This window comes from Aphidius gifuensis, linkage group LG1 (assembly GCF_014905175.1).
Source record: "Aphidius gifuensis isolate YNYX2018 linkage group LG1, ASM1490517v1, whole genome shotgun sequence".
In the NCBI taxonomy this organism is placed as follows: Eukaryota; Metazoa; Arthropoda; class Insecta; order Hymenoptera; family Braconidae; genus Aphidius; species Aphidius gifuensis.
The window spans coordinates 22,450,576-22,562,887 of NC_057788.1; the positions used below are offsets into that span (position 1 = coordinate 22,450,576).

At 24.2% G+C, this 112,312-nt stretch overlaps 6 protein-coding genes and 3 long non-coding RNA genes across 18 annotated transcripts; 7 read left to right on the plus strand and 2 right to left on the minus strand.

Moving 5' to 3' along the window:
• Window positions 1–211: 211 nt before the first annotated feature.
• Window positions 212–78,198, plus strand: LOC122853075 (probable serine/threonine-protein kinase nek3). 2 transcript variants are annotated; one of them, XM_044153320.1, is made up of 9 exons: window positions 212–824; window positions 20,726–20,773; window positions 45,309–45,377; window positions 64,718–68,436; window positions 70,837–70,962; window positions 71,300–71,606; window positions 74,166–74,347; window positions 76,076–76,316; window positions 76,563–78,198. In XM_044153320.1, the coding sequence occupies exons 1-9, from the start codon at window positions 704–706 to the stop codon at window positions 76,808–76,810; spliced, it is 5,061 nt and encodes a 1,686-aa protein (XP_044009255.1). In that variant the 5' UTR covers window positions 212–703; the 3' UTR covers window positions 76,811–78,198. The 2 variants fall into 2 exon arrangements, with proteins under 2 accessions (XP_044009255.1, XP_044009264.1); XM_044153329.1 differs by lacking the exon at window positions 76,563–78,198 and having other exon boundaries at window positions 455–824; window positions 74,166–74,346; window positions 76,074–76,203.
• Window positions 59,938–60,282, plus strand: LOC122853102. Its single transcript, XR_006373888.1, has 2 exons — window positions 59,938–59,986; window positions 60,083–60,282. It is a non-coding gene; the product is annotated as an uncharacterized LOC122853102 (long non-coding RNA).
• A 4,249-nt stretch (window positions 78,199–82,447) lies between the features above and the next one.
• Window positions 82,448–84,144, minus strand: LOC122853160. The gene is made up of 3 exons (XR_006373895.1): window positions 84,029–84,144; window positions 83,783–83,958; window positions 82,448–82,555 (listed from the first exon to the last, which is right to left on the minus strand). It is a non-coding gene; the product is annotated as an uncharacterized LOC122853160 (long non-coding RNA).
• LOC122853109 (neurotrophin 1) lies at window positions 82,549–87,164 on the plus strand. 3 transcript variants are annotated; one of them, XM_044153374.1, is made up of 10 exons: window positions 82,549–82,958; window positions 83,826–83,972; window positions 84,038–84,325; window positions 84,696–84,795; window positions 84,950–85,076; window positions 85,170–85,337; window positions 85,728–85,892; window positions 86,051–86,373; window positions 86,465–86,735; window positions 86,826–87,164. In XM_044153374.1, the coding sequence occupies exons 1-10, from the start codon at window positions 82,920–82,922 to the stop codon at window positions 87,073–87,075; spliced, it is 1,878 nt and encodes a 625-aa protein (XP_044009309.1). In that variant the 5' UTR covers window positions 82,549–82,919; the 3' UTR covers window positions 87,076–87,164. The 3 variants fall into 3 exon arrangements, with proteins under 3 accessions (XP_044009309.1, XP_044009325.1, XP_044009316.1); XM_044153390.1 differs by having other exon boundaries at window positions 86,051–86,304; XM_044153381.1 differs by having other exon boundaries at window positions 85,731–85,892.
• Window positions 87,165–90,775: 3,611 nt separating this feature from the next.
• LOC122860794 (probable WRKY transcription factor protein 1) lies at window positions 90,776–93,965 on the plus strand. Its single transcript, XM_044164785.1, has 2 exons — window positions 90,776–93,693; window positions 93,771–93,965. Exons 1-2 carry the CDS (start codon window positions 90,886–90,888, stop codon window positions 93,963–93,965), a joined length of 3,003 nt encoding a protein of 1,000 aa, XP_044020720.1. The 5' UTR covers window positions 90,776–90,885.
• Window positions 93,966–94,764: 799 nt separating this feature from the next.
• On the plus strand, window positions 94,765–95,990 carry LOC122853136. 3 transcript variants are annotated; one of them, XM_044153432.1, is made up of 4 exons: window positions 94,765–94,836; window positions 95,062–95,161; window positions 95,461–95,646; window positions 95,710–95,975. In XM_044153432.1, exons 1-4 carry the CDS (start codon window positions 94,822–94,824, stop codon window positions 95,742–95,744), a joined length of 336 nt encoding a protein of 111 aa, XP_044009367.1. In that variant the 5' UTR covers window positions 94,765–94,821; the 3' UTR covers window positions 95,745–95,975. The 3 variants fall into 3 exon arrangements, with proteins under 3 accessions (XP_044009367.1, XP_044009359.1, XP_044009349.1); XM_044153424.1 differs by having other exon boundaries at window positions 95,461–95,633; window positions 95,710–95,820; XM_044153414.1 differs by having other exon boundaries at window positions 95,461–95,990.
• LOC122853151 lies at window positions 95,647–100,611 on the minus strand. Of its 2 annotated transcripts, XR_006373893.1 has the most exons (5): window positions 100,498–100,611; window positions 100,231–100,419; window positions 96,365–96,433; window positions 96,184–96,279; window positions 96,032–96,104 (listed from the first exon to the last, which is right to left on the minus strand). It is a non-coding gene; the product is annotated as an uncharacterized LOC122853151 (long non-coding RNA). The 2 variants fall into 2 exon arrangements; XR_006373894.1 differs by lacking the exons at window positions 96,032–96,104; window positions 96,184–96,279 and adding an exon at window positions 95,647–95,757.
• LOC122853128 (probable serine/threonine-protein kinase clkA) lies at window positions 98,808–100,650 on the plus strand. The gene is made up of 3 exons (XM_044153403.1): window positions 98,808–98,920; window positions 99,207–99,279; window positions 99,364–100,650. The coding sequence occupies exons 1-3, from the start codon at window positions 98,903–98,905 to the stop codon at window positions 100,644–100,646; spliced, it is 1,374 nt and encodes a 457-aa protein (XP_044009338.1). The 5' UTR covers window positions 98,808–98,902; the 3' UTR covers window positions 100,647–100,650.
• A 4,533-nt stretch (window positions 100,651–105,183) lies between these two features.
• On the plus strand, window positions 105,184–112,013 carry LOC122853191 (proline-rich extensin-like protein EPR1). Of its 4 annotated transcripts, XM_044153511.1 has the most exons (8): window positions 105,185–105,384; window positions 109,068–109,207; window positions 109,291–109,458; window positions 109,538–109,696; window positions 109,806–109,955; window positions 110,041–110,157; window positions 110,235–110,402; window positions 110,489–112,013. In XM_044153511.1, exons 1-8 carry the CDS (start codon window positions 105,382–105,384, stop codon window positions 111,942–111,944), a joined length of 2,361 nt encoding a protein of 786 aa, XP_044009446.1. In that variant the 5' UTR covers window positions 105,185–105,381; the 3' UTR covers window positions 111,945–112,013. The 4 variants fall into 4 exon arrangements, with proteins under 4 accessions (XP_044009454.1, XP_044009461.1, XP_044009468.1 ...); XM_044153519.1 differs by lacking the exon at window positions 109,806–109,955 and having other exon boundaries at window positions 105,184–105,384; XM_044153526.1 differs by lacking the exon at window positions 109,538–109,696 and having other exon boundaries at window positions 105,184–105,384.
• The last annotated feature ends 299 nt before the right edge of the window (window positions 112,014–112,312 follow it).

Sequence of the window (112,312 nt, forward strand, 5' to 3'; positions counted from 1 at the left end):
CCACTTGATTCTCATGAATGAATTTTCATTTTTCATATGTGTGTTGCATACTTGTGCAAAAATATATACATAAAATAAATAGTATAATATACTTATAAATTGAGAAATAATATGTACATAATATTTAATTTAAATGTTGGGTGATTGTAACGAAAGATGTCGCTTTTGTTGTTGATGGCGGGTTGGTTGAAAACACCTGACTTGTATCATACAGTGCGGCATGGACTTGTGTACAAGGCACTTCCTTAAAAATAAACGTGTTTAAATTATTCATAAATTTTTTTTAAATTTTATATTTATACACACTGACAGTTTTACAATTAATCCCTTTATCAATTAATCATGACGTGAAGTGAATTTGCTCATTATTAAATATCAATCGTAAAATAAAATTGACAAAATGATCAAGTGACTTTATATTTTTGGTATTTTCATCAAATAAAAATATACATTATCAACTCGTATTATTTTTATTAATTAGCAAATATATTTAGAGACAATTTATTGGTAATATTACAAACAAAAAAATTAAAAATAATTAAGAGAAAAAATGTAATCTTGAGGAGTGAGCTGCGTGAGCTCAAGTGTATTTTTTAAAAAAAGTTTTTTAATTATATCTTTATTTTCTCCTTCATCTTGTTCGGTGTAATTGTTTATTTATTTATTTATTTTTAATTCACTTGGAATTATCATCTTCATCAACATGCTACTTGTTCAACTGGTGCTTGTGATGGTACTTGTTATTGTGGTACTTGGTGATACGACTAAAACTAGTCAGGTGCACCAGGATAATGTAGCCAAAGATACAACATACAATGATAAAGGTATCAATAATAATTATATTTTAAAATACAAAACAATGTTCAATGAAAAAAAAAAAACAAATAATAGATATTTAACTTCAAAAGATTTCTATTTTTTAATTTATTATATCGTTATTTTTATTAATAATATTCTGGTAGTGTTATTTTATAAACTAATGTTAATAATCGTGTCTCAATGTTAAAGCTAGAAGAGAGTCTTAGAATAGAATAATATATATAAAAAAATATATAAACAGTGAACGTCTGAACTTTGTTGCTGCTAGCTCGAGTGCATATTGCATTTTAGCACGAGTGGAACACACCGGCCTTTGCTCTCAAATCGCGTGAAAGTACCATATACCCACTACCACCATGTCTAAGCATTTTATTCAATTTATTTTTTTCTTTTTTATATATAAAATTTTCATACACTAATAATAATAAAATGAAAAAAAAAATTATTTTTTCATCTATTTGTTGTTGTTGTTACTTTAATTGTAAAAACTTTGGAGGAAATTTTTTATTACTTTTTAAAATTGAAAGTGACAAGGCACATGTCACAAATGTCACTCGTATATTTTATAAAAATTTACTATATATATTAATATAGGTTTATAGGTAAATGTATGAAAAATAAAAATAATAATTTATTTTCATATGTGTGTCATGAATTTTTACATGTATTTGTTGATTACAGAGTTATTAAATTTCACCTCGAGGGGAAAATTTTTTTTTTAAAACATGATTGCAATAATGATGAATTAATTGACACAATGTGGGACCCACATGATCGTAGTAAAACGTTAAAATATAATTATATTAAATCAATTAATTATTTTATTATTTTATATATTAATTTACATTTTGGGTTAAATTAGAAAGACGGAAATTTATTTAACAATATATATCAATGACAATTATATTACAAATAATTTTCATCAATATTAATTTTTAAAATATAATATATTGTTGAAATATTATTGTGTATAAATATTGCAGGTTGATGAGCGTTCAGGTGGATGATTTTAACACAATATTTCAAAATACACGCAACTGTATAAAATTTAAAAAAATAAATATATAAATACGCAATTATTATTTTGAGTTAGTCATATTATTACTTGAAATTTATCAAATATTTTCCAGTTCAGCAAAAAGACTTGTTTAATAAATTAAAAAAAATCCATCTATATTTTTTGTCAATTTTTTTATTTACTATTTTGTTTTTTTTTTTTTTTAATTAAATGACGAATTTTTTATACAATTATTCATCCAACGTACAGCTGAAACACGGTTAAATTAAACAAACAGAATTTCAATTCATTTCCTATATACAACTTTGATTTAAATACTTTTTTCAATACTTATCCCTGTATTTTTTATATTTTTTTTTTTATCTTCATTTACTGTCACCTAGCCTGCAAGTCGTGTGTCGATTATGTCGGTACATCTATTTTGTATATACCTTGGGGGTTTACTAAATCGAAATTTATTCATGCCTCCTCTTATCCAAGCTGTAATATACGTTTTACAAATGCAAAATTACTTTCCATGCGTGTGAAAATTCGTGAGAAAATTTAGACATATGGAAAAATATAAAAAATAAATTTACTTGATAATATTATTATTATTATATAAATAATAAATAGAAAAAAAAAAAAAAAACCCACGAACTATATATTCACTTGCTCTAGATTTTAACAATTTTTTTTAATAACAAATAAATATTACAACAACGTACGTCTTTTGTTTATATATAAATTTTATTTATTTATTTTATTTTTATTGTTAATTTATTAGCTGTAATATTAATAATTATATAGTGCAAAGTTTAATCAGATTAATTGATAAAATAAGCAAATTGTTATTTCGTTTTTTTTTTTTATATTATCACTATAAAATTTTATAGTGTCAGCTGTTCTTCGCAATTATTTTATAGTTTATATTTTTTTTTTAAATAAGATTAATTAAAGTTTTTCAAGTACGGAAATACCAGTTAGTATATCATAATTTTTATCCATAAAATTTCATCTCTAATCAGCAAAAAAACTCGTATTTTATATTAATATTTTATTTTGTATTTTTTTTTATATAAAAATAAATTAAAAATCAAACAAGAGTTTTTATACCTGAGTAGAATTATTATGACGAAAATAATAATGATTACTATTATATACGTGAAATATAAAAAGAAAAAAATTATTTTGTTATGACTTTGAATTAAAAATTTATTCAAAGTGTGATTGAGTGAGGACAAAAAAAAAAAAAGATGATGACATACATCAGCAAACAGTTGACATGATAATAACAATATTGAATAAAAATAAAATTAGATGAATAAAATAATGATTGCAAAAAAAAGAGGTTCAACTGGTTTGACAATGTACCAGATGATAAATATATTCCATAGAATCATTGTTTTTTTCATGTTGTTCGTAGTTGTGCATTTACCATGATACTGAAGCAGCAACTATTTTTTTGCTCGCATTCCTTTGATGCACCACCCTGACCAAGACATTGGTGCATTTAAACTACGTCTCCAAGAGATTCTCAAGATATTATTTTTCTTATTTTTCAATACTATAGTGCACATGCGTGTTTATTTTTATTTTAAAATCAAACTCTTCTTCTTCTTCTTCTTCATACTTTCCAATAAAGTCACGGACTATGCATCTCAATATAAAACTATAAATTGTTTCAATTTTTCTCACGATCATCATTGATTTTTTTTTAAAAAAAACTAAAATACTTAACAAATAAATCTATAATTATTAAAAAAAACTTTCAAATTTATTATTTTAAAATAAAAATATTAAATTAAATACTAAAAAAAAAAGAAAATTCTCTTTGATGTTGTGCAAAAAGTTTTTGCTGTTGATGATAGTTATAATAATTTTAAAAAATAATAAAAAACCACATATTATTATTAACAACATAAATAAATAAATAACTGGTCATCAGTCCTGTTGTTTGAATTTACAATTTTTCATTTTATTAAATACCAACAAAGCGTAACGACCAACTCCGTAACGAGGATGCTCGCTAAATGACGTTTCCTCTGTGATTGGTGCTTGTTGTTGTATTATTATTATTTTTTAATTTTATATATAAATATAATATGGAGATAGGCGCGGTCAAATGCATATATATATATTTGTTTATGTGTATGAGCACGTATGTGGGTGTAAACAAGCGTACAACGAGCTCGCACCTAATTAGAAAGTTTCTCTTTCTTGGTCTTTGAGTTTAGATATATATAACATATATATGTGCGCTTCTTACTTCTTCAACTCAATTGTAGACAGCAAAATATCTAAAAAAAAAAAAATAAATAACTAGACACATACAGTAGAAACAAACTAGACATATGGCATTTGAAATTATAATAATATTAAATGACTATATACACATAAAAAAAAGCAAAAATAAAATATAAATAATAATGATACACGAGTAGGTGGATAATGAATAAAAAAAAAAATAATAATAATAAATAAGTTGGTCATTTAGACAGTGGCCAAGATGATATATCAAAAGAGTAGTTTTCATTTTGAAGCACAATAAAGAAAATTAGAGTTTGAAAAAAAAAAAAAACAATTTAAATGTTGAAATAGAAAGATGAAAGAGATGAGAATGAATAGGCAGGTATATATCAGTTATTTAAAACCACAATGATGCCCAGTTAGCTTCTGGCTACTATTCTTAAGATTGATAGTTTGCTTAACTTCTTGTAGCACCATTACTGTCTCAACAATACTTGGAAAATAATTTAAAATTAAAAAAAAAATATAAATAGTAAAAGAAAATATACACTGTCAAATTAATTAGATAATATTTTTTTTTTAATTTAAAAATTTATTATTTGTTGAGTAATTTATAAAAAAATAAATAATTATTATAAAAATAATGATTTATTTATTTAAAATTTAGTTGAATTTATGTGAATATAACATAATGGCTAATATGTATAGTGAAATAATGATGATAGGATCCAATTTACTGGACACAAAACATGACGATTACATCTTGCTCCAGTGATGGGGCTCATGCAACACTCAATAATCTTCAGTGTATACTGAGTTGAATCTCACGTGGTGAATCTCAACGTTGAGGTCATCGGGTTATGTATATCATCATATTCAGTATGATGTTGGATCAATTTATTTTATATACAAGTATACAAACACAATGTATATATTGATAGTAAAGCTGTGTTGTTTTAACAGACTCTAACAACATAAGATAAGAAATAACCAAATAGATGGGTGGAGACTATAGCCATATAAATATATAAACAATATTTTTTTTTATTGTTAAATTATATTTTAAATTAAACAAAAGAATTTGAAATAAATAAATAATCAAACAGTGGGAGGAGATTAAATGTGTGTATAGAAACAATATTAATGTATCTCTTTTTCTCTCTTGTTGTTTGTTAAAAATTATTTATTTTTATAATAAAAATATATTTTTTTTTCAATTATTTATATTCATTTAACACCTACTGGTGTATTTTCTTGTAAAAATAAAATTCCAGACATTATTTTTTTCTCATTAATGAGTAGATGATTTTGATTTTACAAGTTGAATGATGATAATGATGATGGTGATTATTAAATTTTCAAACTCAGTGCTTATGATGATGATGAAAAAAAAAATTAAAGACCAGCGGTGGGTCTTTTTTTTTTTTTCTCTGGTATATAATCAAGGTAAACAAAAGTCAACGATGAATCATAAGATGGTAGCTACATCTGATAAAGTGGCCCACTTGTGTATGACATAACAAAAAGAAAAAATATAAAGTTAGTGACTAATAGAGTTAAAAAAAAGAACAAACTTGTTGATATAATTAAATACAGAATGTTAATGAATAAATTCTTCAGCTAGTAATTTAATGTTACGAGATTCTAATCATTAATTATTTTCTATACCAATTTTATAATTTGATGTGTTGATTATTTGAGTTATGAAAATTTGAGAATGAGTTATGAAAAAATTACTATTTCATTTATAAAATAACTATTTTGAAAATTAAAATTTGATAAAAAGTGAAAGTCATTAACCTGGGTAATGGGAATCACTTGTGCATTAGGGTGAAAATTAAAATAAAAAAATTATTTAGATACACGAGTTGAAACTGATGGCAGGGTCATCTTGATCGTGAGAGATCCAACCAGTTGAGAAAGTCGTTGACCCAGATGATAATAAAAATAAAAGTATATTATTCAAGTGCAAAGAGAGGGTTGGTTAGCTACTTACAAAAGTGAAAGACAATTTTTTTTTTTTTTTTTTATATATATTATCCTTCTCAACAGTTTCGAATTTCTAAATCTGTCCTGGACATCAGAGACTCCACAAACAGCATCCTTGAAACTCCATGGGAATAAATATAATATATAAAATAGATATATATCCACAATGCCCATTCATAAAACACCAAGTCATGCCACGTAGATCGGCTTAAAAAATAAAATCACGACATTACTTTTCAATGCAAATATTTATTAAAATACATATAAACATTAGTTTTGGATTACTTAAAATCTAAATAAATAATTGAAAAAATAAAATTAACATTATATAAATTCAACAAAAATTTGTCAAACAAATTGAATAGAATATTATTTATTTGATTGTCATTGATGATAGCTTAAAATTAAATATAGATATCTTTGAATATTTAATTTACTCATGTTTGGATCTTGAAGATTTAAAATCACAAAAAAAAAAAAGTAAAATCAAGTCATCTTTCTTTGCTTAAAAATAATAAATATAATATGCAGTTATTATTCAAGATTATAGAGGATAAATGTATAGGCAAAACGAATCATGTGTATAAATGTGATGATGATGATGATCAGTGGGTCATAAACGCGTGTCCTAGCAATAAAATTTAAATTATCAAGCAATGTATTAAACATGTGAATACACGTAATATACGAGTTTGTGATACCACCTCAACCAAGCGCATATACAATGCTGAATTAACATGAAGAAAATTCATTTGAATATCTTGATGCTTCATTCAAAATGTATATAATTTAATTCATGAATAAATTTAATCGGATAATATTTGAAATTTTCTTGATGTCTCTATTCAGATACTATGCAACTTTCAATGAATTATCTCTAATTTTTTCTTAAATTATATTTTTAAAATCTAAAATATTTTACGTTACTCTTTTACCTTTTTTTTTTTTCATTTATAATTATTTTTTGTTTCTGTTTTATGAATTTTTTTAATTAAATTTTTTATTTGAAAGATTGCATGGTTCTTTTGTAATTAGGATTCTCCAGCTCGACTCACATTCTCACTATCCTTATTTTGAATCTACAACGTGTATATTCGAGTTTATTTTTCTGGAAAAAAAAAAAAAAGAAAATTAAAATATATATAGACACAAGTGGGAGTCACTCACATCGTTCAGGAATCTAGTTTTAATGAGTAAAATTTCATCCGAGGTGCTTCTTGATGAATTATAAATTTTCATCATCATCATCATCATCATCTTCATTGAAATGAATAATTATTTTTTAATAAAAAAATTACTATTAAGATGAAAATGAATTTTTTTTAAATACCTAATTAATAGATTTAAAATCAGAATTGCGTGTTGTAAAAGATGCAATTCATCTTTGTAACAAGAAACTGATGGTACTTGTGTTTCATTTAGTTGGATTGGTTGATAAGAAAAAAAATAAAATTATTCAAGACCAGTTTGTTGTGGCTTTTTTTTGAAAAACATTTACACCACGTACTAAATCAGGATATCACGAACAACTACTTTGTTAAGCTATTTTCTATTCTATTTTCATCCATCTAGTATTCACTATATATTTCCTCATTTAGCTTATAAATTCAAAGTATATAACAACATGTTTGGTAACTGAATTCTCTAAATTCTTGTCAATGTATAACGTTGTTTTAATAATTAATTATCAAGTGGTTATATATTAATTATAATCTTGTAAATATTATACTAAAAATTGACATTCAATAATTAAAAATGGTGATATAAATTCATGGCTATTAGTATTTTTTTCGTAAAAATCAGACGTTTTAAATTCTTCAAGTAGAGATGAATTAGTATTTATTTTTAAATAAATACCATTTGTACGTATTTTAGTTAATTCAACAGCTCTAACAAGACTTTTTGTTGTTACTTTTGTACCAAAAATATTTAAATTCTCAAGTTTATGACATTTTTTAATAACTTTAATGATACCAGTGTCAGTTATTTTAACACAATTAGCACAACTTAAAATTCTTAGGTCCAACATATTGGTAAATAAACAATCACGTGCATTAAACATTTTCATAATATGTAGCTCTTTTAAATTTACTAGTTGTTCAAGTTTTGTAAATGCACGTTGACTTATGTTCATGCATTTATTTGTTGATATAATACCAAGATATGTCAATTTATGACAATTGTTAGCAATACTTATTATTGGATACTCATCAATATTTCGATCGTTAACTGTTAAATTTAAATATTCAAGATTTTTCATTTTTCCAAGTTCCTCAAAATTGTATTTATCAATGTAAAAACAATTATATAAATTTAAATGCTTTAAATTTTTACAATTAATTGCAAGTTGAATCATAAATTCACCAGTTATTTTTTCTATACATGAAACATTTAGATATTCAAGGCATTTTAAATTTTTTAAATTTTTCAAAGATCTGTCAGTTATATCCTGACAAAATTCAATATTCAAGTTAATAATATTTTTGCAGCTTGTTAAAATATGCTGCATCAAGTCTTCTGTAATACCAGTTACATGTGATAAATTTAAATGCTTCAAGTTGACAAGATTTACAAGTGAATATCCATTTGTTATGGTAGAGTGTGATAAATCAAGATAAATTAGATTTTTTTTCAATGATATTTCTTTTACAACATTGTCAGTTAGTTGACAATTGTTTAGTGTAAGATGACTTATGGCATTGAATTTTTTAAATGTCTAAAAATACAAACAATCAATGTAAATAGCTGAATGTCAAAACTAAAATAACAAACTTACTGTTAGAAATTCAGATGACTCAAAACATGGATCATTTCTTGTTGAAATTTTCAATTTATCAATACCATCTGGTACAACTTTAAAAAATTGAATAATAAAATTTGAATTACTCGTTGAAAATTGATTTGAAATATATTTCAAATCTACAGATTTTAATTTTGATAGTGTTGATGTATCATTTTGAATATCACATTGATCAACATTCTCAAATTCCAAAACAATATCAACAAGTTTTTCACAATTTTCAACAATAATTGGTAGAATATTTGACTGACAAGTTTTAATAAGTTTTAAATGTGTCAATTGTGATCCCCAACGTGATAAAATTACTTCAATATTTTGTTGATTTAATAAATTTTCTTGATATGATAAATTTTCATCATAAATCGAAATAAATTGTTTTTTACTTTTCCATGTTAGTAAACTTGCATTCTCCCATTTTTCACAAACTGTAATAATTTAAAAATAATATTATTAATAACACACATGTATTATAATGTATTTAAATTAATTATTACCTTGTTCAGTTACAAGTAATTGAGTTGTTGGAATAAATGAAAATAATATTGATAAGCAATCCTCGTCAAGCTTATCAATCAAACATGTTGGTTGTTCAACATCTTTTATAATGTTATTTAATTTTTCTACACTCATTGTGCTTTATAAATAATATATATTTATTTATCTGAAACAATTAACAAATTTATTTTAATTAACTATGATTTATTTACATAACCTTTAAAAAATAAAACAAAAACAAATATAAATTACAAATAATACTTTTTTTAAACTCACATATTCATTAATAAATTTGATATTAAATAACTTTTTTTTAAATAATTTGTTATATTTAACAGTTATCAAGTCACTTTGAAAATTTATTATTCAATTTTAATGAAAAAAAACTGTCAACTTTTGTTAGCTTCGCCAGCTGGAGATAAAAAATAATCACAATACTCGGAACTGACACCAAAGACGTTTAATCTCTCTGTTTGTTTATTTTTTTTTTTTTAACCTAACACAGTCATCATTATTATTTTTTTTTATGCTGCCATTTGTTTTGAAAAAAAATTATCAAATACTCCCGCGCTTTTTTTTTATAGTTTCTTTTATCACCACGAGATCGCGTACTGCTTCACCGCCGCCATTTTGTACATAGCGATGACGCATTATTTTTTACACGGGAGAGACGTAGCGGGAGTTTTGTGTTTTTTCATTGATATTTTCAGATAGTTTAAAAGTTCCAATCAATTGTAAAAATATAATAATCCGATAGACGAAGTAATAAAGTATATATTTATACAAAAAAAGTGATAAATAAAGTAAATTAAATAGTTATTTTGGTGTATCGAAAAAAGGGCGCTCCGAAAAACCATCAATGGCTAACCTTGAATAACCCGTAGAAAAATGTTTTTTGTTTTTGCTTTTTGTCATGTAATGTACGTAATATCATTTATATATTTATCATAATCATAATCCTAATTTTTTGCATGCAATAATCATTCATTGTTTTGTTGATTAATTATTGTTTTATTTGATAATAATTATCCTGTTTTTTTTCTATATCCGTGTGATCCTCTATCCCTGTGTGTGTGTGTGTGTTTGTTTGTTTTTTTTTAGCTCAATTTTTTAAGAAAAAAAAACATCCTTATACTCCGATTTACAAAAAATTGATTGAATAATGTTCATTACCCTTACAATTATTTTTTTCAAGTGTTACATTTATTTTGTGGTTAGAAAAAAATAGCTAAATCTTGTTTATGTTGCACCCGAGTAACAAGAACTTGCGCTTGAACATTATTTAATTTAAGATAGTGTATATAAATAAAAAATAAAACAGCAAGTCCATATAAAACAAGAGTATAATAAACAATTATCTATTTTCATAACAAAAAAAAATTAAATCTATTAAAGTAACATCATTTTAAAATTTACAACTTGCATATTTAAAATTTATTTATATTTCTAAAATAACATAAAATAAAATACTAATGATTCATTTAATTTTTTTATTATAATTTACACTGACAATTTGACGTTTGTGTGCATCAATCTTGAGAAAGTTTCACACAACTTTCAAAAGATGCAAGATGGACACAAATCCACCCACTTGTTTATGTTAAAAAGATTCATTGAGATTAAAAAAAAAAAGATATTTATTTACCTAAAATAAATAAATATTTAATTGAATTTATTATAAATAAAAAATAAATTTTATTATCTGTTTATTTAACAGCATGAAATAGTGTAAATAGTTGAATAATATTCTTTCACTTTTTATTATTAAATAATAAAAATATATGTATTTGATTTAAATATTGATTGAATCAAATTCATCGTTCAGCCTTTTGACCCATTATGCACTTTCTCAGGTGAAATCAAATGCATATTTTGTATTCATTTTTAATAAGAATATATATATTTATTTATCAGCAATGTTGTTGCTGTTGTTGTTGTTAAGATAGGCGTATAAAAGGTCTATAAAATAATCTTCATTATATATATAATATGTGCATTGGATGATGGGGAAAGTGCATCGGTGCATCCACGACTCGGGCAATCACTTGCTCCTTGTAGATGCTATACAAGTACATACATTTTTTACATATATAACATTACTGTTTTGCTTCTCATCGCACTTTCATCGCGTCTGGTATGTTGCTGACCCGCAACTACAACAAATAATAATTATAATTTAAATTACTAAAATAAATATATATTATTTTCTTTTTTTTTTGATATTGATATAAAACAAGGAAGTTTGCATTGTTATAATTTTTTTAACACGCTTGTTAAACATTTAAAAACAGTAATTAAAATATGATAAATTAAATTTTATCTTTGATTATTATTTGGCTATATTGTTATTGAGAAAAATATTTTTACTAATTAATTAAATTATTACTCGCAAATCATACAAATGTGTAAATAATATATACCGGAAGAATATATTTTTTTGCGGATGTCGGGGAAAGTATTTTTCTCCTTTTTTTTTGATACTTTTTTTTTTTGTAATTAATTACTGTATTTATCATTCCCTAATTGCTGATTGTGACTTGAAAATTTCACTTATTTATTATTATTATTATTAATACTTTTTTTACATTGAAAGAAATTATTATTTTTTTTGGACTATTTTCAACGGTTCATAATTTATTTATTTTTTGATAATGATGCATTAAAATTTGTCTTGAAATAACATGATATTTTAATTTTTTTAAAATGTAAAAAAGAACCGTTTTATTTTGGTTATTTTTTTTTCATTCTGATGGACATTGTGTGGGGTACTTTGATGATGACAACGATGCATTTTTCTTATGTCATAGTGATCGTGTTTGAAACACTTTCGTTGTATCATTAATGCAGCACTCTGATCATTAATTTTTTTAAATAAAAGACAAGACGATGAATAATAAAATGAATGAAAGGAAAAAAATAAAAAAATGAATATATTTTAAAAAGAACAAGGGTATCTATGAAAGATACAATAATTTATACTCATATCACATATTAAAAAATGTCACCAGTTCCTGCCACGTGATTCAAACTGGTTTTTTTTATTTAAACTTTGTTAAAAATAATAAATATCAAATGGGCAACGATATCCATGACACTGACACACTTCAAGGTTTTCTCTTTTATATTCATTTTTTTTTTTTTTTTTTCATGATATTTAATTGACCCTGCTAACCAAAAAACCAGTCATTGACTTTTAATTTTTCATATCAGCATAAATATGATAATTTCATTTCCCTTTCAAAAATCCGAAAGTTGATATTAATTTTAATTTTTTTTTTGCGTGCTCCAGTTTCTACTTTTTTTTTAAATAAAAATAGTTATTATATTTGGTTTTTAAAAATACAATGCTAATATGTCACTTGTTAATTTGTGCCTTGAAGCATCACGTAGAAATATTTCGAAAAATATAAAAAAATATTTTTTTACACAAGAGAAATAATAAAAGAATCAAATGAACTTTGTTGATGTGTTACTACTTCAAGTGGTCAGTGACATCAAGACCGAGACCTCGTTTACATCACCTGTCATTTTTTGTCTTTTTTATATTTTTTATTGTTAAATTATTATGGTTATTGTTGAATAAAAAAATAAATATAATAGTGGTGGTGTAAAGAGCAAACTCTTGAAAATCCTTTTACTATATTTTCTCTCTTAACATTTACTCAGCTTCTGATTATTTCAATATTGTAATAGTTAAACTTTCTTCTTCTTCTCCTCAATATTTATTTCATTGTCTGAAATATTTCATTGTGTAAATTTATGTTTAAATATATTTTATTTCTCTGTTACTTTTCATACGACATACAAACCAAAATAACAACAAGCTACCTCATTACCTCTCTCACATGATATATTTATCATATTGAAAAAAATATATGTAAAATCACTTGGTACTAATGATTGCTCTCATTTCAAACTCGTTATAAATCATCATCTCTCTCTTGGTGGTTTTTTATTTATTTATTTTTATATATAAAGAATAAAAAAAAAAATTATTCATAAATTGTTATAAATTCTATGTACGTTCGTGAATATTTTTTTATTTTTTATTATCATTATATATATTTAAAATTTTTTTAGGTGGTAAATTGTTTATTCGTGAAGCATGAATATAAAATTCAGGTAAATTTTTCAATAACATGACGGTATAATTTTCGAATATTAAATATTTATATTTTTTTTTTTTTTTTATGATTATTTCCTTGTATTTGTGGCATTAATTATTTTGATAATATAAACCCTTTTTTTATGAGAAAAATTCTGAAGATGATGATGAATATTTATGTCAAATTTCAAGTAAATTGGCTGGGTAGTTTAGAAAATATAACGTTTATACGGAAACAGCCACTTTTTTATTTATTATATAGAATTATTATTTTATTTTTCAAATAAATAAAAAAAAATACTGAAAATTGTTGAGTATATTTTCTCTTTAAAATATATTTTTTTTATTATTTGCTTCTTGTTGTTTTGTGATCGTCGACCGGTCATTGGACCTTCTGGTTCCTTGTATTTGTTGCAAGTATATTTTTGCGTCATTTTCCACGGCATATTTACTTCAAGAGTGGCTGACTATTATATCCAGGTTGTTGTATATACATGGGTAAATTGTCTTGACCACTTTCAAGTGCAACAGATGCAACAAATAAAAAAAAAAAAAATAAAGACTTTTTTTTATTCTTCTTCACGTAATCTGTTGTCCACCCGCAGACACTTTGCAATCTGTCAAAATGTCGAGAGAAAAATAAATGAAAAAAAAAATGATAATAAAATTACTTTTTCAATTTACCAAGAGAGGATGAACATGAGATAAGAATGTCTACATATTATTTGCATTTAAAAAACAAAAATGATGTAACATGAAAAATGATGCGTGAATTTTTTGAATATTTAATTTTTTATTTTATTACTCGTCACTTTGATGATATGAAAATTTGCTTTATTCAAAGTTTACATTATCAGAAATTGACAATTGATAAGTTGATAAAAATTGACACTGAATAAAACATACTGACTATTTTTTTTTAAAATAAAAAACAATCTATTTTGCATACAAAATGACACGGAAGAGATAAAATCTATTCCTCCCCAGGATAAAATAATGTTAAATGTTATTTATATTTATTTTTGCTGCATCTCTCGGTTAAACATAATACCCATTCAAATTACAATGTAAAAAATAAATAATAAAGTCACTTGAAAGAACTCACCGCACCTTGCTGGGATGTTTAACAGGAAGTGGCTCCCATATCCGGTGTTTTATATATCAGTAAATAAAAAAATAAAAAAAATGCATGTATCAAAAAGAAAAAGGCAAAAAAAAATATATATTTATATTTCACAATATTTTAATAATAAAAAAAATAATTATTAGTTTTGAAAGAATATTAAAAATATATATATTATACAGACAATCGCATCAATTGATATTTCAAGGTAAATTTGCTAGGATGAAAAATCAATGTCCATACATAACTAGATGCATAAAACATCGTTAACTATTGCTTAAGACATTCTCACGATTCAATATAATTTATTACCTACTGGTTCATTGAAAGATCTCGTGCAATGATCAATAAAAAAATAATAAAAAAATATACATTGATAATTTTAAAATAAATAAATTTAAAGGAATTATATATTATTCTTACGTGAGACAATTAACGAAGAAGTACCTTGAATTCTTTTGCATGTGTAAACTGCACTATCGAGATCATAGATATATAATTTTTATTCTAATTTAATTCATTGAAATAATCCATATGATATAAATTTGAAAGAAAAAAAAAAAGCCAAATAATTCTCTTCTTTCTTTATAAAAAAAAATAAATATTTTAATTAAAAAAAAAATAGAAAAGTTTAAATGAAAATTACGATAAATAAAATTCTTGGAAAAATAAATATATAAATATAGTTTTAAAATGAAAAAAAAATTATATATATATATATATATTTTAACTTGGCAATGCGGAAGAGTTTCACTATGGTCAGAAGGAGGATGATACTTTGTTCTTTGATTTGTGGCCGACGATGCTGGATAAATCTCAACGCAAGCGGCTTGAGCCAAGAAAGTATAGGCAAGTTGTAGAGTGTACACCTAGAACATGTTTATTAGCGTTATTTACCGTCCAAGTATAGCCTCAGGCTTACCCCGTGCGATCGTTACCATCGATCCAACTTTATACACAAAAAAAAAAAAATAATATAAAATTCAAAATAACAACAAAAAACAATAAAGGATCTTGTACATAATGATAAAAACATAAAATAATAACGATATAGAAAAAAAAATTTATTATTATATAAATAAAAACAAAGATCGTTAATCATTTTGTGCATAAAAGTCCTTCAAAGTTTTCCGCAAACATCTCAACAAATTTTTTTTTCTCTCTCACGATTAATTTTTATATATTTTTTTTTATATTTGCAATTTAAATCAATGCGGATTATTGATTTATATATATATTTTAATATTATTTATCAAAATGTTAATCCCTTTCTAATTTTACAATTAAAAAAAAAAAACAACAATCTTTCATCAGTATTTTGTTGGAAAAAATTGTATTTTTTTTTTTGATTCAAATGAACTATTAAGTCACTGATGATGATGCCAGTTTGTCTGATGCTATATCATCATGATAAAAAAAATATTCAAATAATTTTATGTAATACCGATTGATTAATTTATCTGATGGAATTTCATCTTGACCCTGTGCCCAAGATATTTATAATTGCATATGCTTATTCATATTTTTCTCGATAAAAAAAAATAGTAATATACTCACGTGAGTAATACGTATGTGTTTAGATAAATTTATACATAAAAAAAAAGCAGATAGATAAATTATACACAAGTGTATATATATAAAAATAATAAATTTAAAAAAAAAAAAAATGTTTGCGTGTGTGGCGAGCGAGGCACCCTAGTGTCTGACTAATTGCAACTAAAGGTGATCTCATAGACTTCCTACAGGTTTATTATTATAAACTCAATACATTGTGCAAAAACGTCATCAATTTAATGACCTTCAAATTGTAATATGTAATTTTAATGACAAGCTCAGTGTTATTTAAAAATCAACTCACGAACAACACGCATTCTCTCATACACTCACAGATTTGCATTTGATATATAAATATATTTTTTTTTTAATTTTTCATCTGATGAATGTGTACTTGAACCTTTCATCAAAGTCAGTGAGTCAAGAACTCATATATTTTTATTTATAAATAATTATTATATAAAAATAAATAGATTTTTTTAAATATCTAAGAAAATTAGATAAAAAAAATTTCATTTTTTGTGTTACGTGGGTGTAAAATAATCATCGATAACAATGATGCCATTAACCCAGCCTCCAGGAAGAAGACCCACGCTTTGTAAATATATTTGCATCAAACAAGTAGACTCTTAGGTGCATATAAAATGCAATAAAAAATTGAAACAAATATAAAAGAAATGTATAATTTTCTTTTTTTTTAACTGCAGATGAGGCTGCACTTTTCCATTATTACAAATCAAATTGAAGATATAGACAATTTGTACATTATGTATGTTTTTTTTTTTTTTTGCAATTGTATTGTATATAACTTGGGAGGTTTTTTTTATTTGAAATTATTCAATTGATCTAATGATCGATCATCATGACTCGCCAATAGTGTTTTTTTTACTTCCATTTGCTTTTATATGCATCATAAAATTACGAATACACGAATACATATTTATCTCAACATTTTTAATAATTACATCTGTAAAATTTTCTTTATCCTGAAATCGCATGTTCACGCAATTATTTGAAAATTATATCGTAATTACATTTTTTTTTTTCACAAATTTTACGTATATTTTTCGAGATAAAAAATGAATTTTTATTATTATTATATCCATTTGTTATTTATAATATGGTTTTTTTTGTTATAATATTTGTCATTTTTTACCTTCAATGGACACGAATTGCACGAAGTGGAAAAGGACACGTGTTGGTGTGTCACGAACACGCGAGTTAACATGATCACGAACCAATGAGCTTTAAGTTAGATATGGATGCACATCTTTTGTATATATCCTCCCATATCCTCGAGCCCTCGAGCCATGTCCCAAGATGATCACGTTCTACATTACGAACTTAAATATATATATAATTTTTTTTTTTGTTTTACACTTTTATTTTCAATATATATTATTTTGTTTTTTTTTAATATTCTCTTGCCCTTAACCTCGTATCACTGCAATTTTCTATTATTATTATTATTATGATTGAATTTTTATCAATTAAAAAAATGGAAAAAACAAATTAAATTTTTCATTAAAAATACTATATACACCGGATAAATATAAATGAGTAAAAAAAAAAAAATTCTAAAGTGTTCTTGGATATATTTCATTGACCCCTCTTTTGCGTACTTCTACATTACAATGTCGTTATGCTCAACTGATTTTCTTGGCTTTACAAGTTTTGCATAAAAAAATTAAATATATATATATATAGTTGATAAAAAAAAAATAAATAAATATTGTATATTGAAGGTTGGACTTGATTATTTGACCTTCTCAAATATACACACTTCAGTGACTTTTAAATTTTAACAACGCATATTATTTTAAAAAATTTCCACACGAAATATTTAATTTTTTTTTTGATAAAAAATTTAGTTGTTATTGTTGTTTAAAAATTGATGACTTCAGATCAAATTTTAAATTCATTCAATTCTTTTTTTTAACTTGTTGTTTATGAGAAATCATTTTGATTAATTTTTTTAGTATTTGTGTTTGTAAAACTTTTTTTTTTCTTTGTTTTTTTGGTGTATTTAATTGTAAGGACTTGTTTAAATCGATGGATTCTTTCCGGATGCATGTCCTGAACAATTTTATGGCGGATACATAAAACATGAGTACCACCTACACTGTTGTACTTTTGTTATATTGAAACATTTTAAAATGATACGACGACAAGTAATGAGATCCTTTTGAATTAACCGGTTGTTAATTTCCCTTTATTATTTAAAATATGATTATGTTCTCTCACAAAAATTAAGAATATAAATTTTTAAAAACAGCACACTGTTATATAAATATATTTTTAATTGTTTTATTTATTTGTAATTAGCTAATGAATGCATAAAATAAATTACACGATTAATTTGACTCAAAAAATACATATATATTTAATTTAAAAAAAAGAAAAGGTTAAATTAAAATAAAAAAAAATAATACTTTCATTGTTTTCTTTAAATTCAAACACTTAAAGACGTATTATATATTTTAATAATAATAAATAAGGAAAAAAAACAATACAAAAATTTAACTATAAATATGAAAAGAAAAAAATTAATAATAGGTGGTGGTTGATAAACGTTTATTTAAAAATATAAAGAAAAGATCAAGTGAAAGGTTGAAAAATTAATAAAAAAAAATATAAAATGATTAAACTAGAGGACAAAATAGAAAATCCCTTTGAGATTATTATCTCACACATATAATGATTGTAATAAAATAGTAACATAGACATAGGGTGTAATAAAAGAGAAATTTCTTCATCATTATTAATCACGACAAAGTCATTGCACACTGTTGTTGTATCTTCACAAAAATCATTTTAAATAATAAGCATTAATAAATATATATATTTTTTTAATGCAAAAGTATTTACTCATTTTTTAATTTAATGTTACAGTGAGCAATCATCTTTCACTTTTCTCTCATACACACACTAAATAATCATGGAAAAAAAAATTAAATAAATATTTTTAAAAAATAGTAATGGCATAGAAAAATATTTCCCTTCACTATAATATTATTATTTTTATTTTTTTTTCATGTACCATCGCACTTGTTTTCCCGCGTAGATCAATGTAACCGCATGTCCACACAATATGTAACACAATCTATATCGCGGTTTTAGAAACATAAAAGCGCGTCTCTTTATTTTTATTTATTAACCTGACAACACAAGAAAATCTTGTTAGAGTACATTAAAATAAAAATAGTATATATATTATATGTTCATGAATATGCGGTTATTAAAAGCCATCTATTGCTCTAGATCTGTAATTTTTTTATTACTATTTTTATTATTTTTTAATATATTTTATGAACACACACTAGAGCGTGGGAAAAGTTTTTCTATATTTGCGTATTTAAATAGAGCCTTGTTGCATCAAGGTAGCAAGTTAATTATCTAATTGTTATATTATTCAATAGATTGTTGATGAAGGCATTAGAAAATAATTAAGCTTTAAAAAATAACAAGTAAATATAAATATTTAAATTAAATTGCCAAACAATAACAGATATTTTTTAAATTAAATTTATATATATTTTTTAGTAGCCTTTTCTTAACAAAAGTCGTGGTGACTGTTATGAGACTATTTAACAATAGTAAAAATTAAAATTAGATATATCTTTTTTCGAAAAAAAAATTTATTATATATGCATAACAAAAAATTAACTATAAATCAGACTAAAAAAAGCATTAGTATAGCTACGCATTGTTTGCAAAAGATAATCCATCAATTTTGTTTTCTTATTTATTTTTTTTTTCGAAACTAAAAGGAGAGGCTTCTTGACGAGTGTGTTACGGTTGAATAGGGATCTAAATTCAAGTCTGTAAATCACAACTTCAACGTCATTTCTTAAGCTTTTATATGAAAAAAAAAAATAAATAAAAAATAGAATAAATAAATAAATATTTATACAGAAGAATAAGACGATCGAATAATCAAATTGTGTCTCCAACTCTCCCCACACACATACACTCAGACACACCCCGTTAAAAAATTTACATTTAAAAATAAACGTAAATTTAAAACAACAAATGATATACCTTACTACCACCTACGAATATATTTTCTTTGTCTTTATATACACAACTCACATGATGTACCATTTGAAAAAAATAAAAAAAAAATTTTAAATTATCCATTTTATTTTTAGACATCTTTTAATTTATACTACATAAAAATATAATTAAAAAAGTAATCAAATAAATCTAAAAAACAATAATAATTAAATGATAAATAAAAAAAATTTATATATTTTTTCAAATTGCAATAAGTATAATTGTAAAATAAATATAATTCAGTAAATCTAATGACACAGATTGATCGTAAAGTAAAATAATAAATAACAAAATAAAATATAGAAAAATTGATTATTCAATTCAATTTCCTGGAGAATTACACAAAATAACTAAACACATTTTGACGTAATCATATCATTTCCATCAGGTTTTTATTTAATTTTTTTTCTAGGTAGTTTAAATGGCAAAATTAAAATGAACCTTTATTCTATAAATTGTCTGCACTATTTGTAATTTATAAAATTATTAATTTTATTTTTTAAAAAAATAACTAATAACTTTTTTTTTCTTTTCCAGATCTTTGGAAGCATTTGCTGAAAACACCTGAAATTGTTGCTGATTATGGTGAGTCTTTGAAACAATTTTAAATCAAAAATTATAATTCAATTTTTCAATTTTTTAAAGTTAAAATATTTAAATTACTAAATAAATAAATAAACAAGTAATTAATAATTTTTCTATGATCAATAAATCCCTTTGCATATAAATTTTCTACAAACGCCTCTTGGAAAATATTATTACTATTTTTTAACATCAATGCGTTGGCGAAATATCGAAAGAGAAAAAAAAGAGACAATATTTATTTTTTCAATTTATTAAACATTAATCTATTGACTATAAGAAGATATATAGATATGAAAAATAGAGAGAGGTATATAATATAAAAATAAGTAAAATTAAATTCACATATAGATATAGTAATATCCCATGGGCCATTATGAGTATAACTTCGTCATGATTCTACGCTTGATTGTGAAATAATTTACAGTGCACAACACTGCCTGTATATACTAAATAATTCTACATGCCAACAGTATACACTTGTGCACATGTTTGTATATTACATACATAGCCAATTTATAATTAATAAAAAAATATTAAAATAATAGAAAAATTGTTGATGCATATTTTAATAAATACTGTGCATCAAAATACTGATGATGTTGTCCCACTTGAGTCTTTACAATAATGATCATGATGATCATCATAATCATGACAAAAATACATATTAATTTTTTATCGTTATTTTTATGAATATGCATTTAAACATTATATACTGATGAAATATATACAAGTTGACTATTTTTTTCAATAATAAAACTGCAAATTATTTCAACACACAATTGCGTATAGATATATCATTGAAAATAAATCACGTAATCAATCAAATGAATAAATCAAAAATAATAAATAATATATTAATTCAAGTCCAAGATTATTAGTTAATTTTTTTTTTTTATTATATTAAGTAAAAAGTAAAAAATTTATTTATTAAAAATAGGAAGAGGAGGTTGTTGCTTTCATGGATGAATGTGGCACGAGGACATGCGTTATTACAGACTCTTTTGTCACCGATTTCACAGTGCAAAAGAGTCACTGTTAGTAGTTTTTTTTTAAAATAAAAAATAATAATGAATAATAATATATTTAAAAAAAAATAATAATGAGTATTTTTTTAAAAAGAAAATGCAAAATAAAATTGTGGTTTTTTCTTTTTTTTTTTTGTATATTTAATAAATTTACAATGAAAGACTAATTGATCGTGACTTGAAGAGAGACGACTTGGTGTGTGTTCATGATAATGAAGATGCACTCTTATATGAACTTAAACTCTTAAAATTCTTGGAACTTGATATATAAATTCCAGAGGGTGTGTGCAGCATGTCAGTTATTTTAGTTGTTGATATCGGTTAATATACACATTTTTTTTTGGAATAAATTCAACCGAATGAATTTAAATAAAAAAATAAAATTCATGAATTAAATTAAAAATAATAAAAGGGTAATAAAACAATCAAGATCTGATTGGTTTTTGATAAAGTATATTATATACCACTTGTTTCATGCATATTATCAATTTGTTAGAGGTACAATTTCAATCTTTTTGTATAACAACAACTCAATTTACTTTAATCACCTTTCAAGTGTTAAATAATTTAATGAGATATATATATTTTATTTTTTTTTTTTATTTCGGTATCGATTATGAGATGGTAAATATATATATTGAAAGACTCGTTAAAATTCCAAAGTTAATATTAAAAAAATACATCAATAGATAAATAAACCGGTAAACTAGGATAGAATTTAAAAATTATGCAATCAATATGTGTTAAGTATATTTCATTAAAACATTTACGAATTAACAAAACCTTCAGTTTATTTAACAACTTTTTAAAAGCATCATCATTCATATTGAAAATTTGTATTTGTTTAAAAGAATAAATAATGCTAGTGCATAATATCCGAGATAAAAATAAAATATACAGTTAAATGAATGATAATATTAAATTAAATAAAAGAATAAAATATAAATGAACAAGTTGCTAATTGTTGAACGACGTGTGCAATATTTAACAAGTAAATACAACTCACGTACGGCTTTCACTCTTAAAAAATCATAAAAAAAAAAAAATAGGAGGGTTTCCGTTTATAAGGTCAAAGAATTCATCATAATTCTTGGCATCTTCTTAAAAAAAAAAAAATAATATATATATTTAAATATTTAATATAAAATAGAGATAAAGACAAGTAATAATAATAATAAAAAAAAAATTATTTATTATTTTAGTTATGAGAAGAAGAATATGACAAGAATAAAATGTGTGTGTGTATTATATCGGTGAAATTCCAATGATCCGTTATGGTTTTGTCCACTTTCTACTTGCCACTAAAAAAAAAAATTCTCAAACTTGCAAATATATATATGGATAAAAATAAATACTTATGCTAATTGTGCATTATGTATAATAATATTTATTTATTTTCACTAGAAGAATATTTTTAAAAAACAAAACATAAGCAATAAATTTAAAAATATATATAAAATTATTTAACCAGGTCATTCTTGTTTGGTATCAATGCTCTTTTGTGCGACTTATAATATACAAGGACTTTTGTGGGTCACCAGCATAGCGGTACAATGAAAAAAAAAAAACAAAGTAAACTCTTGTTTTTTAAATATATATTTTTACATTTATTTTGAGCAAATAAAATATATTTTTATTATCCAGAAATTTGATAAGAATGAATTTGGTATTTTTTTTTTTTTTGAGAAAAAACAAAACCATCTTCAAGACCAGGTCACCCACTTATATATACTCCATTGCCAATATAAAAAAAAAATATACTTAACCAAGTTCATGACGTCAATTCAAGCGTTTAATTTAACCATAAAGACATTGTTGTTTTTTTTAAAAAACAAATGAACATAAAAATACCAAACAACAATTTTTAAATTATCTTAATGTCATACGACAGTATATTGGGGTGCAAAAAATAAAAATATCATTTTAAATGTCTGACCAATGTGATTTAGTAGGCAATCATTTTTTTGTATAGTGGTTTCTATTTAATGCGACCTTGAAAGGGTTTCATGCCGACAGACTGAATAGCATCGTAAAATTTGAATCACCAATTTTGGACCTTGAAATATTTTTGCCACAAAACTTCTCCTTCTCCTTCTACTATTATAAAAAAAAAATTAAAATAAATAACAAAATTAAATAACGCATAGACTGTTAAGATAAAATACTTCCTCGAAATTTTGAAAAATAAAAAACAATTGTTAAAAAAAAAAATAAGATAAATATTTAAAAAATTAGAATAAACTCATAAAAAACATTTTACATATAAAAAATGGAAAAAAAAAACAATGTCTGGGAATGGTCAAGGTCCAATACTTGTTTGTTATTGCATTATTGTTTAAATATAATTCTTCGAAGATCCAAAGAATCCTAGGCCAAGGGTCTTGCAGACTATTTAGTATATTTCCCCGCAACAAATCACAGCGTGCTTTGACACAAAATGCAGATAATGTCCTCTTGAGTAACCCTTCTTTTTATTTTTTTTATTTATTTATTTATTTATCTGCTATATGTTTAAATTTAAAATAAGAAAAAATAAAAAACTATCTATATAATATATTTTTATTAAATTAAAATAAAATTAAAAAATAATAAAATTTAAATAGAAATATATCCAACAATATTTTATCTTACCCAAGAACGATTTATGCACCTTATTTTTCGTGACTCCTGAGACCATGAACAGTTTGAAAAATCCAAGAATTTAAATTAACTCGAGTGCTGCTGGTGTTGTTTGTATATTGGTTATATATTCATAGTGATTCTCTTTATAGTTTTTAAAAAATTAAAAAAAAATAATCTTGAAGACTGGTTTATGATCTTTTAGTGTCATGTTCACGGGACCTCATGACCTCATGCTTTACTAATTATTTATCTAAATATATATTCAAAAGTTGTTCATGTTTTTTTTTTGATTCTTTTTATATTTTTTCTTGAAAATTCAGTTGGTTTTTTTTTGGATGCACTTAAAATAAGTTAATAATTATTATTGTAAATTTGTAAATTCCATGATGGAATTATTTTTAACTTGATTAATTAAATGTTTATCGAATTTTAAATATAATATTTATTTATTTTTATAATATATATGTGTGTAGATCGTGAGAAAGCTTTAACGATCGCACGATTAAACATGTAAATTTATGCAAAATCATATTGCGAACTTGATCCAATGCTAAACCGTACACATCAGCCTCGATATACATTTTTTTTTTTTTATAATTTAGATTATGTTTTTATTATCTTTTGACGTCACACAAAAAACACTGAGCCATATAAAAACAAGTGCATATATATACAATAAAAAATCATAAAAAGAAAGGGGCTCGTCACAAGTTTGACGTTATAAATTTAAATATAACCTCAGGCAAATTGAATTTAAATTATTATTATTTGAAATATAATAAATTGATATATATATTTCATTAGAAAACTAGATAATAAAATTTTAAATTATATTTAAATTGATATTTATTTTATTAGTCTAGATTAATTATATATGAATATGTTTTTTAAATAATTTTTTTTTATTTTGAATGGACATCATCAATCAGGTATTCTTTTTGCGCCATAATTAGATGACAGATTAGGAAAACAAGACTATATAGACCTCGACAATATTACCACACAGCCACGAACATTTTTTTTTTTTTTTTTTTCTATTTTTTTGCGAAGGTTTTCAACGCCTCACGAAGCGAGGTCGACCGCATTTGTGAGTGTCATCCAGCATACGACTATCCCATCCTTTGATCCCATCCATAATTTATTTCACAATCATTTGACAAATTCAAGCTAACTATTATCTAATTATTTACATTTTTATTTATCTACTTTTAATTCATGTCAAAAGCCCTTCAGACAAAAAAAATCTCTACAATTTCATTTGTTTGTCCCGAATTAAACAGAAAAGCACAGCGAATTTATTGTGAAATACATAAAAAAAAATTGAAAAAATTAAATTAAAGATTGATTCAAGTAGAATAGAAGTAGAATATTTAGTCAAAAAAGTAATTAATAAATTTTTATTTATCATGAAATTTTTGTTGGACAAAAAACAAGTTATTTAGTATTATTTTCAATTCACTAGAAAAAATTACTTTGCAAAACATACTTAGTTCATTTTGTCATCTACAAAATTTAATTTAAAATTAAATATTTATTAAAAGAAAAGAAGAAAAAATTGAAATAATTATCAAAATTTTTTTGTCATACAATCTGATATGTAATGTACATTTTGAATAACACAAAAAATTATTCGAAAAACATAGGTAACTCTTGATACTTGTTAAGTTAAATTTCAACTTTAAGTAAATATCTCTGAAAAACAAACAAGAAAATAAAAAATTAAATATTGATAATTTTTATTTAAAATAAGCCAAAAAATTAAAATATCGAAATTGATATTGGAATTAACCTAAGATTGATCAGACAAAAGTAGAATAAGTCAAAAAAATTTTTAACATAAAAAAAGTAAAGAAAATTAGATTAATTTAAGAGAAAAAACGTTGGACAAAAAAGACAAGTTATTTTTTTTTTTATCTACATTCCAATTCACTTTGAAAAATTAATCAGGACATTGTCACACATACTGCTTTTTTTTTTGTTGACAACAATTTAAATTGATATTGCCTATTTTTGTATATGATGACATTAAAAAATAAAATAAATATGTTCGACCTCAGTGGTCAGCTCTTGAACGTTAATATAATTAAACAAACCAAAGCTAGAGAAAAACAAATAAAATAAAAAATAAATTAGTTTGATAATTTATATTTTTTCAAGGTAAATTACAATTCGAACTGCATGGTCCTATCATTGTGAGCATTAGTGCCAAGGTATTAACCATTTTAAGCTGATTTTTATGACGTACATTGAAATAAATATAAACAAGTTGCCATCAAAAATAATAAATAAATATTATAGCACGTGTGTCATTTGATTAAAATTCAGGAATATAATGTTATTATTCAATTGCCTTTTTTGGTATATAATATAATTAAATTACGTAATTTATTTTTGATGTTACAAATTGTGAGAGGTTTAAATAAATATACTATAACAACTTTGTTCACGTTTGAATGACTGACCAGAAAATAGGTGTCACATCTAATTGTCTGATATTGTTCTCTGATAAAAACACTGATGACATAAAATTCCAAGAAGACTATCGGCTCGTAGCTGACACAAATCAATTATCTATGAATAAAAAAAAAAAATCCATCAATTTCCATAACCTATATTATTTAATTGTTTTTATAGAAAAAAATTTTTCCCATGATAACATCACAATACTCAGTAACAATTTAAATTGTTCTCAACAAAAAAAATTATGTATGACAATGTCCTAATTAATTTTTTATTCGTTTATTTTTTGCTTCAATTTTTTGCAATCACTTGTGTCTGACCACACGTGTCCTTTACTACTAGATAATTTTTCAAGCCACATTATTGTTTTTTTTTTTTTTTTCATTCACTATTTATACCAAAAGAAAATATTTCTTATGCAACAAAACATTAAGCACCTGTATGTTCACATACATCATCGTCAATTTTACTATCTCTATAATATTAATTTATATTATTTTTTAAATATATATATTTTTTTTTTTCTATCAATTAATTTTTATTTACGAGACTTTAGTTTAAGTATTTTCTTGCTGTAATTATTATCCAACATTTACTATCATCATAATCATCAAAATATTATTTTTTAAATATCTTTTGTTGTTATTTTATTTATTTATTTATTATTAATTTATTTTTTTCTAATCATTCAAACCACTTGAATAATAATTTATTTTTAAAATTTACTAGTATTTTATTTATTTATTTCTAAACTAATTAATTATATTGGGTATTAAATTGATAGATATTTAATGACTTTATTCGACCACATATATTATGAAATTAAATTTTTTTTCTTTGAATAAAATTAAAAATGAATAAATAAAAAAAAAATTAGTTCATATATATTTTATTTAAGGTGGGTTTATAAATAAATATTGAATCAACTAATATGTGGGGCAGTGAATAAAGATAATATCAAAATAAATTGCAGAGACCATGAACTTGTAAATTGTTATATAGAAGGGGTAAATAAAAAAGATAAATATACCGAGTATCAAGTTGGACACCACAGCGTGAAAGTTGCCCTGAAGCATTAAACGCTTGTCCAACGAGATTTTCAAACTTTTTAGCATGTACACATTTAAACCATTTACTGGTCTAACTGTCAAGTATAAATATTATATACTTGAATAATTAAAATACGCGAGAGAAAAGCAAAAAAAAAAAAATTATTATTTATCATCAGATTATGTCAAATTTTATATCATCAAACAGTAGACTTCTTTAAATTTATTTTCATTGAAATAACAGTTCTTATATAGTTGAATGACTTTAGTAAATTATTTTTTTGTATAAAAAATAAATCTTTAAGTTATAATTTTTGAATAATATCTTTTATTTTTTAAAGAGCAAGTTGCTCAACACTTGGATAATTATTTCATTTAAAAAAAAAAATATATATCATAATGATAATAAGGAAGAATAACTGGATTTAATTTTAACTAAAAAAAAAAAATTTCAAAGAATTTAAAAAAGAAAAAACTAATTATTCTTACTCACTGAAAATATGCCAGGTATACATAAAATTGTAAATTTATTTAAAATATATATATGAACTTTTTTTTTTTTTTATATTTAACATATTGTTCTTAAAATATTTCCAGTTTCTTTTTTAATTTTTTTTAAACTGGTATATATTCTTTGAGAAGTTAAAAAAATTAAAATAAAAATGATCGAGTTCCTGGGCTCTCTCCGATCATCAACCTGTCCTTGATCCTGTAGGTATACTTTAATGGCAAAATTGCGTTACTCATTACACGCGATCGTGGAGCATGCACATGAAAAGCCAAGAGTATAAAAAGAAAAATAGAAATAATAATAATAAAAATAATATGTACATACAAGAGAAAAAAATCGAAACAAATAAATAAAAATAAAAAATAAAAAGATGCAGTTACGATGGGATCAGTAATTTGTCGTTGTATAAAGTCGTGAGAGGTGAATGCATCTTGCACAGCATCAGAAAGAAAGTTTTACCTTGTTGTGTAAGATGCGTACCAATATATGGATTTATATGTACACAAGATGAAAAGAGAGAGTGCGAGAAAATAAAAAATAAAAAAAAATAAAATTATGGAGAAGCCTCAAAGATGCAATCGTTCAGAGCATTTACAATTTCACGCTCAAATCGATCATCATTTATCTGATTAAATATTATATTATTTATTATTTATTATTTTCGTATAATTTACAAAAAAAAAATAACATAAAAATCATGAATTAATTTGACATTACTTAACAATAGAAAATATATATAAATAATATTACAAAATTATTTAAATAATAATGAAATTTTAGTGTTGAAATATATCAAAAAAGATGATTAATAATGACCCTGATAATTATAAATAAATTAGTAAGTTAATTTGTAATATTAATTATAAAATTAAAAATATTGTGTGACAAAAATATTGCAAATCAGGGCTATGACCGTGGCGCGCCCACTCGGTGATTATTATTATGAAATATTCATAACTATCGATTGCAGGAATCGCTATTGATTTGGTCTCACGTTTATATGAATTGTATTATTGTGTAAAAATATATACATCGTCAGTATATATGACGAGATTTAAGAACAATTTTTTATATTTTTTTTTTGCATAAATCGTCACACCTTGTCCTTCCGTACAACAATATTTTCCCAAGAATTATTTGTGATTATTTAAATTGATTTAAAGAATTGCTGTTATTGAATTTTTTTTCTTTCTATTATAAAAACGACAACTGTCATCGGTCTTCTGGGCATTTGATTGGTTGTCATCTTTCCCACTCAATATGATTTATTATTATTATTTTTTCTATTGTTAATAAAATAAATAAATAATTTTAATTTTCAATTAAATTCTATTTTCTAGTTTTTATATTTTTTCAAATTTTTTTCTACGAAAACTTATGGGTAGATTTTTCTGAAATTTGTAGAGCTAATAGAGGCTTACTTCAAGTAGTCTCAAAAAAATTTCCATCACAGGGCAAGTATTATTTTTCGCGATATTCCATGAACCATATTTTCGAAATTTTATTTCTCTTCAATTTCTCCCAAGAAAATTTGTATAGTAAAACTGTCAGTCTTGTAATAAATAAATCAATCAATAGAACTAGTAGAAGGATATAATTAATGAATTTAAAAATACAAATTAAAAACAAATAAAATTTGTCGTTAGCAAATTTCTAGCTGTACAAGATTTTATGTCGTTTTTATATTTTGGTCTGTATACAGACCAAATTCTATAGAATGTGTCATTCTGGACTGACTTCCCACATTCTACAAACCGTGTTAGTTAAAAAAAAAATATAAATAATAATAAGAAATTCCAAATTAATTATTCGATCTTTACAAATTGACTTTTCCAATTAATTTTTTTTACTTTGCACATAGAATCGGTTGGATTACAATTCACAACAGACTTATTAACATGATAAATTTCGATAATTAATTTTGACAAATAACAATTAATAATAAATAATGAAAATCAAAAAAATAATAATAAAATATCTATCTGTTGATAAAGTTGGATTAAATTATCAATTTGCAGTATCAAATATTAATTATGATATATATTATTTTGATATTTGATATACATTGTGTTTATTGATTTTTTTTTTGTTACTATTCAAATGATTATTATACAAATATTTAACCATTAGTCTTGAAGTATTTTCCCACAATATATATACTCCCCAGGGGGTTCTGATGCTTCACCAGCTAAACACAAACAATGCCCAATCATCTGGCACATATACACAATCGATTTAAATTATTATCGATCAGTTGATCCATCTTGTTTTGCAAATTATCTACGCCTCAATAACACGTACAAAAAAAAAATCAATAAATAAAACATAAACAACAACAATGTAAATAAATAAATTGAAATATATTAGATATATAAATAAACATCATTTACCTCATGCTTGCATAAATACAATTGAAATGGAAAAAAACATTAATTAAATTAATTTATATATAAAAATTGATGAGCATTAAAAGTGACAAGAACATTAATAATTTTTTTTTTTTCTTAAATATTTATACATCAATAATTTATCATTTATTAATGAATATGAATTTAAAAAAAAAAAAAACTTGGATAACCGGATTTAATAATAATTGCGGTAAAAAAAGTTGAATAAAAAAAAAAAAGACATTTTCCATTCGAATGCTCCTGTACAATTCGACGATTGCATTTTACTCTGACATTCTAATATTTCAATGCCGATTATTTTGCAATAATCCTCATTCCAGTCAATCGAATATCGATCAAAGTATTTAAAGAAAAAAGTAAAATTAAAAAGAATAATCTTCGAGAAATAATAAATAAATTAGAGTTATAAAAATAAATGGAAAATTTATTTTAACGATCATGTATAAATATAGTTTGCAATTAATTATAAACAATTATTTTGTCCTCGGTGGTAATTAAACTGTAAACTATTTGATTCAACAAATATAAAAATAAATGTGGTATGTTTATAAAAAAAAAAAAAAATAGTAAAACTGCCTACACGTGGGTTTAATAATTTTATATATCTATCGATCATAACCGGTCCTCTATATAATAAGACAGCTTAATTTTTTAAATGAAAATTTTTCTTTTATATTGAAATAATTATTGTATTTGCATGACGACAAATATAGAGACATGAATTTATCCCGCGGGGGTTAATTTTAAAATTTCACTGAGGTTAAAATAACCGGTCGAATACCTAGTAAATCGATTTATCGATCAACTTAATATTTCATAATATATTACTACCGTATAACTTTAATTATTACTTTGTTATATTAGCAAATAAAAAAATTATCACTTTGCATTGTCGATCGACATTCTTTATCCATATATAATTTTTTATTTTTTTCATATAGATTAAATTCATAAATTTTTTTTAAAATGATCATATTTGTAAAGTAATAAAGGTAGAAGGATCGTATTGGATCAAATTATTCGTCTTATATATGAAAATACTAAAACAGGGACTTACTAAAAGTATTTAATTGTTAGTTAATTATTATTAACAAAAAGATCAATTGTAATTTTCAAAGCAAAATAATAAGAAAATAAGAACAAATCATGGATGCGATTTTTTCAATATTAAGAATGACGGAATTTATAATAATTGAAAATTGTTTTAATTTCTTGATTGTTAATAAAACAAAACAAATTGCTGTTTTTTATGTTTTGTATAATTAGTAAAATTTTAACTTACAAGCTTTTGTTTATAGCTAAAATTAATTGTCTTTTGATACTAGAGCCAAAATATTGATAAATTTTAATATTTGATATCGTTAATTAGATATCACATTGTTTATAAATCATATTTGATTACAGTCAAAAATATAACGAAGGATGATTTTAGTTATTTTACACATTGTATCCTTGTGAATTTAATATCAAATTTTTTGAGCTTAATAAACTTTTTATGTTAATTTGTTCAAAATTAACTGTTATAAACAATTACCGATTTTTATTTTAAACATTTTTTTCTTCAAAAAAGATTTAAATATGTAAAACTTTCTTTTGCTATGGTTACATTTTTTGATCGATAAAATAGTTATTTATATTAACATATTAAAAATAAAAATACATGGACAAATTTTATAAATAAAATAATAAACAAAATGGTTCTAAAATATTTGTTTAGTTAAATATAAATTGAAGATTTATTTTTTATATTTGTATTGATTTCTTTTTTGAACGAATCTAATAAAATTATTAATTACAATGTATAACTCAAATTTTTTTCATCTTGTATTTTGATTTATGTAAATTTGACAGGTAAAACACAAAAAAAACAAAAAATATTTAATCATATAATTTAAAAATTACACAAAAAAAAAAACTAAAATGAATTTGGAATAATCAAGAGGAACCACACTTATTTTGAAAATTTTAAATTTTAAATAGAACGAATCCGTTACTAAAATTTTTTTTTATTTTTTTTTTCATTTGATTATTGAGTAAATGGTCGTTAAAAAAAATTATAAATATATACAAAGACATGCTCAAAGCAAGTAGCTCCTCATTGTTTCAAATTAAAAAAAGAAAAAAAAAAGAAATTTTTTTTATTGTAAGAAGGAGATAATGAACAAGGATTTAACAGTCAGTGTGTATAATAATTTTTTAAAAATTTATATTTTATTTTTGATGAGAAAAAATACCACAAAATACAGATGAATATACTTGGCACTTTCGAGACTCACGGAATAGTGATAAATGAGAAAATTCACCTTACCAAAGGCTTTAGTATAGTAAAGCTGAAAATATTTTTTATTTTTTTTCCTCACACAAATAATTCAACGAACCGCAAAATGACGAACCAAGAATCATAAGAAATATTTCCTCTGACTCGTTGCCAATTTCCGAGTACATACTAGCCACAATATATATATAAAATAAATATATATTTAAGTGGTAGTATATAAAATATTAACAAGCGTGAATAAGACTATTTCGATTTCGATAAAACACTCAATATTCATGTTAACAAATATTTATATGCACACGATTGTAAAGCCAAGATAAAATTACAACCACATTTTTTATATATTTTTATATTATTTAAACTATTTATCATTATGTGTTTTTTTTTTATTTTTCAATTTTTGCACTTAGCCTATTTATATATATATTTTATCTAAATACCTGACACACACCTGGTTGTCTATGGTATTTATTTTAAACGTAACACATACGCACAATTTCATAACACCTTTAACAACTTGAAATAAATTTTATTATATTTTTCTTTGATATATACAGACATACATCTAGATTTGTTAACAGAAAAAAATTGAGTGATCATTGCCTTTACTGATTTCTACATTTTCTGTAATAAGTCATTTATAAATTTAAAAAAAAATAATAAATAAACTATACATAAACAATAAATATTTAATATCATAAAAATATTTTGTTTATGTTTTTATATATATCGATCATTGATCTTTAATTTTATCTATATATATACTTACACACACGCACATGTTTAAAAATAAATAAATGAAAAAAAAAAAATTGACAACTCAGTTAAAAATTATTGCAGTGAATCACGCCACCTTTTATAATCATAATTCATCTTAAAAAATAAATAAACGCAATAACAAAATAATTATTTATATTTTTTTTTATATTATCAATATAATTGTTTTAACGAATCCTATTTTGGGCATCGTTAAATATTTTATATCTACCCTCCCACTATGATGATTATTCTTGACTATGGTATTTTTTTTCAGTAGCACTAACTACGTCGTGAATAAAATGACTTCTGGATATAAATCGTGAACCGGTCTACCAAGCTCTCTCTCATCTTATAAAAAAAAAAAAAAATGCATATTTTTTTTTTTTGTATTTATCGGTATCTGTTTTTAACCCTTTTTTTCAATCAATTCATTTTTTTTTTTAAATATAAAACACACATGCCGAGATGACGATTGCATTGAGAATTGAGATCATTATTACGTTTTGATTGAAAAATAAAAATACTGTGTAACATGGCTAATGAAAACGAGTTTTCATGTACAAAACATGCTTTATTGAGTGCATGTATTTTGTTGGCTCAATGTCGTCCAGTATATTTTTTTTATTTTTTTACTTATTTTTTTCATAACGTCCGGTCATCAATCGTTTTGAGGTAGCTGAACTTTATTTTTCCCTGCTGAGAAAGGTCATCGTTCTTGCACCTTTATTGCAAATTAATTATTATACTTTCATAATAATTTAATATCTATCAGTCACACTTTTAATCTATCGTTTTTTTTTTTTTTTTAAATTTATATTATCTTTTTTTATACAAATATTTTGTTTAAATAAAAATTGACGTAATGTAAAGTTAATAAATAATCATTCTATTTAATTATTTTTTAGAGACATTTATAATACTTGAATGTAATAATTTAAAAAAGAATTATTAATTAAGAATTATTTATTTATCATTTATAATTCTTTGGAAATTATTATCATTTGTTTTTTTTTATTTTTTCGATGACGAAAATTTGGATGGACATGTTGTTTAATAATTAAACCCACCCATTTAGTTTATTTACTTTTCCCACAGATTTCATAATTCTTATCTGTTTTTTATTTATTTTCATTATTATTTTTGTAAATAATCAAAAACGTATATAATATTATGAGCAAATAACAATTAAACGCACATGTTCAGATTTTAACGTAAAATTTTAATTATATTGTTATTTATCTTCATAATTCAGAATACTTGATTTTAACAGAATACATGCCTTTACTTACTCATTTCTGTAAATAAGTCATTTTAAATTTAAAATAAAATATTATTAAACAAATAAATAGTCAAAAAAAAATTATTACAGAAATATAATTATTAAAAATCAATCATTAATTTTATGTTATTATTTAACACACAGTCATATGTAGAAATAATATACAATATATGGTAATAATCTGTGACAATTATCTGATCATTTTCACTATTTATAAAAAACGCTTAAAATAAATCAATTGAATTTTATGAATAAATAGTTATGTATTTGTGAAAGAAATATTTTTAACATTTTCATATGATGATATCGTAAAAACACAAACGAGAATCATCTACGTTGTTGTTATAAATAAAAGAACGATTAGGTATAAGTATTGAAATCATTATAATATATGAAAAATACTAATGCCATTATCTGTCATATGTCATTTTTGCCCAATGAACAATGAATTTATTTTCTCAAAACAAGTGACATATGACCAGATAATGGCAGCCAGTATTATTTTCATATATTACACATGTTTCAACTAATTATATACTGTTTTTTGAAATGACATAATTAACTTATGTCATTTTGTTTTGATTTTTAAAGATATTTTTGACTCTTAATTTTTTTTGACCATTTATTGATCACATATTTTTTCTGTATTCTAGAAATTTATAATAATTTGCCAAATCGTTTTTTAGATAAATAATTAATTATTCATAAAAATTAAATTTTTTTTAAACTTTTCAAATAATTGACATATATAATATATCAGCCATCATTATTTTAATAAATTATACATTATTTTAATAATTATAGACTATTTCTTTTGGAATAAATATAATTAATTATTAATTAAATTAATTTTTACACTTATTTTTTGGTTTATCATTTTTTTTTACTATTTATTATCACGAATATTTATTTGCATTGTTAATACTTAAGAAATTTTAGCATTATTTATTTTAATGACATAATTTAACTTATTTTTTCACCTTTTAGTTTATTACCATTATTACATGTATTTGCGTACAGCAAGTTATATAAAGTACGCAAGGTCAACAAAAAATAACATTCTAGATGGCAAAATTTTTTTACAATTGTATATTGTATCTTTTGATTTTAATCGATAATTTTACATTAAATAATTTTTATTTCATTCATTTATTTATCATCAAAGTTAATAGTAAAATTAAATTACTATAGAAATTTTCTCATGTGCATGTGTTTAAAAATAAAAATAAAAAAAAAACTTTTACCAAGTGTATAGGATAAATTGATCGATAGATGATAATTTAAAAAATAAAAATAAAAAATTTGCAAACTCCACACGCTATATAAAATCTTTTTTTTGTTTATATATATTTTAAGTATATTTAATTCAAAATATAATCATCTAACCTTTACGCGCAAGTAAAAGTTATTAACCAACGCCTTTTATGTTTCATGTGAAAAAAATATATTGATACATGTTTTGATTAAATAATAAAAATTAAATAATTGTTAGTGTTACTTGGACAATTGAATTTAAAAAAAAAAAAACATGCTTATTTTTATTTATTTATTTTTTTCTCTGATGGATATTGACGGATGTGGATAACCCCAATGACTTTAACAATTATTATTTTTTTTATTTTTTCTCATGCGTTTGTTGGTTGTCGATTGCGCGGTGGATCGATCGATGACCCATCGATAAAATCTTTAATAATAATTTTTATTTTTTTCTATTTCAATCATTCACCTGACGGTTTATACTATTATAATGTTAATTGCGGTCATGGTGATTGCGTCGAATAAAATAAATATAAAAATTTATGTTTGAGAAGACATCCTTGTACGTCTTTGGTACTTTTTTTTTTTTTTAACTTAGATAACATCACTTTTATTTCAATAGAATAAAAAAGAAAAAAAAAAAAATATTAAACAAATGTTTGGATCGACAGGTTGTCTATTTTAATATTTGAAATATTTGTTTAATGTTTTTTTTTTTTTAATTTTATTTCTACTGATCCAGTCATTTTAGTTACCACGGTTTTATTTTTATTAAGTATATTTATACATATGGATATTACGTCAGTTACATAGTCGAATATTTATTTATTCACTTTCCTTATTTGATTTCCTGTATTTAATTCAATATATATATATTCAATTCCCGGATTTTCTCATGCCAATTCCGGAATGAAAACATCCAGTTCCCTATATATTCTCACTTCTTCAATTGACATTATATTTTTCATTGAATATAATTACCCTCAATAAAACCCATTACTTCCTTTGACTGATAAATATTTTATTTCTAATTTATATATGTTATTTAAATTCCAAATGATTTGTGGAAAAAAAAATGTATGAAAGAATTATGAAAAAAAAAAAATGAAAAAAACACTTATAATTTAAGACTTTTTGTATTTTTAATGGCAAGTGGTATATATTTACAGGTGTGTAACGCACCTCATGAATGATTACAGTAAAGCCGATAGTACGTTACCCAAGTGTACACATGCAGAGAGAACACCGTGATTCATTTCGTAAACGCAAATTCCACGCGCGATTTCTCTGCTTATTTTTTTAACTTGAAAATGTTTTTTTTTTTTTCTTCATCATCATCTTATCTCACATAATTTTTCCACAACTCACGTGTGTTAGGTGGTGAGCCGTAAATTGTAGTAAGCAACAAAATAAAATTATTGTTGTTATTATTATTATTTAATTCACCTCGTAAATTATCATTAAACACAAAATTAAATTGAAAAAAAAAAAAAAATGAAAATTTTTTTTTTTTTTGAATTTATAATCTTGTAGTTTTTATGTGTTGGTTGATGGGTAGCTGGGGTATATATATTTAATTTGGTATGATTTTAAATTAAAATTAAAATTAAATATGAGTAAAAAAAAAAAATTGGTTGAAAAAAAAAAAGGGTTGGGGGATATCATCAAACTCAGCTGTGTGTGATGATAGCGTGTAATTTCGTTGTCGTTCTCGCGAAGCTCCCGTTTCAATTTTACGATAACGACGTCTTGAAATTTTTTTTTTTTTTATTATTATCCTTTAAAGGTACCCTCTCATCACTCTCTGCATGTACTTTTTTTTTCATTTATTTTTATTTCAAACAAGTTAGTGACTCGTGCCACGCAATTTTATCTCTTACCGTGAGTAAACAGCTCATGGGCAATTATTGCTCTCAAATATATATATATATTTATTTTCAATTTATATATCCTTAATAAAAAATAAATTAAATAGAAAAAAAAAACAGCAAATTTGATTTATCATCTTTTTTGTAAATATAATTTTAAAAAAATATTTAATTATACTTTTTTTTTTTGCTGTGTTGATTAAAAATTTTTTCATTATTTATTTAAATAATCTTTTATATTATTATTATATAATATTAATTTTTTATATTACTAATCTCATTACAAATAAATTATATTATTTTGTAATAATAAAATAATATTTTTGTATATAATTTATACCATATAAAAAAAGGACCTAAATGGACAGAGGAAGCTTCAAAGTTGCATGTATAACTTGCAATTCCTTTCACCAAATAGTTCCCATGAACATGGTGATAGTGTCTTATGGTATATATATCTACTTGTTTTAATATAACACATACATGTATAAATGAAAAATATATGTTTACCTATACAGTATTAAAGTGTACAATGCAAACACATATTCAATCGGGCCAGATGAAAGAAATTTTATAATAATAAAATAAATATCCAACACTGGAGGTCTTAAATCTCAATGACAAGCTTCCAGGTCCATCCTATCCAAGTACTATATGATTGCACCTTTACCGTTTCTAACTTCTACATTTATTATCTACAGAATGTACATACAGTTGCTTAGAATAATCCACTACTCAAATGGTAAAACATTTCATACATTTTATTCTGTCACCTAAAGCTAAATAAATATATTTTAAATTATCATCATTATTTATACATTTATTATTATAATAATTATTATTAAAATAATAATAATAATAATAGAATTTTATTTTTTCTAATAATACTTTTTCTATTGATTTCAAACTTAATTATTAATTATTAATAATAATAAAAAATAGAAGATGAATAATAAAATTTATAAAATTTATTATATTATTATCTTTGAATTTATAATTTATTCAACGATAAAAATTAATATAATGATATCAGAAAAAAATAAAAAATAATAATAATTATTATTATCTTATCGATTTAAAATATATTCATGATTATTTAAAAATTTATTCAATAGATATTCGTAGAGTTAAATGAAAGTGTGTCTGGATGATTTTAATAAAAGATAAAAAATAAAGAAAAAAAAATATCGTTCATCAATATATATATCTTTGAATATAAATATTTTTATTTTTTAAATAATTTTATAATATTCAAGACATAATCACTCGAGTATGTCCAAACTGGATGCAATTTATAAATGCATGCATGCACGTGTATTATAAAATCTTCCATCAGACCCTTGCATTTTCTTCTGGTATTCATACTCTTTTTTTTTTTTTTTAATTTTATTTAACTTTTATTTGCAATGTCAGTACACCGCGTATGATAATTCTTGCGCCATTAACCTGAGTTCTCGTCTTTTATATTTTTTTAATTTTAAAAATATTATATAGCGGTTGTTGTTATTATTATTTCTTAGCAACAACGTAACGCGCAGCTGGAAGTGTGTTGCTACGACTTTTCCAAGTCGCTGCCCTCGGCACAGGTGTCCGATGACCTTGTCTCGCAAACTTGAATTCTTCAATCAATATATATTTTTTTTTTTAAGTATGATTTAATTTTATGTCATCTAATCTATATATAATTTTTTTTTTCTATGACGTATTATCATTACGACGCAATTATCAAGTATATTTATATTAATTTTATACGTATATATTTATTTAATCGGTGATATTTATGAGCTGTTGTTTATAGACTTTGATAATCTTGAATCAAACCTTTTTTTAATAATAAATAAATAAATTTACATTAGTATTAAATTCTAATGGTGATTTTTAAATTTTATTGATGGTTTCATAGAATTTTTTAATTTATTTTAAATTATATTTACAAAATTTTATATTAATAATTTAGATAATTTTTTTATTTTTATAAGATTAAAATAGAATTATAAAAATAATGAAGTTTATGTCTGATTGGCTGACAGGAGTAATGCTGTACTAGTAAATAAATGGCTAAGATGATTTTGCAAAATATATACATAGTTTTTGCGTGTGTACAACAAGTAGAAATATTCATCGCCCACAAATATATTTACAACGATGTGCAACGGATGTGCCGAAGGGTTTTTTATGGTAAAGTTGTTGGATCGAAGGATAAATATAGATTCTATAAATATATAAATAAATAATTAAATTTGCATATTTTTCATTTTTATTATAATTTTTTTTAAACTCATATAGTAATATTGTAGATTTATTTTTAAACACATTCAACTACCCTTGGTTTATGCAAAAATAAAAAAAAAATTATTTTACCATATTTTTTTTTAGTTATTATAAAATAATTATGGGGTTATTACATTCTATGCCGAGAGGTGAAATGAGAGTTGGGCTGAGTTGAGAGAAACCTCGTAATACACGTTATAAAATACATTACACATTAAATTTTTTACTTTTTAATCATTTTTTTTTTATTTAACAAAAAAATATTTTAAACACTCTTTAAAATTATTCACGCTAATTTAAATTATTTTTACATTTAAATAAATTAAAACCACACTAAATGCGGAAGAATAAAAATGGTTTATCATTCAAAATTCCAGGGTGTAGAGCTACTTATGTATACTTGAAATATATTATGAAGTTGCGTGTAAAATTATTATTTTAGTTTTGTAAATTTACATTTACAAGATGATAATTGTCATGATGAAAGACACTAGAGCTGAGTACTTTAAACAAAAAGACAAAGATATATTTAACTTCTGTTTTTTTAAATTCAATTCAACCAAACAAAATGAAAAAAAAAAAATTAAATAGAAGAACAAAAGCTAGACACAATCATCTCCCCTTTTTCAATTCATTAATTTCATTTATTTCGTAATCAAGTCTAGACAAGTTTTTGATGATTCTTGTCTGTCAAAATTACAATGAAAATACAGGGGCAAAGGTTACAGAAGAAAAAAAAAAATAATAAAAAAATTACTGATTTATAATGGTAAATTCATTTTAATAATAATTTTTTTTTTTTGTTTTTTTTATTCCACCTGTTTATTGTGAATATATTTATATATATTTTAAATATTTAATTTTTTTGCATGAAAATTTTTTATGTCTGTAAGACGATCGGTCTTGCCCACACTCAAGATGGGCGCAACAAATCATCCCAGCACGTTCCTCACCTTCCTATGTGTGCATATGTTACATGTTTTTTTTTTTTTAAATTTTTTATTCAACGTACTCAGTAGTACTAAACACATATAGATAAATAATACCTATGTAAAATATATTTATGTGTACAAAGAGAGACAGAGATATCATCTAGCATATTTCAACCTATACAATAAAATATAAAATTATATATTTTTTATTTTTCATACCACCTGTTTTACTATTTTATTTATTTTCATTAATATTTCACATGTTATTTTTTTTTTATTTTATTTAAGTCCTTCATTATCCACGCAAATATGACTGTTGAATATATGTGATTGCATGTTTAATTTTCACGTCGTTTCTCACGTACCATAACACACGTTTGTGCATATGGCCAATTAGCCTAGGCATGACAAGTCGACAAATAAATTTATTTTACCATGCAAATGACGGTTATGATGACTCCCTCTTGTTCATCATTAATCAATTTTTTTTTTTTATTTTAACATTTTTCATTAAAAAGCTACGCATTATTTGATTTTTTTTTTTTCAAAAATTTTAAATCAAAACTCATTATTATTTATTTATTACATACATTATCTAATTCTTTTTTTTTTTTTCTAATTTTTTCATCTATTCTACGAGAGGTTATTGAACCTTTTTTTATAGTATTTAAAAAACTGGATATTTTGCTGTTAGTTTTGACTCGGCTCTAGGTCATCAAGTTGGTTTTTTTTTCTATTTATAATTTTTTCATAGAAAAAAATATTTAAAAAAAAAAAACACATATTATCTCATTATACAAATTGTTTTTCTAATATATATTTAAATTTTTTTCTAATAATCAAAGTAAGAAGTTGAAAAAAAAATTATAAATAAACATAATAAAAAAAAATATCATCATCATTTATTTTAACTACGCAAATTGATACTTGTCAATTTATTTGCTTAAATCATTAGACAAAAAAAAACAAGGTTAAATAATAATCTATGTAAATAAAAAAGAAAAAAAAAAAACTATATTAAATTAAAAAAATATAGAATATAAATATTGAAATATCTTGGTGGATCATTATCATTTTTCTTGAGTGCCCTCTCATCGTCGCAATTCATATATACTGTCTCTATCTTTTTCATATTATTTATATATTTTTTTGCTGTTATTTTTATTTTCGGTTTCATCTCTCGTGTGTCCAGCCCTCTTACTAATTGCGTCCGGCTACCCAAGATGAGAAGACTTTGATCGAAATGCCCGGCAACACGTTCAACACACGTAATCATGACTCTCAGCCTATCATTAATTTTTTTTTTTTTTTTGTATTTTATTTTTTCTTCTTCACTTCCACAATATATATATTTATTATTTTTATTATTTTTAAATGCAAAGATAGATAATTTAAAATTCATTTTTTTTTGCGCTCCGATCAATCAACGTCGAAAAATCGAACATAACCAATAAATTACCAAAAAATAAAATATAATTTAACCCCTTGAAATCTTAAAAAGAAAAAGTAATAAAATTTAAATTGACTGCGTTTTTTTTAAATTTGAAGTATGGAAAAAAAAGCAGAAAAAAAAATGATAATAATTAAAAAATTGTCAGTGATTAAGTGGGTTAGTACGTTTGGTGCATGTGAACATCTTTATTGCTAGCAAATTGAGGGTATCAAAAGAGGGATGTAAAATAAAAGAATAATATTTTTGTATATATGAAAAAATGGAGAATTGTAAAAATAAATAAAAAAACAATTTTATAATCATAGAATCGGCGTGCGTTCTGTACCATGAAGGTAGAAAGAGGCCTAGGGCTTACATCCAGGAATTTATTAGTGATCGTACCTGAAAGATATACACGAGCATCCAGCAATAACACTTCTTCCAACAGGTTTCTTTCTCGATAAAATCGTCGGCTTATGCTGTATTCTATATACCAACATATATCTATCTATCTGTATACATATATACATGTATAAATATATCCAGATTCACAATTCCCATCAACTACCTATTTTCTTTCAAGGGTGTTTTTTTTTCATTTTTATTATTTCATCCCTGCCCTAATACAGCTTTACACGCATCAAGAACTCTTCAATAATTTTTTTTAAATATTGAATTTTTTATTTTATCATGCGAAGAAAAACTTGAAAGACTAGTATAATCGTTGCATTAAATAATAACAAACTAAATCTCATATACTGATTAAAACAACTTGATTTTTTTTTTGTCATAAATAAATATAATCTTTGAAATTTTAAAAATTATTTTCAAGGACGCATTAATGACAAGTTAAAATACTTGTTATTTTATTTATTGATTGATTTAAAATTTACAAATTATTTAAATATATAAATAGTCAAGTTAATTTATTATATTAATTTTGAGATTTCATGATATGGTACAGTGGTTCAGTGAAGTCTCTAACCCTTTCAACAAAAGAAAATACTTTTTATATTTTTTTTTTTGATTGCGTTTCTTGTTGAGACAAATGGGTAAAGAAAGTTGATGTATAAGAGATGAATAAAATAATAATAAAAGTAATTTAGATAAAAGTTTAAAGAGAAAAAAAAAAAAAACATTGTTGGTATTATTCGTGGTGTATGGAGACGTTTGAGATCAAACTGAGATATTTGTTCGCAAAATGGCTTGTCTGACGCATCCTTGAAAGTAAAACGAGCCCTCCTTTCAAGAGAGAGAAAAATTTGTTATAAAAAAAAAATAAACAAAAAGAAAGAATGCTATCATTGGAGCATCTATACCCGTCAACAATTTTCCGCGAACTCGTCTTGATTCGTGTGTGCAGTCTATGTAATTCTGCAGCAAGTACTTTTTCTTGGTTTCGATTACATCTAATCGCATATATGTGTGTGCACTCGCTTCTCTTTCTGAGATTAAAAAAAATTATAATGAAAAACTTGAGAATTCATTTAGAAAATAAAATAATTTTTTTATCATATATATTTATTTTATTATTAGTCTTTGTTGTGGTTACTGTAAAGATAGTTATAATATACCCGAAGAATATGTCTCAAAGTCCGGAAGAGGATCACTCAAACATAACGATTTCATTAAAATTTAATCTCAAGTTTATTTAAACATATTCAAGTGTATGTACATTTAAATATATTACTGAAATTTTTAATTTTATGCCTTGATGAAGGTGAAAGTATGTCCTTTATTTTTTTTCAACTGATTATTTTATTTATTTATTATTATTTACAACATAATAATTTTTATTTATAAATATTTCATATATAACTTATCAATTAAAAATTTATAAATTTATCAAAATTTTAATCAGGGGTTATTGTACTTTTCCAAAACTTTTAAACTCATTTTTTATTCTCCTGTAAATGTATTATTATTTTTAATGTATAAACAACAATTGATAGATTCATTTTGATAAAATTCAAAGAAAATAAAAGTGAATAAAAATTTAAGATGCTTTTTGCTTTTTTGCATAATAATATTTTATTCAATTTTGGTGGCATTATCGGGTGATGAAGTGGCCGGTATACTGCAGTCGGCATGAATTCAAAAGAACCCCTGGGTTGCCAAAAAAAAAAAAATACATATAAATAAAAATAAATTGAAAAATAAAAAATGCACATTTTTTCTTGACTCCGGTAGCAACAAACCACCCTCATTTATTGTACACATTTTATATCATTTTTTTTTTTAAATTCAATTACTCAATCCAGCGTGAACATAAATTTTAATTATTTTGTTTTTGTTAATTAAATTAGCTGGTTAATTTAGCTGATTAATTTTATGTTGTTTTTTTGGTTGATTTTAATTATATAATTTTTTTATTATTGTTGCAGATGGTACGAATTTCAATGGAACAAGTCGAAGGAATCAGTCTAGAAGTTCCATCATTAACTCCAAAAATGGTGAGTTTAAATATTTTTAAATATTATTTAATTTTTGCAACGACTCTGTAGCTTGAGTTGAACATTGTTTTATTTTTGATGAATATATATTCAATGCTCCATATAGTATTAAAGTTATACAAGTAAGGTAAATATATTTGTCAACCAAATTGATTCAAATATACAGATATACATAAATAAAGTGTAAGAATATGTATAAATATAAATATATAATTTCCCACGTGTTGTGCGTCGCGTCGTGTTGTTTTGCAGGTGAGCAGTTGCGACTTTATACAATCGTATATCTTTTAAAAGCCAGAATGGCAATTGATATATATGTATAGATAAGTATATTTGCGACCTGAATACCATCAACTTTATTCCTAGATAAATAAATTTAACTTTTTTTTTTTTTTTTTATATCAGATTAAAAAGCTCAATGATAATACTTTTACTGTCCATCAATCGATTTATCAACACATATTTAACTCTCTAATATTTTATATTTTTTTCAAATCGAAATGTCGATACTACTTTACCCAAAGTGGCCCCATTTTTACTATGTACCTTCAATCTTGATACAAACATTTTATCCTCAAACATATCTTTTTTTTTTTCAATAATATTGCATCAATATATTTTTATAATAAATAAATAAAAAAATTAAATTTGCATTCTTGAAGAATCACTTTCACCCTCGACAAAATAAAAATAAATAAATTTTATAGTTTTAGAAATTTTGCCTATTATTAAACTAATATAAAATTAGTTTTTTTTTTCAATATACTCGATGCTCAATGGTGTTCAAGTTCATGAAGAAAATAGAACAATGATTTGCTCTGTTTATTTTTCTTATTTATTTTGTATCGTAATTGTCGTTGCGTTCTGTTTAATTTATTTAAAAATTTATCGACATACATAAATATTAAAATGTTTACTCGATCAAAGGGGTGGTGGTAAAATTGAAATAAAGTAAAATTGCAGATGAGCTGTAGTATATAAATTTTTCATTCATTTATTTTGTTGATTTTTTTTGTTTTTTTTGGGTATCAGCCCATTTATTTGGTTCTTCTTGTCCTCGACCCCTAACCCTAAATCTTGGTGTATCAAAAAGGTAATTGCTGACTACATCAGACTTAGTTATTTTTTTTTTAAATTTATTTTTCATTATTCCTTTCGATGGAGGTATAATTCTCATTTCTCAACGAAAGAAGAAGCGACGTGGTAAAAATTCTACACGTCTGAGAGAAGATGCCTCACTATTAAAAACGAACAAACCCGCCCCCCATACTGTCTTTATCGTTGGGGCGTATCGAGACCATAAAACATGCAAATACCAAGATCAGCTCATTTCGAATCACCTGCACCTAAAAAAAAAAAAATCAAAAATACATAAATAAAATAAAAAGAAAATAATATTTTCTTCAAATTTTTCAATGAATTCTCAATTAAAAATCAATCAATCAATTACATTAATCATATAATAATGAAAATAATATTCTTATCAGTTGAATATTTTTTTTTATCATACAAGTCCTCCGGGTGGTCGATCAACTCTCTTTATTATTTAATTTATTATTTTTATATTTTATTTTCATTCATTGACTTTATTTTTTTTCTCTTGTATTTTATCTCTTCCTCATGTGAACAAGTTTTCCTTCTGGCAAATATCAGTCCACCGAACCCAACTGCAACCGATCGACTTGACATACCTTGCAATTTTCAATCTGATGCTCTCTCAGCGTACATTGACGCTCTTTCCTTCTACGTCATGTCAATTTTTTACACTTGATTCTCTTTGCAATGTTGAATTTTAAAAATATATATATCCCTTCTTTCTCACAATATACCTACTTCAACATGCCAATTAATTTTCAATGCAATATATAAAAATTTTTTAAATCAACGCAAAATTATTATTAAAAAATCCAATTGAATTATTAACAAAAAAAATAAATAATTTATATATACGTAAGCGTTAATAAGTGAGAAATGATGAAAATCTTGGAAATAAAAAAAATGTTAAATTACATCAGAAAGATGTAATGAAGAAAGTATATATGATTTTATATAAATATATAAAAAAAAAAATGATTTCAATTGAATTTAATCACTCGTTATAATTAGCACACAATTTCTTGCCAATTTATAAATAAATATATCTCTTGTATTGCCATTCAAAAGAATGTACATGTACATTTTCTGTTTTCTTCTTGTTTTATTATGACGATCTATATAATCCAGTTTGCTTATACTTCATCTATAAGGTACTCTCTAGATTTACCAAGGCGGTCTAATTAAAGTCCGGTTTTCTCATCTCTTATTTATTTATATGCTTTATTATTATTTTTATTTTTAACATTTTGTTTTTATTTATTTATAATATATATACGCTCAAGGCACCAAGTGAGTATTGAACCATAGCGTGTGTTTTCTTACTGGCTATTTTCTCAGTTGTTGTTCATCGACATCAACATATACAGTGTATATCAATGTAGCATATATAAAATCAACATATTGTATATTATATATTTTTTCTATGTAGCATTAAATTTATATATAAATAAATGCGTGAGAAAATCGAGCATCACCGGAAGCAATATTATGATTTTTGCATCCGCCCATTTTTGATAATGCATTCTTTTATATATATCCAATTTGATTTGCCATTTTGCTTTTTTTTTTTTTTTTTTTATTCATTTCTTTTCTACATCTTTTTATTTTTCATATCTACTGTGGTAATATTATATTACAACCTTGACTCTGCAGACTGACCTCAAACACCATTGTAGAAAAATAAAATGAAAAAAAATATATGAAAAAAAAAAAACATTGTAATTTAGTTGATGAAAGAATAGAAGAAAATAAAAAAATGACATGGAGAATAGAACAAAAAAAAAAAAACGAAATATTGCGGTATGTGGTTGACGCCCCCACCCTCCCCCAAATTTTGCAACAGCTTTATTGCAATTATGTATCTTTAATTAGGAAGAATCAAAGAATATGTTTTTTAATTTTTTTTTTTTTTATTTATATTTTTTTCTCCTAGTTTTTTTTTTTAAATAAAAGACAGTGAAATAAAGTTGCACATTGTGATTAAAATTGCTTGTTATTTTCTCTTTTACTTGATGAACAACAACATCACGCTTATCGTGTATAGAGGTGAAATTTTTCTTGGCCTTGTATGCCACCAAAAAATTACGCCACAGTGTCATTAAACTTTAGCATAGAAGAAAAATAATAAAATAATCAAGTGGGAGTGTATAGTTTGCAAAACTAAATTTATCGCATTAATTTGTTGAGTAACGAGGTCTTCTTGTATTTTTCTTTTTTCCATCAGGATATATATAATTAAAGTCGTCTGTCGCAAATAAGTTTATAAAGTTAGTGTTTAAAAGTCAAAAAGGGCATCTTAAGATAAATTAATGATTGAGTATTACAATGTTTGGTAAATAGTTAAAATTAGGAAAAATATATATGAAAATAAAAAAAAAAGTTTTATTCGTGACTTCCTGATATAATCCAAAAACGCAATCGTAAATAAGAAAATTATTTTCATCTTTATTGTTGTTACTATATCATCAATAGCATTCTCACGAAAGGACAATGTATATCTACTTTTATTCTATATATAAATGTACATACAGTAAATGTAGGTTTCATCTGTAAATTATGTACAAATATACAAGTACAATTGTCAGTAAATTTTATCAAAAAAAAATAACACGCCAATGGGCCTTTTTCTATTCATACATATACATATAACATTTTCATGCAATCTTTAATGTTGTACATGCTGTATATGTTTTTACAATTGACTATGTAACGACACAGAAATGCTTTCAATCCTTTCACTTTCCCTACTTATTGCCGAATATTTACCTATCATCATACATTAAATAAACAACAACAACAACGAAACATCATTTTAAGATACAAATTATGCATATATGATAAATGACTTTCGCACGACCTTTTCATTTGACCCTTACGCATAATTTTATTTGTCTATACATGACTTTACATCTAGCTATTTAGACAAAATTTATCACTAAGTCATATATAGCGAAAGAAAGTTTTTTAAATAATTTTCTAGTAGCTTAGTGTTCATTTTTTTCTAAACCATATATAAAGTAAAAATAAAAATTAATTATATTCATTATTAGCTCCAAACAAAGCTTTAGAAAAAAAACAACAAAACATAAATTTAAAATTTTTTATTAACTATTAAATTTGAGTATGAAAATAATTTACAAAAAAAAATTGATAAAAATATTCACAAAATGATTAATGAGCTGGGGTTGTTGTTGTACAAGTATATAAATGCAATAAAATTCACATTGAAGAGACCACTAAAGTCATTCTTAGTGGTTTATTTGAATACACATTACTATATCCTCACCAATAGTAGACCACAATTATCTAGTCATTAAGAATCACAAAGCTAAGAATTACAACCCAGACAATACGTGTGGGTATACAGATAACATTCTCAGTCGAAAAAAAAATAAAAATCAAAAAGAAACAAATGTTTTTTTTTTTTGAAATACACGTTTGTAAAAATGTTGGGTATATAATAATCGTATAATATATCGAATATGAATAACAATTTAAGATATACATCGTCATAATTTTCCACCTCATAAATAAAATGATTGTAATCGTATGTATGGTTATTGAGCATACAGAACATTCAAGTTGTCATTGCAATTTGGAGTCTATGGTGTGAATCGATTTAACAATATAAAATATGTCACAATAGATATCTTGTATAAATAAAAAAATAAAAACATTTTTAGAAATTTTTTTTACATTTAAATGCTTGAGGCTAAAAATTATTCTGTTATATGCCCACCCATTGCAATTTTCAATGCGTATTTTATATATATATACATATAGATTTTAACATAATCACAATACCTGAAAAATAATAATAAAATAACAACAACAAAAACAACAAGAAAAGGCAGATGGTACATCGGGATATATTCAAAGTAAACATACATATATATATAGGAAAGACCTTTCTTGCTTGAAAACAAACAAGTTTAAAAATATTACACAGCAGTAGGCACAGCCCCTGGAGGTTATCGACAATACTGATAAGAGTGTTGGCGGGTGTGAGGAGCTTTTTACCTCGTGGGCGGCAAGACAGTACTTGCTATTTCATTGTGAGCAAGCCAGTCTATACCTCTATCCTGATCTCTATTTACAAAACCACTTTCTATATATGTATATAGGTATTTATATGATAATCACACTCGGTGCTACTACATATAAACAGTTACCTCAACAATATCAAAATTAGATCAAAACATAATTTACTTGATTATATTATTTCTTATTTTTTTTTTTTGAAATAATTTATACAAGTCACGTGTCACGCATGGGCAATAGCGATAGTCAAAGCGCCCTCAAACGATAGCGTCTCGAATTATATTGATTAATGGTTTTAAACAACTGTAGAACCGCCACATTTTGCCTCAAGGAATATTGAAATCTATCGACCATGTCCAAATCAACTCTGATATATTGTCGAAATCGATTTTTTTTTTTTTAGCTGAAATAAAGCATATTTAAATACAGTAAAGAAAAAAAGTAATTATATATTTATAAAACACCTTTTAATTTGAGAAAAAAAAAAAAAAAATTCAATGTTGCCTTTGTTGAAATTTAAAACTGAGAAAATTTAAATTCGACTAAGCAAAGCTGCGAATGAGTTTAAAATTATTTAAAAATAGTTAAGGTATTTTTTTTGTAAATACCTATTATCATTTAATACTCATCCCTATGTATATATGCAAGAAAATAAATGATATATCAGGTTACCTATACACCTTCCAAGAAAACCATGAAATTTGTATTACAAAATACCAAGAGAAAAATTCAGGGAAAAAAAAAAACATTTATGAATATAATAATAATAAAGTGGCTTTAGCTTTTAGACTTGAAAAGAAAAAATACAAATAATAATATTAAAGTTGAGATAGTAAAAAAGACGAAGAAGCCTTATGCCCAGTATTATATATTTGTTGAAAGCCATAAAAGTATGGTATTGCTGAAGCAGAATAAAACTACCAATCCCATGTTTAAGGCATGAAGGAAGGAAGGAAGGCATGCACTCAAGAAATGCTCTGGGTTAATGTACACTTTTCTGTTCCATTCTTGGGAGCAATCCAATGAATAAATGTTTATGCAAAAGCATATATATATATGAAAAAAAAAAAGGTAGATAGACAGGAAAAATTAAGAAAAAAAATTCAAGAAGGGTTAGGTAGTATCTAAAAATTGATAATAATTATTTTGCAGCTGTATTTAATATGGGTTGTAATTATTTTAATAACTAACCGTGTCATGCCTATATCAATCCCACACTTTACCCATCAACTGGCACTCACATTATACTGATAATTTTTATATACGTCAACGATATTTCAGTTTATGAGACCACCCTACATTGTCCACACTTTGATAGCTTCTTAAAAATATAATTTATTTGTAAATTTTATTCATTCAAAAATTATCTATACTCATCTAAAAAACTATTAAAATAAATTTTTCATTTTTTAAATAATTTTAAAACTATTAAAATTAATTTTAATATAATAAAAATATTTTACATTTATTTTAAAATCACATTAAACAAGATAAAATGTTTTTTTTTTTTTTTTTTTAAATATAAAAATAACAAGATATAAACATTTATTTATCTACACTAATAAAATATATACATATATAATTTTTTCTGCAATTAGTAATTAGTATTTTTCTTTATATTTTTTTAATTCAGTGTATACATGAACCTTATGTACCTTGAGAATTTATAAATACCATTGACTAGTAAAAAAATTTCTTATCTATATATACTATTTAAATGCTATTCATCCAATTAAATGGTAAAAAATGACGACAATTATTCTGAATGCTGCTCATCCTCTCACCAATACAATACAGTTTAGTTTGAATTGTGATGAGAGAATGAAGTAGACGAGGCTAAAAAAAAAAAAGGGGTAATAAGAAAAAAGGGTGGCAGAGAATTGATGACAAGTGAAGAACGAGTTACAAGTGTGCGGCAGACCTTGAGGAAGAAGAGTCCTTGCTCAAAGCTCCAATTAAAATAAACGTACGTCGGGTTTTCTTCTCGTCACTATATAATCCCCTGGAGATATATATTTTCTTCTTCTTTTTCTATCATGTGTTAAATTCTTGGTTATTCGTTTTATTACTATTATTTTTATTTTATAAACTAAAGAGCTCCCCACTTGTGAGTTGCTGTTGATCTAAGTCGCTCTTGATGCTAGTTAAAGTCACAAATACTCCAACGCGTTTCTTCAACAACACATTCAACTTTGCCATATGTCGCCACTTTTATTTCAGCACTAGTCTTGGTGTTGAAGGGGACAGGATCAACGACTTTTGCTTACTTTTTTTTTTTGCTTTTGCTACCAACTCGACTCACAAACGTATACTATTTCCCAAAGAATTTAACAAATAAATATATAAAAAAAAAAACTCTACAATATTGTTGGAAAACTATCATGAACATTTTTATATAAAAAAAACAATTTATAAAAATACAAGACAAATGTGAAATAGCGTTGATGTTATATGAAGAGTATTTCTTCTACTATTTCTTGGAATAAGAGTCACTGGTTGTTGTTGTTACCCATCAACTGGTCAAAAAAAAAAAAAAATAAAAGATTTATTTTTCACCATTGATGGAAAAATAATAAAAAAATAAAACGATAAAATATATATATAGAAAAATAAAATAAAAAATTGAACGACTGTGGTAAAAGCTAAAAGACAATAATCTACCACTTGGCAGGATCCTCACGTTACAAGTTGTCCTTCGCACCTTCTCTTAAATGTAGCTTCACTTTATTATTTTTTTGCTTCTGGTAGTTAACAAATACCTTTAGATATTATTGTAAATAAATATTTTTTGTAAATAAAGTAACTATCAACACTCTTACAATATTGTAAATATCGAAATATAAATATTACATGAATTTCTGTTAGAAAAAAATTCAATATAACTATCATCATACTGTTGCTAAATTTATTTCAAGTATCATAATAATCAATGATATTTATTAACTTGTGTGTATTACATTGATTGCCATTATTATATTTTATTATAATAAAAATTTTGATGTTTCAAATATCAATTTTCCGGTATCTTAAATGCCATTCAAATATTGTCATTTGCATGGGTGATGTCTGGTTTATTTTTTATCATAAAAAGTATTACATAAAATATAAAATAAATGTGTTAAGGACTTGAGGTGTGTGTCTGTGTATAACACAATCGTCTTGGCTTCAGGTGTCCAACAATTTTACATATATAAACATAAAACTTGCAAATGGGCTTGCAAGCAATTGCGGTTATAAAGCCAATCGTTTTTTATTTTTTTTCTACCTTGAAAACAATTGGAAATTTACCTCAAATTATTTGCTTTGATGAATCGATTGACACACAGTCTTCCATAAAAAAAAGTAAATAAACTTGTACAATGTTAATGTATAAACCTTAGCCGAAAAAAAAATAAAAAAAGTTGATAAAGTTGCAGAATTTTTCGACTTTTATTTTTGATGTTTTTTGGGGGTTAGGGTTTTTTTTCTACCAAGTAACAATTTAAAAACTGACAACGAACAAGCCGGCAATAGCAGGTAATAGTGACAATGGTCAAGCTTGCAATTGCCTTTGGGCAATTTACGGTTATCTCTTTAAATTATTCTGAATTCACAATATACAATTTTTTTTTTATTTTTAAATATATTTTTATTTTTGTAAAGTCAGTGTTCAGGAATTCCTGTTTCTTTCATTAGAAAAATAAAAAATATTAAAAAATTATTTATTTTTTTTTTTGCTGTTATTTATCACGGTAATTTTTTTTTAAATTATTTATTTATTTATTTGTATAGAGCGTACTTTGGCATTAAATCTTTTTCGTTTGTTGATCTCCCCCGCGTAGTCTGACTTCCCACGAATTTTCTGTACCATTGTGTCCGCCTCTACACACACACAAGCTATATGCAATAATGTTTAAATTTTTTTTTTTTTTTATATAGTTAGAAATCTCAGCTTCTTCTGGTGCCTCTATGGGAAATGTTATATAACGCCCGAGGACACAATGTATATGTCTATACTTATAAACTTTGCTTGCTAAAAGAAAAATATTATTATTTTTTTTTAAATTTAAAATAAAAAAATATAAAATATATATATAAACGGAAAAGGAAGAGAATGCAAGATGAGCAACTTCCTTCAGGTAACTTGAGGTTAACCATAGTTCAAAGTTGTTGATTTGTTTTTGTCAATTTTAATTAACTCGTTGGAGAAAAAAAAAAAACGCGACAAAATTAATTTATTATCTTGGTAAATTAAATAATTTAATTTATGCTTATTATATAGCAAAAATTTATCGATAATAAGATTTTTAAAAACAATGAAAATACATAAATGAACTCATTTATTTCTGGTAAATAAAATCGTGATTTACCAGGCGGAACTCTTCGCAGTTTTTTTAGCTGAAACAATTCTCTCCCATCAGTTCAATTCACATCAGAATATATTTCTCTATTTATCATTTTTTTTTTCATTTTATATAATATTTTTCATCTTCATTCTTTCAATACAATATCATAAATAAATATATAACATAACTCGATAAAAACATAAATATTTCAAGCTTAAAAAAAAAAAGTATTTACAAAAAATTTTTAAGGCTATCGAACTCGACAATCATTTTTAACCCGTATCATTTTTTTTTTTTTCAATACACACACAATTTTTTAATTATACAATACATCATCAAGTCATTAACCTCTTGAAATAATAACAATTTTTTTTATCTCAAAGAAAAAACATGAAATGTAAAAAATATAAATAATAATAAAATATTAAACAAGTACAATGAAGAAAAAATAAAATGAATTATCAACATAAAGCAGACAAAAATAAATACAAAATAAAATTCGAGGATGAGAATGCGTGGGTTCGACCAAATGAATCCTCTTCAACCACACCCTGATATGTACCACTCACCACTTTTTTTTTTTTTGCTCAGGTTAGAATCACGTTAATTTGTCTTGACATATTCAATCCCAAATATAATTAATTAAATTATTTTTATCTGCATATATCATGTATCAAAAAAAAGTATCAGTTTCGAGGGAGCAAAGATGAAAAATAAAAATCTTTTCTTTGCAAAAATAGACATGATGAATAATTTTTGCATGAGTCCCAAAGGTTCAATATGTGTGGGATGTCAAGACGAAGGTATAATGAAAAATAAAAATAATATTAAGACAAAGTGAGTGTTTCTTTATCGCTTTTGTTGGAAAAAAAAAATTACAATAAAAAAGAAGTTACTCACGATGGACAGTAGCATCAATTTTGTATACATTTTTATCAGTCAATAATTTATAATCTCTTTATGAGTAAGAAAATACTAAATACCAATTTCATGACTATCTCTTGAGCTTACTCAAATTGTCTCTCCCCAGTAAATTTCTCAGAAAGAAAAAAAAATAAAATTCACTTAAATATTTAGTGAATAATTTTTGTTTTTAAATGTTGTATTTTATATTAAGAAATATTAGGACATGTTACTTTATAAATTGTGTCAAAAAAAAATAAAAGGGAGGTTTATATCAGAAATTTTTTTGAAAAGCATGAAAATATGTTTGTGTGTGACCCCAGTGGCTCTTTGAATGCAGTTCGTTGTACGATGCATCATCTTGTCGCGCACTGGGTGGTTCCTGTGCCACCTTAAGATTATTTAAATATAAATGTATATATTTATACAATGTTTTTATATATATACATATGTGTGTTGGTGTAGATATATAAAATGAAAAAAGACAAATAAAAATAGTGAATACAATGGAATATCGATTTTTATGTTGTTTCGATTTTTATGCGTTGTTTCGAATTCAACGTAGGATTGCACTTTTTTCTGTTTCTTTTTCTTCTTCTTCTATTTTCACTTGAAAATAATATATTTCCTGTACCTTCACTCAATGAAAAACTATACATTTTCTCACTATTCTTTGTCAAAGACATTGAATAAAAATAATATATTCAAAATAGAAATAAATATTTACTGTGCATCTTTCTCACATCAAATCAATCAATCGATGTTTGTGCTTTTATTTATATTCACTTTCTATATACTTTTCTGAATTTTTAAATTTTCTTTTTATTGTTCTCTTTATTTTCATAAAATAAATAAAACTATTTACACACTTTTTTACTATACTTAATATATCTGAGAAAAAAAAAAAAAGTACTTGATTGTTAAAAAGAGAAAAAAATTCAATAGATAAAAATTTTTTTTACATATCGTTAAGCTGACTTAATATAGTATATACTATTGTGTTGTATTTTTAAAATCCTTCAATACACTGTCGATTGGTTTATTTAACATTTGTATCGATGTATAATATAAAGAGTTAAGATGCCAAGCCTTACGTAAGTTGTTGGACGAGGCACGTGGTCTCATTAGGCATAACCGCATTTAAAATGCCGGAAGGGTTATCGCGTGTAAATTATCGTATACCAAACAAACTATATATCTGGTCAAGATCGCAATACTAAAAAATCACATTCAACAACATGTACCATGTACATATGAACTCATGTTTTAACTCCCACTATGTATTTTTCATTTACACGCATCTCTTAATTTTATATTTTAATTATTATCATTATTAAATAATATTTTCAGGTAGAAAATTTAAATTTATTTGACCTCCAATTGATATATTGTATTTCAAATTCAAAGTATCAAAAATTAATATTAATATTTTAAAAATAATATATAATAAATTCTTAATTGTTGTCAAGTTTATCTTTTAGTTAACAAAAAAAAATTGCACACTGTAAATACATACAAGGCATTGACCTATTGGTAATTAGTTTGAGAAAAAAAAGATCACAGCTCATCATGACAATCAACATACTTGATTACTATAGCTATTCTCATGAGTCATTATGACTAACAAAGAAAAATAAAATGATTAAATAATATAATTAAAAAAATAAATAAAAAAAATTAGGATTAATCGAAGATTTTTATTTATTAATTGGTATATATATAAATAGAATTACAAGATATATAGTGCATATTGAAAAATTGTTCGAGCATTGACCGCGAATAACTGTCTGATGACTGGCTCAGAGGTATGACCATGATCTTGATCCTCATTGGGCCTTGAAAGGCACACGCCGGGCCTTTCCTTGATTCCGTGTCTCCTCGCCAGACTCGACCTGTTTTTTTTTTTTTTACAGCGAATTCGGTATAAGTCAAGATCGACATGACGCTTTTGGGTAATACTTTCCCTCATTACCAATATTTCTTATTTTTTTCCGAATTGTTTTTTATTTTTTATCTCTTCAAGATGTAAATTGAGGATACAATTATTTAAAGATCAATTGTATGCATAAAATAAATATATTGTAATTTATTTTTTGCAAATATAAATTTCAATCTAAAAACCAGGAAGTGGTGAGATGAAATCTTATCAGTTAAAAATAATCACAGTTGCCCACACTGATATCATAGACCGACTAATGTTAAAACGATAAGTCTTTATTTCTACTTAAGTCGTTACACTGGATATACCGTTATCATACTTTTTACCATTGAAATAGAAATACTCTCTTCTTGATGTACACCAACCCAAATCAAGTTGAAAATTTATAAATAAAAATGATTTTTATAATAGATAGAAAAAAAAACAAAAATTAATAGAAAGAGAGATTGAATGTATGATAATAGGATTTTATTGTCATTGTAATTGTCGCAATGTCAGATGTGTTGGGCATATATACAACATGTTGCATGAATGCCATCGAGAACTTCTCAGATATCGTATTACGTTCACGGGAAGTCAATGATCTTGATCGTCGTTGCAAATGCACCCGTTCACCTTCAAAAAAATATATATAGTTTTTTTTTTTTTTAAATAATATTAATGTTATTTATTTATTAATTAAGATGGAAATTACAAGTTTTATATATTTACTTCCCGAAAGGATTTTTTTTATAATTGTTTTTTCTTTTCTTGACATTTTTATTTATATTTTTTTTTTTTTTTTTTTCATTTATTTATTTTTATCGAGTAAATATATATTACATATATAAATTTTTTAAATAATAATATTTTTCAGTGTCACCTGGCACGCGTGTACATACATTTAAATAAAATTTATCGGTTATTATTGATTTAAAAAAATAAAAAAGAAACGATGAATAATATTTTTTTTTTTGCTTTTTCAATAATATTTTTTAAGTAAATAAAAAAAATCACAATATCACACAAGAAAAACACGTTAAATATTATATTTTTTTTTCCACTACGGTTCAGAAGTTATCTTTTGAATTTAATTTTTGATCAAGGACGATAGCTACATACCTTTTTTTTTTTTAATATCATCGTAATACACAGCGCATCTCTTTTTTATTCGATTCAATTTCCTCGTTCTCTCTCAATATATAGATATATATTACCAATATAATTTACAATGTTGGTATAAGACGTTCATACCATAACATAACATACAATACCACACCATACCATATACCATAATAAAGAGCGTTGATCCTGAGATAAATCGAGCAAGTATATCGTCCATTGTTTTTGTATCCATTGAATCTATAGCTTAACGCTTTCCTCAATGACTTGTTTGTTGCATAATCAAGTCTAAGAAATATATAAAATGGAAATTATTTTTTAAAAAAGTATCTAATTTTGCGAGAAAATAGTTGTATTTTTTTAATTAATAAATTAACAAGTGTTTACTGTGATTATTATTAAGCTCATCACCAAAAATTATACTCTATTTCGTCGCATTCTGAAATAGAAATGTAATAAATAAATATTTCTTCTGATTTTAAATTAAAAAAAAAATAAGATTCATTTAAGTAATTGTATTTGTTAATTATTTTTTTAATTAAAATAATTTTAATATAAATAAAAAGTCTATTTATTATTTAAATGCGTCATTAAAAAATAAAATATATATTTTTTATTTATTTAAAATCACGAACAGTGTCAATAAACTTATCAAGTGCATTAAAAAAATCATCATAAAATAATTTATTGCAAATTAGTATACGTTTATTATTTTGTAATAAAATATTTTTTTATATTTTTTTTTTAAATATTATTAAATGAATGAATAATATTTATTACAAATATTATATCTCGATGAAATAATTATTTTTTAATAATCAATCTGATAAAAAAGTTTAGTACATCTTCAGACAATGACATGTTGTCATCAAAAGTGTTTGTGATTTTGATTGAATAAATTTTTTGATTATTCTTCAATAGACCTAAAAGCATAGCTCAATTATTTTTTTGGCTGATAGTTAATACGTAATTGGTATTTATAAATATCTAGAAAAATTAAAAGACACTAAATATATTTTAGTAAATAAAAAGAAAATAAATTACGAGAAATATTTATTACAATGTAGGTGTAATTGTTATCAATTAAATTTAATTACAAACTCAAAGAAATATTTACTCAATTTTCATCTATTTCTAATAAATTGACAGTTGAAAAAAAATCAAATTAATTCAAACTTCAAAGTAAATTTAATCTAATAAACATGGTAAGTTTATTTTGCAATTGTTTTTTCCATTTTATATATTGTTTTATAATAAAACAAAAAAATATAAATAACAACTGTAATATTAATATTCTGCAGATGAACCAAGCTGTTATTTTGAATATATTTTTTTTCATAATTATTATAATGATGACAGTTCTTTTTGAACTAGAAGCTACACCTGTAACATCAACTGAATCCAACGTGGACTATAATGCTTGTGATGGTCTCTGCCAAGGGGAACCAAGAAAATTAAAATAATAAATACCTTGATTGATTAATAAATTGTTAAAAATTTATACTACTTAGTTTTTATTTAAAATGCAGTTTAAACTGGATCAATTCGAAATAAAATTTGTTTCTATTTGTGCAAAAAAAAAGTGCATGTATTGTTGACTCAACAGTATATTTATTATCAAAAAATAAAACAAAACATTATTGAGCCAACAATGCATATTACAACATGATTGTTGTAATGAAATATAATGTTCATTTTCAATGGGTAACCAGAATTTCTGTTGTTGCGTTGTTACCTCCCATATTTGATAATTACAATACGATAAGATTATCAGATTAACAATAACATTTGAAACATAATTTTTTTATTGTTAATTTTTTTAACATTAAAATTACTCTTTAATACGTTTTTAATTTTTATCGGATTTATAAAAAAAAAAAAAATACAATAAAAATCAATAAAAAATTTCGATTAAAAGATTTTTAATCAAACGAACTGGAAAAATACAATTTTTTTTTCTTTCCTTTGTTGTGAGATATATAAAATAATTACGTTACATAATTATCATCAAGTTATGTGAATTGCTGTGATGTTTTGTGTATGATGACCTGAGTGTCCTCTGGACTTTACCGGAAACGGATATACGCTCTATGAAATTACACACACACATATCTGTATGAACATATAGACACTAATATCTCGAGTTAATCGAGATGCTTTTGCACCGAAACAAAAGCATATATATATTTTTTAATTTAAATTTAATTTCGTTTTCATTTGAAATATATATATCATTGTTATAAAAAAATAAAAAAATAAAATTGAGCAGCTTGCTGACTTCTCAGATAATCTTTATATAAAGTGTTAATTTTAAAAAATTAAATATGTTTTTTTTTTTTTATTTTTAATGAACAATAATTATTTATCATTAAGAAAAGAAATTTTTTTTCATTTAATTTTAACTACTAAAGACATAAGTTATGTCTGTTTTGTTGTGTTGATGAGGGTATTGATTGAAATTTCGAAAAAATTAACAAAACAATTTCGTAGAATATTTTTGCCTTACATAATGACATATCATTTCTGAAGAATTTTTTGGCGAATATCTGCGAGATTATTCGCACGTTTTTTTTTATTTTTTTCTTTTAGTTTTTATTTTTTATATTATATAGAATTGGCGATGTATAATACATAATAATAGTATGAAAAAAAAAGCAAGCATATAAATAAAGTCTGATGAAAGAAAAGAATGTTTAAAAAAAAAAAAAGAGTTAGGTGAGAATCTAATTCGTGAATCTAGTTCCCCCCCAAGTTCTCCTCTTAAATTTCGATGCAAAATACAGACCTCGAAGTTTACATTCAGGTCCCCAGGGTTATCTACCCAGCATGACCACACAAAGAATCATATAATATTTCAAATAACTCTTCATCTTGTTTTATATATCTCTCTCTTACCTTTCTTGAACTCGTATATACACCAAAAATATATTTCTGCAATCTGCAGCACCATATAATACCCCTCTTCCTCCCTAAAAAAACAAAAATAATAATATTACTATTTCAAAATTAAAAAAATAATGCGTCTATAATAAATTTATAAATAAAAAAATAGGAAAAAAAAAAACCCCTTTGAAGGCCATCAGGCTGAAAATAAAAATTACAAGGTTAAAGAAAAACACAAAAAAAAAAAAAAAAAAAAGGAAATTTTAAATATATAAAAATAAATCATAGTAAAAAAAAAAAAAAGTATAATATATGATTATCTTGGTACCAAAAGTATGTAGGAGTTTGTGTCCTTTGACATTGTCGGTTATCTTTGCGGCGTGACCGCATATAAAGGTTCGTAATATTTTATGTGAACACGTGTCTGAGTAAGGTCAGTGTTGCTCCCGTTCCCTTTTTTCTTCTTTATGATTTAAAGATTCAAGAGTAAAGAGTCTAAAAAAAATATATATAAAACCTCCTGCTGTGAGACTTTAACTTTATGTCTTGAACAACAATGCTCTGAAGGTAGATAAAGAATAGGTAGTTTATATATGAATTTTTTTTTTTTTAAATATGATTAAAAACACCGGCTTATTTATCACCAAGATCATCACAATTTTCTCATATTACCTTTATTGCTTTTTTCTTATTTTCTCGTCTCAATTTTTTAGAGAGAAAAATTGATTAATTAATTGACTCAACTGTGACATTTTTATTTTTCAAATATATAAATTTATAATTTAATTGTCTTGTTGAATTTTAAATCTCAATAAATTCATCAAATTATATTTTCAAAATTTCATAAAACATATTGATGTTGTACTGTCATAATTTTTCATCAACACAATAAAATAATTTTTTTATGAGTTATGCATTTTTTTTTTTTTTTAACATTTGAATAATACAGACTATTGTACAAAAACATGTATATTTATGTTTATGATTCAAGTCAAAAAGAATTACTATACATACCAAGATTCATTATACCAACATCACTTAAGATACTTTGTTGTTGTAACTTGCTTCAGGTGATGGTCAATGATCTCATTTCATTGTGTCTTTATTTTTCTTTACAACAATCAAGATGATATATGAAATATAAATAATAAAAAAATCAAGTAAATAAAAAATATTGTTTTTTTTTTATTAATAATTGAATTGATGATTTTTGATGGCTTTATTCTGTCATCATGTGTACATCAAGAAGCTCAAATAATAACACAAGTGTAAAAAAATGATTTATGATATAAAATGACGATGCAAAGTATAAGTTTGATAGCACAGGTTGTGTCAGGTTGAACAACAGTATGAAATTGTGTTGTACAAGAATTTCTTGATGTTTAAAAAATAATAATAAAAAAAGGCAAGTTAATATGTGTGTGTGTACATAGAGCTAGTGTCCAGTTGGATATGTATATTTTATTATTTTGCGTGGGTATGCGTGTATATAAGTACCGAGAACGTGTGCAAGTGTAGATGTAGATGAAGTACCTCATCTCTGTACTTATCTTTTTTTTATTTTTCATATTTTTTATTTTATTTTTTATGTTTTTAACATCAAGCTGGTGCAACACACGCTGTTGCAAGCCTACAATGAAAATGTCGTTGCTAATGATCAGCCTAGTGACTGTCATCAAGAAGAAAAAAAAAAAATTAGCAAATATTATAATGTCCACTTACTAATTTTCATTTACCAGCTGACAATTTTTTTTTCTTCTTCTTTGTATGTCTTATTTTTCAAGTTATATTTTATTATTTTATCTTTTTTTTTTCTTTTTGCGAATTAGCGAGGTAGATGTATTTTCTTAATGATGATAATAATAGTGTTACATTGTACATAAATGATTAACGTGTAGCTAGACACTCTTAAAAATAAACAAAAAAAAAAAAATATCACGATAAATTATTTTTTATAAAATATATTAGTATAGGTTTATTTAAAATTTATTCATCCATGAAGTTACATTTCCTGCTTAAAATAATTTACCTCATGTGACTAGATCACGAAACGAATAGCGGGATTCATGTGACCTCGTGAAATCATGAAAAATAATTCAGTACAATCACAAATAAAATATTCGTGACAAAAAAAATATATAATTTTATTGCATATATCACGAAAAAATTAACAACATTTTCATCAATAAAAATTATATTCAAATGTAAATTTTTATACTCAATTAGTTTATTCTTAATTATTATATATTTAGTAAAATTAATTTAACCTTGATTGAAGTAAAAAAACAAATAAACAAACAAAAAATTAAATAAATATATAATTAAATTAAAAACAAGTCAGGAAGTCGTTGGATGCTATCCAAGTTTTACAGTATATATGAAGAAATAAAATAAGTAAAGTGGGACCCCGTTTAAAATGCCAATAAAACAGTCAAGCTGAATATATTTAAGTATTTTAGTATCTTTCTCTGTGTATATGTGTATGTTTAAAGTGTGCAATGAAGATATATATTTCCTCAAGTGACCACTCAAGTGGTGTCTGACCTACGGCCTTGAGACTGTGAATTTTCAAAGTACATCTTCAACAGCCATCAATATATACTCAAATAAATACTTGAAAAAAAAAAAAAAATGATAAATTTTTAAATATCTAAAATTTAAATAAAAATATAGAAAGATATATAAAAAAAAGAAAGAATCACCGTTAGAGTGAAGGTAAATTGTTAATGCATGACACTGAAAGAGAGTCATGATGTGTGTGACAGTCAACAATTTTATCTCAATATATGCATACTCGCTTTTGTTGACTTAATTTTCCAAATATTTGCTAATTGTCAATCAAAATAATACTTGAAATATTCTGTTAAAAATAAACCGTTATTTAATTTTTTTATTTGATAAATAAATTAATCAAAAAATTATGTTTTTATAACTGTTAATAATTTTTGATTTATGTATATATAATTAATCATGATTTTTATTGATTTAAAATTAAATGAATGTAATAAATTGACATGTTAATTAATTGATATTTAATTTTTTTTCAATTACAGATAGAGGATTTGAATATCGTCAGGGTAGAATGGCGTTACACACAGAAGCACCAATATCAAAAATTAAAAGAGAACAAACATTTAGAAATATATTGGCAGCTAAAAGACGACAATCACTTGGTTTAAAAAGACAAGATGTAGCAAGAAATAATACAAAAAAAAATGATAAATTATCTGTTGGTAATTTAAAAGATTCATTGGATATGCTTGAAGCTGAAGAAACACGTCATGGTGTATTTGTAACAGGACCATTGGGTGATCAACAAGCATCAGCAATTATTGATACTGATGATGATGCTGCTGCTGATATAATAATACCAGTTGTTGAAAAAATAATAAATATTAATAATAAAAATGAAACATCAATATCAACAAATGATGTCAATGATAATGCAAATAAAAATACAAGTCAATTATTAATAAGAAATTTAAAAAATCAAGATGATAATAATAATCAAAATAATACGCGAAAAAAAAATACCGTTATTATGACAGAATCATTGTATAAACATTTTCATCCAGTAGAAAGTAACATTCCAGTTGAAGATATGACGCAATTTCTCTATTTTGGCCAAAAAATACAGCCAGAAAAAATAACGATAAATAATCATTCGAATGAGGTTACATCAGTATCACCATTATCAACATCATCATTACGTCGTAGTAGATATTCAACAAAACGTTCAACAACAACAACAACAATACCAACAATAAAAAAAGTACAAAAAGATGAAGATATAATGAATGATGATAATGATGATGATGATATTAATATAACAATTGAACCTAATAATAAATTACAAAAATCAAATAATAATAATAAAAATAATTATCGTACAAATAGTATATATCAACGTAAATTAACATCAACAGTATCATCAAATATAATAATTGAAAATAATGTAAATACAACAAATACTGATGAAACATTGAATAAAAATAAAAAATTAAAGTTGTCCGCTCACGCGAACCAGATGTTAACTGGTAATCCAAGTGAAGGAAATAAAACCCACCGGTCCAACATTATCCGGGACTCGACCCACATACCTGACCAAGTAAACGGTACTGAAAGTGAAAATATCAACGTTACAATGACCCTTTTTGATACAACAATAAAATATAATATAGAACAAAATAATAATATAAAAAATATTGATGATCGTCCATTTATAAGAAATAAAAAAAGTCAAGAATATACAATTATTGATGAAGAAAATATTAATAATAATAGTGATAATGATAATATTGAACTTGAAGTTATTAAAAATAATATTGTTAAACCAAATAATGTTGAAATCACAACTGAAAGTGGAGAATTACAAACAAGATTATCGACCTGGATGTCAGTTGACCCAGTGACATCAACGACAATAAATTCAACTCGTGTTGATATGTTCAATGAACTTTCATCTCCAAGTAGTAGTAGTAGTAGTAGTATTCCCACAACACCAAGTAGTCTTAATCAACACTATTCATCCCTGCGAATTGTCGTAACAGAACCAATGCCAACAACTTCTTCGTCGTCTTCTTCTTCTTCGCCATCTTCTCCTACTACTACTGTTGATACAACTACAACTACAACTAATACATCTTCAGATATCAACAACAGCCCAAAGGATACCGTTAGCACTGTAATTCCAAACCGTTCCACTTTATCTCAAGCAAAAAAAGACCCCTCCTCTTCTTTTTCTTCGTCTTCTTCTTCTTCCTCCTCTTCATCTACCTCATCATCATCAACATCTAAAAATTTTATATCCTCAAAATTATCATCACAATTATTAAAAAATAATCAACAAGAACAATTGATTAATAATCAAACAACAATACAAAATGATAATGAAAATAATAATAAAGAAGAAGAATCACCTGTTGCATCAATACAACAAATGCATCCATATGCATATACAATAACAAATATAACACGTTTATTACGTAATTATACTGGACCAATGGAAACATTAATGACAATGACAACAGAATTAACAACACAAGTGACAGTTGAAACGACAATGACAACATTAACATCAACATCAAATGATATCTTTACAAAAACTACGACTAAAGATGCTGAACTGCTTCCTCCACTTTTAGTCGACGTTGGTATAGAGTCGATGCGCGAGCGACTTGATGCCAGTGCCGAGTCGGCAGTCGTACAAACCAGTTCGTCTGTTCAACAACAATTAAATTATAAAAATATTAATACCAATTTATTAACAATTAAAAATTTAACATTAAAAAATGTAACATTAATTGAAAATTTATCAACAACTGATAATTATAAAAATATAAATGGTATGGAATTTGATACATCAACAATACGATGGAATTATACAAATGTCAAGGACAATATTGATAAAGATAATAATAGTGATCGTAGATATTTAAAAAAATCAGCAAGTGCAGTGTTAAATCAACGTACAAGTGAAGAAAATATACGTGATTTAAAACGTAGAAGACTTGTTGATATAACAGGTAGACGTAATAATAATAATAAAAATATTAAAATTGAAAATAATGATAATATTAATGATACTAAAAAATTTATTAAAATGAGTGAAAATAATATTATGGATAAAAAAATTATTAGTGAGGATAGTCAAACGACATTATTACCAGATATATTTGGTATAAATGATACAAAAATTAATAATAATGATACTATTGTTGATGTTAATTTAAAAAATTCAAGTGTAAGTGAAAATTTAAAAAATTTATTATCGGTAAATAATACATCAAGGTCATTAAATTTAACTAAAAGTGATTTATTAAATTCAACAATTGATGATGTAACAAATTTACCAACAACATATATCATTGATAGCAATAATAGTACACCAATAATTGAATCAACAACATTAACAACAATTGAAACAACACAACGTGATCTTGAACCAGCTGAAATACAAAAAATGTATAGATCACAAACGACAATATTACCAGAACCACCAATAACAACACTACCTCCAGATTTATTAACATCGATAAAACCAGATATTATAACATCAAAATCAAGTGAAAGATCACCTGAAGTACGAGGAAGAAATTTATCAGATAAAACAAAGGATAAGGATGATATTTTACCGATAATGCATCTTTACAATACATCAAATATATTCAATGGTAGTATGATGATACCATCAGATACAAATAATAAAAATAAAAAATTAAATATTAACAATAATAATAATAGTTATAATAATAATGATGATGATGATGATAATGCACCATTATTAACAACATTATCAACGGAAAAAGTAACACAAAAATTACCAAAAATATTAACAACATCAGTAATTGATAAGTCAACAACAACAACAACAACAACAACGACAACATCAACAACAAATGATCCAATAACATTGTTGACTGAATCCAAAGATGAAATGAATTCAAGATCAAATAAAAATCATCAAGATCCATATAAAACAAATTTAAATAAAACAAGATCTAGACCAACATTTTTTAATTCAGGACCACCAGAATATAGTGGTTATCATCCAGAATTAAATGATAGTTATTATGAACAAGGAATGATATCAATTGGACCAAGAGAACCAATTAATATTAGTGAAGTTATAACAAAAAGGCATGATGTTGATGCATTTGTTAATCAAGATACAGTTACATTTATCAGTTATATATTAGCAACACTTGTTGTATTTCCAATAGCCATTGGTGTTGCACTTATTCTTCGAAGATTAATTTTAAAAAATCGAAAGGTAAATATATATTTTAAAATTTACAGTAAATTATTATTACTTTTTATATATTTTTCTTCTTCCTCTTCTGGGAAGTAATGATACTTTTGGAGGACATTGTTGATGGAATAAATGAAGGTTGTGTGCACATTGGGGGACCCTTTGAGTAACGATAACTGGTGTGGATAACGAGCAAAGTCATGTTGAATAAAAAATATATAAATAAAATTCACCGTAAAATCAAGTCAATTTACTTTCAATCATTTTATATGTACACTCTTCATCATCATCATCTTGATTTTTATTTTTTTTTTATTTTTATTAATTAAACATTTATTTATTTTCTTGGATGACATGTAGGCGGATATTATGACAATTTTATGTCACACAAAGTACATCGACACACGCGCGCGTGACTTTTTTAAATATATCTTTTTTGTTGTATTTAATAATGTTTTTTTTTCTCAGTATGGCGAATTATATTCTCGTTCGACGGATTGTAAATATACTTCACGGATAAAGATCGCTCATAATGATAGTGCTCGAATTGCATACAAACGTGAATTGCTGATTACTGGGTGATTAAGTGAATGAATTCGTCGTGCGATCGAGGCCGACTATTAATTTATATCGTGTCATCCTTGTGCTGCATTCATCCGGCAATCATAATTTTTATTATTTTTATTTTTTCGGTTTACCCAAAGATAGTACAAAAAAAAAAAAAAATTCAAAAATTAAAATTGATATTTTATTAATAATTTTTATACACACGTTTGTGTTGGACCTTGATACGAGGTCGACTCATCTTCATATATAACTTTTACAATTTTTTTTTAAATATTATTCATATAATATTTTTTAAATTTTATTATTTTTTTTTCTTGTCTCATTCTTTATTATAATTTTTTTCATTATTTTTCTTTGTATGATCGTCGTGTTGAATTGTTGAAAGATAATCATGTAATTATATTTAATGATTGATCCTAGATTTTTGTACTCGTTAATTGTGACGGATGTCTTGCTATTATTATTTATCAGTTTTGTATCGATGTCAATCTGTAATTTTTTTAAAATAATATACAAGTTAAAATAACTAGCGAGAAAAAATAAAAAAAAAAAAACAAATAAACGTTTTGTCTATTTACAGATTAGGCCAAGGATTGATGTTTATATTTGATTTTTGTCGATGACTAAAGTGTGATTATATTATTGCTTGTGGCGATAAGATTTATTTTTTCATTAAATTCATTATTTATATTCCTTATTTGAATTTTAACCGAAGATGGAATAATCATTAATTTTTATAACAAACACACTTTACTCATTTTAATATTTTTCTTTTTATTTTTTTTTTAATTTTTTATAAATTACCAATATGTTTTTGTACTTGAATCATTTTTTATTTTTTAACGTCTTTTGTCGTGCTACTCAGAGTTCATTCTCTCTTGCTGTCGGGTTGAATTTAATTTATGCCGAGGTCCAGTCTTTACGATCAAATTCGTTCCATGTTAAAAGGGCTTTACTTTATATCCAAGTCTTTGCCAGGGTCACGCCTGAAAAAAGCCCCTGATTTTTCTTGTTTTATATATTTTTTTTTTTCTTTTTTTTTTTACCAAGTGTGGGTTGATTCTTAAATGCAAAAAAATAATAATTCTTTTTTTTTTTTTTTCTGCATTTGTATACGCTTGAAAAGGTGCCTTCAGGGTCGATAAAAATTAACAACTGTTTTTACTTTTTTTAAGTTTGTATTGTGTATGTGTGTGTGTTATACTCATTTGATTCATCAATTGCGTATATTTAAGAACTTGACAATGACCGCAAATATATATATTTATTTTTTTAATTTTCAATATATTTATTTTTATTTTTTGCATTATCATTCATAAGCAATTAGCCCCAGGAGATATTTGAAATTTATATCATTACCAAACACCATCTTTTAAATTAACCTTGATACAGGTGAAATCATTCAAAGTCTCATTGTCTTAACAATATAAATATATTTATTCTCAAATAAAATAATAATATAATAAAATAATTAAAATATGATGAAATATTTTTAGTCAACTTGTTGAATTATTATATGTTATTTATTATTAGAAATTATCATCAATATTGGCGCCAGTATGTCGCAATAAATTGATTCTTGTTTTATAATTATTCATTTTATAATTGTGTAATATTAAAATTTAATTTAAAAATACCACTGATGACAATGAAATATAAAAATTCAAAAGAAAAAAAATAAAATAAAACCTTATTCTGCAAATATATATAATTATTTTGATGACTTATCAAATATTTTATTATGTTTTATTTGATGAAAAATAATTAAACAATGGTTTATTAATACGTAGTTGTAGAATTAATAAATATGTATGGAAAAAATATGAAAATTGCTGACGATATTTGCTTGAACAGGTGCTGGAAGAGTCGGATACGTCATCGGAGATAAGCTGCAGAAAAGACGCGTTGAATCTCGAGAATGGGGACTTCAAGACCTCGATAGAAAAGGCGATAACTAAATTACCAAGAATACAACATCTGGTAAGAATGAATGAATTTAATTTATTTTTTATTTCCATATAAATATTAGTTTTATTTTATTGAACTCAAATTCCATTTAAACAAATCAATTAATCACGCATGTTTATATAAATATATTGTCATTTAAAATCAGTATCATCGAGGTTAATCGATGATTCAAATGTTACTATCAAGATAAAAATTGCAAGTGTATATTCACATATATAATTTTATAAATAATAAATAATTAAAATCAATTGTTAACAAAACAAGCGAGATTAATGTCATGATAATAAAAAAGTATTTATTTATTTAATTTAATTATACTTAATGATGAGCTTATATAATTTTAATTTAGTGTCATGATGCTGAAAAACCACCACCACCGCCACCACCACATTCACAAGAATCAAGATGGGAATTTCCACGTGATAAATTACGTTTACAAACTGTATTGGGACAGGGTAATTTTGGACAAGTATGGAAAGCTGAAGCTGATGATTTAACTGGTCATCAAGGTACAACAAGACTTGTTGCTGTTAAAACAGTTAAAGAAGGTTCATCAGCAAGAGAAAATGAAGATCTTGTACGTGAATTAGAAATAATGCAACAACTTGGTAATCATCCAAATGTTGTTACTTTACTTGGTTGTTGTACTGAAGAAGGTGAGATATATATATTATTTTTATTTTTCAAGTATTTTAAAAATTTATTTATAAGAAACAGAACAAAGAATTAAATAAATAAATAAAAAAATAAAACATCAACAATGAAATAACATTTCAAAATAGCCAATGATTGTCATCGTCTTTCAAGTGACGAATTCATGCATTTAAAATGTCAAGTAAATATTTATTGTCCAGTCTGTTGGCCACCGGGGCAAGAAGCCACTCGATCCAAGAATAAATAAATTATTATATACAAAGTAAATAAAATGAATATAAAAAAAAGGGTCTGACTTGTGAAGGAACGATGCAATAGAAAGAGCAAAAAAATAAAAATAATATGATGGAAAAAAAAGAGTAAAAATTGATCAAAGATGAGATGTTTGTAAAGACGAGAAGAAGACACAAGAAAAGACCATTACGTATTTTCTTCTTGTCCATATATTCGAATAAATTTCCATATGTATTTGATACGTATGTGTTTACGTTGTTTTATAACTATTTATATTTCATTTTGCAATTTTTTATTTATTTTTTTTTTTTGCTCGTGAGAGAGATCCATGCTCACAATATCTCACTGGACTTGGCTGATATATATTTTTTTTTTTTCTTTTGTTAAACACCGCGTGCAAAACGTTTTTAACGTCGCGTGATCAAACTTCTTGGTGGGGCTAGCTTGAAGGTGATAGACAGAAATTATCATTTATTTTTTTATTTCATTTAAATTTTTTCACACGATATTGAATATTCAATGATCTCTCCGCGTGTCTCGCTCAATTACCACTGAACATCTTCAATATATAAATTGTTTTTAATATCCGATCATTTTTTATCTCTTTCATCTGTATTTTTTATTTTTTTATTTATGATTATAAGTATGATCTTTTTTTTTTTTTTTTAAATATATTTGGGACCACCGTTAATACTGTCGCTGCAATGCCCAGGAAAAAGTACAAAAATTTAACACTGTACTTACAATAAAAAATGATATAAGAGGAAATTTATGTCTTGTGGTTCAACGCCCACTTAGACGAAATATTTATACACATACACACTTTCAAATAATAATTTTTTTAAATTTATTTATTTTATTTTCGGGTGTTTAATGGTCTAAAGAAAGGGTCATTCGTGGTGACTTTTTTTTTTTACGTTTCAAAAAGGGAAGAATAATATGCAATTTTTTAAATTTTTCATTTTTTTTTTTTTACTCTGAGTACAATAGCTTGGGCAGATAAGTTTAGGTTTGAATTTATTACTTTTGAATATTATACACTTGGATTTAACAGTCAACGTAACAAAAGAAAATAAGATGAAAAAAAAATCATATTATGTTCAGTCGCAATGCAATTTTTTTACCTTTTCTTCTTCCAGTTTTTTTTGTATTTTTTTTCTTTCAATCTTTTGAAATTCTTAATACATTTTCACACTAGTCAACGAATGAATTTTTTTTGTTTTTTTCTGGTAATAAATAATGTTGATAAATAAAAAACTAAAATGTTAAAAATTAAAATTAAAAATATGCTATTTTGATTGCACTTTTAAATGTGTGAGAGAATTAATTGTTATGCTAAAATTGTTGTCGATTTTTTTTTTTTATCATAGTGAGCGGTTTCAAGTTGTATTTGTTGGAAGTTTTATCTGTAAAAGACATTTGAGAATTAATTGTTTTCATGACTAAAAACTAAACTGGCCTCATAACATGTTATTTGTTTTTTTTTTTTTTGTGAAGACAGAGTTATAAACATTTATAGCTACCAAGACTATCAACAGACACACTCACTGATTTCTTATCACATCTACCTGTATTTCAAAATTTTTTTTTTTACACTGAAATAATAAAACATACCTACATTTTTCTTATATTTATAAATTTTTATTGTTTTTTTTTTTTTTTACAAACACATGAGGCTAATATAAACTCAACGTTTATTTTACGATTTCTCTGTAATTTTTTTTTATCGTTTTTTATATTTTTTTTTTTGTTGTTTAATATTTTTCAATGCTAATCTCCGGTTAGTTCAGTGTTCATTCAATAGAAAATAAAATAATATTTTCATCTAAAAAATTGTTCATTTAGCAGCTAAATTAAAAACGCTATTTTATTTCTTTTTAATTTAATTAAAAATTCTTATTTATTTCAATACTTGTATGTACTTTCAATTTTTATTTTTAGATACATGATATTTTTTTTTTTATCTTTTCATTTTTTTCTTATTATTCAGCATATAAGCTGTCGAATTTAATAACACTACGATAAGAAAAAAATTTTTTTTATGTCCATTTACGTATTTACTTTTTTTTTTATTTGAAAAACAATTATTACCAACAATGAGCTCACTTTATATCGCTTCAACAAAGAAAAAATATAAATATTAAAAAATAAAAATAATCACGACATAACTGGGAAATGAATCTTCTTACAGTTCCTGGAATTAAAAATTTATTTATTTTTTCTTTAAAATTAAGCTAATTTATTATTTAAAGCTATAAAGTTATGGTTTTTTTTTTTGAAAAAAAAAATTAAAAAAATAAAATATCTAACAAGTAAATTATTTACAGAGCCTCATTACTTGATACTGGAGTATGTAATGTATGGAAAGCTGTTGGCATACCTTCGGGATCATCGAACAAGACAGGACTTTTACAACTTTAGTGAGGACTCGGCGGCACTGACCTCAAGGGACCTCACTGTATTCGGTTACTGCGTTGCTCGAGGCATGGAGTACCTTGCCTCAAAAAAGGTACATATATTAATAATAAGCTCCACAAAAATATTCACTCATTATATCATCTCAATTGGAATAATTTTTCATAACGATAAGTTCATAAAGTAATACGAAAATTAAACAAAAAAGGTTTGTAAAAAAGCAAGACATAAAAAATAAATACACAAAAGTTGTACCGGTTCTTCTGGTCCAAGATATTTGATCGCAAATATTTGTACACTCATGTGTATAAAGAACCACTACGGCAAGAAGAAAGAAATTTAAGAAAAAAACAAGTTTAACGAAATTGATAAATCCAATATATATATATTTTAATATAAATGATAAGTAAATATATACATATTTAAAAATTGTATAAGGAAAAAAAGAGATAAAAATGTGGCCGACTGACGCACTTTGATATTCAATCGAAAATGTGTGTCGCGTTGTCACCCCAGGTTGTCTTGTTTTGCGGTACAACATCAAGGTCGACACCACTTTATAATAATACAAGCCCCTGAATGACAATAAATATAAATTAACAAACTCCAAAGAGGCGCCAACCTTTCAATAACATTTATTTTTTTAATAATATTTCTTTTTGTTTGTATCAATTATATTTGCATATAATTATTGTCGATACAAAGTCTGTAATATTAATTAATAAAAAAATAAAACAACATTGATGATGATAATGCTGATGATGCACAAAAGACAAAAGAAAAATTTTAATATTTAAAAAATAATTATGAATTGTAATTAAGTTATTCAGGTCGTTGTCAATACTATTGAATATAAAAAAATATAAATAATATGTATTAAATGTAGAATCTGGTACGAATGTTAAAATGCAAAGAACAAGACGAGTTCGATTGGAATAACTTTGGACGATTTATTCTAATTGGAAGTGCACACAAGTATTCGCATTTATGGATATCTGTAATTGGACGATTCTACCTCGTAGAATGTTGTATTATTTTTTTTAATCTATTTTTAAAATACAAATTATTTATCAAAATTCCATTTACAGGCTCACTCGCTTGTTAACTTGAATAAAAAATTATTTGACTAATTTTCTCATTACTATAAAAACTCACAAATGAAAATTAATTTTAATTAATTTTATTTGAAATTTTATAAATATTCTTTTGTCCATTTGTTTAAATTATTTCAATGGCTATGATGAAAAATCAATGATAGCTAAAAAAAAAATAATTAAAATAATTAAATGTGTGTTTGTTAATATCGTTGAGTTGCATCTGCCAAGGCAGCTGTAGATATTTGCATACAATGAAATTGCTTTGGCATCAGAAAATGTGACATTGAATATTTATCATTATTATTATTTGTTTTTTTGATAAACAAAAGATGAATTTTTTCTATAAATATATATTTCAAATGTATATAATCATAGTTTTGTTAATTATTGATTAAAATACGGAAACAAGAAAATTGCACTTTGTGGTAATGACAAGTTCTCTGTGTAGTAACATCAGCAATGCCGACAAATGCCCATAAATAGTAAAGTAACTGTCGACTATAGTTGATAACAAACCACGAATAAAAAAAAAAAAAAAAACGTTTCTACGGAAATGGCTTTGTCTGACAAGATGCACTTAGGCACTTCCGCCTTTACGATATTCCGACAATTAATAGACATCTTGTTAATCCTAACATTATAAAAGTTTTTTTTTATTTAAAAACATTTTACCCAAACATCAAACAAATATTTATTTTTTAATTTACGTTTTATTTTTTGTTTAGATTATTCATCGTGATTTAGCAGCGAGGAATGTGTTAGTTGATTATAATAAATTATGCAAAATAGCTGATTTTGGTATGTCAAGATTGGCAAATGAGGATGGTGAATGTATTGAAACAAGACATGGAAGAAATGCATTACCAATAAGATGGATGGCACCAGAATCATTAATTTATTCATTATTTACAACTAAAACTGATGTTTGGAGTTTTGGTATACTCATGTGGGAAATTGTTACACTTGGTAAGTTGATAATAGTATTCTTTAAATTATTTATCATAACAGGAAGTTATTATTTCATGATGGGAGATTATTTTTTTATATTATCAGTTTAATGTTTTTTGATTTGTTGATTATCACTTTTTACAAAAAGATTTGCTAAGAAATAAATAAATAACTAACGGGTCTTCTAATATTTTAAATCTTGTATTATTGTTATGATTTATTGAGTTTTTTTTTTTGTTAATTTTTTTGTGATATCATTTGTAGGTTCTACGCCGTACCCGGACATGGCAGCACGCGAGGTCATGCGAAACGTGCAGAATGGATATAGACTTGAAAGACCCTCACATTGCCGTAGTGAACTATTCAGGGTGATTTCTAGATGCTGGCATGCTGATCCTGATCGTCGTCCTGAATTTCAAACACTCAGACGTGATCTTGCACAGCTACTTGAGGACAATATGAATGGACATTATGTTGATCTTGAAAGTTTTGCATCAGAGTGTGTTGACTAATTATCATCATCATCTTCATCTTCATCATCATCATCAATATAATCATCATCATCATCGTCATTATAATCGTCATCATAGTTTGAGCTCCAAAAAAAATTAATCAGCTAAAATCAACCAGACACTTAAAGAAGAAAAAAAAAAAAAAAAAGAAATAAAATCAGACACAAGATAAAATATCGAAAAAAAAAAAAAAGAAATTACATATGTATAATTTTAAGAAGTTGGTAGGTGATATTTAATACTATGTTCAACAAGTTGATATTTTTTTTTTTATTTTTTTTTGTAATTTTCAATTTAATAATTATATTCTTCAGAGGCTGACGATGTACAAAACAAAAAAAAAAAATTCAATTTTAAATTTTAATAATATTTAATTTTAATTTTTTAATTATTTAAAAAATTAATATTATATTTTGGATTAATTAATACTATTATATTTGACTCGTCAAAACTCCTCAATCAATTTTATTCATTTTTTTTTTTATTTATAAAAAACAAAATAGTTTGTTATTCTTTGTGTGTGTCTTTTCTTATCGTATTTTTTTTTTTTTTTTTTTATTGTTTTCTTGTCACATTATTGTCCTTACGCTGTTAAAATTTTGTATATATTATTAATTTTTCTGCGATTATATATTTAATTTGCGAAATCAAAAAATCATGCGTAAGGATGAATGAGACATAATTGTATTTTCGATATTATCATTATGTTATAATTATATTTTCTCTATTATTATTTTATTTTTAAATATCTTTTATATTATATATTTTATATTGTGTATAAATTTAAGATTAATCATAATCATTCTAGTCTTTCGACGTCTCTTGGAGTGACAATCGATGGATCAAACTGGTTTACATTTTCCCTGAATCAGTCACTATTGTGTGATATTTAGTATTCTCTTTTTTTTCAATTTCTTTAATTATCAATTATTTTTCAAAATGAATTAACTATTATTATTATTATAATAAAATGTCAATGCTCGAATGATTTATTATCGATCGAAACTCCACGTTCGTCATTTGATAATTACACCTAAGTATTTTTTTTTGCATTGACACAAAAAAAAGAAATGAGTTTAAGTATCGAAAATGTTTTTAATTACTTTTTCGTCATTCAAATAACTATAATAATATCATGACTCTTTGAATGATATTAAATACTGTTAAATACTAAAAGTATTTCATGCTTTTATTCATGAAAATTATTAGTCTTTGCTTTGTTTTTCAATTGATATATTACAAGTGCACATTTGAGTATACTTAAACTCATTTTTTTCATAACGTCTCATTACTCAAATGATCTATTGTGTCAATGCTGATGCTAATGTAATTGACGACAAGAAAAAACAATGATAAACATTAATAAAAAAACAAAAAATTGAAATTAATGCGATTCGTTTTAACATTTAATTGTTTTTTTCTTTAATTATAGAAAAAAACAATTAATTAATTAAAAATAAATACAAATAATACGTTAAGCTAATCAGACAAACTAATCAAAAAGTCAATGACCAAGTAAATAATTCACCAAGTGGATCCTATTGAGCATAGATGCTCGTTATTTTTTTTTTCTTTTTTTTTATAAGATTACTCTTCATTTCGTATGTATACATATTTTTTTTTGTTTTTTTTTTTCAAGCCTTTTTTTACTTCTTTTATTTTTCCACGTTCTTTTCTCTCTTTCCCTTTCTCTCGCTCTACTTCAACCAACTTGGATTGGGATCTTTTGCCTCGAACGCCCTCGCTAATTAAATTAAATAAAAGTTTTTAATAAAGTACGATTGTCTCTTCGTTGAGAACATCGAACAATATACAAGTGTGTGTGTGCAATTTGATCGAAAAGATTGAAACAAATTTCAGAAAAACTTCAATTTATTAACGCAATACCTCTGCGTATTCTATATTCCACGTAGAAATCGGTGACTTTATTTCAAAAGATTATCGGTTCATTTATTATTCGTATCTCCAAGTTGATACTTGTAGAATTCAAAAAATACCTCTTTGCCTATTTTATATTCCTGCTACAAAACATTAATTTATCTATGAATATTTAAAAAAATTTACAAAGTGATTAAAAAAACAGAAAAAAGAGAAAAATTCTTTTGAAATCCAAGATACCTCTTTATCTGTTCTATATTCCTAATACAAATCCATAATTTTTTCTATAAAAAATACATATAATATTTCAAAAAAATTAAGAGAACATAAGGCTTGAAAAATAAATCTTATGCAAAACGAAATACCTCTTTGCCTGTTCTATATTCCTAATACAATCCCATAATTTTTTCAATAAAATTCATTTTGATATTTCAAAATATTAGGAGAACATAAGACTTAAGAGGTGAGTCTTATATAAATGAAAATACCTCTTTGTCTGTTCTATGTTCCTGTTAAGAATCTTTATTTTTTCCATGAAATTTTTTAAAGTGATCAAATAAAATTAGGGAATTATAAGAAAAAAGAGGTATGTCAAATAAAATACAAAATACCTCTTCGCCTGTTCTACATTCCTGATCAAAAAGTAATTTTTATCTTTTTTTTTTCTTATTACTTTTGAGAATAATAATGTTATTTTAAAAGTATTAGGAAAACAGGGAAGACAGGAGGTGAACCATGAATGAAAACAAATACCTCTTTCCCTGTTCTATATTCCTGTTCAAAAAGAAATCTTTTATCTTTATTCTTTCTCATTTTTTTTAACAATATCAAGTTTATTTTCAAAGTATTAGGGAAACAAAAAAGACAGGAGGTAAACCATAAACGAAATTAAATACCTCTTTTCCTGTTCTATTACCCCAATACAACACTTTATTTTTTTCTATTAAATTTAAATAGTTTACTTTTATAGTTCCTAAAAAAAATAATAAATAGCGCTGAACTTGTTAACTCAAAAAATACCTCTTTTCATGTTCTACAACCCTGATAAAACAGCCCTCTTCTATCTATGAAATTCAAATGTGTTTCCCCTATAGTTCCTATTAAAAACACCAGGTGGCGCTGAACTTGTTAACTCAAAAAATACCTCTTTTCATGTTCTACAACCCTGATAAAACAGCCCTCTTCTATCTATTAAATTCAAATGTGTTACCTCTATAGTTCCTATAAAAAACACCAGATGGCCCTGAGCTTGTTGACTCAAAAAATACCTCTTTTCATGTTCTACAACCCTGATAAAACAGCCCTCTTCTATCTATGATATTTTAATGTGTTCACTATATAGTTCCTAAGAAAAATAATAGATGGCGCTGAACTTGTTGACTCAAAAAATACCTCTTTTCCTGTTCTATAACCCTGATAAAACAGCCCTCTTCTATCTATGATATTTAAATGTGTTTACCCTATAGTTCCTAAAAAAATAATAGATGGCGCTGAACTTGTTGACTCAAAAAATACCTCTTTGCCTGTTCTATAACCCTGATAAAACAGCCCTCTTCTATCTATGATATTTCAATGTGTTTACCCTATAGTTCCTAAAAAAAATAATAGATGGCGCTGAACTTGTTGACTCAAAAAATACCTCTTTTCCTGTTCTATAACCCTGATAAAACAGCCCTCTTCTATCTATGATATTTCAATGTGTTTACCCTATAGTTCCTAAGAAAAATAATAGATGGCGCTGAACTTGTTGACTCAAAAAATACCTCTTTTCCTGTTCTATAACCCTGATAAAACAGCCTTCCTCTATCTATGATATTTCAATGTGTTTATCATATAGTTCTAAAAAAATACAATAGATGGCGCTCCATAGTAGGGCGCAAAAAATACCTCTTTTCTTGTTCTACAACCCTGATAAAACAGCTCTCTTCTATCTATTAATTTTCAATGTGTTTACCATATAGTTTTAAAGAAAAACAATAGGTGGCGCTTCGTAGTGTGGCGCAAAAAATACCTCTTTTCCTGTTCTACAACCCTGATAAAACAGCCCTCTTCTATCTATGATATTTAAATGTGTTTACCATATAGTTCCAAAAAAATACAATAGATGGCGCTTCGTAGTGTGGCGCAAAAAATACCTCTTTTCCTGTTCTACAACCCTGATAAAACAGCCCTTTTCTATCTATTAATTTTCAATGCGTTTACCATATAGTTCCAAAAAAATACAATAGATGGCGCTTCGTAGTGTGGCGCAAAAAATACCTCTTTTCCTGTTCTATAACCCTGATAAAACAGCCTTCCTCTATCTATAATATTTCAATGTGTTTACCTATATAGTTCCCAAAAAAATCAATAGATGGCGCCACTTGTTCAATAAAATTTCAAAAAATATCAAATACCTCTTTGCTCATTCTATGATCCTGATACTCGAAAATTTTTTCCCACAAATTTTTGAAATTTAAAAAAAAAAAATTTTTTTTGAAAATACCTCCTTGCTTATTCTATGTTCCTGATACTTGAAAATTTTTTTTTCTATAAAATTTCAAAAAATTTGTGAAAAAAAAAATATTCGAGTATCAGGAACATAGAATGGCCAAGGAGGTATTTTCAAAAATATGAAATACCTCCTTGCTCATTCTATGTTCCTAATACAAATCCAAGATTTTTCCACAAATTTTTTGAAATTTGATGGGAAAAAAATTTTTTGAGTATCCGGAACATAGAATGAGCAAGGAGGTATTTTCAAAAATATGAAATACCTCTTCGGTCATTCTATGTTCCTGATACTCGAATATTTTTTTTTCTATCAAATTTCAAAAAATTTGTGGAAAAATCATAAGTTTGTATTAGGAATATAGAATGAGCAAGGAGGTATTTTGATATTTTTGAAAATACCTCCTTGCTCATTCTATGTTCCGGATACTCAAAAAATTTTTTTTCTATCAAATTTCAAAAAATTTATGGAAAAATCTTAGATTTGTATTAGGAATATAGAATGAGCAAGGAGGTATTCTTAATTTTTTGAAATAATAAAAAAAAAAGTCTCCGATTTTATTAGGAGTATAGAATGAGCAAAGAGGTATTCTAAATATTTTGAAAAATTCTTAGAAAAAATTTAGATTTGTATTAGGAATATAGAATGAGCAAGGAGGTATTTTCTTTATTTATAATTAAGTATATTTAAAGAAAAAAACAAAGATTGCATTTTTAATAAATAAACGTTTATTTCTCATAAAATCAAAGTACCACAGGCAATATAAATATGATTTTTCATTCTTTTTACGTATAATTACATTCTCTTTTGATAACACATCATCTTTATCTTTTTTTTTCATTCTCTTTTGATAATACATCATTTTATCTCTTTTTTTCTGCCAACAAAACTTAATTTACAGTATTAATTTTCTTTAAAGTAACATGAATCATTACGACAAATCAGACAATCAACAACAGACTTCTTTGCAACAATTATATTAGAGCTTAATCTATATTCACCTACATGTATTCGAAATTTACAATAATCATGTCAGCTTTCTCGGTCATATCAAACATTACAATGTTTATTACTTATATTTAGCATTAAAATGAACATTAACAATTAATCAACAATCCAATGCATTCAATACATTAAAATTACTTAACAAATTTCTTTCTACCAAGTAATTTAGCACTGTCATTCAATAAAAAACACACACAATGTTTTACAATATTTTCATCGTATAAAAGCAATTTTCTTTGCCAAATTTACGTTGTCATTGTCAAGTTACTTTCTTAACCAGCCAGTATCATCATCGTCATCCTCATCATCATGATTTTGGTCACCTCGTTTTGTCTCCCACCAATGTTTATAATGATCCAAAGATTTTTGACCTACAAAAAGACCAAGAGAAACATTTAAAGACCATAAAACTAACGAGGAAGAGTGGAGAATGTGTTTTAACATTGAACAGAAAACATGAAGAACTCGTGGGCCAATGCACACTCACTGTGATATTCTTTCAGAGGTAGTCGACGTGTGATCGTGTTATATTCACGACCACAGTTAACAATTTCAATTAGTGCTATTAATTTTCTATTACTATTTTATATTATTATTTTTTTTTTTTAAGTAAAGTTTAAGTGATCATTTAAATTAAACAAAGTGACATTTGTGTTTGTGAATAACAAAAAAATAAATTGAAAACCAACAATTATCTCTCAAGTAAAAAATAAGAATTTATATTAGAGGTAAAACATGAAGAACCAAGCAGTAGTATTTTTACTGCCTCTTTTGGTAAGAATTATTTGTTTTTTTTTGTTCAAAAGTATTTTGTGATGAGCTTAATAATAATAAAAATTAAACTAAAATTAAGTTGTATAATTTTATATCATTATTTATGATTCTATTCAATTAGTATTATTTATTTTTTATTGCTATTTCTATATAGTAACTATTGAATGATATTGAAAAGTAATAATTTATTTTTTTAAATTAAATTTTGATTATGTACCACAGTACCATCAGAAATCACAAAAGCATCAAACCGATAATGATCTGCAAGTGAAATCTTATTTAGTGGGTCAGACAACACATTGACTTGATACTAAAATCTCTTTCTATTCGATAAATAAACACTGTCGAAGCGAGAACAGCCGAGAAATTAAAATGTATTTTTTTTTTTTTTTCTTTTTACGGCCCCATTTGGTCTCAACCGTTTGATTCGATCCAATGACCTTTTTTTTTTTTTTTTCTTTTCACTCTCGAGATTAACTTCTTTTCTTTCTTTATTAAAATTCAATTTCTTTGCTACTACGTTTTTAATTTAATTTTAATATTTCTTTTCTTAATTATATTTATTATTATTAAAATTAAAAAATTTATATTATTTTTAAGCTCTCACTTTTGATCGTAAATATAATTATTATTATTATGAAAGTTGTCAACGTATATAAATAAATATTTTAAAAAAGTTTAAAAATTTCACCTCGTTAAATTATTTCTATGTACATAAAAAGCTTGCAGAAAATGATCTAATTTAACGAAGATGGTTAAATCCGGCTTGATCAAGAAATATTGGTTTTCTATTTATCTAATTTCTTATTTATTATAATACATACCTATATTATATTTCTTTTTTTTTCTTTGGTTTTCATCATCTAGATTGGCCTGATTTTTTTTTCAACATGTTGGGCATCAGATAATATTGACAATGATGATGGTAATTCTTCAAGTACAAAACTATCAACATTACTTTTAGTTGGTCATGATTATCGTAATCAAACATCAAATAATCCTGAAACAACAAATGTATGTTATTATTTCTACATTGTTATACAATTATTATAATAAAAATAAATATTTACCATTTTTAGAGCATGAAAATGTTGGATGTTTCAAGTATTCAAAAGACATCAATTGAACATAAAACAACTGTTGATAATAATCCAATGCAATCATCAAATTTACCAGATAATAATTCTCAAGTATTATCAGAAAAAACTGCTTATATATTTGATGATGATGATAATAACAGCAATAATAATTATGACAATGTCACAAGAGAACTTGTGATGCCAAAGGATATTATTGAATTTTCAGCCGATGATGTTTTAAATGAGTCAGAAGACATTCCAGAGACCTTGCCGGAAACACTACCTGAAGTGAGATAAAATTATTTTATTATCAACTAAATAAAAATTTATTTATCACTATTAATATTCTTTTTTATTTTAATATAATTTTTTAAATTTAAAGACAATAATTAATTTAATTTAAAAAGAAGTATAGTAATTAAATAATTTTTTTTTTCATCTGTGTATTTATTTATTTAAGTTTTTTGTTTTTATATTTAATCAAATTATATATTTTACTCGTAATTTACGCATTAAAAGAAGAAAATATGTTCTAGACTTTAATCAGTGCATGACTTTTAAAAATGAAATTAAGTCATATTTAATTAATGCTATTTTAAATAACATATATATAAGTATTATAAAATATTTATTTACCTTTTTGTTAATATTATTTCAGGCACTTGAATTAAGAAGCTTGAGAGTTGGAAACCGCAGAAATCCAATTTACAGAGTAACAAATCGACCACCAAATCCAAATAGACGAAATGTATTTCCAGGTATATCTAAAAAAAAACATAAAAAATATACAAATATAAATCAACAAGTATTAACAGTATACTCATTTTCTTAAATATAAATAACAAACAAAAAAATAGAAATAAAAATAGACAAAACAAATAGCTAATTTGTGGAATATTTTTTTTCTACTAGCTGAAGCTCCTCTTCGATCAAAACGACCAAACCGCAGACCAACTGAAGCTATCAAACGTGAACCGACTGAAAATGATTGTACATTTTTTACAAAAACAGTTTGTCTAGAAACCGCAAATTATCCACAGTAAGTTTATTTATTTATTTGAAAATATTTATAGAAAAAAAAAAAATCATCTTTTATTTTATTTTGTTAATTAAAAATATTATTATTTTTTAGTGAAGCAATTATGCAAAGTATACGTGGTAATAAAGATATGATATCAGCATTATTAACTGATTACAATGGTCAAGATTCTGAGCATGATTATCGAAAATCATTACCACTTGATACTTCAAGATTTGAAAATAGATATGAAAATAAATACGAGAGCAATGAGCTCAAAAGGTAAATAAAAATTAAACTTAAAAAAAAACAAATAAAAATAAAAATCTACGCAATCAACTTATAATCCATAATTCACATCATTGATTGTCGTTTTAAACTGTCAAGCTTTCTAATTATTCAGTTCGAACAATATAAAAAAAAAAATAAATATATAATTAAAAAATATTTAACTGCTTGTAAAATAAATTTGTTTCTTTTGTTTTTTAAAATATAATCACGCAATTGATTAGTGAATAAACTTGATAAATATATTATGTAATTATCAATGTTTGTTTTTTCGAATTCTTGGCTAATAAATTATCTAATAAAAAATATTTTAATCATTACTATTGCAGCTATTGTATTTTAATAATTATATTTTTATATTTTCTATTTGTTTTTTTTTCATAGAAGATCTGATTATAATTCTGCAATTGATAACACTGAAGAAGGTTTCACTTGTCCATCTCAAATAATGTATGCACGTCCTCAATTAGCAAGAGCTGTTTCCGGTACGTGGAAATACATTATCAACACTGGTGAACACACGCAAACACTTCGTCTTGAAAAATGCTCGTAAGTTAAAAATATAAAAAAAAAAGCAAATTATATATATTTAATTTTCTCCATTAGTTTTTTTTTTTTTTTTCCAACTAAAACTTTTATTTGTATATATGTATGATATGTATGTGTAATTAATATTTGCTTTTTTTTTTTTTTATTTTTATTTTTAGAAAGCCAAGAGCAAGTTGTTCATTTATATCAGAAAATTATCGTTCATCCTGCACTCAAGTATACAATTATCATCGATTACTTACTTGGGAAAGTGGCATTGGTCTTCATATGGATATTTTTAAAGTTCCATCATGTTGTAGTTGTCATGTTCATGGTTATACTGAATTATATCCACCAATACAAAAAGATCCACCAAGATCACATGATGAAGATTTTCCAGGTGCTGATTTTGCAACTGATCAAAATAATGATGGTACATTTGAACGACCAACAAGTTATTTAACAAAATATAAACCCAGTAGCAGTTTTGACAATAATTTTGGTACTAAAAACAAATAGAAAAATAAATTAATAATATTAAATTTAATAATTTATATATAATATAAATAATTAATCAAATTACCTTGAATTAGTTTCAGGTGGTAATAAGCCAATTATTGATGCTGGTACTTCAAATCGTCCTAGTTTTACATTTCCTGGTAGAGTTAGACAAAAAAAACCATCATCATCAACAAGACCATTTGATAAACTTCCTCAGCAACATGCACCAAATACCAGAGCACCTGGTTATAAAGGACCAGTTGTTAAAAAAGTTAGACCCATTAGAAATAATAGACCCTTCAGAAGAGAATCAAATCAAGACATGGATGAAAATACATCAACCACATCAAGCTTATCCAACTGGTAAAAAACTAAAAACAAAAAAATAAAAAATATTAATTAACTATTGAAATTTAAATTATAAAAATATATTATTTTTTGTTTTGTTATCAGGCTTAGTCAGTCATTTAATAAAGAAACTGATACAACATCAACAAGATTACACAATGTAGGATTTGATGAAGAATATCAAGATCAAAATAGACGTATTAATTATGATTATCATCCAATAATTGATTTTTTTAAACCTGAAGCATCAATGTTACAATCACCACAAGCATTAACAAGTCAAACATCATCAAGTGAAACATCATCTGAATCATCAGCCAATGATAATTCATGGAAACCCATGATTTCTTCATAAATTTTTCTACTATATACTAAATCATATTTATTTAATTGTACCTGATCCAATATTATTATTTTTTTTTTTTTATTTGTCTCCTTTTTTATTTAATTATATTATTATTATCTCATATCATTAATTATATTATTATTATCATTATCATCATATAATTATTATATTATTTATTTTTATTATTATTATTATCATATATTATATTCATATTATTCATTATTATCATTTCATAAATTATCAATTCTATATATTTATTCATTGATGTATTCTTATTATTAATTTTAATATCTAATTATGTATTTATACATTTATTGTATTTTAATCTATATAATTATTTTTTATTTGATATATATGTTGTTTATCTATTATTATTAAATATATTGTTAATATCTAAATATTTTATTATGTTTTATTATGATTATTATTATATTGAGTTATATTATTAATCATCAATCATCATAAATATTATTAAAATCATTAAATTATTATTTATTTTTTTTATTGTTATTAGCAATTGCTCATTCATCACCAGTTAAATTTAGATAATTCATTTTGTAAAAAGAAACTTTAATTTATTCGATTGACTGTATTATCATTATTATTAATTTTAAGGATATCTAATTTTTGTTGTTTTTATGGTTATTGTATTTATGGATCGTAAATAAATTATTTGTTTATTTTTTAATTTAAAAAAAATATATATATATATTTTTTTACTGGAAAGTTTTTTGTTAAAATCAGGTAAATATTTTGTGATGGAGAATATTATGTATCCTTCCGGGTTATAATCATAAACCGTGTCTCAATGACTTTCTTTCTTCTTAGCCAAAACCGCTACAAAATATTACGGTAAATTTAAAAAGACAAAACAAAATAGATTGGCATAAGATTTTTTTTTCATCTTAAAACTGGAGAATAACTATATTCATATTATTGTCATCAGTCTCATCACAAAATAAACACCTGATCACATATTTTATCATTAGCATTAATAAATTAAATAGAAATAATAATACAAACTGATAAATATCGATTGATTTTATATTATAATTTAAATTTCATTTGATTTAAGTAAAAAAAAAGAATAAAAATTTAAATCATTGTACTGGAAAGTAGATCATATTCGAATGGAACTCTTGGGCGGGTCTTTGAGTTTATTGTCTAAAACCCCACTATTTTTAAAATAAATATTTTTTTTTTTTTTTTTGTTATATTATATTATTTATGATTATTTTTTATTTTTTTAACTTGGAAAATATAAATTAGAGTGTTGTTGTCGTGATGGTGAATAGTCCGTGACAGATGCTCGATTCAGAATTATTAGAAAACCACAAATGAATTTAACTTGACTAACGGAATACAGAAAGAACTTGTCCATGGTGAACAACAGATCAACAGAATCATTGTGAAATTCATTGGGAAATATTGTGTAGTGATAATTAATATTTTAAAGTGAAATAAATAAATAATATAATAATGTTTATAAATTATTTGTTAGTATATTTAATTTTAATAAATTTAAATATAACAACAGCTAATATTTCAATTGAAGTTAATGATTCATCAATTAATTCAAGTGAAGATTTAAAATATGAACCACCAAATCATATTATTCCATTATCAAAATATGAAAATTCAAAAGAAGTACGTACACGTTATGCACCAATACCATTAAATTTTATACCAACACAATTATATGCACAAGTACGTGGTACTCATGTTATTAAAAAAGTACCAAGAAAACAAAGTCATGAAATTAATGATAGTAATGAGACTGAAGAAAATTCTGGTAGATTAAAAGAATCTGTGTCTGATAAAAAAATACATACTGTTTATACTGAGGAGGGTTATGATCAAGCTGCTTATGATCATGCTGGACATATACGTGATGGTGAATATGAAGAAAGTTATGAAATAAATCCAAATAATAATAATGATGAAAAAATTTTAAATAAAACTGAATATTTAATTAGTACAGAAAAGCCTAAAAATTATAAAGAATTGATTAAAAAAAAATTAAATAGACCAAAAAAAGTTGTAATTATAAAAAAACATTATATACCAAAAAAAAATAATAATAATATTATTTCAATAAAACAGTATAAAATTCCAGATATAAAATATAATAATAATAATATTCCAAAAAATGATTTAAGAAATTTTATAAATAATGGTAATAAAATATTAGAAAATGATTTAAAAAATGAATTTATTGAGGCTGAGAAAGGAGCTGAAACAGAGGTACCAGATAATTTAAAATATCTTGGTGTTGATGATGATGATAATAGCTCAGAGAGTAATGATGATAATAAAACAATTGATGACAATTCAGAATTAAATGATGATAAAAAACATGATTCATCAAGTTATGAAAATAGAAGATTATTTATAAATAATGATTTACCAAAAGCTATATCATACTCAACAACAATACCATCTTGTGATCCGTCAATTGATACTTTATCAGATAGAAGTGATAATTTTGATAATCCAACAACAACACCAAATTATGGACAAATATTTTGGGAATTTTTTAAAACACAAAAACCAATAAATTTAACAACAACAACGACTGATGAATCAACATCAAAAAAATCAAGAAGTGATGATAAAAATTATCCTTCATTAATGAAAATAAAAAAATTATGGAAAGACAATAAAATAGTAAATAAATTTTTTCCAAAAAAAGTAAATGATGAAATTTCAACATCAACAAGTTCTGAAGAAATAACAATATTAAAAATATTTAATAAAAAAAATAAAACTGAATCAAATGAAAGTAAAAAAAAACCAGATTATTTAACAATAATAAGACCACCAAAAAATAATAATGTATTAAAAAAATTATTAAAAGAAGAAGAAGAAGATGATGAAGAATTAAATAAATCAATTGAAAATAATACAAATGAATTAAATGAATTAATTTCAAATGAAGATAAAAAAAGTATAAAAAAATATAAAAATAAAACAAAAAATAGAATTTATTCAACAGAATTAAATTCAAATGAAAATAATTCAAATGATGAAAAAAAATCTATAAAAAAACGTCCATCACCTCAACAAAATTTTTATACTGAATTTTTTGCAAATGACAGTGATAATAATGAGAGTAATGATGAATCATCAGATATAAATAGTTCATTGGATGAATCTCATGAACGACCACCAAAAAAATATAGACCATTATATCGTCCAAATTGGTTTCAACTTGCTGGTATTAGATTACAAAGATACATAAGACAATTAACAAATTTATTACCACCATCACCAATACGACGTAGTCGTTATGCTGATTATTATAATGATAAACGTAAAAAAAAAAGTGTTAAACCACAAGATGAAGAATTATTAGAGGTATCAAAATATCTTAAACCACCAATAAAAAAAACAAGAAAGTTATTTAAAAAAAAAATTGGACAAAAAAAAATTACTAGTGAAAGTAAAGTAAATAATCATCAAAGATATAAACGTAGTAATAATACAGATATTTTTAATGATGCACCAAAAATTGTACAAGATGTTATTGACAAAGAAATTGCTGCTAGATTTCCTGATAAAAATACCAAAAATAATAATACAATTAATCATGATGATGATGATGATAAAAAAGTTGAAGTAGAAGTACCAGAATTTGATTTTGAAAATGTACTTGAAAATATTAAAAATCATGATAATATTATTAAAAATAATACACCAGAAATAACAACAATTGATACAAATAAATATCCAAATTATTATAATGATAAAATATCAAAGCTATCACCATTAAAATTTATAATTGATCCAAATCTTCGACCAAATAAAACTCAAGATAATATGGAATTTTATAAATCAAGAGATATCTATATGAATTGTGAAGAACTTGATCCAGATTTAACAAAAATAATACCAGAATCATCAGAAGAAAATTCAAATGAAACAACTGATGGTGTACCAACTGAAAGTCCCTCAAAGCTAAATGGTCTAGGTGATAGAATATCATGTTTACAAGCAAAATATTTTGATAAAAATCCATTGGATAATCCACTTTTTATGGAACGAAGAATTGACATGGTTGAAATGCCAGAAAAATTTTTAATTGATTCAAAATTAATGAAGCATAAATTTGCAAATATTAAAAAAAGTAATAATGAAGCAAATATTGATATTAAACTCTCAAAAAAACCAGAGAGTTTTGATCATGAAGCTAGTGACACAAGTTATGTGAATCAAATTGAGCATCCAAGCATTAAATTAAGTCGAGCGAATAATGGAAAGGCGCTAAATCACCGTAAACTTTTTAAAGAAAGACATAATTATTTAAAAACAACAACAACAACAACAACACAAGCACCCTATGAAGATGAAATATATGAAGATGTTATGGGAACAATTAAAAATTTATCAAAAATGCGAAAATCACATAAAGATAAAACAACAAAATTATCACGAGCTGGAACAATAATAAATAGACCACCATTAAAAATACCTAAAAAAAATCCAAATAGACAATTTGATTCATTAGTTGCTAAATCATCATTGAGAAAAAAATTACCACGTTACAAAACAAAGAGAGTGTCTTATAAAACACGTGGAAGAACTGAAAGTACAATAACAAATGAACCAAGAACAAAAAAACAAAAAAAAATTGAACATTTTAGAACAGTTAGAATTCATAAAAGAAGTATTTATCAAGAAAACAATGATAGTTATAAAAATAATGAAAAAAAAATTGAAACAATTGGAACAACAGGATTACCTATTATTAATACACAAGCTTCTGAAAGAATTTATACAATTATTAAACGTGAAAAAAATTCAAAGCCAAAAATACATGATAAACATGGTAAATTTACAGCTGAAAATAAAACAATAATTACAAGAAGAAATGAGCCTACATATAATTCACCTGATAGTTTTGAAGAATTTCATAATAAAAAAAATAATAAAAAAAATCCAAGAAGATATGATGTACATGAAGAAATTAATGAAAATCAAGAAACAAGTAAAGAAAAAGTTAAGAAAAAAAATCCAGAATCTAGAGAAATATTTGATGATGAAGAAAAAATATTTATAAATGTTGATAAATCAAAAGAAAATATTGATGATGATACTGTAGAAATACCAGATGAACAAGTTGAAAGACCATCTGAATTTTATGAAGAAAATTCATCTGAAAAATTAGAAGAAGAATCTAAAGAAGAATTAAACAACGATGATGATGAAGATGATGATGATGATAATGAAAGTGATTCTAAAGAAAGCTTCAAGAATAAAAAACCATCATCAATGGAAGAAATTGATGATGACACATCAAAAGAATCATACGATGATGAAGAAAAAAATGTCGGTGAAAAATCAATAAGTGAAATGGAATTTGATAGATTTGTTGGTAGACCAACGTCATTTGGTGAAAATTATTATGATCCAAAATATGCTGATTTAGGACCAAGAATAAATAAACCACATTTTCATCATCCAGAATTTGATTCACTTGAATTTGATATGAGTTCAGATGAAGTTAAACGTCTAAGTAAATTTGCCGAAGATTCAAATGAAAAAGTTGATAATGAAAAAAATAAAAAATTTAGTTCAAAATACGAATATCCATGGAAAAAAGAAGAAGAATTAAAAAATAATAAACAAAATAATAAATATCATGATGATTATGATAATTCTGAAGAATCAATGTCACCATCAATGATAAAAAATGTAAAATATGAAAATAAAATTAAAAAAAATATAAATTCCGATGAAATTATTGATAGTGATAAAATGTCATCAAATAATTTACCAATAAAATATAGTAGTAAAACAAAAAATAATACGATAATTAAACCAACAGAAATTGATGCAAAAAAACATGCCGAAAATATAAGAAAAAATGTTTTAAATTTCATAAAAATAAAAAATAATAATAAATTAACAACAACATTTAAACCTCAAATTTTACCAACATCAGCAACATTAATAAAATATCAAGATATTACAACACCAATGACAGATATAACAACAATAAAAATTCCAAAATATACAATAAAATCATCTTTAAAACGTTCAAATAATCATCAAAGAAATCAAGATACTAAATTACTAAAATCTGCATCAACTATTAGTGAAGTAACAGCATCACCAAAATTAACTAAAAGACGACAATCATTAAAATACACAGTTGATAAACCAGAAAATATAACAACAACAATATCAGCAAGACGTAAAAAATCAACGACAACAACAACAACACCAACATCATTGCTAATAAATACAAATAAAAATAGAAGAAAATTAATTAATAATACAATGAATAAATCAGTTTCGAAACCAGTTAAAATGATAAAACACAGATCACGTGTATCACAAGAACAAATAATAACAAAAACAATTGAAAATAATAATTTAAATGGTCCTAATAATCATACAACAATGAATAAAGTATCAATAATGACAAAAGAAACACCAGATCATATTTTTCGTACTGAAGAAATTAATAAAAATGGACAAAAAAATAAATTTATAACTATTTTACCATCAAATAAAAGTCAAGAATTATCTGAAGAACTAATTATTGATGATATTAATCATGATGATAATAACGAATCAAATGAAAATAATCATGATTATCTAGGTGATTCAATAGCATCAAATGTAAGATTAATTAATTAATTATTTCTATCAAATTATATTTTAAATGTATATTATTAAATTATTTTTTTATGTTCAAGGTTCATTATGTAGCACATTTGATGAATCAAGTATCTCCAATAGTGTCAAATAAATTTAATAATGATGAAATGAATAATAAAACATCATCAGAATTAAATATTGATAATAAAAAATCTGTTATTAAGTATACAAAGGAACCAGATAAACGTCTCTATCATTTTATCAATGATGATCATGATCATGATAATAAATAAAAAAATAAAAAAAACTGATATATTTATATATTAATTTATAATTTAATTTAAAAATGTATATCATTTATTAAATTTAATAACTGTATATAACTAATTAATAATAATTATTTGAATAAAAATATATTTCCGTGTACTAAATGATTTTTTTTTTTTCTATGAATTTTAATTTAACCGATTTATTATTCTAATCTACTAAACATATAATATATATTTATTGAATTTTCGAGTAGTAAAAGTCGCGTGCTACATTAAACCTTGAACTGAAATATAAAAATAAATAAATTAAAAGTCAACAATCTTTGGACTAGACAACCTCGACCTGTTTTTTAGACCATCAAATATATAATGATGATGATGATGATGATTCAACAATAAACATTGCAGTTACTTTTTAAATTTAATTATCATATGCTAATTGATATATAATTAACACTATAATAAACTATTGTGTGAAAAAAAAAAATAGATGAATAAATAATTAAAAAACATAATAATACAAAATTGGTTTAAATCGAAACTGATAAATATTATTACTCATATTTATTATGTAATAAAACAATAATTATATTAATTATCATTTTGTTAGAAATAATTTATTATGGTGATTGGCAATATATTTTTTTTTATATACTTTTGTAGATCCAAGGTTAAGGTAAACTTTGTAATCTATTTTTTTATAGCTATATATTAATGAAAAATAATTAATTCTTGATCTCGAATGGAAAAAAAAAAAACTTGTCTGAATAGTAAATTGTATGTAGTCATATATATAATTATATTTATTGACTATTTCTACAGGTTGAATTTGTTTTTATATTTGTTAAAATATCAGTACAACTACAACTTGCATATCGACATGTTCTCCGCAAAGGTTGGAACTTAATCGCGTATATCGAAATTCAAGAATTCATTAAGTTTCATTAGTATATATATTATATTATTTTAAATAAATATATATAAAAAAAAAAAATCATCAATAAATTTTATATCAAACACAATTTTATGTTTTTTAATTATTTTATCATTTTAATCTTTCTAATTAAAATTAAATATTATTAATATAAATACCTGAATTTATTTTCTTTCTTCTTTTTAGTATTTTGCATTTTTGTGTGGAATTTTGACGGTCATTGACTGTACATTTGGTGAACCAGATAGTGCTGGAATTGTACCATTACCAAATGGTCTTGCCTACGGTAAGTTAATTAATTATTTTTAAATAAATTAAAAAAAATTTACTTATTAATAATTATTGACAATCAATAAAAACACCGGTGGGTATTACCTTCAGGATTTTTTTTTTATAGACCAACATTAACTTGTTGTATCAGCTGCCTTTCACTTTCTGGAAACTTCTATAAAATTAAAATTAATATTTATATTAAATTAAGATACCTTTTTTTTATTTATAATATTATTATTATTTTTTAATTATCAATATTAATTATGTATAAACTTACTTTTTTAATTATGAAAATATTATTTTTTTTTCAAGGTGGAATTCCATATGGAAGTGTATCTGGTATGTTGGCAGATTATCCACGACAACAATTGAATGAATACAACAATAATAATTACTACTATTATCCACAACCAGGACAGTATAAAAGATCATCAAATGATCAATTACAGCCACAGCCAGGATCACAAATTATTGTAACACCAAATGTTCGTGCATCAGGTTTGTCAAATCGTAAAAATGGTCCATTTCAAATTTATAAATTACCCGGTGTTATTGCTCCAGGTGTTATTGGAACTCTCAGTCAAATTGGATACTAAATATCATTTACATCTTTAATAAAATCATGGAAATCTATTATTAATTTTATACAAAAATTATCTATTCATACATATATGAATAACAATATTGTCAGTTATTTTATTTACTATATGATATTTTTATTTTTTATATTTAAACGAGAATTTTGTTTATATATTTATTTATTGTTTTTTTTTTTTTTTTCTGCAAATAAAATAAATAAGCTTTGTATTAAATTTTTTTTTCAAATAAACATATTGCTATTGTATATTTATTAATTTGTAAGTATTTATATTAATTACAAATAAAAATTAATAATTTTCGTTGTCAGCTGATGATTTGTGTAGAATAACTAAATACGTTGTCATTGCTCCAAAAATCTAGAAAAATATAATTATTAATTTTTTATTCAATATATATATTTTAAAAAAATTAATAAATATATTTTTATTAACTCACAGAAATTAATAATGGAAGATTTATATGAATAAATCCAGCAGCAGCAGTAAAGCTAACTTTTTTAGCACAAAAATATGCAATAGCAACATTGTTTTCCTTGTTTAATAATTAAAATATAAAAAAAATATAATTTATATATTAATAACTATATGAATTATAATATTTATAATCTTGTACTAACCTTGAGAATATCTGTCTTTTTTTGAATAACTGAAGTTGGTGAAAAAACCTTTTCAATAACTTCATTTGCCTGGAACAAAAAAACAAATAAAAATTTATAAATTATCATGTAAAAACTATTATGTCTTTGTATTTCCCGTAAATTTCCATGTATTTTTAACCATAAAAACATACATGTAAAAATAAATAAACTTACTCGTCGACTAGCAAAATGACATGGTAAAATTATTATTAAAAGATTAATAAAAAAACCAATGACACAAAGTATATCACGTATTTTTAAATATATATCATTTCCTTCATTATTAATTATACTATAAATTCTTGAAAGTGCATTTAATGAATAATTTAATAACCACAATAACAGTTGAATTGAAAAAACACAATTAATTTTTTCAGCAGCTGTTGATAAATTACAATGCATACTCCAAATATTTTGAAGTTTAACATTACGCCATGGATGATTTATAATTTTTATATTTATTATTTGATGTTCTAAAGAAGAAAAAAAAAAAAAACAACAAATAAATATAAAAAAATATAAATATATATATATATTATTTTAGAATTGAAAAAAATACCTGTTGGTTGAACAAGATGACTTAAATGATCAAATCTTTGATAAACTAATAAAATAAATCCACAAAATTTTAATACTTGCATTGAATTACCAATATAAAAAATACAATATCCAATTGCATTAAAATGTGGTAATGTTTTTGCAGATAAATATGTTAAATATCCAACAATAATCCAATTTGTTGTCATTAAAATAACAACAATTCGACAAATATTTAATATAACATTACGAGTATTACCATGAAATTTTGCTGATAAATCATAAACACAAAGATTATTTATAGCCGATGAAATATAATGATTCCAAAATGATGTAATAATAGTATCAGTTGACAAACATACAACACCCAGAACAGTTCTTAAAATTGATAATACACGATATTTAACATCTGTATTTTCAAACCATGTACACAATACTGAATTTGCACTTATACATAAACTAATAATATTTACTAAAAATGAATATATAAGTGCTTTTTTATTTATTAATAAATTATTATTAAATATTTTGTAAGGAGTACCACCAAATATTTGAGCAACTAAAAGTATTGGTTTGATATTATTCAACATTATTATATGTTCTATTACTTTTAGAAATTACTTTGTTCTATCGAAAAAAAAAAAAAATAAAAACGGATCGTTAAAATGATACCAAAGAAACTTTACTAATTGTTTTTTCTATCGTCAAAAAATTGATATTTTTATAATTTTTATTATTCATGAATCATGACTAGACTGATGGGTTTTTTGAAAAACAATTTATAATGATTGAATACTTGTCAAATTATTATCGAAATAATATTATTTCTATAAACAATCAAAACAAATTGATAGAAAAAAAAAAATACATTGTATTTTATATGTTAATAATAAAAATAATAAAAATTTTTTAGGGACATGACATTCGTATTTATACTGTGCATGTAGTGCCTTCTTTGTAATTTAAATTTCAAGTTGGCAATATCAAATACTATTGTACCAGTATGAGATAATCATTCATCGACTAATGATACAAAAATTTAAACAAACATTAAGAGAGAGGAGTTCGAACTATCAATATTTAAAAACAATAAAAACCTAAAACTCTTTTACAATTTATAAATGAAATTTAGAAAATAAATATCTATTAAAAAAATTCTATCAACACATCTAATTAGCCCAGGGTTGTTGAAATTAAAATACTTATCTATCCAATTGGAGATTTTTGTTTTTTTTTTTTTTCTATAGAGAAATTCTGTTTAGTTTTCTTTTTTTTAAAAACGATTTGATAATAATTTTTAAATTAATTTTAATATTAAATTTTTAATAGTTTTAAATATTATACTGATAATTTAATTTACTATTTATTTTAATATTAAAATTATTTTTTATATGTTTAGAATTTATTGACATTTTCGATGCATAATCACAAGTTTTACTCAATGCTTTCCGGTTACGTAAATGTTGAACGCACTTTTGTAGTCAATAAATAATTCAATGACACAATTTTAAAATAAAAAAATAAAAATCTCCAAAATATATATATGTATATTAAATTTTGTATATCCATATGTTGTATATATACATGTAGAAACTATATATTTGTATTTTTTATTAATTCATCATTTATTTCTTTTTTTTTTTTTTCTACTGACTTGAAAATATTCATCAAGTAAAGTATATGCTTATGAAATGCTTTTTTTTTATTTTTTTTTTATTATAGGTATTAAATGATATACACGCATATTATTGTAGAATTTAAAATTTATAAAGAATGGGAAAAGTGTATATCCATTGTTAAAGAATCACGCATGTATCTGTTCGTGCATGAATATTTTCCGCGTCAAGTGGCATTAGTTTGAATGGCAAAGTAAAAAAAAAAATCACAAGTACATTGGCTTATGTTGTAGAGAAACAGGGAAAGTATAAATGACAGTAAAATTTATGAAAACCCTTCAGTCTTATGTGACAAGCAAGCATCATGTATCATGCAATGCATGTGAGTAAAAAATACGCAATTTTCATAATTTATTTATTGATTTATTTGATTTTAATATTAATATGTTACTATTTTTTATTGTGAGTAAATAATATAGTTAAAAAAAAAAGAAAATATTTCGCATTATTAAATATTAAAGTCAAAGAACCAAAGGGTTGTTTCATTCATTTTTGTTTTTTCATTTCGAATCAACTTTTAAATTAGAAAGACGCGTAATTTATTTAAAAAATTAATGTAAATATTATTGAGTGCTATTAAAATTAAACTATTTTTTTTTTTTTTTTAGATTTTCGTATGTGCAGTGGTCTGCATTAGTTTTTTGGAATCGAGTATTGCAGATGATAAATCAACAACAACAGGTAATAAAATAATTGCAATTTTTAATCATTTAAAACCGATTACTAATGATAAATTTTTTCTTTTATATTGCTTTTGTTTAATAGAAAAAGATTTTCTACCAATATCAGCAACAATTGAAGGTGTAATATCACCAGATTTATTAAAAGAATTACAAGATAGACGTCCAAGTATATCATCAGTTATTCAACAAATAGCATCATCATCAAGTCCATCATCAACAACAACAGAAAAACCAACAATAAAATCAAAATCAACATCAAAAATTCCACGTAAATTTCGTACAACAACAACACCATCACCAATAACAAATAAATTAAATGATTTTCCCGGTTTTGATTTAGCAAGAGCACAACAAGTACGACAAGAAAATCAATATCCTTTTGATATACAAAATAGATATAATAATTTTCCAAATTTTAATCCACAAAGTCAATATAATTTACGACAATATAGTAATGCATTTAATGGTTTTGGTAATAGAAATCTTTTTAATGCAAATTTACAAACACAACAATTATCATCATTAATTGATGGTTCAAGAATAAAAGATAATACTATTCAAGGAAATGATAGACAATCACAAAATGGTGATAATAGATTACCATATGGTGGAAATGGTGGAGGTACAAATTTCGATTACAATAGATTTAGAGGTAATTTTGGAAATTTTGGTTATGATGATAGATTTGGTGGACGTTTAAATGAACAAGGCTATCGTAATGGTGATGATAATTTTGGTTATTCAAATTTTGGCCAACAATATAATCAATTTTATAATCCAAATAATAATTATCGTCAAGATTTTAGAACAAATTATCCATTCAATTTACAACAACAACAACAACAAAATGGTTTAAGAGGTAATCAAGGATTTAATTTACAGGGTTATTCTGGTAATTATCCATTTCAAGGATTAACACCAAATAATCAATATGATAATAATTACTCACCAAGATATCCAAATCAGTATGGTATTGATGATTATGGTAGAGGTGGACAAAGAGGTTTTAATTATCAACCATTTAATCCAGATACACCTGGACGTGGTGTATCAAATGGTAATAATGGTAATCAACAAATTCCAAATCAAGAAAATGATAATCCTGATGCAGATGATAATGGATCATTAACATCATCATCTAAAAAAACAGAAATAATTAAAAAATTAGAAGATAAAAAAATTAATAATGATAAAAATTATTTAAATAATGTATTACCAATTGATTCACGTTTACCAAAATTATTATTTTATCCACAACTTGATGATTATTCTGATGTTAGATATAGACCAGATGGATTTAAACAATTTTTTATTTATCCCAGTATTCCAGGTCACAAATATAATAATGATGATCTTCTTGGATAATTTATGTCTTTTTTTTTTTTTTTTTTTTTTTTTTATTTTCATATTTATAACGTTTTACTATTGTATAATCTGTAACAGAAATTTAAAGAAATAAATTAATTAAAATATAAATTTATTTATATGTATCGTATGTTTTATTAATTATTATTAATTTTATTTAAATATAAATAATGTAATTAATTTTTAAATTATTGTTAAACATTTTTTGAATATTTATACACAAATTTTTTTAATTATTAATTTGTATAAATAAAATTCAATAAATAATAAATAAAAATTCAAAACCAATTCTATTATTTTGTTAATATTTCTTTTCTAATTTAAATAATTAAACTTAGTATGAAAATTAAATAATTTATAAATTTAATAATAATTATATTTAACAATCATCAACAAATGAATTTTCATAAAATTTTTACGGTTGAAAAATTAGTGAGAAAAATATAAAAAAGACAATTTGTTTATGTAATATAAAAAAAAAAAAAATAATATTAAATAATTAAGAATTGTTATAAATTGAGGAATAAAAAATTATATATTAAAAAAAAATTATATATAAAATATATTCAAGGAACCAATGTCTATACTTTTGTATTTCGTAATTAATAATACATCAATTATTCAACTATTATTAATATGTATCTAAATTGCAATAAATATTTTGTAAAAAAAAAAAATATATCCAACATGAATATTAAATTATTTGCCCTTCAAATTAACAAACTAATAATATATAAATTATTATTTTTCATTTAAAAAAATAATTTTATCCATAAAATCATTTTTCACATGTAATTTATATGTATTTTTTCCTTTTCTAAATATTGTTTTTTATTTTAATTATATCTACTACTGTTTTAAGGACAACTTGATAAAAATAATTATTAAAATAATACAACAGTGGGAATAAATTTGGATGTCAAGGTGGATCAACGATGCATCAAATAATACTTGATAAAAAAAAAAAAATACTATATTATATTCATACAGATAGAATTGAATATTGCGAATATTTCATAATACATGTTATTTAATGTAGCTTCTTCTAACTATAGACAAAATTAACAATGGATACTATTATTAAATGATAAAAGAGGTGAAATTGTCTAGGTCAGTGTTGATCAAGTGGGGTTTACAGAGGATGTTAATTTTGCATATAAATAGCAAATTCATTCAACAAAAGGACATAACAACAACTGACTTGTTCTGGTAAATCATAAATTTATTATTATCGTGTAGAATTCTACTGATAACCATCAACAGAATGGCATTTCCAAAAATTGTAAGTAATTAGCTATTTTTTAAAAATTATTTCTATCATATAGTGTTCAACTATTTTCAAACTATATAAATGAATCTATTATCTTGTAAAACTTTGAATTACCTTTTTCTTTATAAACTTGTTTTAAATTATTTAAAGGTAAATAATAATATAATTTTTTTTTATCTTATTTCAGCTCGCAATCCTTATTATTGCAGTCATTATTGGAACTGCAGTTGCACGTCCAAGTTATTATGGATATGGATATGGTTTAGGATATGGTTATGGTTATGGTGGTTTATATGGTGGCTACTATGGTGGTTATGGACTTGGTGGTTATTACAGATATCCTCACTATGGAGGTTACTACGGTGGTTATGGTAAATTTTTTTTAATTTTAATAACTATTATCCTAATTTTTTATATTATTAATTTTATTTATATATATGGAGGATGGTATTAAATCTGGATTGAAATTTAAATTTATTTCATCTTTTTATAACTAATTTTGCTGATACTGACAAGATTTTTTTTCCATTCTATTTTAAATTTGTTTTTTTTATACTTTATAATCATTATTCAAAATATTTGTTTTTTTGATTTTTTACCAACATTTTTTTGTAAATCTATATAATGTTATAAATAAATTTAAAAAAATTAATTAATATTCAAGATATAATTAAGATATGTGTTTTAATTTTTAATTTAATCTTATTATTATTTTTAATTTTTTGGATAAATATTAAAATAATTAAATTTGGAATTTTAAAACGGAAGACACTTGTTGTCCTTGATTATAGAAACTTTATTGTCCAAGGTCATTTGAGGTTGATATTATATATACAACTTAACCGTAATATACGACAAAAAGAAAAATGAAAATTTATGAATTTATATATTATCACTTTGTAATGGACCATTACAAAGTGATCATATATAAATTATTGAATTTTAATTATTTCGAAAAATTATAACACCATTAGTAATGGTGTTATAATTTTTCGAAATAAATAAAATTTAATAATCTGTTTTAAAAATTTACTACAAGATAATTTCGATCTATATAATGTTGTCCAGGTAAATTAATTTAATAATTTAATTAATAATTACTTAATAATGTTATTTGTTGATTTTTTTTATATGAAAATGATCAACTTAAAATCTTAATGACGTAATGTAAAAAAAGGGTACCGAAATTTAATGTTAATGCAAATTTGTAACACGTTCATGTTTAACATTGCAGCAGCTTTCACTCTCATTTTATTTATATAAATCATTATTTTAATATTTGAGTTTATATTTGGTCATAAAATATATATCTACTTTTATTGAAAAAAAAAAGAAAATAATTTTTAAGTGTGAACCAATGACCAAATGATTTATGAAAAATATGTTTAATTGTGAAATAGGTCAAGAGTTTTTATTTATTTATTTATTATTTATTTATTTTAACGTTGTGGATCAATTGGGAAAAGGTGACATAATAATAATAGTGAAGATTTTTAAAAAACAAAATAAAAAATTACCTAATAGAAATACAAAAATTTAAAAAGTATATAGAAAGTAAAAAAAAAAAAATCTAAAGTATATTTTTATTTTATTTTGTGGAAAAAAAATTATTTAAATAAATAATTTTTTATTTTTCATTTTTGATAAATAAATTTTTTTTTTTTTTTTTGTGTATTTAGCTCATCCAGTCCATGAAGATTTTAATCGACGATGAGCAACAAACTCAATGCCATCGACTTTGGGATTTTTCGTATTACAAAAAAACAAAATTTAATTATTTAATGTCGACTTCTGTCTGAAAACACCGAAATTTTTTTTATTTATTTGGTTTATTGGTGCTTCATTTTATTGAAGGACTATCGTAAGATGAATTTTTAAAAAAACAAAAAATTTATCCAGAATCAGCGACCTTTATCAAAGTGAATGGACACTGCAAAATTCCTCAACCTTCAGATGATGATGCTACTCAATTATTTTTTTTATTTTTTTGTTGATTTTTATCCTCAAATACATCATCATAAAATTTCGACAAATTTAATTATTCATATTATTGGTTATTAAATTTTTTAAATATAAAATAAATCAATTTTTTTTTAGGTCAAATTAATAATGGAATTAGTCAAATGAAAATTATATTAATTTGATATGTCAATAGTATACTTTTATCATGTTTAAAAAATTCAAAAAGTTCAATTTTAAAATAAATATTCGAAAGAAAAAAAATTGATCAATTATGAACATCTTAAATTGATAGCAATGTGTCAAATTCAAGGATAAATACTTTTTCTTTTTATCAGTAAATACTGAATTATTCAGTAAATTAATTTTATCGATTCAAAGAAAAATGAAATTTTTCATAATGGATATATTAAAAAAAAAAAAAAAAAAAAGTTATTTTATCTCAACAAAGAATCAAATTAAAAACAATATAAATTACAAAATATTCATCTAACCAACATTTTATATTAATTTCATTTTTTTCAACCTTTTAAATACATCCTAATGATAATTTAATAATAATTTCAATAATCTCCTAGTGTAAATAGAAGAAAAAAAAACCTGATAAATTACCTAATAGATTTTTCAAGTATTTATTGATTTTTTTTTTAATTAAAAAAAAAATATTACAAGTAGAAAAAATAGTACTTTAAAAAGCCTATTTCTCTTTATTGAAAAAAAAAACTAATAACAATAATAAAAAAAGAATGTTTTTTAAAAAAAAAGAAATTTTATCGAATAATTTTTTTGTCAACAACAGCTGATATTTGAAAACGAAAACGAAAAAAAAGGAAAATTATTAACATTACTTAATAAATATTAGTATTTTATCAACGATTATAGATTAAAAATAATAAAAAAATAAAAAAAATGATGTAAACTTGATGAATAAAATTTATTATAAATAAAAAACACGAAAAAAAAAAAAATTCAAAATAAAAAATGGAAATTTTCGTAAGAATTTTTTGGGGGGAACCTTTTTATATTAATTTGATAATTTAAAAAGTATATATATGTTATTATTATTATCTTTGTTTTAATAAATAAAAATTGTATAATATTGTCTCTGTCATACTAACAAGCTTATTGATAGTGGTCAAAAGAAAAGACCTTGCTACCTTATTTGAGAGAAAGACTATTATAACCAAAGCATCCAGCATCTTTGCAGTTGTTGGACCTCATGTTAACTTAACTCCTTCTCTTATATCAAAAAATTATTAAGAGGGAGGTAGCAACTTGGATGAATCCTATAAATGCTCCATCATTTGACATTATGTATTAAGTTTTTAACACTCCGGGAACACCGGCTCCCGCGAGACGGGATTTCGACAAAATAAATAAATAAAAATATTCTAGTTTATATATCTGGTGCTAATATATAGTGATTTTTTTTTTTTTTATAAATATATATAATTAGTAAACAATAGAAAAAAAAAGAAAATTATTTTTTTCTATATTTAATTAACAATGGTAAGTAGTGGTGATTTATTTTTTTAAATGTGCAATCAGTGAATTATCATTTTTTTTTTTTAAATTTCTTTTAATCATTAGTGAAAATGTGGATTTATTTATTTAAACAAAAAAAATCATTTTTTTTTCTTCAATTGTTTATCTTAGATATATATATATATTTTTTTCTATAAAAAAGTTTCCTTTCAATTTTTTTCGCTATGCTCATTTTTAAATGGTAAAGGTTACGCGGTTCAAATCACAGTGATTTTCTCGTATGACTCTTTTAACATTTGCAATCATTACTTTGATTGAAAGATGAAAAAATAAATAAATTTATATCCATAAAAAAGAGTTTATTTAATATAGATAAATATTGAAAATTTAAATTGAATTTAAATAAATAATTTGTATATGAAAATTATAAAATAAATATAAAACAAGTAAAAAAAGAAAGGCATATATTATGGGAATAAATAAATCATTATGGAAAATATAAATTACATAAATAAAAAAAAATCGATTGTCAAGTAGGATCTTGTTTTGCTGTCATTTATAAAAATGTTAATTAAATTTTTTTTTTTTTATAATATTCACGTTGTTACTAAATTCTCATCGTTAATTATCGCTTTGGAATTTTCATTATTTAATGTTGATGTTTTTATTTATTTATAATCATTATATTTTTAAGAAAATTGACCTTTAAGTTTTTGCTTGAATTTATTTTATAAAAAAAAAAAAAAATAAATAAATAATTATTATTTAATATTATCAAATAAAATATATGATGGAATTAAAATAAATAAATAAATAAAATTTAGAATTTTTTTTAATTTCCATCTTATATGAAGAAATGGTCAATTCTTCTGATGCAATATGAAAGATTCTTTAACGTAATAAAAGATCGTCAACCTATGCTAATTAAAATAATATTGATGTTATTTATTTTAATCAAATTTAATAGTATTTTTTTTTTTTAATAATCTGAAAATTTAATTGCGTAAAAAGTTCATTATGATAATTTAAAAAAAACCCTTTTAACTTGAACGATAATTAAATAATTGTTGCTTAATAAATAAAATTTAAAGATCTATTTTAAATTGATCATTTAATCAATTTAAAATAGGTGATATAAATAATTAATGCATATTAAAATTACAAAGTACTTACCATTTTTTTTCGTCCTGTCAACTAGAATCTCCATGCACTTATTTCGATTGTCCTCAAATTATTGTCACACTGTGACTGATGTCTTTTGCATTGTTCAACATAAATGCTCTTTAACACCATGCTTGAAATAAAAAAAAAAAAACCTGTTTAAAATTTTTTTTTTTAATATTTAAAAAAAATTTATTTTTTATCATATTGATGAGACGAAAAATATTTCAAGAGATATAAATAAATGGCACTAGGTGTATCAAGGTCAATCAATGGACAGTCAAAAACGACTTTCAATTTTTCGACTAAAACCTGCCCATCGGGTATTAAAAATTTAACATTATAAATAATTTAAAATTTAAAATATAATTTTTGGAATGTCAGTTGATTCAAAAAAAAAAAAAAATATATATATAAATTTTAATATATATATTTTTTTTTAATTTGTGAATCAATGAAAATAAATTATTAAATAATATATAAAAATTTTATTTGTTAACCTTTTAGAAAATTAATTATGCAAATTTATGAATCATTAAAAATTTTTAGTAAACAGTCTAGACTTTTTAATATAATTGTAAACAATATTAAAAAATTATTTTTTATTATAATAATTATAATTGTTTAATGTATGCATTAATGAGTGTTGAGATGAACTGGCATATTTCTAATAAAATTTAATCAATTACCTTTACTATTTTTTTTTTTTTCCCTCGTTAATACTTGTATAATAATAAAACTATCAGCATAGAAATAAAATTAGAAAAAATTCAAACAAATAATTTTTAAAAAAAAATTTAAATAATTAATAATTTTATATTCAAAATATATATACTAATTTTTTTTTTTAACCCAAAATTTATTTAAGTTTATTATTAAAATTTTATGTTATATCATTAAATTGATCAGTTTGTCCTTGAATACGCGAGTTTCCCTTTCGAAATCATGATAAATGTCGAACAAATTAAAAAAAAAAATATATATTTTCTTTTTATTTTTCTTCCATAACAAGAATTCATTAAAATAAACCTACTTTCAATATTAAAATAATATAATTGTTTATTAACAGCGAATCAAATTGTCCCATAAAAAGTACAATGATTTTATGTTGTTGTAAATTAGCAGATAAAATAAACAATGATAAAGTCCACTTTCTATTCTCAAAAGAATTATTGTCGTTTTGTTTTTTATTTTTTTTGTTCATTAGAGATTAATTTTTTTAAAAAGAAAAAAAAATAAAAAACGTTATTAACGAAACAAACAAAAAATAAAAAAAAAAAAATTATTACCTGACTCGGTACAATGTCCTCCTCAAGAGTGGCGATGAAATAATCAGCAATGATGATGATGATCATGATGATGCAACATGTGTTAACGCCTCATGTGTTATAAGACTAAATTATAATGACAAGAATTTAAGATATTCAAGATATCAATTGGTCATTATCGTTCAGAAAAAAATTAAACTCATGTGCAAATTTAATGTTAAAACTTTCTCCAATTGCCACGACCTGAAAAAAAAAAAATTAAAAAAAACATAAAATATATGTAAAATTAACAAGTAAATATTTAATTGAGTAATACTTGACTCATCAATTGATAAATATTATAAAATAAATAAACAATGAATGAGATAATTCATGAATGAGACACGTGCTACGATTTAAAATGTTGATTTATAAAACAACTCAATTGATTACATAAATTTAAAAAATTGTAATTAAAAATATATAATATCCAAAAAAAAAAAAAAAACAAATTACTAATTTTTTTTTTATTTCTATTAGCATAATAAACTTGTAAATTTTATTTTTATTTTGTAACCTTTATAATACAAACAGAAACTGCATTTGTATATATATATTTTTTTATAATAATATTTACTCTCTGCCCATGTTGAATCTTTTATATAAATTATACACTCGTTTAAAGGTCAATTTACTGGACATTTCTTTCGAGCTGGAACCGTCATCTTGGATGTTGCAAACTCAATTGCTAAATTATGTTGATTTTTTTTTTTTTTTAAATATTATTATTTATATATTTTATATTAAAATGAAAATAATAATAAAAAAAAAAATGCCTAAAAGTAACTTGAAGAGCTATCAGTTATTTCCATTTGATGCGCAACCTTTAGCACGATCAACAGCATGTGCATCATACAGGATTTAATATTTTTTTTATCATTCTCGGGATGCCTCTCATTTATTTATTTTATTACCTGCACATGCACATTCTGAAGATGCATAGAGATATAGTGTACTTATGTAAGACTTAAGAGCAATTGAGGGCGAGGCTCGTGAGACTATCCCACGAGGCATAATATTGCCACTTGTGCAATATTTATATATGGTTCAAATTGATGAGTAACTTTATTATTATTTCATCATTTATATATCCACTCAATATAATGATGATTGATTATTAATAATTTTTAAAAATTTTCTATTAACTTTTAATTTATTCACTTATTCATTTATGAAATATATATTTACCATTTGATTATTATTATTTTTAACTAATTGTTTTTTTTCTTTGTCTTTTAGCTAAAACTCTTGAGTATCGCCACATTAGTGGTGATACTTGCAACGTGTGATGTACACGCTAAGAGTAAACGTGCAATAAATAGCAATGCTGAGAGATTCGAAGGTTACCATTATGATAAACCAAGCAAACCATTTCCACCGTTAGTATTTTTAATTTAATTTAGAATCAATAAATTGTTTTGCAAAAAGAAATTGATTGTAATTTTATTATTTTTTTTTAAAGAGTTCCAGCACCATCAAGACAACCATCTTATGTTGTTCCAAAACCCTCAACACCGGGGTATGATTATCCAAAACCTCAGCCTAGTTTTGATATAGTCGCAAAAGTAACACCGACAACAACAACACCAAGGCCAGTTTATGAGAGACCAACTCAAAAATATACACCAGCGTGAGTATTAAAATATTTTTTTAAATTTAATGAAATAATTTCGTAGAAATAATTTGAATGAATTTTATTATATTTTTAGACCTGTACAACCAGTAAGACCAGTATATCAACCAACAACACAAAATCCAGAAAAAGGATATGATTATCCAGTACCACAGCCATCTTTCCCAATTGTACAAAAAACATCAACAACACCAAGACCTGTTTATGAGAAACCAGCTCCAAAATATACACCAGCGTAAATACCAGAATTTTTTTTTATATTAAAATAAATTTTTAAATGTTTATTTTTTGTTTAAAAAAATTAAGTTGAACGTTAAATTAATTTGAGTGAATTTTTTTTTCAGACCTGTACAACCAGTATATAAACCAACAACACAAAATCCAGAAAAAGGCTATGATTATCCAGTACCACAGCCATCTTTTCCAATTGTACAAAAAACATCAACAACACCAAGACCTGTTTACGAGAGACCAACTCCAAAATATACACCAGCGTAATTATAAAATTTTTAATATCTATGTTAAATAATTTTTTAATTTTTCTATTGAATTAATAATTTAAATGTATTTATTTTTTAGACCTGTAACAACAGTAAAACCAGTGGTTCCATCAACAACACAAGATCCAGAAAAAGGCTATGATTATCCAGTACCACAGCCATCTTTTCCATTTGGAGAAAGATTACCAAAAACAACGTGAGATTAAATTATTTATGTATTGATACTTTATAGAAATTTTTAAAAAATACTAATGGAGATTATTTAATCAATAGACCTGCACCAACTGTAAGACCAACTACTCCACAACCAACAACACCAAGACCTACTTTTCCACCAACACCAAGGCCTACTTTTCCACCAACTACCCCAAGAACAGTAGTCACTCCAAAGAAAGAAGAAGGTTATTTCTATGATAAGCCAGCTGTGCCATTCCCACCACCGTGAGTAAAAAAAATAATTTCCAATATATTCTAAAAATATAAATACATTTGATTTTGATATATTTTTTATAAATTTAATTTTACAGAACACAAAGACCATATGTTCCACCTCCAACAGCAAGACGACCAGTTTCTACACCAGCTCCATTTGTACCAGTGACAAATAATTATTTACCACCATCAACAACAAGACGTCCTCCTCCACCTCCAACTCAGCCTCCATATATACCACCACCAACAACAACAAGACGTCCATTACCACCGAGTACTCCTAGACCAACAACTCCAGCTCCATATGTACCACCAACAGTACCTTATAGAAGACCAACAACTCCAGCACCTTATGTGCCACCAAAGAATGATTATTTACCACCATCAACAACAAGACGTCCTATTCCACCCCCAACTACTCAACGTCCAGTTCCTCCACCAACAAGACCACCACCACCACCTTCAACTCCAGGACCTTATTTACCTCCATCAACAAGACCACCACCACCACCACCCCCAACTCAACCTCCATATATACCACCACCAACAACAACAAGACGTCCATTACCACCAAGTACTCCTAGACCAACAACTTTAGCTCCATATGTACCACCAACTGTACCTTATAGAAGAACTACAACTCCAGCACCTTATATACCACCAAAAAATGATTATTTACCACCATCAACAACAAGACGTCCTCTTCCACCACCAACTACTCAACGACCAGTTCCTCCACCAACAAGACCACCACCACCACCTTCAACCCCAGCAACTTATTTACCACCTCCAACAACAACAAGACGTCCTATTCCACCTCCAACTACTCAACGTCCAGTTCCTCCACCAACAAGACCACCACCATCTTCAACTCCAGGTCCTTATTTACCTCCAGCAACAAGACCACCACCACCACCTCCAACTCAACCTCCATATATACCACCACCAACAACAACAAGACGTCCATTACCACCAACTACTCCTAGACCAACAACAACTTCAGCTCCATATGTACCACCAACTAGACCTTACTCACCACCACCACCACCACCACCAAACAAAGGATATTTGCCTGTTGAAACAACACGTCGTCCTGTTCCACCACCAACTTTTCCACCAACTTCAAGACCAACATTTCCACCAACTCCAAAACCAACATTTCCAACTTCAAGACCAACATTTCCACCAACTCCAAAACCAACATTCCCAACTTCAAGACCAACTTTTCCACCAACTCCAAGACCAACATTCCCACCAACTCCAAGACCAACAGTACCTAGACAACCATATCAACCATCAACAAGTCCAGCTGTACCAGTAACCAGACCACCACCATATTTACCACCATCATCACCACGTCCAACTTATGTTACTGTTCCACCACCAACATATCCACCAGTAATTTACAGTGTTATTCCAACATCATCAACAACATATCGTCCACTAACTGGTAAACCAGCATCAGTACCAACACTTCCACCAACTACATCAAGATCAATTGGTTATCGATATGATATTCCAGATATTCCTTTCGAATTTCGAAAACGTTAAAATTAATTTTATCATCTGATTTCAATGATTGTGCGTGTTTTTCTACTTCTATTTTTTTTTTTTTTTTTTTTTTCTGTTTCAAATGTGTTATATAAATCAATAAAAATTTGTTATTTTTTTTAAATGATTTTTTTTTTTTTCTACTTGAATAGAAAATTTTGACAAGTCAATTATTAAAAAAATTTCATTATTTTTTATTTCATATATAAATATAAATATTCATGTTTTTTTTTTTTTACTCAACTACTGTCATATGGAAATAATTTTTTTATTGTATTATAATATTGAAAAAAAAAATATTGATTGTAAAATAGAGTCATTTCTTTTTTTTCAATAAAAAAAAAACAAATATATATACTGTTAATTTA

Bases quoted from the DNA above. Each gene is read 5' to 3' on its own strand.
- LOC122853075 (XM_044153320.1), top strand. From the start codon at position 704: ATGCTACTTGTTCAACTGGTGCTTGTGATGGTACTTGTTATTGTGGTA. The intron at 20,774-45,308 runs GTGAGTCTTTGA...TTATTGTTGCAG, and splicing joins TGAAATTGTTGCTGATTATG to ATGGTACGAATTTCAATGGA. The intron at 68,437-70,836 runs GTAAATATATAT...TTGCTTGAACAG, and splicing joins TAATTTTAAAAAATCGAAAG to GTGCTGGAAGAGTCGGATAC.
- LOC122853109 (XM_044153374.1), top strand. From the start codon at position 82,920: ATGAAGAACCAAGCAGTAGTATTTTTACTGCCTCTTTTG. The intron at 82,959-83,825 runs GTAAGAATTATT...TTCATCATCTAG, and splicing joins TATTTTTACTGCCTCTTTTG to ATTGGCCTGATTTTTTTTTC. The intron at 85,077-85,169 runs GTAAGTTTATTT...ATTATTTTTTAG, and splicing joins GAAACCGCAAATTATCCACA to TGAAGCAATTATGCAAAGTA.
- LOC122860794 (XM_044164785.1), top strand. From the start codon at position 90,886: ATGGAATTTTATAAATCAAGAGATATCTATATGAATTGTGAAGAACTT. The intron at 93,694-93,770 runs GTAAGATTAATT...TTTATGTTCAAG, and splicing joins GTGATTCAATAGCATCAAAT to GTTCATTATGTAGCACATTT.
- LOC122853136 (XM_044153414.1), top strand. The intron at 95,162-95,460 runs GTAAGTTAATTA...TTTTTTTTCAAG, and splicing joins ACCAAATGGTCTTGCCTACG to GTGGAATTCCATATGGAAGT.
- LOC122853128 (XM_044153403.1), top strand. The intron at 99,280-99,363 runs GTAATAAAATAA...TTTGTTTAATAG, and splicing joins TGATAAATCAACAACAACAG to AAAAAGATTTTCTACCAATA.
- LOC122853191 (XM_044153511.1), top strand. The intron at 109,459-109,537 runs GTGAGTATTAAA...TTATATTTTTAG, and splicing joins ACTCAAAAATATACACCAGC to ACCTGTACAACCAGTAAGAC. The intron at 109,697-109,805 runs GTAAATACCAGA...TTTTTTTTTCAG, and splicing joins GCTCCAAAATATACACCAGC to ACCTGTACAACCAGTATATA.